At 39.8% G+C, this 126,287-nt stretch overlaps 2 protein-coding genes across 3 annotated transcripts; both read left to right on the top strand.

Moving 5' to 3' along the window:
• Positions 1 to 42,796: 42,796 nt before the first annotated feature.
• Positions 42,797 to 125,644, top strand: Smap1 (small ArfGAP 1). Of its 2 annotated transcripts, XM_038343218.1 has the most exons (11): positions 42,797 to 43,053; positions 74,025 to 74,158; positions 83,775 to 83,860; positions 91,461 to 91,536; positions 95,980 to 96,060; positions 102,171 to 102,251; positions 107,999 to 108,089; positions 118,537 to 118,664; positions 122,313 to 122,478; positions 123,281 to 123,588; positions 125,338 to 125,644. In XM_038343218.1, the coding sequence occupies exons 1-11, from the start codon at positions 42,936 to 42,938 to the stop codon at positions 125,470 to 125,472; spliced, it is 1,404 nt and encodes a 467-aa protein (XP_038199146.1). In that variant the 5' UTR covers positions 42,797 to 42,935; the 3' UTR covers positions 125,473 to 125,644. The 2 variants fall into 2 exon arrangements, with proteins under 2 accessions (XP_038199146.1, XP_038199148.1); XM_038343220.1 differs by lacking the exon at positions 95,980 to 96,060 and having other exon boundaries at positions 42,798 to 43,053.
• LOC119823294 (40S ribosomal protein S25) lies at positions 114,613 to 115,096 on the top strand. Its single transcript, XM_038343222.2, has one exon. It carries the CDS (start codon positions 114,666 to 114,668, stop codon positions 115,041 to 115,043), a length of 378 nt encoding a protein of 125 aa, XP_038199150.1. The 5' UTR covers positions 114,613 to 114,665; the 3' UTR covers positions 115,044 to 115,096.
• Positions 125,645 to 126,287: the final 643 nt, after the last annotated feature.

The raw sequence follows: 126,287 nt of genomic DNA, 5'->3' as shown, positions 1-126,287 counted from the left end.
CACACTCTACATTGTTCTAAGTGCATAAATTGTCACAAAAGGTTTACCAACATTTTTTTTCAGGGAGCCAAGAATTTTACACTACCTGAAGCTGAGTCCACTTAAAGATTATTTAATGTATGAGTGTTTGCCACAGGTATGTATATAGTCCATACTTGTACCTAGTCCTTAGGGAGTCAGAAGAGGGCATTAGATCTCCTAAGACTAGATTCACAGACAGTTGTGAGCTGCGTAAGTTGGAGTGCTGGGAACCAAACCCAGGTCCTCTGAAAAAACAGCAAGTACTCTTACCTGCTGAGCCATCCTTTTTATCTCTGAACTTACCTTTGAGAACCAATCAGTTTACTTAGAATACCCCAAATTATTTCTGTTTCATTTTTTTACTGAGAAATCTGAAAAGCATTTACCAGAAATAGGAACTGATCTGTAAGTACATTAAGTGCCAAAGTAACAGAATAAAGGAAAAAGATTCTGAACTTTTTCCCATGTTCAGATATTTTCCAAAATTTAGAATAACAAAGATGTAAAAGGCAAAAATAGTTTCAGAGAACATAGATTGAATTTCTCCAATGTTCTGGCAAGGCTCAGGTGCCTGAGAGGATGTCACCGTGGCTCGAAGAGCTGCTATGTTTCCTGTCAGGCCTCCCACGCCACTCTACTTGTCCCCACTGCAGAGCTGAGTAAGCCATGCCAGGGACAGGCCCCAGGAGATATGCTGACGTGCAAAATGAATTGACTGTTTCAGTAACCGAGAGCCAAGGCTTCCTCTACTCTCCCTTCAAAATGTGTGAAGAAAAGTGTTCAGGCATGCTGAGAATCAATTCAAGGCTCAAATCGCAACCCAGGCTCTTTTATCAAACTTCCTTGCCTCCTCTAACTGCGTAGCATTCGGCAGACCAGAGTTACTGCCCATTCACCTAATAGATGCACTGTGACATTAAGGTGTTTGTGAATGTGTAGATTGTGATAATTATGTCAATGGAGTCATTACCACCTGGCATTAAGCAAGTTCATGAATACCATCGTTGTGTTGTTAATTAAGCTTTTACTATGGAAATTTTAAAAATACACAAAATAGAAAAGATAGTATCATTATAAAATGTGCCCCCTCCATCTACTCGCCCAAGCAAAAGAGATATGGGTATTATCAAGTTGTTAATTTTGATTCATTCATGTTTTTATACTTTTTCTTTATGTTTTGATACAGAGTTGACACAATGTCTAGAGATGAGTTCCTGGCTGGGCAGGCTATCTGGGGCAGAAGGTGAAAAGAGGCGATTGTTATCATGGAGGAATTATATTTTATGTTGTATTTTATCTATTAGCTTTTTAGGTTAGCACACAAAGTAAGGGGTTTCATCGTGGAAATGTATTACTTTATGAGGAAGCAAACCGGGGTCAGTGAGATCGTTTAGCAGGTAAAGGTTCCTGCAGCCAAGGCTGAGTTCAATCCCCAGGACCCTCATGGTGAAAGAAGAGACCCACCTCTGATCTCCAAACATGTGTGGTAGTATGTGCACACATAAATACATACACAAAAGTAGTAAATTAACATTTAATGTTAAAAAGCTGATTTAGGGGGAAGAGACTCACAGTCCCTGCCCTGAGTATTAATACACAGTCAGTGGTTGATAGTTCCTTCTGTGATATAACCACTGGTAAGGTGTTCGTGCTTCTGTTAATAAAAATCCGAATGAAACTCATTAGATTGTAGCACAGGTTCTAATAGGTCTTAATAATAAAAGCCCGGAGTCAGATATGGGGGAAAATGCTGAGAGATCAGAGAAAAGAAGGAGCCAAACCACATCCACCTTACCTAGTCAACTTGCAGACAAAAAAGAGAGTGAGTTTCTGTCTCCTCCTGCCTTATTATTTCTTCTTTCCACCCAGCCATATCACTTCCTGTCTGTACAGACCTCCAGACCTCTATGGTTAGCTAGTGTTTAGCTCCACCCTCTGATCTTCAGGCAAGCTTTATTTGTACAAATAAACTAAGCTCATATCATTAGATCACACATACATACATACATACATACTACACACCACACGCACACACACAGACACACACGACACAAAAGTAGAAAGGAGTCTGGAGGGGTGGATATCATATAACTACATGTGAAAGCATCATAATGAAACCTGTTAAGTACAACTAATATATGCTACTAGAAAACATTATTAAAGGTGACAGCAAACTTCCTAAATGTCCTCACTGCCTTCCAGTTTTGAGCCATCTCAAGTGAAGAGCATTGTGCCTAAGACCACAGTGAGGGATTTCATGAAGTCTGAGAAAGACTCTCAACCCAGCACTCAGGAGGTGGAGGCAGGCAGATCTCTGTGACTTCAAAGCCAGACTGGTCTACAAGTGAGTCCTAGGACAGCCAGGACTACACAGAGAAACCCTGTCTCAAAAAAAATAAATAAATAAAAAGGAAGAAAGAAAGAAATACACCCAAATTTTTGTCATCTTTTACACTGGAAGAACTATTATTATCAGTTTAGGTCTCTTTGTACCATGTAACTGTATATGTCCAGTTATTGTCTTTTGGGTAGGTGGAAATGAGGTTCTGGGGCCAGCTTTATTCCTTAGAAAAATCTTTCTCTGCTTTCAAACTTTTAGCATATGACTTTCAGATGACTCCCTGGGTTTGTTTGTTTGTTTGTTTGTTTGTTTTATTTGTTTGGTTTTGAGACAGGGATTCCTTGACTGTTCTGGAACCCTGTTTTTAATTGTGACTATAACTCAAGTTTCTGTCACACACAACCTTACTGAGAGGGACCACTTGGTGCCAGCAAGTTTAGGAAAGAATGTTTGTCCCAGGACAATGTATGCGTTACCTTTAACACCCTCCCCATTTCCCTGAATTTACCTAGTCAACTTGCAGACAAGACCTATTTTACTTGGTCTGAGTTGGAATGCTGATGTCAACATACTGGCCAGGGCATCAGGGATGGTGAGAAGACCATACTCTCCTGTACTTCATGCCCTGTGGACTCTCTGCGGCTCACATCGTGAAATTTAGTGTGACTGTACCTATTCTAGGACAGCACAGATTAGGGTACACCTATATGAAAACATAATAGAATAACTTATTGTAGTGGCATTTCAACTGTGTCTTAATAAATAAAGACTAACTGAAGATCTGAGAGTAAAACAGACATACTGGTCAGCCTCACAGACCAGGTTATGGCAACACACAACTTTAATCTCAGTAGCCATAATGACACACACCTTTAATCCCAGTTGCCATAGAAACCAGTCAGTGCATGCTTTAAATCACAGTGGTGCATGCCTTTAATCCCAGCCCTAGAGAGGATTGTAAAACAGGAGGAAACAGATCTAAACACAGTCTCATTCTAAGATTCCTAGAGACAGGGTCGCCATTTCCATCTGAGGTTGAAGTAAGAGCCAGTGGCTGGCTGTGTTGCTTTTCAGATCTTCAGGTTGAACCCCAGTTTCTGACCCTGAGTTTTTATTAATCATGCTTCAGTTTGTTAACTGGGGAGGGGAGTGAATCAATACTACTGGCTTCCTTTGATTACTGTAGCTTCAGCAGGAAGGAATAGCATGTCTGTCTCTCCACTGACCCAGGAAGAAGAGGCCAGTACTCTGCTGGAAGGCTCGGGATCTTTTTATATCCACAGAACTCCTCAAGAGAAGTAAATACCTGCTGCAAGTCAGTCCTTGGATGAGGAATAGGCTGGGCCACCTCTGAAAGGGACAAGGGGGAACAGGGGCTTTGGCTTAAAGGAGAAATGCCTATTTATACCCCACCCTACGTAGCATTTCCGAGCAGACAGCCTCTAACCAGCAAGGGTAAGTGTCAATCGCCACAGCCTGGAGAGCAGCTTCATTTCTCAGGGCTACCATGACAAAGTCTCATACACTGGGTAACTTAAAACTACAGAAACCTACCGTCTCTCAGTTATGGAGGGCAAGTCCCAAATCAAGTCAGCAGCAACAACTTTCGCCCGCTAATGCTGAAGGGGCGTCCTTCCTCGGCTTGCTTCCAGCGAGGTGTCAGGCGCACTTAACATCGCTAATATCTGCCTGTAGCCATGCGGCGCTCTTCCCAGCCCTGTCTACACAGGAACCTCTTCTCAAGAGGACAGCAGACATACTGGATTAGAGCTACGGTGTTTAAAATAGAAAATTTCCCCTGAAGCTTTATGTGTTGGAGACTCGGTCCTCGGTACCGCGGTGTTCAGCGGTAGATCTATCCTGGGAGGTGTGTGGGTCAGAGGGTGTTCACATCATCAGTGGGTCAACCCACTGGTGAATTTATACCTGAGTGGAAACTTAGGAAGGAGGTAGTGACTGGAGATGTGGGGTTGTAAAGTGTATCTTTTTATCTAAATATAAATACATAATTTCCCTCCCCTGTCCTCCCTCCAACCACTCCCATCTGATTCATGGCCTCTTATATTTTAACTGTTGTTAGACACACACAAACACAAACACACACAAACTCACACACATTTGTGCAGCCTAAGTCCATTTAGTGTTGCTTACATGTATTTTTTTTTTTTTAGGACTTATCACTTAGGGCTGGATAACCATTTAGAGTGCTCATTCCTAGAAAAGACTTCTATCAGAAGTTCTTATATCACCTATAACTCTTCATCTAGGGGCAGGGCCCTGCACGATTTTCCCATGCAACTTTGCGTGTTAACTGTGCTGTTATTGTGCAGGTCTTGCTTAAGCAGCCGTACTGCTGAGATTTCATGCGTGGTTCCTCTGTCATATCTGGAAGACTCAAATTTTCAGCAAACTTCCTGTTCCTCTGGCTCTTACAATCCTTATCTTTCCTGACGGTTCAAGAACCAGTAAGAGTTGTGTTTTGATGTATCAACCGGGGCTGGGCAGCCTGTGCTCAGTTGTTATCTAAGTTGTGACTAGCTGTGAACCTTCAGGAATCTTTCCTGCAGGTAATTGTTGTGTTTCAGAGGCACCACAGTTAGGTAGGGATATTGAGTTCTTTCCTCCCTTGGCAGCTTGCATGGAACCTTCCAGTATTATGAAAGCCAGTCCTCCGGAAGGAGGCATTTGAGTAAGATCCAGCTACATACTTATGTGTCCTGGGTGCATGGTGTCTTCAGCAATAGGGACTTACCTTAAACTTCTGGGTGACAACTGAGAGCCTATATTGTTTGGGAATCTCTCATAATTCCCCTTTTCATGCCTGGTACTGCAGATTTTATTAGATAGAGGATCTTAGGGGGAACATGATTACCCCAAGTGGCATAATTCATACTTTCATTTAAACCATTATATATATATATATATATATATGTATGTATGTATAGGTGTACATATACCTTACATATATACATACATATGTACACACATATATGGGATGTGCATATATGCATATGTGTATATACATAAATGTTTATAGGGTATATATGTGTGTATTTATACACTTATATGTATTATATGTTATTTTAGTAAATATAAAATAATATGAAGTTGGGTATAGAGGTGCATATCTTTAATTCCAGCAATCAGGAGGGAGAGGTGGATCTCTGTGCATTCCAGGCCAGCCATGGTCTACATAGTGAGTTCCAGGACAGCCAGGGCTACAAAGAGAGACCCCTTCTCTCTCTATTGCTGTGATAAACACCATGACCGAAAGAAAGCAAAAGGGCAGGGGTTATGTGCCTTATAAAATCTTAGTTGTAGTCCATCATTGAAGGAAGGCAAGGCAGGACCTTGAGCTAGGCAGGGACCTGGAGGCAGAAACTAAATTAGAGCAGGACCCTGGAGGCAGGAACTCAAGCAGACACTATGATAAAATGCTTTTTACTGGCATGCTCCTCCTGGCTTGGTTTTCTACAACCCAGGATCACCTGCCCAGGGATAACACCACCACAGTGGGTTGGGTCCTTCCACATCTATCATTAATCAAGAAAATGCTTCAGGGGGCTGGAGAGATGGCTCAGAGGTTAAGAGCACTGAGTGCTCTTCCAGAGGTTCTGAGTTCAATTCTCAGCAACCACATGGTAGCTCACAACCATCTGTAATGAGAACTGGTGCCCTCTTCTGGTGTATAGGCACACATGCAGGCAGAACACTATATACATAATAAATAAATATATATTAAAAAAAAGAAAAATGTTTCCACAAATCTGCCTACAGGTCAATGTGATGGAAGCTTTTCCTCCACTGTGGTTCTCTTCCCAAATGACCCTAACTAGTGTCAAACTGACAAAACCTGACCAGCATAGGATAGCAGCAAAAGCAAGAAGCTGCTGGTCACATCAGACCCACAGCCAGAAAGCAGGGATCTATGCAATTCTTGCATTCAGTTCATTGTTTCCTTTAGATTCATTCCAGATCTACAGGTCATTGAATAGTACCGAGGGTCGTTCCCCCTCCGTTAATCCAGTCCAGGCCATGCCTTACAGACAAGCCTGGACAAAGGTTTGTTTCCATAGTAATTCTCAATTCCATCAAGAGGACCATCAAGATTAGACTTTAGAGTTACATTCCGAGTTTCCAGAATTGGAGGTAATCATTTCAACCATGATAAAGCACAAGATCATTGTAGTAACCCTGGTAGTAATAGGGCTTTTATCAGGTCAGGCAGGCATGGTTATTTCCTATTCTTAGTAGCAATCAACTAAAGAGAGGATATCCTTCCCAAAAATTCTGTAGGATCCTACATAACTCAAAGAGGGGGAACAGGCCTCCCCCTTCTACTGCCACTACCCCAGTAACATGAACAGGAGATTGATGGATACCTGAGTGCACGAGGCATTTTTAGTAATTAGATTTGGCGTCTTCATCTATATACTCTTGGCCATTCCTATCTCCAGTCACTACTTACAGGCTACTTTTTCTCTGCAGCACCTCACTCTTCCTTACTTTTCCAAGTTACTACTGTTTTTACAATCACATTCCTTTTATTTTCTGTACTTAAACACTTCTGAAATATATGTGCACAGTTCCCCACTCCTGCAGAAAGAGTAAGGTCAAAGCAATAGTCAAAAGTGCCACTAGTATTCGGCCGTACTAATTTAAAAAATCGCAGTTGTAAGTTTTCACTAATGCACCCCATATATTTTTTTTCCTACTTTTATATGTGTGGTGTGTATATGTATGCATGTTTGCAAGTACCTAGGTGCATATGGAAGCCCAAAGTTGCTGTCCAGAATCTTCTTCAAACGACTCCATTGTTTTTTCACTGAGGCAGGGTATGTCAATCAAACCCAGAACTCACGGATATGACTAGTCTTTCTAGCCCAGCTTGCTTTGGGAATCCTCAGTCTCTGTCTTTAGGGGCTGGAATTACAGATAAGATACCACCCTTACCTGCCATATGTGTGTGTGTGTGTGTGTGTATGTATGTATGTGGGATTCTTGGAATCTGAACTCCAGTCTTCCCGATTTCACCACTAGTGCTCTCTTTAACCACTGATCCATCTTCCCAGCCCCCATTTATAATTTTTGGGAAGAAATTATTTCCTTACTGGTCTCCATAGGCAGAACAGGAGGGCTAGAAAAGCATTCTGTGTGTAACTCACCAAGGGGCTAAGGCTAGGCAAAGCTGGATATTTTTTCTTCCTAGTTATGCAAAAAATCTTTTTTAAATGCTCCATTTCTGCTCAAATTCATTTGCTATCACCACTATGATTTTGCTTAGTGTTAAAGCTAAAAATCTGTCTACAATTTTTAAGTTCCATAAATAGCAGCCTCCCACTGAGATCCCAAATGGAAACCCGCGTATACTCTTCTGTCATCAAGACATCTTGACACAGTTGCACAGACAAAAAGCCCTAGAAATACGGTAAAATAGGCAAACTATATCTATACACATTATACATTTAACAATGTAAATTATCAATAAATTTTTGTCAAGCCACAACAAGATAAGGTTGTAGGACATTGACCTTTGTAGCCACATCAAATAGAAATGCTTTGGTCGGTGTTAGCAATTGTGCTGACTAGTTTTATGTCAACTTAACACAAGCTGGAGTCATCTGAGAGAAGGAATCCTCAATTAAAAAAATACCTCCATAATACTGGATTTTAGGTAATCATGTAAGGCATTTTCTTCATTAGTGATTGATGAGGAGGGTCCAGCCCATTGTGGGTGGTGCCACCCCTGGGCTGGTGGTCCTGGGTTCTATAAGAAAGTAGGCTGACAAAGGATGAGGAGCAAGTCAGTAAGCAGCACCCCTCCATGGCCTCTGTATCAGCTCCTACCTCCAGGTTCCTGCCCTGCTTGAATTCCTGGTCTGACTTCTGTGATGATTGATTTGATGAAATGAATGGAACTAAATCCTGTGTTCAAGGAGATAAGCGGATTAAGAAACGGAATAAAGGGAGTGGTGACCTTAGGACATGATCCCACCCAGCTAAATTTCCAACTTGTAAAAAGGAATTAAAGAAAAGCTTAGGCAGTGAAGGAAACCATGGAAAACAGAAAGCTGTAAAAATGCAATTGAACGAGAGGACCGTGCTCCAGTCCCAGCAAATAGCAGAATTTGGCAGCTCTGACTTTAGAACTTGGTTTTGACTTTAGAGCCAAGGACAGAAGAAAGTGGTTATGGAATATTCCTGCTGAGTCCAGCTATGTGTTGGGGTATCCCTCAATAGAGGCTTAGAAAGGCTATTGTATAAACCTGTGAAGAAGCCTGGATTGTCTTAGAGACCCCAAGATGTTAGAGATGCCAGCATCATGGGATACTTGCCGAGGAGAGGTACTAACAGGGAGTAGAAGCAGCCCAAGAGAAAGAGGAGTGTTGCAGTCAGCAAAGCTGAAAGGAGCTGGAGGTCTGTTTGGCATCAGAGATGCAGAGTTTGGAGTTTGCCAAGGTGATTTTCTGTCTTGATTTGGTACAGTATTTCCTCACCAGGCTCCCTTCCATACCTTTTGGGATGGTAATGTATATCCTGTATCATTATATGTTGGAAATATGTGATCTTCTTTTTAATTTTGATTTTTACAAGAGATTACAGTTAAGAGATTGCATGAATCTCCAAAGAGACTTTGAACTGTAGACTTTCAAATAAGTTTAAGACTGTTATAGACTATGGGGACTTTTAATGTTGGACTGAATGTTAGCATCCAGACACACTTCCCCCCTCCCCATCCTTGAGGGCCTGGAAGAGGCAGAATGGCCACCCCTACACTCAGGACAGGCAGTACCCTGACTCTGTATGCAAGTGCAAAGGTTGTTTTAAGAGATAAGCTCTGCCAATTCCCAGTCTCTTTCTGTCATTTCTCTGAGTAGGCAGGTCTTTGTCTCTGTCTCTGTCTCTCTCTTTCTTTCTTTTCTCTCCCCTCACTCCCCTCCATTCCCAATAAACTTCCTTCCCATGTAAGCTCTGTCTGATAGCATGTTTGTTTCCCCACCATGGGATCAGCGGTCCCACCTCACACCACATATCATTACAGTGAATGCATTTTCTTTCTTTTTTTTTTTTTTTGCCAGTGAAACAGCATGATGAGTAAGTGGCCAGTAAAAACCAAACTTTTTAACTTGTAAGGGAATTTGATTTATAGAGAGAGACTGGGAATCTATTTGTAGTGTTGTTTTTCCTATGAGAAGATTGGTTCCCAGTTCCAGATCAGAGTTACATAGACAAGTCTATAGTGGTATTAACCAGCTCAAGTTTGTTTGGGGTTTTGAATTTTTCCCCTAACTCAAAGCAGCAGGAAAAAAAGGATACCTCTGATGTGGGGGGTGTTGTGTGCTGTGAATATGTTTTATTGCTACTGGTTAATAAAGAAGCTGCTTTTGGCCAATGGCTTTTCAGAGTAAAGCCAGGCTGAAAGAGATATATAGAGAGAGAAGGTGGCAGATCCTCCGCTGGAGCCCACCAGAACCTTGCTGATAACAGATTAATAGAAATGGGTTAATTTAAAATATAAGAGTTAGCCAGAAATATGCTTAAGCTATTAGCCAAACAGTATTGCAATTAATACAGATTTCTGTGTGATCATTTCGGGAGTCTGGGCGGCTGGGAAACCAACAAACAGCTTGGAGCAACAAGTGGCCTCCCTCCAACAACACACCTCTAGATAAAAATATAATACACATGATCCCCTAGGTAATGGCTCCCAAAACATCAAAATGCTGTTAGTGTCCTGGAGAATGACTTGACTAAGAAATGGGATAAAAGCCAGTGTCCATTTTCCCCTGAAGCTTTTGTCCACACCTGTGGTGGTTTGACTGAAAATGGCCCTAGAGACTCACGGGAGTGGCACTATTAGGGAGAGGTGGTCTTGCTGGATGGAGTAGGTGTGGCCTTCTAGGGGAAAGTGTGCCACTGGGGGAAAGCTTTGAGGTTTCAAGTTCTCAAGCCAGGACCAATGTCTCTCTTTTCTTGCTGCCTGTGATCTGGATATAGAACTATCAGCTCCATCGTCAGCACCATGTCTGCCTGAGTGCCACCATGACAATAATGAACTAAGCCTCTGAACCTACAAGTCAACCCCAATGAAATGTTGTAGTAAGGAGCTGCGACAGGCCTGCTTTTCATCCCACCCAGCTCCCGGCCTCCTGGCTAGCTTATGCCCTGCCTGAAATAACAACACACAAATTGTATTCTTTTAAACACTGCCTGGCCCATTATTTCTAGCCTCTTATTGTCTAATTCTCACATCTTGCTTTAACCCATTTCTAATAATCTGTGTAGTACCACGAAGTGGTGTCTTACCGAGAAAGATTCAGGACGTCTGACCTGGTGGCTGGCTTCATCGCGTCTCTCTCCCTGAGGAGAGGCATGGCAGTCTATCTCACTTAGGAGAGGCGTGGCATCTGCCTGAGCCATCTACCTCACTTCCTTTTTCCTGTTCTGTCTACTCCACCCACCTAAGGGCCGGCCCATTAAATGGGCCAAGGCAGTTTTCTTTATTAACGAACGAAATCAACACAAACAGAAGACTCTCCCACATCAAAATGTTTTTCCTTTATATGAGTTGTTGTGGTCATGGTGTCTCTTCACAGCAGTAAAACCCTAACTAAGACAGTATCTTATATCTGTGCCATGTGAAAGACCTTTAAGAAGAGTGAAATAATTTGTTGTGCAAACCAGGATTTAAAGAGATTTCTGTTTATGTCAATTTGATGGGACCATAGGTCAAATATTAGAGATGAAGAATATAGCATAGGCTATGGAATTTTATGTTATGAATTAGTATGGTGTGGTTTCCCAATGGTGGGTTCCTTCATATTGTTGTAAAAGTAAAGAAAAAGGCTCCACTAAAGTGACATGTTTGGTCTCCAGAGATTGCCCACAAATAATATTCTGTAAGCATTGACTAGCAAAGATGACCATGACCCAAGGAAATAAGCCCCAATAAATATAATAACCAGAACTGACTCATACTTACTTCAACTGTTTAGCAATCAGATAAAGATTATAAACAACTATGATTAACATGCTAAATAGTTAAAAGTTGACCACATCTACAAAGGATATGAAAAATAAAGATTGTCACAGCATATATGCAAAGCCATGAGAAAGCAGCAACTGAAGTTAATCTGTTCCAGTTTTAGTGACAACTCTGAGGACTTCTGGTTGGAGGAAGTTGGGAGTGAAGATGCTAGCAGAAGGAGTGGCTATATTTGGGGAGCATTTGGAGCTTTGCGTGGTGGGGAGGGAAGTGGTAACCGGAACTTCTGGAGCCACCGAGACCTCAGAGGCCCCAGCTCCTTCTGGCAGATGGTAGCCTCACCACCAGCTCCAGATTCTCACCCAGCAGGCACCAGGCTTCCCTGGGGAAGAAGGAAAAACAACAGCAGAGAAAGGTCCCATCCTCCCTAAAACTGGTTCTGAAGTCAGCACGGGGCTCTGCCGGCGCCTTTTAAATTCCAGGTATATGCAGAGCAGATAATAGTGTCTAAGTCTGTTTGGGAGTTAGTTGCTTTACAGGTTTTTGAGAATCAGTTGTAGCTAAGGAATGTGTTATTCATGACTTCTCTAGTCAGTTCCTACAAATCAGGAGCTCGGGTTTACCAAATCGGTTCATCAGGGAAGCCTTCCGATTGAGGTGCAAGAGCTTGCCTGAGAAAACAAATGATCCTATTGGTCACAGAGCCTTGCATAGAGAGGAAACCTGGGAATGAGCGTTTCTAATCCCCTCTCAGTCTGTCTCACAGACAGGAGAATGGGGCCCAGAGAGGGAAAGTCAGGCAAGCACAAGGCCACTCCATCCTCCCAGCCTTCAGAGAGGGACAGATGTGACACCCAGCCAAAGTCTTGTTCAGCTTTCCACCTCTGGAGTGCCCATCACAGGGGTGAGGGAGCTGGGAGACTGGGGCCGGTCACCTACCTAAATCCCCACATTCTATGCCCCATTTACCTATGCTAACTTTAAAATTAAAACATTTTTCACTTTAAGGGATAATGCTTTTTTTCTGCTGTTCCAAAGCCTTTTGCCCAAAGGAGACATAGCCTAAAGTCTATGTTAAATGAAAAGATCTAGAAACCAATCAATGGAAAGAGCCTGGCATTCTAATAACAAGGTGAGGTAATGCTTATGTCTTTCCAGAAAATGAACAAAATCCCAGATGGCTCCCGCTCTGATGTATCCATCTGACCAGAGCACCATCCCGGGGACCACCAGACAAATGCAACATCCAAAGGTAGATGACAAACCCTTCACGAGAAGACACCCTCAGAGGAAGCGGAAGCTGAGAACGTGGAGAGAGAGGAATCAAGACTTTAACTCATCAAGCTCAGACTTTAGGGAAACAACAAGGGCACTATATGACTGACCCTAAAAGTGATGCTGTTATCTTTACTGACTGTATTACGTGTTAATTCTCGGCTTTTCCATGCAGAATCAAAGTGCTCTTTTGTCAGGGGATGGATAAATGACACACCTGTACTAGCAGACACTAGGAAACAGTATGATGTTTTGCTTTTAGGCTTTTTTGTTGCCCGTCTCAGGAACAGTTACCGGAATACAAAGAGCAGTCTCTAAGATGGATGACCTATATGACTACTAAAACAGCTAATGTCACAGCAAAAACATTAGTAGAAATTAATCAAGAGATGAGTGAATTGAGAAACATAGTCGGACAAAATAAAGCTACTATAGGTTATTTTTTACTCAAATGTAATCTTGGTTGTCAACAATTTCCTGGCGCGTGTTGCTTTCATGTATGAGCTTTTTCCTCATACTATTGATGGTCCAATTAACTTGCATAAAGAGATGGACAAAAATCTCTCAAGTGACCTTTGAATGGTCTTCATGGTTAATATGGCTTTCCTCTTTCCTTGGCCCTCTGTTAGTTATTCTTATAGTTCTCTTCAGCTTGCCTATATTAATTAGACTAGCCATAGAGACAATGCACTCAGCCTTGGCCTCTATTACAGCCACTGTCTTTTCTTTAAAAATTAGAGGAGAGAGGATAATGGGAGCACAAATGTCCTTGTGCTCATAGGTAAGCACTAGGGAAAGCAGGGATGTTAAGCACACAGGGCTGTCTCTTCAGTGGAAGAAATGTATAACCTGTTTCTACCCAGAAGACTGGGAATGGAGGTGGCTAATAGCTTGGGTGACCTCTGTACTATCTGTAAAGCCCTGCCACACCCACCTCTCCCAAGCTCTCCTAAGCGGTTTCAGTGACCAAGACCACATCAGATCCCCACCCTACCCCACGCCCCCTGGGACCTTAAGATAAATATGTTAAGAACCCATCTTCATGGGAGGTGTGACATACTTTTCAGCTTCAATTAATTATGCCTCCTTGTGCATATTGGGATTGTGTTACAACAGGAAATCTTTTTCCAAATTGTGTTGTACTTAAACATGCCTAAAATAAACTGCCCAGTGTCAGGTTCTAGAAGTTTGAACCAACGCTAGCAATTGAGTTATGTTGAACCCAACTACCTTCTTATCACCTGTGGATAGAGATCCCTGTAGGAAAAGGAGAGAGAGAGAAACTAACTGATCGTAAAAGTTAAGATTTGTTGATAGCTTTTAAATTTTTCTCTTCCATTATGTTCAAAGTCTGCTTAAATTAGGCCACTTCTCCTTTGTAGTTTAAATGTTCATTTGTTCTGGAAGAATGAATGGGTTTTCCATATCAATTAATCCAACACAGATAATCCTCGCAGGCATAACTGCCCAGGCATTCCTGGAAGTTTCTCTCCAGGTCTTCTAGCGAATTCTGGATCCTTTCAAATTGATGGCAACCATCACACGGTCTAATTGTTCCACTTCTGTTCAGTTTTGTGTTTCCCCATCATTCTTGCTTTTTTTTTTCCATCTTTAATTTTATTTTTGGACATTTAAAACATTTTTATTTCTAAAGGACTAATGACACGGATCTATTCAAATGTAAGTTTGGTCAACACAGTTTGTGTTATTGATTAGGAAACACCCTTCCCCCCCCCCCATAGGATCCGGGAGGAAACGCAACATCTACCCCTCTTAGAGTAAAGACTGGGGGGAGCTTCCCCTAGGGGAGTGCTGGAGCCTCATTCATGCGCAGGAATACAACGTTCCCCGTGTGTCCCTGTGCAGTTTACAGACAGCACAGCCAGTATAAAACTCCCTAAAGATGAACCAAAATATGTGTCATTAAAGAGGTTCAAATACGGTTAGAAAGTCCTGCTTCATAATTCAGCACAGACACTAATCCCGGAAGGTTAGTCTCTTTAAATGTCATTTATTGAAAAGAGCATTTTATTGTCAGGCTATTTTCAGTTAGTAATTTTATTGCCATTTTATGCCAAAGGTTATCATTTCACTCTTTTATATTTTATATCCAATTTAATATTTGTATGAGATGGGCCTATAATAAATTGCCAAATATTACTTATCACTTCTTTTACCTCTCTGTTGATATATATATATATATATATATATGTATATGTATATACATATATATATATATATACACACTTTTCAGCTGTTCTTTACTAAATTTCTCTGAAGTATAAAACAGAATTTTAACAATATTAAAGGCATTGCTCAGTGGATTAAAAATATGCTTCATTCCTGTGTGTGGTGGCACACACCTATAATCCAGCGCTCCAGAGGCAGAGGCAGAGGCAGGTAGATTTCTGACTTTGAGGCCAGTCTGATCTACACTGTGAGATCCAGGACAGCTAGAGACACATGGTGAGACCCTGTCTTTAAGAAAAAAAATGTCGTTCGACTGAGACAAGCTCAGGGAGGCGCTACTAGGATACAGCTTGGGTTAAGAAAGTGACATACTGGTGGACAGTGAGCTTAATGTGCACAGCATAACCAACACTTAAGACAGGAGAGAAAGCAGACTTCTGTGGAAGGAAACACAGTGCTCGGAGCACAGGAGAGGGGCAGGCAGCCCTGCTTTCTGCTGCTTGGAACAGTTGAGATAAAGGATTCTGCTGAGGGAAACATTCTAGGAGGAGATGGAAAAGGACTGTGGACAAAGGAACCTCCACCAGGAAGTAGCACAAAGGGAGGCAAGACAATGGCCTGAAAATAGCCATTTTCAGTGGAAAAATATGTGATCTTGGGCTCTGTTTATCTGTGGAGTTGGGATTCTTGTGCACACATCACAGGGTGGGGTTGATAGTGTGACTTGGTGGTAGAGCACCTGTCTTGCTGCAGAAGGCCTGTGGTTCAACCCCCCAGCACCAAAAGAGAAAGACGAAATAAATAGAAAAGGAGGAAAGAAAGAAGCAGGGCATGGTGGCTCAGGTCTTTAATTCCAGCTTTCCAGAGACAGAGGTAGGAGGATCTCTGTGAGTTCAAGGTCAGTCTGCTCTACACAGCTAGCTCCAGGTCAGCCAGGGCTGTGCAAGGAGACCCTGTCTCCAAGAACAAAGCAAAACAAAAGAAGTCAGAGCGAGTTGTGCTGTGGGCTAAATGAACTGAAATTATATTCTGGCAAATAGAACTAAATAAGAATAGGCTATGGGCAAAGGAGATGGTTCAGCCAGTGAGGTGCTTGCTCCGTAAGGATGATCACAGTACCCAGGTAAAAAGCCGGGTGTGGTACACTGCTATAACCTCAGCCTGGGGTTGGTGGGTGGAACTCATTCTGTAGACCAGGCTGGCCTCAAACTCACAGAGATCCGCCTGTCTCTTCCTCCTGAGAGCTGAGGTTAAAGGCATCTGCCACCACTGCCCAGCTCTCCATCTTATTTTTGGGGCAAAGGGGGATTTTGGATAGAAACTGGGGCGATCCCTGTAGTTCTCTAGCCAGCTTTCTGTGCTCAAAGGTCAAGCTTACAAGGGGTAGAGTTATGATTGATCTTCGCACAAGCAAAGGTCCCGGGAGGGGAAGACCACTCAGTAGAGCACAGACCAAGATCCCGGGAAGGGAAGAAACTAAAAACATTAATGACTTAAACATACAGGAATTCAGTGGCATACAAAACAAAGGTACAGTGAGCTATCAGATTGGCAAGAACTAAAATGGAATAGTTGTTAAATGCAAGATGTGGTGTGAACAAATGAAAAGTTTCACATGGCTGTTGGGAGGGTATATCAACACGACACTCTGGAAAAAAACATTATGGCATCATATAATAAAACTGATGCATTTATACTATGACCCAGTATTAATTAAAGCTCTTAAAGCTGCAATCGGTCTAAGAAAATATCCTTCTACTTTCCAGAAGTGTGATTCAAAACAGCAAAATAGCCGGGCGGTGGTGGCGCACGCCTTTAATCCCAGCACTCGGGAGGCAGAGGCAGGCGGATCTCTGAGTTCGAGGCCAGCCTGGTCTACAAGAGCTAGTTCCAGGACAGGCTCCAAAACTACAGAGAAACCCTGTCTTGAAAAAAACCAAAAAAAAAAAAAAAAAAAAACCAGCAAAATAATTTGCCTAAGTAAACTCAGCTACAGCAGGTAATTGTTGACTTTGAAATGAGGTCTCTCATTTATTAAGAATTTATGCATCTCTTAAATTCTTTTAATTGTAATTTTCAAACTAAATATATGTTAATATTCCTTTTGTTTCTTTGTTTTGAGACAGGGTCTGATGGGGCCTAAACTGGTCTAGAATTTGCTAGATAGTCAGGGTTATGCCTTGAACTCCTAATGCCCCTTCTTCCATCTCCTCAGTGCTAGAATTACAGGTAAGCACTACCACAGCTGACTTAAATATTCATTAACATTCAGATTCCAATTTAATTCTTGCTTTTTATAGAAACCTTGGAAAATACAGAAGTGCAGGAACATATACAGAAAGGATCATCCTCTTCCACCTGCTTTCTTTACGTTGCTTATGATAAAACCCAGGGACTCAAGCTAATCAAGCACTCTACCAGGAAGCTACACCACAGCCTAGCCTTGTCTCTTCTTAGACAAGATTATAAAGTGTGCTTATTCATTTCATTTTATCCGTATCTCAGGGTAACCTAGTCTGAGGCTCAGGAATTGGGTGTCATGCCAGCTCTGAAGGCCAGGAACTACAGCTACTTTCTTTTGTGCTTCTTCCTCATTCACTTATTCTTCCAATAAACATTTAATAATCAATGCTTTCTTCAATAGCTGCTTTTGCTTTTTCCACTTTCTGTGTGTGGTGCGCATGTGTGTTTTGCATGTGCATGTGTGCACTTGTGTGGACTCCGAGACTGATAGAAAATTCATTCTCTATTGCTCTTCCATCTAATTCCTGCAGGCAAGGTCTTCTAGTTCATCATATCAGTGATATGGCTAGTCTTGTTCTAACTAGTTTACTCTGGGGATCCCCTATCTCTGTCTTCTGAGGCTGGAATTACAGGCTGGCTGACATACCTACCTAGCATTTATGTGGGTTCTGGAGATCCAAAAATCAAACCTTAAGCTTCTGATCCTCCTTCCTCCACCCACTGAACGCTGGGATTACAGGGTGCCACCATACCCAGTTTTTAATAACTGTTATTTAGCAACTATTTATAACTGAGAAATGGGTCAGGATGTAGTAGAGAAAGCACACTCCATGTTTTGCTGGGAATTATATTCTACTGTGGGAATAAATAAGCATGTTGAGAAGAACAAAATGCATGTGTTTCCTCTGTCCTTACAACAATCAACATGGAAGACTTCCGTAACCTCAAAAGCAAAGGGTTTCTTCACCAGGTAGCAAGCAATTCTGCCATGGACCCCACTGCGAATCCCCTAATCCCTCTCAGTTCTCATACTATGTAGTTGGAAATAGTTCCAATCCCAAGACTGCTTCATATATACCTCAAATGCTAGCCACAAGCCCTGTGCGGTTTGGCTTGTGTTTCTAATCTACCAACTCTAAGTCAGAATCCGCACAACCCTCTCTGCTGGTTTGATTAATGTGGTGGTTGATTTTTAACTCCAGCTTGTCACAAATTAGAATCACCTGGGGTGGAGAGCCTCACTTGCAGAATTTGTCTTACTTGATAAAGGCTCACCGCACTGTAGGGAAGTACCATCCCTAAGCCATGCGCCTGAGCTGTATGTGCAAGGCCGATGAAAGCAAGGAAGCCAGCCAGGGTGCATCATTCCTCCATGGTCCATCCTTCAGATCCTGCCTCCAGCCTTGAGTTCTGTTTTGGTTGCCCTTGATGATGAACTGCAACCTTTAAGCCCCACATAAAAAACAACTGCAAAACAAAACAACAACAACTGCAAACAACAACAACAAATGAAACCCTTTCTTCCCCAACTTGCTTTTGGTCATAGTGGGTTTTTTTGTTTTGTTTTGTTTCATTTTGGTTTTGTTTTTGGTTTTTTGAGACAGGGTTTTCTCTGTGTAACAGCTCTGGCTGTCCTGGAACTCACTCTGTAGAGCAGGCTGGCTCAGAATTTACAGAGATTCTCCTGTTTCTGCTTCCCGAGTGCCGGGGTTACAAGCGTGCATGCCACCAGCCAGTCAGCAACAGAAAATCTAACTAGCACAGTTAGGTTCCTTCCTTCCTTCCTTCCTTCCTTCCTTCCTTCCTTCCTTCCTTCCTTCCTTCCTTCCTTCTTTCCTGATTGCTTCCTTTCCCTCCCTGCCTCCTTTCTTTTCTTCTTTCCTTTCTTCCTTCCTTTCTCCGCCCCCCCCCCCTCTCTTGCGAGCGCGCGCGCTCTCTTCCTTGTCCTTCTGCTCTGTGAAACCCCACGATTGAACCAGAAATGGTTTAATTTCAACCCAATAACTGAACTGTTTTGGCAAAGGCTCAGAAAATTATTTTATAATCATCTTCAAGACAGAAAGATAGTAGATTCATGTCTATAACCCATCTTTTTAAATGTAATTTATTTTATTTGTATGGGTGTTCTGCCTGCATGTGTATATGTGTATCATGTGCCTGTGGAGTTCAGAAATAGTCATTAGATCTCTGGAACTGAAGTCTAGATGGTTGTGAGCCTCCATGTAGGTGCTGGGAACTGAAACCAGGTCTTCTTCAAGAGCAGCAAGTGCTCTTCTTAACCACTGGGCCATCTCTGGAGCCCCTCTATGACCCATCTTGGGTAACAACAACAACAACAAAAAAAAGGTCTATAGTCTCTTGTGTGGTGGGGAATCAAGGTGACTCAGGAACTATGGAAGAAAACAACAGCAGCAGATATATATATGTCAACATATCCTAAGATCACAGCAAATGGATAAGTATGTATAGCAAACAAGGTTAAATGCGGTAATGCCAAATGCTGTGATGGAGAGGGTGGAGAGGGAATTGGCAGGGGTGTGGGCTTTGCTTTTGGGAAAGGTCACTTCTGAAGTGACTGAAAGAGAATGCAGTGAGAAAGCGAAGCATAGAAGGTCTGAGGAAAAGGAGTGGGACAATGGAAAGTTCCTGGGATGAGGGGAGTGGTGAGCGGGCTGGTGTGAGGTATTGTTGTGTTGAGGGGTCTTCATGAGGAGGTAAGATTCAGGGGAGGGTTTGGGGAATCAAAGTCGGATCAGGTAAGCCTTGTAAATGATGATGAAATGTGCAGATACTACTCTAGATGTGATCCGAGTCCCTGGAAGTTTTAGAGCAGGAAGTGAGAATGATCTCGTGAATGTGACATATAGTTTTATTGTAGTGTTTTGAATAATCACTCTTGCTGATAAGGAGGGCATAGCTGTGGGAAAGCAGTAAGGAAGAGGGATGACAGCAGCTAAAGGCGAGTTAAAGTGTAACCGGGGAAGAGGGTGGGGCTTGGCGACAGAATCAGTGCAGTATGCACCAGGTCCCAGGCGCCATCTCAGTGCACAGGAACTATTACCCTCGTTCACCCAGGTGAGAGAATGCAGTTGCTGCGGCTTCCTCCAGCTCTTGTCAGGGGACCGGGCAAGCCCACGACAGGAGAAGGGATCATGGAGGAGAGAAGTGACCCAAAGACGCAAGCCCAGGAGCACTAGGCAGGCCAAAGGTCTGTCTTCCAAACAGAAGGGAAGGCAAGAACGCGGGATGGAGGCCAGCAAGCGGGGAGTTAGAGCTGACGAGCGCATTTGGGGCCCTCCTTAGGTTGATTTCATTTTCTTAGGGGAATTTTTTTTTTCATAAAGAAGCAAGACATCTGCAGAGAGCAAAGGGAGAGACTGTGCTGACAGTGTGAGGAAAGGAGGGAATGTGAGGAACTGTCACCGTGAAAAGTGGGATCTGGATCCGCATCCTTCCACAATTTGTCCTTTGCCTGAAACGCTGTGGTTCCAACGTGCATGCCAAATTCCAGGCTGCTAACCGTGGGTCCTCCTCTCTCAACAGCCCCCAATGAGACCTTAAGGCTTCTCTCTCTCTCTCTCTCTCTCTCTCTCTCTCTCTCTCTCTCTCTCTCTCTCTCTCACACACACACACACACACACACACACACACACCCTGCCTCATAGTTTCATCTGCAAGGCCTGGACTCACAGACCGTCAGCTTCCATCTTTCTAGCTCACTCCCCATACCCAGCACCAGCAGTCCTTAACTCTATCCCTACAACCTGTCCACATCTTTCGCTTTACCTCGGTGTTGATCCTTACCTTGTCTTGCTCGCACAGCTAATCCATCACAAGCACCTCGACTGAATACCTCTCCGGCCTCTTATCTCATTTCCGTACTAACCAGGTAGAGCTCAACATGATGGAGGTAAAATTCTCTACACACTTTCCCTTCTCAAACAAAGATAGAGGGGAAAAAAAACATAACAAGTTTTGTTTTAAATTTAAGCTCACTGGGTTCGAGGACACCCTTGTTCCCCTTACTAGTCACAATTTCCCCTTTGTCTGGTCATCCTCTCATCTGTCCTTGTGACTATATTTTCATATCCCTAAACTCTTCAGCTTCTTGGGTTTTCTTCCTGGCTAATTACCATTATGTGTGTTTGGCTGTGGAGTGGAAGCAGCAGAAGAGAGCTCCCACAAGTCTTCAGTGGTCCCGTCAGCACCCAGTTCCTCAGTATTCAGACTGACTATGGCTCTCATTGTGTCCATGTTCACCACACGTGACAGTACTGCCATGTTCACCTCTTCTATCTCCTAGTCCCCTGGTGTTTCTTTTGACTCTTGATTTTTCTATGGCTACACATACTGTAATCTGTTCTTTGATCTATCAGGTTTTCACCCCACTATTTAACTCTGAAGTCTTAATTGGTAATAGAACAACTTAGATAAACACAACGGTCATTGGCACGGGGACTGCTCTGGGTTTGTGGGCTAGGTAAGCAAATCATTTAGGTATACTATTCAGTATGTGAGCAGAAAAGGAGTCCATGAGCTGACAGAATGTTTTGCGTGCTGGCCAGCTTTATTTCCACCTAAGACAGGTTAGAGTCACCTGGGAAGAGGGAACTGCAACTGAGAAAATGTCCCCACCAGATGGGCCTGTGGGGCATTTTCTTGGTTGGTGATTGATGTGAGAGGATCCAGCTTACGTTGGATGGAGCTGGACCTCAGACTATTGATGCGAAACAAAACCAACAACCAAACAACCAGAAGTTTACTTTCCATACTTGGAAAAAGGTTTTTAAAATTATATTTGTGTAGTGATGGAGCTGCAGGCAGGCCTGCTTTTTGTCCCGCCTGGCTCCCGGCCACCGGCTAGCTTATGCCCCGAAATAGCATCACACAAATTGTATTCTTTTAAATACTGCCTGGCCCATTATTTTCAGCCTCTTACTCACATCTTGACTAACCCATATCTAATTATCTGTGTAACACCATGAGCGGTGTCTTACCGGGAAATATTCAGCATGTCTGACCTGGCAGCTGGCTTCATCGCATCTCTCTCCCTGAGGAGAGGCATGGCAGTCTGCCCCAGAGAGGAGAGGCATGGTGATTTATTAACTTCCCTTCCCAGCATTCTGTTCTGTCTACTCCGCCCACCTAAGGGCTGGCCAATCAAATGAGCCAGGCAGTTTCTGTATTAACCAATGAAATCAACTCAAACAGAAGACCCTCCCACATCACATTTGTGTGTCTGCGTGTGCACCCTTGTGGGGTTTGTTTTCTCCTTCTACCATGTGTGACCCGGGGATCAAATTCAGGTTGTCAGGTTTGGTGGGAGCTGTCTCAAGAATCCATTTTCTCCTCTCACCATGTGGCTCAGAGGATCAAGCATGGTAGCAAGGGCCTTCACCTGTTGAACCATCTCACCAGTAATTTATTTCAGTGTTGTTATAGCCAAGAAAAAAATACTCTTACTAACAGTCGACAGTTTCAATAAAAGTTAAATAAGCGGATTCATTTCAGAACAGAGTTGTTTAAAAAAATAGCTTGCATATTTGCATTTAAAGGATGCAAGTGACAATATTCCAGTCATTTTAATTAAAAATGAAGCTTCTGAAAGTAAAAGCATTTCAGTAACTTAATAAGTGAATGTGTGGGAAAGGAGTCAGAAGTTTTTGTTTGAGAAACAGTCTCATTCTGTAGCTCAGGCAGGCTGAGTGCTGGGATTATAGATGTGAGCCACCCCTTCTGGCTCAAGAAGGCCATATAATTAAAACGGTATAGTAATAAAAAGTTATTTAATTTTCAACTAAGAAACCCCTTTGTTTTATTTATTTATTCTTCTCTTGTACAATGCACCCCCACCATAGCCTCCCTTCCCTACCCTTCTCCCTGGCCCCACCCACCTTCACTCTTTCCCACGTCCACTGCTCCTCCATTTCTCTTCAGAAAAGACCAGGCCTTACTGGACTAGGCATAACAACATGCTGTAAGACTAGGCACAAACCCTTGTACCAAGACTGAAGAAGGCAACCCAGCAAGAGGAAATAGGTCATAAGAGCAGGCAAAAGAGTCAGAGACAACCCCCACTCCCACTGTTAGGAGTCCCATAACAACACCAAACTATACAACCACAACATATATGCAGAGGACCTAGTTCAGACCCGTACAGGCTCCGTGATTGTTGCTTCAATCTCTGTGAGCCCCTATGAGCCTGCTTAGTTGATTTTGTGGGCTACTTTCTTGGGTGTCCTTGACCCCTCTGACTCCTACAATCTTCCTCCCCCTTTTTTGTGGGGTTCCCCTGTCTCTGCCTAATGTTTGACTGTGGGTCTCTATCTGCTCTCATCAGCCGCCTCTCTTTCTCTCTCTCTCTCTCTCTCTCTCTCTCTCTCTCTCTCTCTCTCTCTCTCTCTCTCTCTCTGTTTCTCAGTTGTGTTTGGCTCTACCCTAGATCTATGAGCCATCCAGATCCCAGTGATCTAGGCAGTGTGGTGCATGGGCTCCCTCTCATGGTGTGGGCCTCGAGTTAGACCAGTCAATATTGGGCAGTCCCCAAAGTTCTGAGCCACCATTGTCCCAGCACATCTTGCAGGCAGGGAAGGTTATGGGTCACAGATTTTGTGATTAGGTTGGTGTCCCAGTCCCACCCCTGGGAACCTAGCCTGGTTATTTAAGATGGCTGGTTCAGACTCCATATTCTCCATTACTAGGAGTCCTCATTGATTTTACTAAGTAAAACCATGCTTAATTCAATTAATAAGTAGATTAAAATATTGTTATTAAATAGAATCAAAATCACTTCAGGAAGTTCCTGAAACTGACTGGACTCACCAGGTCTTTCCATTTCCAACAGTAAACAGTAAAGACTTCTGGGAGTCTCTCTCAGATGAGCCCAGCCACCTGGAAGAAGCAGAGAGCAGCCAAACTGCCCAGAACAATGAAGACCAACCAAGTTGCTGGGAAGAGCCTCAGGCCCGCTGAGTCACCTAGGAAGCACACGAATAACCTGCTGAGGCACCTGCAGGCTGTGCAGTGTGATTCAGGAGATTTCCGGGTTTGGGGAGCTGTTCCTCATGCTGGCGTGGGCTCTGGTAATTCAGCCCTCTCTGAGTCATTTCTGCTCTTGTAATAACCTTTCACACATGTTATTGTAAGGAGCCCCCATAAAACAGGTTCTAGGCTGGTGGTATCCAGACTTTGACCTGCCATAACCCTCCTATATGAGGTGAATGGGTGAGTGTGTTGTGTCTCCCCAGGAAGAGTCTAGCAACATTATTTTGTTTCCTGTATCACTATTATTCCTACTATAAGTAGTGAGGTATGTAAAAAGGAAAATTTATGTATTTTATGCTTTATCATATTTAACTGCACCCTTTTGGCTTGCTTTTAGAAACAATAGTCATTCACTGTCCATTTGCACTGAACTGTACAAATTATGTAGTCGAGTGAGAGCTGAAGGAGACAAGCCTGGTGTACTGAAGAAATTATTTTATTTTATTACTTAAAATAATTACCAGTCAAAATTCCCACTTCCTCCTGTCCTCCCACTTCCCTCCCACTCCCTCTACACACCCTTCCCCCTTCCAATCTTAAGAGAGGGCAAGGCACCCTGCCCTGTGGAAAGTCCAAGGCCCTCCGCACTACATCCAGGCTGAGCAAGCTATACATCCAAGGAGATAGGATCCCAAAAAGCCAGTACATGCAGTAGAGACAAATCCCAATGCCTTTGTCATTGGCCCCTCAGTCTGCCCAACTGTCAAACACATTCAGAGGGACCAATTTGAATCCCATGCTCATTCATTCCCAGTCCAGTTGGAGTTGGCGAGCTCCTATTAGCTCAGGCACATTGTCTCAGTGGGTAAACCCCTCACAGGCTTGACAGTGAAGAAATTCTTAGTGTTGGCTCGAGGAAACATTTTAAAGAGTTAAATGTTATGTGGAGAATCAGAGAAATAGTGCAGGATTTGAGAGGTACTTTCGATACGATAACTCTCATACGCCTTCTTATTAGTATTTGTTGTAACATGCATTTTACGAAGGTCTTACTCAATGGTCTATTGCTATGAAGAGACACGATGACCCTGGCACCTCTTGTGAAGGAAAGCATTTATTTGGGGCTTGCTTACAGATTCAGAAGTTTAGTCCATGACTGTCATGATAAAAAGTATGGTAGTGTGCAGACAGACATGTTTCTGGAAAGGTGGCTGAGAGTTCTACATTGTGATCAGCAAGCAGCAGAAAGAGAGAGACGTTGGGCCTGACTTGAGCCTTTGGAACCCCAAAGCTCATCCCCAGTGACACACCTTTTCCAACAAGGCCACACATCTCCAAACAAGGCCATACTTCCTAATCCCTGTCATTTAGTGCCCCTCTGGAATGACCAAGCATTCAAATATATGAGCTGATGGCACGGATCCTCTTCACACCACACAGTGAGTAAACTATGGGCCACACTGGAGAAGCAGTAAGATCTGGTGCTCATCCTTGCTCCATTGTGAGTTTGAGGCCAGCCTGGGCTACATGAGATATGGTCTGAGAGAAACAAAGAACATTGAATCTGGGGCCTGTTCTAGTTCCATCAAAGCATTTTCTGGGTCTAGCATTGTATTGTGAAAAGTGAAATACAATTAGTTTGAAATGTTAATATGTGAAAGTCTCAGTCCCTATAGAAAGAGAACAAATCTGAAAGTGGCATATAAGACTGGAAAAATGGCTCAGCAATTAAGAGCTCCGGCTGTTCTTCCAGAGTACCCAGGCTCAGTTTCCAGCACTCACATGACAGCTCATAACCCTCTGCAACCTCTGTTCTAGGGGATCTAACACCCACTTCTGGCCTCTGTAGGAGCTTACATATTATTATACAGTCACATATACACATTCGTAAAAAAACAAAAATAAGCAAGTAAACACTTGTTTAAAAACTTAGACACAGGTCTTTCTCTCAAAAATAAATTCTTCTATCATTGTGCTTTGATCTAGATTTTTTTCCCCTGTAAATGAATCAGAATATAATTATAATCACATAGTTCCATGTTATAAAAATTCTTCATAAATTTTGCACCAGTACTGAGATAATGGGCCATTACATGGCCCTGCCAGAGGTGACTCATCAGTTGACTCATTCTTGGACATTTAGGTTGCTTCTAACTCTCTCGCAGTTCTATATAAATTGCAAAGGAATCTTACTTGAGTTCTTTTCCAATGGAAATATTTCCGAAATTAAACTAAATGTATCGTTCTTATTTTTTCTGCCCATATTCCTTTTTTTTTTTTTAACAACTACTCAAAGGTCAAAGGTGTGTGTTACTCTGATCTATTTCCATCTCAGTTCCTAGGATCCGTGTTCATAAATACTGTTATTCATGGTCAGAGAGGTGAAAAGAACCCAGTGAAGCTGACTTGACTCACAGAAAAATAGCCTTTATGGACTTCATTTCATTATCCAGCCGTATAATGGAAAATGCCTGAACATTTTCTTAGCGAGGAATGCCAAAAGCTTTTGTTTTAGACAAAGGCTCAGATATTGAACTATCAAAGAAGGAACTCCAGGTGGAACCAGGTTGAGGACTTCCTATTGACATAATGAGCTGTTTCTAGTCACCTGGAAACTCTCTAAATGTAAACAGGCCACTTGGGAGCCCATTTAGACATTCCCAAGCGACCGCTGCTACCCGCTAGGTCTCTCTCGCCTTCTACTCGAATCAATACAAGCATCAGCGGCTGTTCCGGGATATTTATTTTGCGGTCCGCTGACTTGAAGGAGTTAATGCACTTTGTGAAATGCCAACCTTATATTTGGAACTAATTTGCTCCCACAGCAGGATCTGGATGATCAGAGCTACAGCTACATCGGAAGAAAATGCTACGTTAGCCGCATCACTGGGAGGCAGGCTGTCCCGCCGGGAGCCCGGGAGGAAACAGCTTGGGAGACTAAACTTACTCTCTGCCTTTTGCTTCCAGGAGCGTTCCACAAAACACCTGGCCTTTTCTCAGATGAAGTTGACTAACCATTTATGAGACTTAAGAGAGGACTAATTAGTGTTGTGGGCAGATTGGAGAGTGTCGCTATTTTTATTTTTGAAAATCACATACAACGAAGCATTTGTTTAGTGACTTGCTTGCAAAATTACTTTTCACTAACTATAGTTTTAGAACATGGCTATTGAAGAGCAAAAGAGTGCAGCTTGTCTTCAATTATTTATTTAGTTAGTTGTAGAATGAGCCCATATTAATCCTGTCACGAAATTACAGGTTTTGGTGATTCCTTTTTCAAGTAGAAGAGCAAGAGAGAGCGGCAACCCTAGCCTGTTTTCTAAGTGGTTGTTTGAGGCTAATGTCCCTTCATAGGTCTTTCCCTTAGATGACAAGATATCAGTGGGATGGATCACAAAGGACATCTCCCAACCTCTCTGGCCCCATCCTGACACTGGGCCTAATCTTCATGCCCAACAAAAGAAAATGAAATTGTCATACGGACTACTATAATGAAAACACTTTCGACCGGGTGATTTATAGTCAGGAGAACTGCTTATAGCCTGCAGCTTAGAACACTCAAAATGAAAGTGACAGCAGATTTGGTGTCTAGATAGGGTCTGGTCCTCACATATGACAGCTTCTATGTGTCTTCAGCAGGTAGAAAGACTCTCTGTTCCCTTAGTTTCTTGTATAAGTGTACAGCTTTCATGTCTTAACCACTTATTCAAAAGCTCCAATTCTTGTGTGTGTGTGTCTGTATATATGTGTAGGTATATGTGTGTGTTCAGGTGTGATATGCAGGTGTATTGTGTGTTCAGTTGTGTGTGTGTGTGTGTGTGTGTGCGCGCACATGCGTGTGTGGATATAGGTCAGGGCAAAATCTTGGGTGTCATTCTCAGGAATCATCTAAACTTGTTTTTTTGAGACAGGGTCTCTCATTGACTTAAAGCCAGCCAGAAACCCTGAGAAATCTGCTTATCTTTACCTCCCCAGCTCTGGGATTACGAAATGCCCTTGCATTTTCACATGGGTTCTGGAGATCAAAGCCAGGTCCTTAGGTTTGCAAGGCAAGCATTTCATCAGCTATGCTATCTTCTCAGCCTGAGACAGCGAGGATGGTAGTTCTCAACCTATGGGTCACGAACTCTTTGAGGGCCACATATCAGATAACCTGCATATCAAATATTGGTGTTAAAATTCATAACAGTAGCAAAATTACAGTAATGAAGCAGCAGCGAAATAATTTTATGGTTGGGGTCCCTACCACATGAGGAACTATATTACAGTTCGCAGCCTAAGGAAGGTTGACAACTGCTGGTGACAGAATGATTTGTTGAATTAATCACGAAACTTTCAGGGACAGCACAGACCATAGAAAACACTGTCAGGATTGATAATCCTAGCCTCTAGTCTCATGACTGCTCTTCTATGACTGTCTCTAGCCAGTGAGTCCATGATTTAGCTTGATACTTGCCCATCCCAATGAGTCAGGATATCTCTTTCCTCTTCTGGTGCGGGAGAATTGTCTGTATTCTGTCAATCATGTATTTTAATAAAACGCTGATTGGCCAGGCAGGAAGTATAGGCGGGCCAACCAGACAGGAAGTAGAGGTGGGGAGATGAGAACAGGAGAATGCTGGAAAGGAGGAAGCCCATTCCTCATATTCCTGCCCAGACCACCGAGAAGCAACTTGTGAGCTGCCCTGCTGAGAAAGGTACCAAGCCATGTGGCTAACGTAGATAAGAACAATGGGTTAATATAAGCTACAAGAGCTAATAAGTAGCCTGACCTAATGGGCCAATCAGCTTTATAATTTATAGAGATCTATGTGTGATTTTCTTTGGGGCTTGCCGGCTGTGGGGTATCGGGTGGGACAGAAACCCCAACAAGCAGGCCCCTTATGTTACACTCTTCCTCTACATTCTTTACGAAATATTGGCTCAGACTCCTTCTTTATGCTCTCCTCTCCTTTGGCTAAGTTTACCCACCATGGGACTTTTAATCTGGAGGTCAGAATCCTAGCCAACCCCTGTCTCACTGAAAAACAAAAGCAGACAAACAACCCTCAAAGATAAAAACAATGAATTGGCAGCCTGCTCACTATTGTTTCCCAGGACCCTGAAGGTGGAAACAATGCCTACATTCAATTCAATCACCTGTTAATTCCAGGGGAGGGAGGGGTTCTCTTCTGGAGAGGGTAATATTCTTGAAAGCACTGTTCAACTTTATATTCCATAAGGCAACAATCATAAGAAACATAAGACAGAATGCCTTTCTTCTAGGAATTTCCCATCTAGTTGTGGGAAACAAGGTTTGTGGAAAGCCAAAGTTAAAAAAAAAAAAATCTACCATACAATACAGCTAGAAACCATGTGATCAATAAGGATTTAGAGGGAAGGGTGACTGATGAAGGCAGAAATAGTCTAGGGATCTTCATGGGGAAGGTGAGATTTGATTGTCCTGATATTGATGTTGTCATCGGCTGGGAAAAGGGACAGAGGGCAATATTCGAGGAAGGGAGAATAAAATAAAGAAAAATAAAGAAATGGGAATGACGGAGCTGGAGAGATGGCTCAGCACTTAATTGCTACTCTTCCATTGGATCCAAGTTTGGGTCCCAGTAGCCATGTAAGGTGGCTTACAACTGCCTATAACTCCAGCTCTGAGAGATCCAATGCTCTCTCTGGCTTCCTCAGGTACTTGCGCGCGCGCGCACACACACACACACACACACACACACACAAATAAGTAAAAATCTTTAAGAAAAAGTATGAAATCTGCAATGAGCCTTAAAATGTATAAAAATGGCCAGACATAGGCATGGGGCACGGAGAGGAGTCTCAGCCAGAGATCATCACAAGAACAAAGCTCAGGGCGAGAATGTTATGTGTCTACTGTGTATGGTTAGACGTTATCGTGGTCCCGAAAGAAATGAGGAACCATTATAGAGTTCTAAGCAGATAATTATGGTATGGGGTTTTTGTTTTTGTTGTCTTTTATTTGAGACAGAATGTTGCTATGTTCTGGATAGACTGTTCCAGTTCTGGATGGACTAGAACTCACTAAGTAAACAAGGTTGGCCTGGAGCGTGGGTGACTGTCTTGTTTTTTGCTTTCCATGTGCTGAGATTATAGGAATGGGCTACCATACACTTTAATTGTTTTATTATTTATTTAGTACTATTGGGAATTAAAGCCATAACTCCATTCTACAACTGAGCTATATTCCTAGGCTTTGTGTGAACTGTTGTTCTCTCTGACTTCAGGGCATCACTTCTCCCAGGCACCGCTTTTACAAAATTGACCACTGTATTGATGTAGAGCTGGGCCCTACCACTTTAAAGCACTGGGGTTTGTCCCTTGGGGCTGCTGCCTTTCTTATGTGAGCAAACGTGGCCTGGTCTCCTTGGTGCTGAGCTTCTCTTTTCCTCCGACTGTAGTCTACTGTGCCTTGTTGGCTTCACTTCTCGGCTGCCTCTTAGGATCAACCACTTACTACCATCTCCATCGCCCGGATCTGATGATCATCATCCTATCCAGACTCTGCCAGACAGAGTTAGCCAGTCCCCTGCAGCCATGCTTGCCTACATTCAATCTGTTCCCTGCATCGGTGCCAGTTAGTTGTTTTCTTTTCCTTTAAACCATAAATCTGAAGATGTCAATCCAGAGTTTTAAATACACACTCTGGTTGCTCTTAAAGGCAAAAAGGGGAGAGGGGAAGTGTGGAGGGAGGGAAAACTATGGCGGGGGGTGGGGGAGTGTAATGTCTGAGAGAAGAATAAAACAAAACAGAAGGCAGAATTCCAATCATGGGAAACAAACTGTTAGCTTGAGTTCCTCAAGAAACAGATGCTAAGGTGGAATTAGCTGTGAAAGGTATTTCTCGGGAGGCACACCCATTGAGACGGAGCTGGGGAATGTAGACCGTCAATCTGCCCTGCAGCTCTCGAGAAGAGGAAGTAGGCTAGACAGGAAAAGAGGCTCAGATTGCCACAAAAGTTCTGAGAACAGATTGGCCAGGTCACCATGGCTCTGAGCCAGTGTTGCTATTAAAGGACCCTTTTGGCTGATAGTTACCCAGACCCACACCAAACATCTAGGTACATTCAGTTTTGGGCTGTGAATTACTGACCCAGGGGAAGTGTGCCCCAGTGAGAGCACCGTTGTAGATCCAGAAGGGCAGCAGCTCAGATTGCTTGTCACGTGTGCTTGCCTCATAGGACAACTGACTGGTTAGCTTTCAGGACAGCAAAGCCACTGTGGCTTGGCCCCTGCCCACTTCCCCAGCCTCATTGTGTACCATGAAGCCTTTGATATTCTCAGCTATATAAGTTACTTCTTTGAATGTGAGCATTACATGTTTTCAGCCCACGCCTGAACACAAACGCCAGATCGTTTTTGGCTAGCACACTCGAATCTTTTCTTGTAGAAGAGTTCCATGGTGAAGGCCATGATTCTCCTCAGAAGTGTATTAACACCCTTCCTTCAGAGCCTCGCTTCCATGGTCATGTGATCGTTATCTATCTTCTTTAGACTGTGGTTTGAGGAGGAACGGTCCCCATAGACCCATGTGTTTGACTGATTGGCCCATAGTGCGTAGCACTCTTAGAGGGTGGGGCCTTCTTGAAGGAAGTTTGTTACTATGGAAGTGAGTTTTGAGGTCTTATATGCTCAAGCTATACCCAGTGTGGCACACACTCCTGCTGTCTGTGAATCAAGATGTAGAACTCTCAGCTCCTTCTCCAGCACCATGTCTGCATGCTTGCCTCCATGCTTCTTCCCATAATGATAATGGACTAAACAAATGTTTTCCTTTATAAGAGTTGCTGTGGTCACGATAATAAAACCCTACCTAAGACAGACTGTGATGGGCTTCAGGACAGAAAGTGTAGGTCTTTCCCACTTGTGACCATTGTACAGTGTGGTCCTCTGGGCATGACACAAACATTTTTATCTTGTAGTCAGAGCAGATTTGATTGATTCACCAATGCAAGACCAACCACACTGGGTGAATTTGTGTGTCAGTTAGACACAAGCTAGAGTTATCAGAGAAAGGAGCCTTGGCTGAGGAAATGGCTTCTCGAGATCCAGTTGTAAGTTATTTTCTCATTTAGTGATCAATGGGGGAGGTGCCAGACCATGGTGGGTGGTGCCCTCCCTAGGCAGCTGGTCCTGGGTTCTAAAAGAAGGGGGTTGAAAAAGTCATGGAAAGCAAGCATGTAAGCAGTTTCTCTCCGTGACCTCTTCTTCAGCTCCTGCCTCCGGGTTCCTGCTCTGTTTGAGTTCCTGTCCTGACTTCCTTCAGTGAGGAACAGCAATGCTAAGTGTAAGCCCAATAAACCCTTTCTTCCCTAGCTTGCTTTTTCAGTCATGGTGTTTCATCCCAGCAACAGAAACCCTTAGATACCAGCACAATAATATCCCTTCAGTGCAGGAGTAAAGGGGAAGATCTTCAAACTCTGAGATTACAAACATTTGAGATGACAGCCCCAGCTCTCTTCCGCCCAGTCCTCTCTTAGCTGCAGTGGTCCCAGGGACTGCTAAACTAGAACATATAAAATATAGAACTCCATCTCAGTAGCTTTTAACGCTATCATCTGTACTGATGTGGTGGCATTTTTTTTTCAATGCAGCTGTTTTGGGGTCACTAATGCTCATTTTTTTTCAAGAGAATAATTTTGTAATTATGAAATTGACAGTTTATGGTAACAAGGAAACAAATCATTATAATAATAACAGAAGCCATTTGCACAGACCTAAAGAGTTTGCCGTAACAAAATCAAGTAAAAATATTTTAGGCTTTGCAAAAATCTTTCAGCTTTGCTGCAGCTGCTGTTTTGTTCTCTCTCTTTTTTAGGATTTATTTTTTATGTATTGTTTTTATTGAGCTATATATTTTTCTCTGCTCCCTTCCCTTCCTCCCCCTTTCCTGTTTACCCTCTCCCATGTCCCCAGGCTCCCAGTTTATTCAGGAGATCTTGTCTTTTTCTGCTTCCCATGTAGATTAGAACTAATGCTCATTCCTGATTCTGTAAGTATTCCTTCATCCATTCTCCTTGAAGTAGCTCAGAGTCATTGGGTCACCAAGTTGGAATGGCATAGAATTGTTTATCTGGTTAGTTATTGGTGCCCTATCTGGATTCATTACTCCCAAGAAAAAACAATACAACAAACACATCCCCACTGACTAGTCAATATTCTATGATCACAATATGTTTCTTGAATGGATGAATGAATAAATAAATATAAGAAAGCAGACTCAAGCCCTTTAACTGCTAGGAACTTTTGGCTTTTTAAGGTGCTTTTTCTTCCTGGCTGATAGTTGATGACCCTGCCCTTTGAAGTGACTTCTGTGGAGCCTGAGAAAATGTCATCAGCTAGTTAGGGTCAAGGGTTGATGAAAATAACACTCCATCCAGGCAGACAGAACAGATGAGCTGAAACTGTTTTAAACGGTAGCTTCTCCGATATCTATTATATGAGATAGTTTAAACAAAGATGTGAAGTGGTTGGACCACTTATTGGGCATTTCTTTTATTTGGAACGAACCGAAGAAGATTCTAGAGCAGATGTTTGAGGGGTTGAGATGTTGAACTTGCTGATGTTAGAGGAAAGGAAGTTAGAAAGTGGATCCTGAACTAGGAGGAAATTGAATTTGGGTTTGCTTCTCTGCTTGCCTCCTGCCCCCATTTGTTAAGATAGGGTCTCACTATGTAGTCCTGGCTGGCCTGGAACTGACTATGTAGATCAGACTGACCTCCAAATTGCAGCCATCCTCCTGCCCCAGCTTCTTCAATGCTGTGATCATAAACATGCGCCTAGCCAAGACTGATCATTACATGTTGTCATGTTCTGGAAATTAAAAGAATGTGGTTTGTATGACAGGCCGGAAGTTCGCTGAACGTCGCCTGTGGTGGTAACAATGTCTAAGGAACCGTTAGGTGAGGAGACAGTACGGCTCACCCTCTCTGCTCTGCAGGGACCAAAGCAAGATAGGCGTGTAGGCAAGAAAATGCTGATTTGGCACCTACTAAGCAGAGCAGATGGTCAGAGTTGCCAGGGTAAAGTACCAAGGTAAAAATGTGGAATTGGAGTGGGAGATGACAGATGGAAAAATATGGCACCAGAAGTGATGGGAAACTTTTGAGAGGTGGTGGGGGAGACAAAAATCTGGCAAGGATTCTTGGAGCCTGGGGAGAGTGTCTATCAAATTTGCCAGGACCTGTGGCTTTGGGCACATGCAAAGATTACTGTGCTAGTCCTCCGAGAGAAATGAAAAGACGAAGCTGGGACAGTAGAGCTTGGATAGGTACATGCACTGAGGAAGACACAAAGCCCTGGGATGAGGGCTCAGCCCCAGTGAAAGAAGTAACCAGACAGAAAGAGAAGTTTTGCTGTCTTTTGTATGATGATTATGTTTATTGTTATATCTCTTTTTTCATAGACATATAATAGTCATACACATTTTTGGAATGCAGTGTGGTACTTTAAGATATGCATGCCATCTGTAATGATCAAATGAGGGAAATTAGTATAGCCACCTCCTTAAATTTCTGCCATTTCATTGACCAAGGAAGGTTTAAATGTCTTTCTTCTAGTTCTTTATAGAATGTGCTACAAATTATTGTAAACTGTTGTCACCGCTATGCAGAAAACTGGGACTCTCTCTCTTAGCTTACTTGGTTAACTTTATCTGACCTTTCTCTGCCTGTCCCTCCATACACACTTCCTAGCCTCTCCCGACTACAGCTCTACTCTTTACTTCTATAAGATCTACTTCTGGGGCTGGAGAGATGGCTCAGAGGTTAAGAGCACTGGCTGCTCTTCCAGAGGTCCTGAGTTCAATTCCCAGCAACCACATGGTGGCTCACAACCACCTGTAATGAAATCTGGTGCCCTCTTCTGGTGTGCAGGCATACATACAGGCAGAACACTATATGCATAATAAATAAATAAAAATCTTTAAAAAAAATAAAAAAAGAGATCTACTTCTGTATAACTCACACAAATGAGAATATGTGGCATTTGTCTTACGGTGCCTTACTCATTTCTTTTGACATATCCCATTTTAATTCATACTCCCACCACTCATCTTTATAACTAGATAGTATTCCACCACAGATATGTATCTCATTTAGAAGAGACGTTTCTTGCAGGCTCAAAGATAGGTAGGTAGGTAGGTAGATAGATAGATAGATAGATAGATAGATAGATAGATAGATAGGGCTGAGATGCTTTGGGAGTTACCCTAAAATGCAGAGCAGACTTCTAAGAGCCAAGACGAATGTTCTTCACAGATTCAAGAAGAATGAATAAGGCCTGAGGGGGATGGGGTACAGCTTCATTCCCAGGAGGCAGACAGAGGCAAAGTGATCCCTGAAGTTTGAGAATAGCTTGGTCTACACAGTGCGTTTCAGCCAGCCATGGCTACATAATGAGAATTCATCTAGAAGCAAGGTAAAACAAAAGAATAATGTATAAGAATGAAGGCAAGTTATGCTCAGTTTCCTGGTGCTTCCATATAAAGTAACCTTCCTCAATTCTTTTCACAATATTCTTTCTGTGGAAGTATAATTTATCACAACAAAAATGTACTTATCCTGTGGATACAGATAAAGAAGTTATACAATAGTGTAAACCCAGGTAAACCATCATTTTCAAATAAGATACAAATAAGCCAATAGCCAAGGGCTAAGTATGTAGCTCAGTGGTAGAGTGCTCATCTATCTCTCCCAGAGCCTTGGGTCTGGTCCCTAACAACACACACACACACACACACACACACACACACACAGCATCTCTGTAACTTCAGAAAGCTTCACAAATACAGTATCTAGTCACTTTTTGGTCAACACAGCCAGTTATAGGTCTGATTTCTATAGACATGTATTAGTTCTGATAACTGGAATTATACAATACATATTATTTTGCTTAGGTTTTAACTGCATGTTTGTTTTCAGCTTGACATCTAAGGCAGGCTGCCATCAACATCCCAGTCCCACATGGCTACTGAGTTCCACTTCTTGAGGAGAACATCTTGTCGCCCCCACACATGGTTCCTTGCCGTCCTCCATGTAGGCCATGCCCGCCACCAATGGATGGATTTTAAACAAAGCTATACCGGTTTTCTTTTTTCTTCCTGTTAAGATGTTGTTATTTTTAGTTTAGAGTTCTGGAGATGGTAATTTTGGTAAGAAGAAGGTAACCAGGAGAAAATTTTGTGTAAAATATCTCATAACGGCAAGTTTGCTAAATGACAAAGACCTCCTTTAAAAGAAGGGATTCTATTAAAGACTAGGAAAAAGAGGCCATGTTCTTTCATGGCCCTAGTCTGTTCAGGCCACTATCACAAAAAAGCCTTAGGCTAAACTGCCTATAAACAAAATGATTTTGTTGCTCACTGTTTGGGGGGAGGGAAGTCCAAGAAAAGATCATCTAGCCGGAATGTGGCTCACAGACAATCCTCCTCTCCCTGCATTCTCATTTGATAGGAGCTCGGGCCCCTGGTGTAAGACAATAATCCCATCCGTGATGATTCTGCCCTGATGATCTAATCTCCCCAGCCTCGCCACTTAACATAATCAAACTGGAGTTAGCTTTCCATGTAGTAATGCCGAAAGGTCACACAGATTCATATCAGTGCTTGTTGTCAGCAATGGCGGTCCACTCCCTAAATCTGTCTCACTTTGATTTACTTTTTTTTATAACAAAAAAAGAGAAAAGCATCAAAAGACAGACAGGTAGCCATCAGAGAATCTGAGGAGAAGCTGACTAGCCAGTTTTTAGAAAGGATCAAAGTTGGAGTGACCATGGGGATCAGAGAGCAGAATGGGAGGACAAGGTTTCTGTGAGGAGGAGTGACCCCCGCTGCATCTGCTTGATGATGGTCCTCCTCTGAAGTTTGGCTTTCAAAAGAAAAGAATCTGAGCAGTCACATGTGTAGTAGAAGGGCTGTGGATGGCAGTCATTTCTCAAAAACACGCTCAATAGCTGAGAGGAATCATTGTTCCAAGTAGAATAGAGGCATTGCTACTATAATAACCAGGGCCAGACACAAGGCAGATCTTCCAGTAAGTCTATTGCCTGTGTATCTTTTAGCTTGGATGTATGTCTCCTGTTTACATAAAATTAAATAACTTATCCTCTTACCTTTGTGTCTTTCCTTCAGTCACTGAGGGTGTTGAAGTTAGATCCCTGCCTAGGTCAGATCTGGGAGGGCAGAGTGCACCCAATCAGACCTCTTTAGGTTTTGTTGTTAGTGCCGTTTTCAATTTTGACATTGACAGTATGATTAGTTAGAATTTATCTTTCTAAACTAAAATGCTGATTCTGTGAAATTTATTATTAAGTGAGAGGGAAAAAAACTAGGTGTACCAAATAAAATATGGGATTTGCTCAAGATTGGAAGTAAATTAGAAGTGATAGAAATAGGGCCAGCGAGAAGGCTCAGCTGGTAAGGTTGCATTCTGCCAAGCTTGATAACCTGAGCTCAATCCCCACAAGCCATAGGGTGGAAGGAGAGGATGAACGCTCTCGAGCTGTCCTTTGACTTTCATACCTACACTGCAGCGCACAAGTGTCTGCACACACGCGTTAATAAATACATAAACAAAACAAAGAATTTAAAAAGAAGGGCTATGAACAGGCTTTATAAAAGGGAATTGTGTATGTTAGATTATATGTGTTGAAAAGTTACCTTAAAAGTTATGTTTCAGCCGGGCATGATGGTGCGTGCCTTTAATTTCCAAGAGGCGGGGGCAGGAGGATCTCTGCGTTTGAGGCTATCCTGGTCTATATAGGGAGTTCTAGGCAAGTAAATGCTACATAGAAAGGGCCTGTCTCAAGTACGTGTGTGTGTGTGTGTATGTGTGTGTGTCTCAAATATAAATATGAAGTAGAATTAGGTAGAAAAGACTAATTATTAGAAACCGATTTACTTACTGATTTACTTCAAGCACAGGTCGCACGGCCTATTTGCCAGACATGACTTCACTTGCTACCTGGAACAGAATGACCTGGAGGAAAAGCTGAAACAATAGGTCATTGCCCTTAATAACTTGCTGGTTGCCAAGTACGCTTCTGTCAAATCCCGCTTGCTTGCCTGCCCCACCTTGTGATTTTAAAGTAAAAATGAGAATATAAAACTGGACTTTTCAGGAGCTATTCTGGCTTTGGTCCACCAGTGACATAGCCTCTCTTCCATTCTCCTTAGTGCCAAAGGTTATTCCAGAGAACTTCCTGGAACACACACACACACACACACACACACACACACACACACACACGCACGCACGCACACACACACACACACACACACACACACGGGCTATGTTTCTTCATTCTTCATTCACTTCTAGAAGCTAAATCTTTTTGTATATAAGTACCAACGTTCAGTCTCATTTACTTATTCGTTCATTCTTTCAGTAGATATTTATTGAAGGTTTTCATATATATTAAGACTGTGTTGAAGGTTCTGGGTAAGCTGGACTTTGTGTAAAATAGACTGTCAGCTGTTATAGAAGTGAGGGATGAGGTTATGACTATTTTGTTTCCAGTTCTTGTGGGTTATTTGTGTGAGTGTGTGTATGTGTGTGTGTGTCGGAGAGGGGGGGGGTCTCACTGTATCTAGTCTAGACTGGCTTCAAACTCCTCCCTCTTCTGCCACCCCTCCTTGAGTGTTGTAACTGCAGCTGTGCACTACCGGCCCTGTTATCCCACTCTTTTTCACCAATGCTTACCCCCTCTACATGGCACAGTACTTGGAACACAGAAGGAACTCAAAAATATATCGCTGGCTGGATGGCCAAATGAGTTATGAAGAACTGTCAATCGTCCTGTAAAAAGACAGTGGGCTGGGGAAGGTACAGGATGAGAAGAGGCAATTTCAAAAGAGCTGCCCACGGTTATTTAATTATGCTTTGATAAAGTGCTTAGGAGAGTAACGTCCAGAAAGAAGTCAACAGTTTCCATGGTAAGACACTAGGAGAAGTCACCCCTTCCATGGTTGGATCAGGCCTTTGCCTTTAGCGACATATGAAGATTGCTTTTCTGGTCTCCAAAGCTGCATCCCGGTGACCGAAGGATTGCCTGTGTCCTGCTGGCCTCTTGTAGCAAGTATGACCACTAAACACATTTCAGCAGCTCTGTTGCTGTGTTAAAAGGATGAGGATGGAGGAATTTGCAAAGTTCTTTTTCCTGTGTTGAGCAGTGGAATGCTGTGAATCTTTGTATAAAATAGGCTCCTGCTTCATACGGAGTATTGGGAAAGAACTCACTTCTGAAGGAAGGTGGGGAAGGGCTGGGTGAGTCATCTTCAACAGAAACTTTACTCTTGGACCAGTGAGTGGGTAAAGGTAGACACCACCAAGCCTGATGGCCTGAACTTGATTCTTGGAACCCATACGGTAGGAGAGAACCAACTCTCAAAGGTTGTCCTCCATATGTATACCATGGCAAGTGCATTTGCCGATGTACACACACACACACACACAAATAAATAAATGCAATTATTTATATGTATTTTGTATATATAACATATGCATATATATTTCATTATTTCACTCTTTATATGAAGAAGAGAATACTGGTACTTGATCACAGATCATAAAAGTTTTCTATGCAGTTTTTAGGAACCACAATTAGTAGCCTTCTCTGGTTTAACTTTTTTTTCTTTTCAAATAATTCTATTACCCAAACAGCCAACTGACTCAAACCAGAACAGTTGAAAACAAGTCAGATTCCCAACTAAACATGACCAATTCCCCAGGGCAAAGACTTCCGGCTTCATCTGGTAAGACTGACGGATGACCACGACTCAGCATACACAGTCAGTTGTGCTGTTGTGCCATTGATGTGTGACACCTTCCAGACCGAGCAGGATTCTCCTTCAGTGCCTTGAAGTTGTACCTGATTTGGTTAAGATGTCAGTCTGGAGGGGGCAGGGGAATGGGTTGATTTTGATTTTATTTCTTGACTAGGAATCATTTGATTTTGAAAGTCTTTTGTGAGATGACATGGTGAGAGACTGAGTCAGGAGTAAGAGGCACAGAGGCGGAGGAAAGGAGAGGAAGCCTCTTTGGTGTAGCTTTAAAACTATTATTTATTTGTGTGTGTGTGTGTGTAGGAGCACACGCTACCACACGGATGGTGTTATACCATGCATGCAGAGGTCAGAGGACAGCTTGTGGGAATTGATTCTCTCTTTCCTTCATATGGGTTCTGGGGATCAAACTTAAGTTGTCAGTTTTGGTGGCAAATGCTTTTTCAAGATAAGTCCTCTCACTTCTCAACAGCCTGGTGACAAATATTTTTAAATCAAGAAACAAAACAAAACAGCAGCATCTGGATTTATCCTGGAAGACAAACCTGAAGGCTGTGTAGAGAACTGGTGCCATTTCGGCCAGGTAGCCCCTCCAGGAAACAGGACACCTGAGCCTGGGTTGGCAAACAATGCTGTCCTTAGGACACTCTATGGCTCTAGGCTATGACCTGTTTTCTGGTGTATTGTATTTGCTAGGCTGTGACTGGTGTCAGGCCTTGAGATAATGGTGAAGATGCTGCTGACTAGGAAGTCCTTAGTGACAGGCAGTAGGGACTGTGGAATGGGTAGAATGCTGGAAAGGTTAGCGCCACCAGCTCAGCTCTGCTGTTGCCAGACCAAAGGGCCTGCCCCTTCTCATCTCGATCTGGGTTAATGGCATCTCCATTTTACCTGTCTCCCAACTTAGAAATCTTAGTGTTTTTCTCACCTCCTTTCTCTCACCCCCCCCACATACAGTCAGCTGCCAAATCTTGCTGCTTCTAATTTTAAAATGTCACTTGATTCTCTCTCTCTCTCTCTCTCTCTCTCTCTCTCTCTCTCTCTCTTCTCTCTCTCTCTCTCTCAAATCCTATGCTATTTCCTTAAAATAGGCCTCATCAGATCTTCTTTGGACTGTTACTGTACCAGCCCTATCATCTGTTCCTCTGATAACAGATTCCACGATCCAGATTCTCCACATCGTTCTCTGTTTCACTGAGAACAAAGCCTTTGAAGTCATTTTTTCTCAGTAAAAGAGCCTGTTGTCTCTCTTGCCTCTTGCATTCAAACTCTATAGCTAGTCTCCCAATGTTGAAATTATTGCTCCCCAGTTAGTGAGACTGTGTAAATTTAGGTGTGGCCTTGCTCAAGGAAGTATGCCCCTTGGGCTGGGTTTTGATTTTGAAAAGCATCTACAAGTTCCCAGCATGCTTTTCTGCTTCCCGGTTATTGTCCTAAGAAGTGAGTCTTTAGCTTCTGTTCCACATGCCATGCCTGCTGCCACAGCTGACTCCTATCCCTCTGGAATCTTAAGCCCAAGAAAGTTAGGAAGCGTGTAACACAGAGAATTTTGCCTATTGCCAGGTTTAGCATCTTTCCTACCACAGGCCAAGGCTATGTTTGTTCGGCTTACATAATCCCCATATAGTATTGCTAATATTAATTCACAGAGAGCCAAATCATTCCAACTGTTTCACTGAGTTCAAACCCAGTGACCCTGATGGGCTGTAATCAGAATTTCTTCCCTTTCACACGTCTCTTCTTGCACTGAAGAATGTTGTTCACATTGTGCTGAGCAGGAATAGCCCCTGAAGTAAACTGCCTTAGTCTTCATGAATTCCGCTTGGCCTGATTGCAAAAGATCATCACAGCTGGGCCTGTTGACTCTTTATCATTGTAGGAGGGTCGGACAGGGAGGCTCTATGGGACCCTTACTGGAATATCCAGTTACCCCTCAATCATTTGTATGTGATTCTGCTTTGCTAGAGCTGGTCTGGTGGAGGGGCTAGAGGAAGTATGTGGGGGGAAATCAAGTAGGGAGTTCCATCCTTGGCAGCCATGGGGAATCCATCGTCCCTGCTGGATGAAGAACTTCCAGTGTGGCTATTTAAGGCCACTTGTGCTCCTGCTTGTACCCTTTACCCATTACTCTGTTTCAGCCTGACAAGCTCATTGATTTCCCTAGGTGAATTTTGGTGGAATTGTGCCGAAGTTTGTTTTGGGGCCTTAGGAGAAGAAACAGACTTTACTGAGGTTTCTCCCAGGTAAGGAACCCTAGCAGCGCAAGGTTTCTTGCTGAAGTGACGCCCTTTAACATTTTGCTCCTTGATCACTTTTCTTCTTCCTGGGTGGGACTTATTGCCTGGTTTAACTCTTCAACTTGTAGCCAAGTGACTAGACTCTTGGTCTCATTTATTTATATATGAAGCTATTAATACCACTAAATGTGTTCCAGTTAAATGAGCTTAGCTAATGCCAGAGTAACCACCCAACCTCCAACGCATGTCACTACCTTTCCCTAAAATGTAAGACACTTTTAGTCCCATTTCATTTCATGCGTATCTGTAGATTCTAGAATATTGCTTCCAAATTGCCGATGCCCAAACATGGGGTCCATCTATGCATATACTCGATATTACTATAAGTTGAGCATTTCCCGTGTTGTGTACGCAAAAGCAATGGCCGGGGAACAACTGAAAGTCGCCTGCTGGCAAAAACGCTTCCATTTCCAGGTCCCCAGACACCTCAAGCGACAATCACGCCTCAAGAGTGGGAAACTCGCCCTGGAATCACCTTGGGACACTCCCGGCGCACGGGCAGCTACGCGCGTGCGCAGCGTCCACCGCTCCGTCTTCCCGGAAGTCGCGGCTCTTTCCGCCCCGCCCCTTGCCGGCTGGGGCGGAGCGTGCGGCGGGCCGGGCGAGGAGGCGGGACACGTCGGCGCTGCCTCGGCCGCCGCCGCCCCTCCTCTGGTTCCAGCCGCTGCCGCCGCCGCCGCTTCCTGGGCCGAGTCCGCCCGCGGCCCCAGCGGCGCCAGGTGCCCTCGCTCGCCCGGCTCCGCCAGCGCCGTCCGCCCGCCCTCCCGCGTCTCGGCCCACCGCCCCGCCGCCGACATGGCGACACGCTCCTGTCGGGAGAAGGCTCAGAAGCTGAACGAGCAGCACCAGCTCATCCTGTCCAAACTGCTGAGGGAGGAGGACAACAAGTACTGCGCCGACTGCGAGGCCAAAGGTAGCGCGGGCTCGGTGGCCGCTCGGCCCTGGCCTCCTGCGGGCCGTGACCTTCCCACCCTCCTGCGACCCTTGACGGGAGTGCGGGCGGCCTCAGCCTGGGGCTCGGACGGAGGTCGCGGCCTCAGCCGCCGGCTCCTGAGCCGGGCGTCGCGATGCTGCCTCCGCCTCAGGGCGCCGGCTGGGTGGTGCTGAGGAGGGTTGTGGGAGCCCTCCTGCCTCAAGCCCGAGCTGCTCCTTGGGTGGAGTCGCCCTTAGGTCCCTGTCCCCTTCTCGACCCTCCCGCGTGATCACGGCCTCCCGTTCCCCGCTGCCGCCGCGTCCCAGGTGGAGCCCTACCTGGCCGCCCACCTGACAGCCTTTGCACTGGGCGTTTACTTCTGGTTCTGAAAAAGGACGGTGTTTTTGAAATTTCACTGCATAAACATAATCGAGAAAGGCTCTCCCTTATTTGTATATGTTATGTATCACATATGCACACATATGTTGACTCTGGATTGCTATAGTGAAGAGGAGTTTGATTGCGTGTGTCGTGTGTGTAAAGCGGGCTATGTTTAGTATGTTCATGAAGAGTTTAGTCGTTAGAGTCTCCCCACGACCCATTGGAGAATATATGGACACTACTTTGTGTGCTTCATCAACACGGAAGGTGCATTTTGACGAACAGAGACTAAAAAAACCCAAAACACTAATTTTAGTTCAGTAGAAGGGCTTCTGCTTGAGCCTTGAGATAGATACACTATTTTTAGCTGATATGTTTTGTTTGGAGATGTGATTTATTTTTAATGTCTTGTAAGTAATATGGGAGGCATGTTGCAGATTTAAAAAAAAAAACCAAAGCTCGTATGGAGTTAGGAAAATAGTTATTGTAAGTACATTTCTTTGATTATTAATAGGTAGTTGATCGGAGCGGAGGTCTTTGGGAATGCTGTCCTACTTTTAACCTACTTTTCTTGAGGTCTTACTGTTTTCTCTCAACACTCTGCAAAAGAGTCCATTGCAGTAGACTGGTGGCATTAGAATAAATTGAGTCTCATAACGTCAGCCTTATCTCTCTGTCATAACAGCTGCTGGCTTTCTGGACGAATCACATATTCATGCTTTAATTAGAAATTTTATGAAGCACGTTTCAATATTCTAGTAACTTGACTGAGTCAGCTGTATGTCCTATGTAATCGTTAGGCAAGACCTTTAAAAGAAGAGGTGTGCCTGACTGTCGTGGGAACGTTTGCTTGCTTGATGCTTGGTTCTGCATGTGGTTATTTGGTAATACTGTTCTGTGTTGAAGCTCAGCTACTTGCTTACCTTGTTACTCATAAACACTCAAAAATAGTTTTCAGAAACCAAGAAAAAGAAAGGGCTAGAATAAGTTTGCATTTCATTGTCTTGAGTCATAACATATTTAAGATGCTGGTAAATGTGAAAGCTGTTTGTCATTAAAAAGTAAGTGATTCAGGGCTGGAGAGATGGCTCTTCCAGAGGACCTGGGTTTGATTCCCATCACCCACGTGGCAGCTCACTCTGTAACTCCCAGTTATCCTATGCCCTCTTCTGGTCCCTGTAGCCAGCAGGGATGCAGATGGTGCACAGACACATGAAGACCCACACATATTTAAAAAAAATTCACTGAGTCGGTAATTCTTTTTGTTTATAGAAGTAATTTTAAAATTTTTAATTTTTCTCCAAAACAGTATTGCAGAAAATCAGTTTTCACTCAGTGTGTTAATGGTGTTTCATGTGCTGGTTTTGGGAGTGGAAGGAGAGCAGTCACAGTCTTCTTTAATTAAGTGGTTTTACATCTGAAGGGTAGGCGACATTTGTTTTTATCATTACTGTGTAACCACAGAAGTCAATCCATGTATGGTGAATGAACAGCTTTAGTGTGTGTGTGTGTGTGTGTGTGTGTGTGTGTGTGTATATTTCCTTTTCTCTTGAGATGTGGAAAAGTAGGATAAACTAGTATCAAGAGTTCAAAGGGTGGAACTTGAAGGTCATGAAATCTGTTGTCATAATTTAGAAATATTTTTCTACTAAATCTAGAATAATATTAAAGCATTTTTTGTAAATTATTTCATTGTTTTATCTTGATACTTCAGGAAATATTCACAGGTAGAGCCGTTTCTTAATTAGACTTGATTTTGTAGTTTTGTGTGTGTGTGCTGGAGAAATCAAACACCAGTGATCTATATATGGTAGGCAAGTAATTTTACCACTATTTTATCCCTGGCTTTTTTTTTTCCTCCCACTTTGTTTTGTGAAGGGTTCATATGTAGTCCTGGTTGACCTGAGTCTCATGATTTTCCCATCTCTGTCTCCTGAGTATGCATTGCTACACACTGTTTAACTTTAAATATATTTCTGTAAAGTTTTTGTTAAGGGTGAGCTGATAATGGTATATTCTTATAGTAGAATTCTTGACTTTTTGTATGAGTTTTCAATCTGTTGTTATATGCACCAATAACTGTAGTAAATGTAGGATGTGAAGTTCTGATTAAATGTACCCATGAAAGACACAAGGATCTTAGATAAGTTATTGAGACGTTCCATTCTGTATATGTATCAGTGTTTCCCTTGCTGAATAGTAATTGCATTGAACTTTTACTCTGTCTTAAAACTATTTCCTGGTTAATTTTGTTTTCTTACTTTCAAAGACTATTTTCCCCATCCTTTGAGAACATGTACCTAAACTAAAGCATAGGGTTAATAGTTGCCCTGTTCTGTTACCTCCCGATAATTAGTAGAGGAATGCCAGTTGGGTTTTGACATTTTCTTAGTCATTAGCTTGTATTTCCTGTGCTGACAGTTTTAGTAGGGAAGGAAAGCATGACGGCACAGGTGCTAGCTAGTTCCTGCTCCTGACCCTGTTCGTCAGTACATTGTACAACTGGACAGTGAGAACTGCCAGGTGCAGCTGCACATCTCTGGCTGGCTGTGACCGTGGGAGTTAAAAAGCAGTTCTCTGGGTTATTAATTGATGGCATTGAGGATAGGAAATTCCTTTGCCATCTTAAATTTGGTTTCAGAATTTAAAGCTTTATCCATAAGTAATACTGGTTTTGATCTTTTTAAATACATAAAAATTAGAATGAAAATTATTCTCTTGTTCAGTAGTTAATTTTAGGGCAGGTTTTTGAACCCAGTAGTTCATTTTGTTCAAACTTTCTAGTATCTGGAAGATAAGCTGCTTACTTAGATCAAACACTTCTTTATTCCACATGTCTTTAGGACAGTTAAGCACTGGATTAGGTTTTGGGGCAGAAACATTTGTAAGACTGAAAAGAGCTTGTTTAATGGAGACTGATTATTGGAATAATTCTGAAAGTGTGCTGAGTGCAAGAGTAGCAGCTATAAGACACAACCCTCTCTTTCTAGCTCTTTCCCTGGGTCTTGACCTTTGCCCATTGGCTTTTCATGATTCCCAGAGTGTCACCCCATGCCTTTGCATATCCTGGTCCTACTCCTACCTCTGAGCCTTCCGCCTTTTTTTTTTTCCCTCCCCTTGCTCAGCTTCTACGCATCTTTACATTTTGCTTAAATATCTTTTCCAGGGAATCAGTTCCCCTTCGTCCTCCCAGACTGAGTTATGCTTTCATTTGTACATTTGAGACATTGCCCTTAATCTTACTTACACAATTATAATTAGAACATTACTGAAGTAATGATTGGGCATTCCATATTCCTGTTAAGTGAATTATAGCTTTGAAGGAGAAGAGATCTTGTTTATCTTGCTCAGAGTTGTTTCTTCAGCCCTAAGCACAGTGAATGACATTTCGTAGGTAAATGGAACTCAGCAAATACCTTTTGGTTGTATGAATGAATGGAAGAATGAACATGGAGTCAGTGGCAGGAAGCTAGGTGTGTGAATGAGAGTGCATCTGTAAAAGGGAGTGGCATTTGTTAATCACCGGGGTCTTGGGAGTTAAGGTAGTGTGCTTTCGCTAGGTAGAGCAAGAATTAGAGGACACAGCTGTATGTCACACAGGGTACGGTATATAAGAGGTAGAAGTGGTTTCTGTATGGTCATTTTCTTTTGGTAATCTGTCACTAAGTATGATCAGATTTGATAGTGGCAAATCAGAGGAAGAGTCAGGATGGTAGAAATGATTAGAGAGTCATTTAGTGGTGTGATGTTTCCCAGTAGACAACGGATGAGGATAGGGGATTGTCAGTGCCTGGACCAGGGTGTAGAGCAGGAAACAGCCACTGTATCTATTTTTTTGTCAGGGACTCTAGTTTTCATTGGGAAAACTGCAGGAAGTAAAACTTAGGAGTCATTTCTGGACTTTCACTTGATAGGCCACACACCCTGCCACTGTTGTCTCTGCCTGATTGCCAGGGCTGCTTTTCACTCTCACAGTTGGTGATAGGTGGGAGGATTGAGACACTGTCTATTAGACATTTTTGTCAGTTGTCCCTACTGTAGGGGTACGGCTCATGCTACATTAGTGCTTTTCATGTGCATGTAGTTGGCAGAATCTAATCAGTTCAGACACCTTGCCTTCTGAGGAGTTTTGTCTCTTTCTAATCTCCTCAGAAAGTAGAAACAGCTGAGCTTGTTTGCTTGCAAGAGCCAGTCCCAAGAGTTAACGGGGGCGGGAGGGGGGGTGTTGAGAACAGGTTTTAGTGTGTGTGTGTGTGTGTGTGTGTGTGTGTGTGTGTGATTTTACACTTGTTGGAGAAACCTCTTCTAGAGGAACTTTTACTGAAAAGTAAAGTTTACTCTGGGGAGCTGATGTTAATGTTTACAGAATTAGTTTATATACGCAGAGGTGTGTGATTATAATTCTTTTAAAAAGTTGTCAATTTGAGAGTTTTCTCAAATGCTGAGCCTTAATCTTTGTGGCTCTTTTGTCCTTCGGGTTCTGCTAATGCTCTCTCTGATGATCCTGTGCTGATCCCTCATCCCAGAGCTGGAGTGGAATCCACTGGTCTCTCACTGACATAGTATTATTCTAAAACCTGAACTGTAGTCTTTTTCTCCTTTCTGTCCCTTAAAGATTTATTTGTGATATTCTTTTATTATTGGCTTCATCACTGGAGAATTACATTCTGGTAGATCACATATACTCCCATAAATATTCACTCTCATGTGCTCTCTCACAAAGACAATCTGACACCCTTACATGCACACTTTCTCACACACGCACACATTCTCTCAGACACTCTTAAACAGTCCTCTCTCACATACACACACACATTCTCTCATACACAATCATACATAAAACATTTGGTGTTCTCATCATGTAAGGCATAAACTCAAGCTTGCTTTTCTTACTGCTAATGGTACCTCTGCTAGTGATCTTCTGCTGGATAGAATCCAGCCATATTTTTTTCTTAGTTTCCAGTTTTCCCAGTGTGACGAAAGCACTTTAGAGGGTGTTTTGTTTAAGTTGTAATTATCAGAAAGCTGGCTACAGCGTAGTAAAGTAGTCACTGTAACAGCTTATCTCACAGGTACAGTCTTGATGGTAGGTCAGGCCTATGTAACTTTTTTCTGGGCTATACTACTTTTCTGCTGCAGTTTGGTACTTTAAAGAAAAGACTACATAGCTTGAGAGGCTGTGGGGAGGGCCCCCTTATCTGTGTCAAATATGTATCAGATCATGTAGGGGACATCACCCAGACAGGAAGCCAGAGAGTGGGAGGATTTACGTTTGCTCTTATAACAACTCACAGGAACTAATAAGATCTGGTGAGAAGTACCGTTGAAGTGGAGTACTGCTAGTGACCTAGTCACCTACTATAAGGGTTTATTTCTTTTGTGTGTGAATATGTGAATGTGTATATATATATGAGTATGTGGCAGCCAGAGTCAGCCTTGGGTGTCATTCTTTAGGAGAATGTTTTTGAGACTGAACTCTGGGACTTGCAGATTTGGCTAGGTAGGTAAAGTGAGCTGTAGGGATTCACCTGTTTGCGCCTCCATGGTTCTAAGTAAGCACAAACCACCGTGCTAGCTTTTACATGTGTGCTAGAGATTAAATTCAGGTTATTGTGTTTGTGTGGGTGAGCTACTTCTACAGCTCAGAGGATTCATGTCTTAGAGGTTCCACCTCTCACGTCATCACACTGAGGACTGCACTTTCAAAATGAATGCTTGACAGACTACGTCCAAACCGTAGCCCACTATTATGAAGATTAAATACCGTTGTTCCTGCAGCTGCTTTTTAAGTGTGGTCCATAAGCTAGTTAAAGATGTTAATAGACACAAAACCCTTATCACATATTTTCAAACCTATGCTAGACTGGCACATTCATGTGATGCTTAGAGGTGAGTTAGCTTCAGTGTAACTTGGGTAAAGTTTTAAAAACTGCACATATATTATACTAATTTTATATAGTGTTTCTTCTAGGAGATACTGTACATACTTCAGTTATACTACTTAATTCTCAAACCAGCCTTTTGAGGTGCTCCTTTCTTTCATCCTATTTACTGATGAGGAAATAGTCTAGATCCTAACAGCTCTACCAGTACTGTAGGGCCAAGAAGGGTAGAGTCAGGGATTTTGTTGTTGTTGTTCTTAAAAAAATGTTTATGTGACTACTGTATTTTAGATCCTTTTTTAGGAACTGGGAATCAAAATAGGGAACAGGTGCATGGACCTCTAAAAGATCTACTAATCCGCTGATATGCAGAGAAGTTGTCTGATTTGCAAAACCTGGATTTGGGGATGGTCTCACTATGTGAAGCAATGAGTCTCAAATTGCTCCTAAAATGTTTGTATAAAAACATGTTTGTTTGTTTGTTTTTTTTTTGCTGACCCCCCCCCCCCCCCCGCCCCCCGTAGTTTTTCAGTTGCATAAGTGCAAGGCAGCAGTGTCTGCTTGGCTAGTACCAGTGATGTCTTAGGCACTGAGTCTCTTGTGAGCATCTCTGATAGGCAATAGTTCATGTGTTGTTAGAACCCACTGCTACAATAATTGTGTCCAGAGTAATCCCACCGGAAGAAAATTCGTTGCTCCTGATTGCCTGTGTAGTTTGTTCCCTAGACCTTTGCCCTTTGCTGATTGTGCTTGCCATCTTTTTTCTATAATAAATCATAGCAGCATTCACTATAACTCGTTGTTGAGCTCTAGCAAATTGTTGAATCTGAGGGTACTCTTGGAGACCTCTCGACATAATTGGTAATATATATGTTTCAGTATGTATCACACAGGACATATTGAAGGCTTGGCACTTCACTGCAGTGCTTCCTTGGAGTGATTAGGGCTCAACAAATCTCTACTTTCAGTTGACTAATAAATCCAACCCTCCTCCCTTTAAAATTTTTTAGTTTAAACAATTTTTTTTTTTTTGTCTTTTGAAACAGGATTTCTCTCTGAAACAGCCCTGGCTGTCCTAGAACTCACTTTTTAGTCCAGGCTGACCTTGAAATCACAGAGATCTGCCTGCCTCTGCCTCCCAAGTGCTAGAACTAAAGGCATGCGCCACCATGCCTGGCTAAACAAAAATATTTTAAAAGATTATTTTTACTTTTTGCATATGAGTTCTTTGCCTACATGTAAGTATACCACATGCACACAGTGTTTATGGAGGCCAGAAGAGGGGGGCAGTTCTGCTGGAATTGGAGTTGTGAGTTATGCAGGTGCTAGGAATTCAACCCCAATCCTCTCTCTATAGTTCCTTAATTATTTTTTTATGGCACAAACTTAGTCTGAAGGTATACATTTAGACGATAAAGTAGCTTTATTTTTGTTTCTTTATGTAGGTGTGTGTGGTATGTGTATGTAAGTGTGCAGGTGGACACATCTGTGTGGACACAGAAACCAAAAGGTGATATTAGTGTTTTCTTTTAGTTCTCTCTACTTTAGATATTTGAGACAGGGTTTCTTATTAAACTGGAGGCTTGCTATTTAGGCTGGGCTGGTTGGCCAGCAAGGTCCTAGGATCCTGCCTGTTTGTTCTAAAGTTCTAGAGATACAAACACACAGCCCTACCTAGCATTTTATGTGGGTGCTGGGATTTTGAGCTCAGGTCCCTTTGTTTGCCAAGCAAGAATCCTTACTGATCCAATTCCCTAGGCTCCATAAAAACACGCTTTTATAAATTGTGTTGTGCATGTGCGCATGCGCGCGCGCATATGTATATGTGTGTGTGTGTGTGTGTGTGTCTGTGTATGTGTGTGTATGTGTGTACATACCTGTGTACACATGCTTTGGCAGGTGTGTTGCGTGGAGGTCAGAGGATGTTTTACTTGTTTTTCTCTTTCCACCTTTACATAAGTTTGTGGTGTTTGTGGTAATAAACTCAGGTTACAGGTATCCATGGTAAGCACTTTTATCTGCTGAACCATCTTACCATGGCCATCTCCCTTAAAATGTAATTTTATTGTGTATATGGGAGGACATGTGCTATGATGTGAATGTGGAGGTCAGAGGACAACTTGCACAAGTTGGTTCCCTCCTTTAACTGTGTGAGTCTTGGAATTGAACTCAGGTCATTGGGTTTGGTGGCAAGTGCCTTTACACTCTGAGTCATCTTGCTGGCCCTGCAAGAGCCTTTTACCCTTAATTTTAAAGAAAGCACCCATAGATAATGTCCAGTCTATTTGTATTTATCAGTATAATTTTCTACTTGAAGTATTAGAGCTCTGTTTAACTATCATAACATTTAGCTGCAATATTGGAGAATTTACTTAAAATTTAATTTTGATTACACTTTGAAATTTTATTTCATTTAAACTTTATATAAAGCTATTTGGATCATGTGCTAGCATTATGTTCACATATGTTGAATGGTAAATGTAAGGATTTTGAGAGCTGCAAGAACTTTCTCACAGACTTCCATAGCCTGTTCTCTCTCCCCACTCATCTAGTTTTTAATCTGTATCTCACAAGAGATCCAGGTAGTTGCTTTAGGGGTGATTGATGATAGAATTTCAGGTGTCTATCTTGATCTTTTGTAAAGTGAATATTTCAAAGAGCAGTGACGACTCCAGACCCCAGATTAAAAAGAAATAAGGAGGATTCTGTTGGAAATCATAGTCAGGATAATTTTATCTTCTGATACAAGAAAATCCATAATAATTAGAGTTTAGTTTTGATGTGTTTAGTTTATGTATTTATGCTCTTGAAAATATTTAACTTGTGATTGTATCAGAAAACAAGCAGAGTACATTTACTGATATAAAGTGATCATTGGTACACCACTTCTTAATAGTTTTAGAAAAATATTTCTGGAAATTATGGGGCTTAAAACAATATAGTGCATCCTATTATAGTTCTGAGGTCAAGTCCAAATGAGACCTTCTGCACTAAAAACCAGTGTTGGTGGGCCTTTGTTCCATCTGGAAGATTTAGGAGAAATTCTGAAAATTGATTTCTTTTTCTTGCTTTCTGGCACATGGTGCTTTTACCCTCAAAGACATCAGCAAGCCACCTTATGTTCCTTTATTCAATTTTTTACACCACTACATCTTCTAGGATTCTTATGATTATATTGGTCTTATGGAGATAATCCAGGATAATACTGTCACTAGTGTTCTTAATTCATTAACAGATAGAGATAAGTACATGGGCATCTCTGAAGGTTATCATTTTGGTGAAAACAAATGGATTTATGATAAAATGCAAACTGAACTTAATTTTTTAAATTTAGCTTTTGATCTGGGGATTCTGTTATATTGCTTAGGTTGGGTTTGAACTTTTGGTCATTCTACCTTTGAGTCTTCCAAGTATTATATTATAGGCATATACCATGGCACCTGGCTTTTGGACTTAGATTTATAAAGGGTTCTGCTTTAGATGTATTTAAAATGGCACAGGACAGTGAAGAATAAAGTTAAAACCAGTCATTCTTAAAACAGTCACTTAAAAAGTATATGCATTTGGAAAAGTTATTTCATACTATCTTTGCAGGATGCATGTAGACACCCCCAAGAACTTATTAAAAAAGACCATTAGAACCAATAGTGTGGAAAGTCCTTCTGTCTGTGTTTTGCTTTATTGGTTATGAATAAAACTGTTTTGGCCAGTGGCTTAGCAGAATGGTGCAAGGCGGGGGTTCCAGGTAGATAGAGGAGGAAAGAGTAGGTGAAGTCAGAGATGCCGTGTAGCCTTCACTGGAGCCCACCGGAACCTTGCTGGTAAGACAGCCATGTGGTGATACACAGATTAATAGAAATAGGTTAATTTAAGATGTACGAGTTAGCTAGAAATACACTTAAGCCATTGGCCAAACAGTATTGCAAATAATATAGTTTCTGTGTGATTATTTTGTGTCTGGGCAGCCAGGAATGAACGAACAGCCTCCCCCAACAATTGAATTTATTCAAGTTACAAGAATCAAAGTGAATAGAGAAAAATTAACCATGTATATTTGCAATACATACTTTGAAGTTGAAAAATTCCTATAGATGGTGATATAAAGTATAAAAATCTCAGAATGAATATTGTAAAATATGTGCAAGGTGTTTACTCTGAAATTGTAAGAGATTGTTGAGGACAAATAAACAGATATACCTTACTCATGGATTAGACAACTTTGTGTTTTAAGGATGACAATTCTAATCTCTAGAGCCAACATGATCATTCTACTCAAAAATCAGTTTTTTTCCTTTGTTGTAGGATTTAACAAGTTTATTCTAAAATTTAATGAAATACAAATAACCCTACACAAATACCAAAAGATATTTTGAAAATAAAAAAAACTCTTGAAAGTCTAACCTCCTAGGTGTTATCAAGACTCCCATTTAGTTGAAGGGTAACTTTTTGTGGCCCTTGAGTGTTCATATTCAGGATAGTTTTCTAATTTAATTTAAATATTTTTTTTGATACAGGATCTCATGCTGCAGCCTTGGCTGGCCTTGAACTCATAGAAGTCACCTGCTCCCGCATCTCAGGCTCTAGGATCAAAGGTGTGTGCCACCACACCTGTAGGCTGCTTTCAGAGTGAATACTTTAGTGGATTAGTGACATAAATGTCCATGCCCTCTGAAAATATTTAAGTTTTAATTACTCTTTATTTTAAGCCTAGGGTTAGGATTGCTTTGTCAAGTCAGATGATATGAAAAAAGTTGGGAGGTTGTACCCTTCTACATTCAGAAAGATGTAGAGGCACGCCAAGTACATGAGATATACTTTTGGAAAGATGGAAAGAGGCTGGAAAGAGTTGTGGGTTTTTTTTTTTTTTTTTTTTTTTTTTTTTTTTTTTTTTTTTTTTTTTTTTTTTTTTTTTTTTTTTATCAAAACACAGTTACGGGAAATAGAATATGTGCTGAGTGTTAGATTACCCTGGGAAGTTTTGTTAGATGTGGCTTCTTGGTTTGCCTTAACTTGTTGACTTGACTGTGGTGGTTGGTTTTTGTCAATTTGGCACAAATCTAGACACATCTAGAAGAGGGTACCTTAACTAGGAAAACGCCTTCATCAGATTGCCTGCTGGCAAGTCTGTAGGGGATTTCTCCATTAATGATTGTTGTGGGAGTGTCCAGCTCACTGAGGGTGTTGTCACCCTTGGGCAGATGGTCCTAGATTGTATAGGAAAGCCGACTGAGCAAGTTGGGGAGCAAGTCAGTGAGCAGCATTCTTCCAAGGCTTCTGCTTAATTCTTGCTTTGAGTGCCTGCTCTGGCTTCTTTCAGTGGTAGACTTGATGTTGCAAGTGTGTGATGAAATAGATGCTATCTTCTCCAGTTGCTTTGATGATGGCGTTTTATCATAGCAGTAGAAACCCTAACTAAGACATTGATACATCTTACAGTTAACTGAAAAAAATCTTCAGTTGAGAAATTATCTTTATCAGATTGGTCTATGGACGTGTCTGTGAGGGATTATCTTGATTGCTTTAGTTAATATAAAAGGATTCAGCCCACCATGGGTGGTGCTATTTCCTGGGTGGTACCAGGTGGTTCTGGACTCTAAGAAATCTAGCTAAGTATGAGGCTGTAATGGAGCCAGCATGCAGCATTTCTCAGTGGTTTCCTGACTTGATTTCCTGCAGTTATGTGCCATGATCTGGAAATGTTAGGCTAAATAAATCTTCCCCTTCCCTAAGATGTTTTTACTTAGGGTGTTTTATCATGGCACCAGAAAGTAAACTACAACAGGAAGTAGTGATGTTTTGGTCTCTTTTTAGAGATTTATAAAATGCAAGGGATTCTTCATATCTGAAATTAAGATATTTCATACAAGATGAAGAAATTGTAAGAAAATAATTATTGTTGAGTAAAGGCAGTAGATATATGGGTATTAACTATACTGTATAAGTAACATATGAACTTTTATCTAATATTGTACTGAATGATTTTTAAGTATAGATCAGCCATTCAGAACATATTGAGAGTATAAATATGAAGCCCAAAATTTAAGGTACCATTAAATGATTGATAACACAGCATGCCTAAGGAATAATTAATGTTTGCTTTTTTTCTCTTTATGTTAAGTCTTAATCATTTTAGGATGCTGTGTCAGGAAAAGAATTATTAGGAAGTGCTCTGGTGTTTGCCAAAACACTTTAAATTTTAGTAATTGATGTTCTTCTAATTTTATTTTGCCATCATCCTCTTTTTAAAGAAGATAACAAAGAGTGTATCATGAAAGTGTACCTAAGCCTCTGTGCCTTACCACTACTGAAGATTCTGTCCCGGGTTACTTAAAGAAGAACAGATCCCCTTCCTTACCCGTAGATTTTTGCATCCATGGATCTAACCAACTGCACATAAGAGATTTTTTTGAGACAGGATTTTTTCTGTAGCTTTGGAACCTGTCCTGGAACTGGCTCTTGTAGACCAGGCTGGCCTCGAACTCACAGAGATCTGCCCGCCTCTACCTCCTTAGTGCTGGGATTAAAGGCATGCACCACCACAGCCCGGCTAAAAGATATCTTTTTAAGAAAATATGTAAAACATGTGCCAAACATGTGTAGGCTTAATTTTCATTATTAATCTGTAAGCAATTCAGAATAATAACTTTGTGGGTGACTTTATATGGTATGGAGTGTACATCATTTAGAAATAATTTGAAGAATACAGGAGACCGTATGAAAACTGTATGCAAATACTATGTCATTGCCATTCATGAATTGTAATATCTACTTTGGGGAAGAAGGGAAGTTTAGAGTCAAACCCCTGGTGGATACATTTCACAGATACTTTCTGAACATCTACTGTTACGTAGGGTACGAATTCTGTTGGCTGTGCAAGCTGAAGTTGTGTAAGTTAGGTGAATTCTGACCTCAAGACCATTATTAAAGAGCTTTCCAATAGGCATCTGCTTTGAGCTCCTTAACACCCTCCCTTCTTCTCTCCCGCCCATTTGCTTCTCTTCCTCATTTTTGGACAGTCTCTTTACTTAGACTAGGGTGGGTCTTGAAACATACAACAGTACCCTGCCTTTTTCTCTCAAGTAATAGTATTACATGAGTGTGCCACCACACCTTTTTTCCTTTCTTTTCTTTTCATCAGAAGATGTGAGTGTTGGCCCGCTTGACTCAGTACTTGAACATCTTTCTTCTGTCTGCATTCACTCCCATCTAGTGTCTTGGTTTTGGCTGTTATGTTTGCCTTTATCTTATGATTCCCAAGGTATGCCTCTGTAGGCAACAAGACCCCTTCCAGAAACTGAGTTGCTGCCTACTGGCTTCTTCCCTATGACTTTCTCAGCCTGCTTTCTTGTAGTGTCCAGGATCATCACCAGGGGGTGACAACACCCACCAGGGGCTGGGCCCTCCTGCATCAGTCACTAATTCAGGAAATGTCTTACAGGCTTGTCTGCAGCCTGATCTTTGGAGGCATTTTCTCAGCTGAGGTTTCTTCTCAGATGACTCTAACTTTTGTCAAAATGACATAAAAACTAACCAGCACAGAGTTCTTAACTATAAAAGAACCAAATGTAGTTTTTAATTTTCTTTCCATCTTCCAGATACAGAAAGGCACACCAGAAGTAGACCACACTAGAGACTGCAGGAAACCAGCAGTGTTGGTCATGGCCTTGGCCTTCGTAGTTGCGTCACAATGAACGCAGCACTCACAGTTGGCTTGGAAAGAACGCGATTCCTTAGACAACTGTTTAAAACTGAAACCCCCCTCCATCATCAGATGAAAAAGATGAATCAGATTGTGAGGAATCTGAGTGTTCTGGAATATGAGGGAACAATTAGGAGATGATGTCATTTGCTGGGGAGAAGGCATACTGTAGGAAATTTAAGGTTATTGCCTGCACTGAATATTTGCTGTTGTAAGTATTTTTAAATACTCTAAAGGTTTTTAAGGTAATCTGTCCTGACTGCTAGATGTTTGCTTTTTAATTTTATGTTTATAAACATCCATGGTATCAAGCTTTATTTTTTTAAATACATAAGTATTTCTAGAAAATTAAATCTAAGGTGTATGTTAGTGTGTATCAGATTTAAAACTGTTTATCTGTCTTGGCTGAATGGTGAGATCAGCTAATATTCCTATCACTAGTATTTTCAGCTGACTGACCTGTACACAATCTCTTACAAAGTTTTCATATTTTTAATAGGATTCTTTGATTTGATTGTGGAAATGATTATTTTGCTAATATTTTCATCACTAGTTTTATGATTAAGAATTTATGTTTACTGGTTATTTCTGTTCTGTTGTGATCTATCCTTCAGTTTGGCTTTGTAACTCTGTTCATAATTTTGTCTTGGTTATTCAATCAGACCAAGAGAATATAAAATTCTGGACAACATTTATTCCTATGGGCATGGTAGGCTCTAACCATCTAGCCTTGTATTCTACCTGTTTTACACTATGAGTAGGAAGCAGTGGTGTATTTGGAAAAGTGTTCAGTGACTGATATATATTATAGTTATGAAGTTATATGACATTTAGCGTTGGGGAAGCTGTGATAGTGTCTAGTCTGCTGTCTTCATCTTAGACAGATGAAGCAATCTACTTTTGCTGGCTTGCTCAAAACTGGAGTAGTGAGGCAACATGGGAGCGAACCCCAATATCATGTCAGCCTTTGTTAGGTCACAGATTAACATGTTCCCTGTAGCCTTTATAGAAAAAGTTTACTCAGCGTTGAGATTTTTTTTTTTTCATTTTCTTTAGATCTATTTAGGTTCTTCAGTATTCATTGTATACAGTGAGAAAAGTGGTAAATTTAGAGTTGATATCTCAATCAAGCTACATTTAAATAATGGAAGCATTTGAAAAAAGTTATTAAAATGGGTCCTGATTTTATATAACTATTTGGACATTTTGTTAAAATATAAATCTGGCAATAATGGAAAATCTTTCAAAATTTTATTTCTGTTTGCTTATGGCTGCAGTGTCAACAAAGCATATAGTTAGCTCTTAAACTTGTGAACAGTGTAGAAAATAAAAGTATTTAGGGATGGGCATTTAGCTCAGGGATAGAACACTATTTGCATAGTGTGTACAAAGACCTGGCTCAATCCTCAGAAACAAACATACCAAAACCCCACAACAACAAAAAAGGAAAGGGATTTGTACACTCTGTATGGTCAAGAGAGAAATTTTACAAAAAGGGATAGAATAATATGGAGGGGTAAAGAAAGAAAGGTTGTAGTGTACTTGCTTGCACGCTTGAAGGTTTTCAAATTGTTTTTGTTTGTTTTTTTGAGACAGGATTTCTCTCTGTAACAGTCCTAGCTGTCCTGGAACTAGCTCTTGAAGATCAGACTAACCTCGAACTCACAGAGATCCATCTGCCTCTGTGTGCTGCCTCCTGAGTGCTGGGATTAAAGGTGTGCACCATCACTCCCAACTCTCAAATATTTTTTAAGTTAACATGAAATAATAGATTTTTTTTAAATGGCGTTTCCACACACATCATTACACTTTTTTTCTTGTTAATTCCTTTCCCATGCCTTCATCACATCTGCCCTCTTCTTATTGGGTCCCTTTCTCTTCCTAAGCCACATGAATTCCATTAGTCCCAGACCTCCAAATCTTTCCTTTTACTCATTTAGGGTCTCCTTTTGACTTTCAAGACCTACAGGTAGACAAACATGCACATACATACCCACATGTAGACATACACTCATATACTCAACATATGATAGAAAACGTAATATTTGTGTTTCTGAGGCAGGATTACTTGGCTTAAGATGATCTCTGGTTCTGTCCACTTTCCTACAAGTCATGGTTTCATTTTCTTTATGACTAAAAAATTTATGTTGTGTTTCTGTCAAACATTTTCTTTATCTATTCATTACATCTAGACTTTTTGCAATTCTTATCTATGTAAACAGTGCAGCAGTAAATGTGGATGTACACACATTTCTGTGGTGTACTGACCTAGAGCCTTTGTTGATACACAGGACTATCAGTAGTGGCTATTCCAGTTTATATTTTCTCTATGTTCTAGAACACTTGGAGGAATATTGGTATTAGCTCTTCCTTCATGGCTTGGTAGAATTAGGCAAGGAATCCGTCTAGTTTGGGGCCTTTGTAGGGAGATATTTAAAGTTATTCCTTCAAACTCATTGTATGATAAGGATGTGTTCCTCTTTAATAAAAAGTTTTATTAATATGTATGTATGTATTTTATCACAATATGTATTATAATCACTTTATATTATATCATATGTGCTTAAGTCAGAGGATAACTGCAGGGATCAAGTCTCTCCTTCAACGTATAGATTCTAGGAACTGGACTCAGGTAGACATGAACACCTTTGCCTGCCAAGCCATCCTGCCAGTCCTTGATTTAATTTGAAAAGTCTTATGTCTAGAAATGTATAGTCTGTACTTTTGGTTTTGGGAATGTAGGCTTCCTTCCTTTTTCTCTCTTTTCCTTTTTTGAGACAGAGTTTCATAGTGTAGTCTTTTTTTTTTTTTTTTTTTTTTTTTTTTTTTTTTTTTTTTTTTTGGTTTTTCGAGACATGGTTTCTCTGTAGTTTCTAGAGCCTGTCCTGGAACTAACTCTTGTAGACCAGGCTGGCCTCGAACTCACAGAGATCCGCCTGCCTCTGCCTCCCGAGTGCTGGGATTAAAGGCATGGGCCACCTCCGCCCGGCCATAGTGTAGTCTTGGAACTCTATATAGACAAGGAGTTCTTCCTCTGCTTCCTAAGTACTGAGACTAACCAGAATGTAAGTTTCAAGTATCCCATAACAGTATTATGGATTTAATTAGAATCTGTTTGATATCTCCATTTTTTGACTGTAATTTTACTGATTTGTATCTTTTGGTTAATTTGGCAAGAGGCTTATTAACTTTATTAATTCTTTTCAAAGAAGTAGTTCTGATAGATATGTATTGTTCTTTTAGCTCCCCATTTAATTATTTTCTGCCTTGATCATTATTGTATCTTGTTATCTAAAGCTTTTCACTGTGGCATTTTCTTGGTTTTCTAAGCCCTTGAGGTGCAAGGTTAGTTATTTGAGATTTTTTAATGTAAGGTCTCAGAGCTATCAGCTTTCCTCTTACAAAGTATGTTAGCTGTAGCTATAGATTCTAGTAAGTTGTGACTTCATTTTCATTCCACACTTTCTTGGTTTTGGGGGTTGCCGATGAAAAAAATCTGATGAATTAGTTTTGTAGGTGATTTGGTGTTTGCTTATTTTAAAAGACAAGGTGTCATGTAGTTAGTTGTCTTGGAACTCACTGTGTAGACTAGGCTAGTCTCTGCCTCTGCCTGTGCCTCCCTGAATGTTGGGATTAAAGGTGTGCACCATCACACCTGGCTCTCACAGTTTTGCAGTATTGGTTTTTTAAAAAATATTTATTTGTTATGTATACAAGATTCTATCTGTGTGTATGCCTGCAGGCCAGAAGAGGGCACCAGATCTTATTACAGATGGTTGTGAGCAACCATGTGGTTGCTGGGAATTGAACTCAGGACCTTTGGAAGAGCAGGCAATGCTCTTAACCACTGAGCCATTTCTCCAGCCCATTTTTGACATGTTGACTATCGTATGCTTTTTGGAAAATCTTGAGTGGTGCCTAACACTGAACAAAACCAGACGTTATAGATCTGACAAGGTTTACATTTTAGGATAGTAAGGTGAAACAGTTCCTTTTTTTAAAACAAGGTCTGTTCTTGAGAATTAAGCTTAATTTTTCTCTTATACCATCACAATGATGGTACAAATCTTTATTCATTGTACCTTAACTATTTTGCTAAAGTAAACTAACAGATGTAGGAGAATTTGGTATTTGTAGATTCTATTAGTTCACAACCTTTTACTTAATTTACTTAATTTGTTCAGTTTTTAAAATATTTGAACTTTTATGTATTCCTTCACAAATTTAAGGAATAACTATAAAAATAATAGTTCTGAAGTAACTTTTTAAATTACAGTATTCTTTTTTCAATTGATTGTGGATTGATATTCTGGGCTCTGTTATCATTGATAGGCAGACTAGTTTAATTGTGAACTCTTAAGTTCAAAGTCTCAGCTCTTCTGCTGTTGGCTCTGATTATTTTTTCTGTCCTCATCATTCTTTCTTTTCATTTTCTTCTCTCTCTCTTCTGATTTTTCTTTATTTTCCTTTCCTCTTTTCTTTGCCATGTGTTTATTATACTCGGAGCATTTGTGATTAATCCTGTATTGCAGGGTTGAGGAGCTTCTGAAGTAATGTTTGGCAAAGAGACTTATAGAAGAGTAAGTGTTTAACCATATGTGTGTGTGTGTGTGTGTGTGTGTGTGTATGGTCATTTTATTACTTTATAGGAAGCATTTATGAATTATATTTGATTTGGTAAACAATATAGTGGGACAGATTCTGGGGCTAGGTCAGTGACAGAATACTTTATAGAGGAGTTAATCATTTTACAAAATTATCTTCTGTTTTCGAGAGTAGATACTATTGGTAAGAGATTATACAGCAGAAGTGTTGCTGTGGTGTTTTGGATGAGAACTCCCCCACCCCTATAGGCTCATATGTTTGAATGCTTGGTCCACAGTTGGTGAAAATGTTTGGGAAGGATTAGGAGGTATGTCTGGGGTGAGCTTTGAGGTTTTGAAAGCCCACACTATTCCCAGTTAGTACTCTGTCTCTCTGCCTGGTGGATGTTCCTCTCAGCTACTGCTGCAGTTGAATTTTTAAGTTGAAGAAACAGACAGGCAGGGCATAACCAGTGTAGTCTGGCTGCATATATGGAAGGTGCTGTACAAGCATGGGATGTTGCAGAAGTACAGAGAAAGTAAAAATCACCAAGATTAGATGTTGGGGGAGGGCTTTAATTGAATAGGTTTTTTTTTTTTTTTCTTTTGAAGAGGTGTAGTATCAAACTTGAATCAGAATGGGGCACAATTATTCCAGGAAGGGAGAGCTCTGCGTTTTCTCCTGGAGGCAGGTCTGGGTCCCCAGTAGAAATTCACAAGAGAAGATAGACAAAAGCTAGTTGCTTTTGGAGAGTTGTTAGCATAGATGAATTTGCTAAAGCCATAATAACTGGACTAGCGAGATGCTTGTCTAATCTAGAGGCTGGATGACCAAGATTTAGTCAGGAGGAAATAAAATCATGGAAGGAACTTAAGGAGGCATTAGGAGGAGAGGAATCTAAAACAGAAGTCTCAAGAAAAAAGAAATTTAATTGGCGATAATATCAGGAAGATTAAATATAATATGAAGTAAACGGGACTAGAAGACTCATTTTTGTAGCTTTTAGTTGATATAAAATTATTTTCTAATCTGGGCATGGTGTTGTATTCCAAGCCAGAGGCTGATTACCATCACTGATTACTAGCACTGTTTCACAAATTGTTAAATACTCCTTTCCATTTTATATCATCTTTTCAGAATTTCATTTATTTTTCTGTGTTTAATTTACTTTTGAAACAAATGTTTATATTGTATTGGAATTCAGAGAATGTATGCTCTACATGTAAAATGATTTGTAATTTATTTTTAAGCTAAGGAAATTCTCTCTCTCTCTCTCTCTCTCTCTCTCTCTATATATATATATATATATGTAAGTAGCTCCTGAAATATGAATTGACATTCGTTAGTCAATTTTGTTTTGTTTGAGGAATGATAGTTAACTAGAATAAATGGATAAAGTGAGCAAAACCAGGTTTCTGGGGAAATATGAAAATTGTCAATATATTTTAAAGAAAATATACATTCCTTTTCAGCATTAAAGTACAATCTCCAACCTCTTTTGTCTAAGTGAATATATTGATGTCTTTGATCTCCTACAGTAGAACTTTTAAAACATTTAAATGTATATTGTGGTGTTATATCTGCCCTCTGCTGGAGAAAATATATTTTTGCTAATAAAAAATCAAAGAACAGTTTCTTGCCCAAATGGCTATCAAACTCCATAAGGAGCCTCTTTGATACCCATCTTCCTCTTGAAGTAGATTGGTGCTGCCAGGAGCAGACGTGTCTCATTGTCATGAAAAGCCCTAAATTATTAAAACATTAAATGTCATATTCTGTAGTCTTTGAAAGATAGGAAGAATGACTTTCTAAAATATATCTATGCACATCTAGAAAATCTTAACTAACATGACTAAAAGCTTGACTATTATCGATGATTATCCATTAATCTATATTTCCTAATTATCCATTACATTTTAAATGAACTACACAATCACAATACCTTAATCAAGATCAGAAATACATATAACAAGATTGACCTTAAATTAGTATCAGTAAACCAAGATTCATATCAGTCCAAATTATTTATATCTATATTATCTCCCCCTTTAAATGTAAAAGAACATTTATAAACAATATTTGGGAATATGGGCACAGTTTTTTCTCTCCAAACTGCTTTGTGCTTAATGGGGGCGCTGTTATTTAGGTCTTTCATGGTATAACCTGTCTGCTAGGTTCATCTAAGTCAGCAGTTGAGTGAAGTAATTTTTTGAGGGTGTTCACAGCAACCTTTCAGGAGGGCGTGGTCTATTATACCATATTGGGATAGAAGCAATCCACAGGGTCTCATCCTCTGTGAAAACAAAAGAAGAACTTTCCAAAGTATCATAACATTAGATCCAAATTTTGAAGTTAAGGTATTTTCAAAATATATATCTTGAATTGGTTCAGCAGCATTTATAAACAAATATCTTTTAGCAGCTGTTGCTTCTTCCTCAGCATTCAAACAATTCAAAGAGAGCACAATAACATATAGTATCAAGATTCTCTGTGTATTTTCCATCTTTATGCGGCTTTACTTAACCTCTATTTCTTATATTTTTACTTTTACTTTTTGAGACAAGTTCTCTGTATATCTTTGTCCTGGAATAACTTGGTAGACCAGGCTGTCCTTGAACTCAGAGATCCCTCTGTCTCTGCTTCCCGGGCATTGGGATTAAAGGTAAGTACCACCACACCCAACTTTTCTCTTTTTTTTCTTTGCTTTTTTTTTTTTTTTTACTTTTAAGAACTTTAACCTTTAGCCTGCATATATTTTTAACACACTGTAAACCATTTAGATGTTTTCTTCGACTTTGAATCTTTCTTTTACTGTATATCTCTCTTTTTGTGACCACGAGTCTTTAATTTACCAAACAATATCAGTAGAACTAAAGCCGTGACTTTGGCGGCTGGATCCAGCCCATTCCTTAGCTTTCCAGCCTCATGGCAGAGGTACCGGCTATAGCCAATTTTATTGCCACAACTCTATGGCATTTCAAGGTACTTGCCAGCAAGCAAGCTGCAGCATTCTGCTCACAGACCACAGTCAGTTGGACCGCCTGCCTGAAAGAGTCAGAGTTTGCCCTGGCAGGACGGCCCAGAAAGCCAGCATTTTAAAATAGCACAACTTTTTTCCTGCTACAGCTGAAAACCGAAAAGCATGCGGTCGGCTTTTCATCAACACTATGTAAGTGTTCATGGCAGGACCTCTTAAAAGAGCTGCAGGGTTTTGCAGCTAAAGCTGAGTCAGGAAGTCTCTCTTAGATGAGTGTTTGCTTGCCTATAACAAGCAGAGCAGACCCGAGAAATTGCTGCTACCAAGAAAACATGCTTTATTCTTTCCCAAGCTTTCTCAAGCTTTCTGTGGATTCAGTTATCCACATGGGCGCCATTCTGTATTGAGTAGCTGGAAGCCAGAGAGCGAGCGGAGGGAAGTGGCCGCTTTTTTAGAGAGAGAGAGAGAGAGAGAGAGAGAGACAGAGAGAGAGAGAGAGAGAGAGAGAGAGAGAGAGACCACGCCCCAATGGGCTGGTATCTCAGCGGCTATTGGCTGAAGGAGTGGAAGGAGCTCCCGCAACATCACTTTAGTAATTTTTTTGAATGAAATAATACTTTGTAACTTGAGTGCTATAAAATAGAGTTTGGGAAAAATACCCTTCTTATTTAAAAGAGATGTATTTTTTTTTGCTATAGTCCTATATAGTAAATTGTTCTGTTTAAAATGTCAGTAGTGCCCTTGTTGAGAAATACTTATTATACTAGTGATTAATACTGCATTGTGGCCGTGTGTGTGTGTGTGTGTAGTTGTATTGTTGAAATTTTTCTGCAAATTCTAGATCTGCTCTATTCACTGTGGAAGCTACTAGCTGTATGTGCCTATTTAACTGAATTTAAATATTCATTTAGTTTCATTAGCTACTTTTCAAGGTTTAATAGTAATGTTTAGCCAAGAGCTGTGGGTGTTGGACAATGCAGGCTGTATAGCCTGTTTTTAATATCACAGAAATCTCAATAAGGATGTTAACATTAAAAAGTTATATTTTATTAAGACATGGAACTCTGGCTGGCCATAATGACCTAATCATGTAGCTGGGTCTGGTGAATTTCTGATCCACTTTTCTTCTTTTTTTTTTTTTTTGGTTTTTCGAGACAGGGTTTCTCTGCAGCTTTTTTTAGAGCCTGTCCTGAACTAGCTCTTGTAGACCAGGCTGGCCTCGAACTCACAGAGATCCGCCTGCCTCTGCCTCCCGAGTGCTGGGATTAAAGGCGTGCGCCACCACCGCCGGGCTCTCTGATCCACTTTTCTACTTCCTTGCTGTTGCTTTTACTATGCCTCCAGCTCCAGTCTTCACAGTTGAAATAAGGGTTATAATTTTCATGAAGTAACCACTGTTCTTAAATTTGTAATGCATATGTTTCTTTGCCATATATCCTTTTCACATAGAACACTTTCTACATAAATAACTGAAGGATTTTTTTTTGGTAGGGTAGAAGATGGTTATTTTATTGTACTATGTAATTTACTTCAGCTTGTATATATTTACTGCCAAATGACTAGTTTTCTCAGTATAGAGTATCGAGTATGTCTAGCATTTTGATTCTTTACTATGAATATTTGAGTTAGAAAGTAATTAATGACCATAACTGAGGTAAAAGCTACTTTTCCTTTTTGGTGGGTTTGGAGTGGAAGGCAGCATGAGTCAGTACATAGAGAATCTAATTTTATGACAGTGTGTGTGATGGTGTAGTCTGTATTCCACTGGTTGGAAAATTTAGACAGTTAAACCAGTTTCTCAAGATTATACAACTGTAGGCTTTCTGGCTAGGATATGGACATGGATATAATTCACCAGTGACTGATTTTACTAACTATTACTTTTACTTAAGTGTGTGTGTGTGTGTAAATAAGTATGTATATCTGTTTTGCTGTATACATATTTCCACATATATAGATTAAAAATCGTGCATCTCAAATCAAGATATGGAAGGTTACATCACCATAAAGACCTCTTAGTTGCCCTCTCATAAATATATACACTTTTCTATCATTTTTTGTTTTCACATCCCTAACTTTGGCAGACTTGAGTTTTTGTTTCACTTCACATTTTTTTCCCATTTAAATATGTTGTATAGGATCTAGAGAGATTGCTCACGTGGTAAGAGCATGCCCTGCACTTAGACAGGACCTGAGCTCAGTTCGCAGCACCGAGGTTAGGTAACTCCAGCTTCAGGGGATCCATGCCTCTGGCCTCTGAGTGCCCTTGCACTCCTGTGTCCATATCCACACACAAGCACAGACACTTTATGCTGCTTAGTTTTTCTCTACTTGACACAAGCCTAGCCACACGTGGGAAGAAGGAATCCTAGTTGAGGAACTGCTTCTGTCAGATGGGACTGTGGGTGTCTGTGGGGCATTTTCTTGATTGTTAGGTCTACCCAGTCCACTGTGAGAGGTGTGGGCCTGGGCTAATAAAGTTAGCTGAGCAGGCCCTGAAGAACAAGGCAGGAAGCAGTGCTCCTCCATGGTTTCTGCTTCAGGCTTCTGCCTTAGGCTCTTGCCCTGGCTTTTCTTGGCTTTAATCCTTATAAACTGCAATCCTTCCTTCTCCAGGTTGCTTTTGGCCATGGTGTTTTAGCACAGCAAAAGAAAGCAAACTGAAGTTTCATTTCTGAAGTAAATGGCCAACAGTGCAGTTTGCTGACTTGTATGGTAACTGGAATGTTTAGATTCATAAAAACCAAATGAAGCAAACCCAAGCTGATCTAACTTTTCAGTCATTTTTCCTTTCTTCCTTTCCTTTTTTTCTCCCTCCCTCCCTCCCCCCTCCTACTACTGTACACACACACACACACACACACACACACACACACACACATTTTACTTTTGTGACAAGGTCTTGTTATGTATCCTGGCTTGAGTTTATCTTTGTGACGTAACCTAGATAGTTTCCTAGAAGGAAATTAAGTTTATTGTAGGTTACTTACCTAGTTTTACTTGCCATTTCTTGATAACTTATCTCTTTAGGAATGCTGCTTTATGTATTTTATTTTCCTTTTAAGTTGTTTTAGTCATTGTGTTTCACATTTGGCTAGAAATGGAATTCAGTGTGTTGTTTTAGTAGTAACAGACATGGAAATGTTCTATTTTTACTGAAAATTTGCATGTCCCCCAAGTTCCCTGAAGATAATAGTTATATTCAGGTTTATCTGTAACATCTGTCCTCATGCATTTCTTAGATAACTTAGAAAAAATGACAGGAGTGATATTGATGTTGCTACTAGTACTATGTTCCAGTGAAAGATTGACATTGCTGACCAAATAATACACATTATTTGCATTAATCTTCTGCTCTCTGAAGACTAAACCAGGGTGTAGAGGAAATTTCTTAAGACATGTTCTTCATTTATGTTTTATTTTACTTTGCTAAACACTGATAGCACATATTATTCAAGCCATATGCAAACATTTGATTATATACTGTACTATGTTATTAAAACTGCTTTGTGTATCATCTCATTCACTTTTATACTTTTGAAAACATCTGTTAACATAATTATAGCTTGCTATTCTTATTATGGTACAAAATTCGTCTTCATCTTTGTATTTCTTCTGCTAAAAGTAAAAAGAAAGCCAATTTATTTTATAGTTGTTTTGTTAATTTTTTGATTTATCAGTGTTATATGTTATATCAGAGCCATTAAAGGGCATTAGTCAACCCTTATGAACTTGGTAAAAGTGTAGTTAGACTCTACAGTTAGTTCAGAATGTTCTTTTATCCAATAGTTTCTGCTTTGCTTTATATGAACCTTTTTTAAAGTATCAGCTCTTATACAGAGAAACATTAATTATCAAAATTATTTTCTTCACTACAGGGCTTATATGAGCAATAGGTCCTCTGTGTATATATTATAGCTTTCATTTTAGTGTTTTTATGAACTCCTGAGTGTGTGAATGAGTGGATCTCTAGTTCTTGTGACTTCTGGGGCTCTTTTCCTTCTGTTGGTTTGCCTTGTTCAATTGTTTTATTATATTTTAGTTTGCTATGATTGATACCTCCTAGCAACCGTTCTTTTCTAGTGAAAGACTGAAAAGGAGTGGATCCAGTCGGAGGGGAGGTGGTGAGGCACTGGAAAGAGTAGAGGGAAACTGTAATTAGGATAGAGTGTATGAGAAAAGAATCTACCTTTAGCAAACGGGATGGGAAGACCATAGACTAATGGGAAGGAGGGTAGATTTGGCTGAGAATTTATCATGTTGTGAGAAGATGAGCATTGGTGGGTAGTAACAAAACGAAGATATTTATCCCTAAGAGCTGCACTCAAGAAATGAGGATATCGTGGCACACACCTTTAATCCCAGCACTCGGGAGGCAGAGGCAGGCGGATCTCTGTGAGTTCGAGGCCAGCCTGGTCTACAAGAGCTAGTTCCAGGACAGGCTCTAAAAAAGCTGCAGAGAAACCCTGTCTCGAAAAACCAAAAAAAAAAAAAAAAAAAAAAAAAAAAAGGAGAAATGAGGATATCAAGTTCACCAAAGTTTGGATTTGGACAAACAAGCACCTATTGACCGTCTCAGAAGCACACATCCCCTTTTTCTTGTTACAAGAAAATGGTTAACATTCTGGCCTTCCCCTGTGTCCATGCTCTCCTCTCTTTTAAAAGTTTTAGTCACCATTGCTAGTGTTGAAGTTAAATGGAAATTGAGCACGGGTATTTTTAATTTTATAACAAGCAAAAACTAATAACTTGAAATTATAGTAAAGCTTTTCAGAAATCCATTTTCCTTGGCTGAACTGTTCTTTGTCAGTCACTTCTTCCTTCCACCCCAAATCCCACCCCAGTCTGTGACAAGCCTAATCCTTACAAGTGACTAGAATTCTTCTGTATTCCTGTGAGAAAATAGATGTTCAAAGAAGGAAAAAGGAAACAGTGATACTTACGTACAATGGGATGCTACAGAGTGCAATATAGGCCACTTCTTTTGGCTCTAGGACCCCATCTGGTATAGCACGAATAATAAAAACACAGAGACAGATATGGGGGCTCAACCTGTGTTGTACCTGCATCACATGGAACCCCAAAACAAAACCACCACAGAGCCAGGATCCGATGCACTGTAATCCAACACACCAGCACAACAGGTGGGGGAAAACAGCCCTGAGCCCTCAGAGTAAAGGGTTTTTAAAAGGAAAATCTGCAAGCACAGGGTAGCACAAGCCTTGGCATTTCAGGATTGGGTAAAGGCATACAACCTTTGAATTCGTTGGTTGTGGTATGGGATATTTCAAAACAGTGGCTATCAGCAGACAAGAAATTTAAAACATTGATTAATCGGATAGCTACAAGGATATTTGAAGCAAGCAGATGTTGTTTGGATACCCTATTGGGGTCACTTTGACCAGGGCAGGCACAGTTTCTTGGAAATGTTTGACTTTGCTGGGGCTGCATTCATTCCTCAGTTAGGCCCTGTCTAAAATGGAATTCTTTCTCAAAATGGAGTTTGTTCTGCTCCTTCACCTGAAGATAAGAAAAGCAAAGCAGCCAACCACTAGAGAGCCTCTACCAAGTCTTCAGACCAAAGGGATAGGATCTTGTCTCCATGAATTCTCAAATTCCACACCACACCAAGTTCCTGTCTCTTCCCCTTTATATTCCTCTCTCCGCCCAGCAATATTACTCCTGTCTCCATATCCCTAGTGCTGGGATTAAAGGCGTGGGATCCCAAATGCTGGGTTTACTTTTATGTGAGCTCTGTTTCTCTTTTAGAGAGATTCAATCTTTCGTAGCCCAGGGTGGCCTTGAGCTCACAGAGATCCGACTGCTTCTGTTTCTTGAACCCTGGGACTAAAAGTGTGTGCCACCATTCCCTGGCCTGTATGGCTGACTGGTATGGCTGCTTTTCTCTCTTATATTCAGGCAAGCTTTATTTATTAAAACACTAATATACCACTATAATAAGATGTAGACCCATGCAGGCAGGCCCTGTGCATACTGCCTCAGTCTCTGTGAGTTTATATTGTATTGGTCCTACTCTGTTTAGAATCTTTTATCTCCTCTGGCTCTTACACTTCTCTCCACAGGGTTCACCTGAGCTCTGAGGGGGAGGAATTTTATGGAGACACCCCTTTTAAGTATTCTGACGGCTCTCACTCTCTGCATATTGTCTGGCTGTAGGTCTCTGTATTTATTCCCCTTTTTTGCATGAGGAAATTTCTCTGATGATGGATGAACAAGGTACTGATCTAAGAGTATAGTAGAATGCCAGAAGTGATTATTTTGGTTTTAATTTTTCCTTAGGTCCCTGGTCTCAGGTTTTTCATAACCCAAGCAGTATTGGGTATGGGTTCCATCTCATGGAGTGGGCCTTAAATCAAATTTCTATTTCTTACCCACAGATGGACCGATATCTAAGTTGATTCCATGACTTGACTGGTATGTGGAGTGGCTGTGACGAAAACAGTTTCTTGTGGCTTGAATGGCATCCATCACAGTTGTGTTGTCAGTATTTGGAAGGAAATCTCTTGGAGTGTTCTGCTGTGTGAAGCCTCCTTCTTGTATTGGTAGTTGTATTGAGGAAATGGTCCCTGAACAGCCATAACATTTCTCTGTACAGCTCCAGAAATCTCCAAGGAAGTGGCTGCTTGATTGAAAGCTTCCACATATTTTGCAGAATGGCATGGCTGAAGATGTGGGTGCTGCCAATGGTGTATACCTTTAAGCATGGTAGAAGTATCATGCAGAGTCCCACTGTACTTAGGAACCACAGAGACAGCAGAGTTGGCTCATTTCTGGTTCACATCTTTGCCCTACCTGGTATAGTTATTGGTTTTGTTCTCCACAGCTTCCAAAGGGACAGGGAAAGGATTGACAGATTTGAGTCAACCAGCCCAAAAATTCATGCCTAAGTAACTTCAGTCATTTAAGTAGGAAAAACATCAAAGACTGCTTACCATACAGAATTAACACGAAATCAACATTCTTTAGTGGACTTTAGCTAATAATGCTTAACCCTTTGCAAAATAACATTTTGGAAGGTTGGGTATTCCTGATCTGCCTAAATAAACAAATGAGTGTAAGAAATATGTATGTAGTAGTCAGTATAAGCCTTTGTGTCTGTGTCTTAAAACACATTTCTTGTGGCTTGGTGAGTTTGGTCTGTGGTTATTGTGTGCTGAATGTTTGAGTTGAAGACTTAAGAATAATCTAGAATTTTGCTTTTCAAAAATGTGGTCATGGAATGACATCATGGGCATCTTGGGAACTCACCAGGAAGACAGAATTTAACTTCAGAGTTAAAGCCAGTGTTGACACAGAATCCTAGGTAAAACATACAGTAAACTGAGATACCAGACGTTTCTTTCACCTAACTGGTAAATTAAGCTACTTACTTGTCTGCATTTACCTATTTCTGATTTCTGTGCTATAATGTTATGTAATAAATTTTTGTGAGCAATAGTTAGGGATAGCCAAAGGAGGCAACTGTATCTGGATTAGTGGAAGTCCAAAGTGTGTGTCGGTTTATAGATGCCAGTTCCTAAACCTGAGGTGGGATGTTCAGAGGTAGAGGTGTGTGTGTGTGTTTTCTGTGGGGAGGAGGAATCTGTGGGTGGGTGTTTAATCTTTACTATTTTGTAATGACTGACTGCAGCATGATTCTGTAGAACAAGCTTCACCTATAGGTGAGAGTACACAGCTGCACAGCTTGCAGCTTTTTCAAAGCTTCATACCTAGTTATGGCTCTTATGTAGCTATGTTGTCGTTATCAGACAATTTTTAGAAATCCAGAAATGTTTTCCAGAAGCTTTCTAAAAACTTAATTTTTTTCACTGAAAAATTCTACAAGTAATATGTGAAAATAATCCCTAGAAAACTCAAAATTATGAATGGAAAGACGACATTAAAAGTATAAAGAGTCAGGGCTTGTGTTTTTATATTCATGTTAGTGTCTCTGCAGTATTCTCCAGGATCTCCTGACCATTTCTAGAATGTCAGTTTTTATATGTGCATTAAGTGTTGTGAGACAAACACTTGTCTTCTTACCACCTTCAGCAGCTCTGAAGAGCAAGCGCCCTCAGGCCTGCGTATCATTCCCAGATATTTCCTCTGAGCACACCCTGTCTTCTCAGTACAGATCCTACCTCAGAGGTAGAAGCTTTTGGTTACTCCGAGTTATATTTGCATATTTTCAACTTCACAAGTGGTTTAATACTCTGTATTCCTTTTAAAACATTCTAAAATGTGATACTTTTGAGATCCATCATTGGGTACAAGGCTTTTTGAGGCAGTCTTTTCCTTATTGCAAGCACTGTTTCCCACCGTGTTAGAGCACAGTTGAGGCCCTTGTAGTTTAAAGAACATTTTGAGTGTATACTTATTTTCATGTTTCTTGGATAAACATTTTTTTCTTTCAAGTACCCACTCGTTTTTATCCGCTCATTGTTTTTTCCTGTTTGTCCTTTCTTACTGATATTTACATTTTATTTAGATATACTCATGCTATTTACCATAGACTGACCCTGACTCGTGACCCTCCTGCCTGAGCCTCCAAAGTTTTGGGATTATAGGCCTGCATTCCATTCACAGAAACATTTACATTTTTTGAAAAATGAGTGTTCTGCCGTTGGAATCTCAGCTATTCAAGATGCTACAAGACAGTCACAAGTTTGAGGCCAGCCATGAACTCAAATGAGACCCTGTCTAACAAAAAACAAAACAAACAAATAAAACCTTTATTTGATTTATTGTAACATTTTAATTATTAGTTAAATAAGAATTTTTCATTGAGGTATATATATTACTGCTGTTCAAATATGCGTAGTGAAAACTGTTTGAATTAATTAGTTTTAAATTCTTGGAATTAGGGAAACATTGCCAGGAAAGCAAGGCCAGTAGAATCACTAGAGTTCTTTTCTCTGTGAGTGTGATGTATACAATAAATATGGGTGTGCATGCTCTTGTGTGCTTCTGTGGAGGCCAGAGCAGAATATTGTCTGGTATTTTCCCTATTGGTCCCTGTCTACCATGTTGTCTTGACAGGGTTTCTCACTGAATCTGAAGCGCACAGTTTTGGCTAGGGTGCTGGCTGTCTATGGATCTTCTGGTTCTGTCCTCCAATGCTGAGGTTATAGGCATACATTGCCATGCTTGGAATTTTACGTGGATGCTGGGGATTTGAACTCAGGTCCTCATGCATGGATAACAAGTGCTTCTACCCACTGGTCCATCTCCCCAGTCTTGACCAAGGTTCCTAAAGATTGGTGTGTAACCTTTTAGTGCAGGTCTGGCATGGTATTCTGTGAAACTGTTGCCAGTATCATTTGAAGAAACTTGAGCATGTGATTTCTATAGGCTATTAACAACTGTTTATGAACTAGAATGCAACTAGTGTACAGTCAGGATGTTTTAGTTTCTAATACTTGCCTTTCCTTGTTTCTTTCTTAATTAGGTCCCCGATGGGCTTCCTGGAATATTGGTGTGTTTATTTGCATCAGATGTGCTGGAATTCATAGAAATCTTGGGGTTCATATATCCAGGGTCAAGTCAGTCAATTTAGATCAATGGACGCCAGAACAGATACAGGTAAACATTACTTTAAAAGAAATTATCAAAAATATATTTTAAATAACTTTAAAATACTTAATCTTTCTCTTGTCTAAGGATTAACATTAAAATACATGCTGAAATGGCACATGTCATATTAAAATTTGAATTATTTCACTTATTAATTCACTGATGTGAATTTCCTGTTGAGTCTGTGGTAGTCAGTTTCAAATCTGTTTTTCTTTTCTTGTTCTAAAATGTTGATTTCACAGTATTTAAAATTGTTTTAATTGAGTTGGTGAAATTTGCCTCTAATATCCTGCCAGTAGAGGGAGTCTGGGTAAAGATAAAGGGAAAACCCTCCTCTTGCCTGAAAATCAACCTGAAGACTGTCTCCTGTCTAGAAGTGCCCCTGGGGTGCAGAGGGAGGCTAGTAGTAGACAACGATCCAGTGAGAAAGCGCTGTTGTGTCCAGTTGTGGTTTGTGGAGAGTAGTTAGCTTTGTCACAGCTAAATTTACAATTGTATGAGTTTGCTGTTTTTCCATGGTGACAGTTCTAAATCTTTGAAGTCTTTTTAATCCTTCAGGTTAGCTGCACATGTAAAAACAGTTACTTTTGTTGGTCTTACTGATTTTTATTATGCCCTTTAAAATTGCCATTAAAACATTCTGAATATATCAATACACTGATGCTCGGGTGCTTTTAATAGGTGGGATGACATTTGCACATAACTATTTATACACATTCTTGCACATGCTTGAAATCATTCCTAGTTACTTACAGTATTGGGTACCACTTAGATACCCTGCACCCTGCAAGTAGCTATTAGATAATTTTGTTTAAGGAATAATGACAAGAAAAGGATGAGTTTGTGTGTGTGTGTGTGTGTGTGTGTGTGTGTGTGCGCGCGGCACACACACACACACACACACACACACGAATGAATGCTCATGCATGCATGTACACAATAATATTATGTTTTGTACAGATGTGGTTTTCCCTCTTATTTTCAGTCTAGTTGATAAAAGGCTTCAGATGCAAAGCTCAAAGATACAGAGGACAATGGTATTTGGGGGACTTCAGCGATACACGGACATACCTCAGAATTAGAAAAGATACACCTACTTGGTTATGGGCTATGGTAACAGAATTTGTAAAGACCTTTAGGCTATTAATTCAAGAATAGTTGATTTAGTTCTGTCTTAAAATTAGCTTCTGAGGTTATTGTTGATAAAGGCCATACAAGAAAATATTATCCTTTTGAGTATTTTCAAAATCTCGGGGGAGAAACAGTACAAATTAGATCAGAGAAGGAGAACTTTTGAATACTTTATATGAGACAGTGTTTTTACTACCATCTCTGTAGCAGATGTGGTAACTAAATGACATGCTTTCTTAAGAAAGAATGATGAGTAGATTAAAATATTTAAATTGCATTTGTCAACACTGATAGAGGATAAAAATTGAAGACAGAGGATGTGTACTTTTTAATGGCTCATTTTAAACCAAGGAGAAGACTCATTAGACACTCTGGTTCTTTGGAAATACTTTAATAAAGACCACTGAGAGAATTTGAGTAACAGATTATCTGAGACAGGTAGCTGTACATTTTAGAGCATAATTTTTCCATCGGAACTATAGTTAACTGGTTTTGTGAAATAGATAATAGGTACTTGGCAGCATACTGATGTTTTAAGAAATTAGGAATTTTAAAAACAAATTATATACAATATTTGAAACATATTTGAACGTATTTATTAACAGGAGTTACCTGTCAACTTCCTGAAGAACCATTATGGGATGTAAGACTTTCTAATTATTTGTCACCAGTGAATACTCTGTCTGGCCCATAGTCTGCAGAGCTCTTCTTCCCACTGTGCCTGGATGAGAAGTAAGGCTAGGATGTTCTCGGGAATCCAGCAATAAGCAGTTGTTTTACTCTAGCACATAATCACATAAACAGGTGGCCATCTAGCACTTTGTGGTGGGCTCTGCAGGTACTTGTAAGCCATGTGAAGTAGTTACTGTTGTTTTTAAAAGTATGTTCTGAGATGGCCAAATTAAAACAAGTTAAGTCGTCATTGATAATGCTGAGTTTTCCAGGCTGGGTTTTGTTCAGTCTATGTTTTGGCTTAGAATATTTCAAGGCAAGTTGATTCCAGCAAGGCAGTAGAACAAAACTAAGACAGACTGCCAAAGTTAGACTTGTGTGATTTCCCAGGCTATTTGATTTCAGGAGGCATCAATGTTTTATTTGTATAATAAGAGTAATATTGTCTGCTTTGTAGGGAGAATCAAAGAGTGAGAATGGATGAAACATGAGCTAGTATAGTATCTGACACATTTTAAACAAGCCATAAATGCTAATAAATTATTATTATTATTAGAATCCGATTCATTATACATTATATAAAACCCTCAGCATTGTTACCATGAAATATCTTAAGCAATTTAGCATCTTTCTGATAGGTTGTGATGAGTTGGTTTTTAAATTTACTGCTGAGAGTCAATTCTGTATTATTGAATATTAATGAATTACTCTTTGAGAGTACTAGCCAAAAATAGTAATTTCATTTATAATGGTTAATCTTGATTGTCAGCTTTACTAGGATTTAGAATTGCCATGGTAGGCCGGGCAGTGGTGGCACATGCCTTTAATCCCAGCACTTGGGAGGCAGAGGTAGGCGGATCTCTGAGTTCGAGGCTAGCCTGGTCTACAAGAGCTAGTTCCAGGACAGGCTCTAGAAACTACAGGGATACCCTGTCTCGAAAAAACAAAAAAAACAAAAACAAAAAAAAAAAAAAGAATTGCCATGGCAACAAAACTGGGCATCTTTTTGAGGGGTTATCTAGATTAGGTTAATTGAAGTCGAAAGACCCATCCTAAATGGATTGCATCATTCCATGGACTGGGGTCTCTTTCTGAGTAGAAAGGAGAAAGTGAACTGAGCACACCTTTGAGACCTCCTATAAACTTATACCATCAGTAAAAGTTTGTATTTTTTATTTTTTAAAACATTAATTAAAAGACAGCAACCTCTCTCCCCCAGTTTTATGAAACTGAAGGAATGGCTCTGTTTTAAACATATCAAAGAGTTCTCAAGACAAGAAATGGTGAACCTTCTTTTCCAGTGGCTGGATTCCAGAGGCTCTTGAGCCAGCCCTGAAAGGAATCCTGTGCCTTTTGACAGCTGTTATAGTGGTAGAGATGAGTCTGTTAATGGGAAGACTTTCTCTAGGAATTGCCAGCGTTCATTTCACTTTGATAATAATTAATTCTTAAAAGAAATCACATTTATTAGTTTAGGTCATTGAAAATCTTTCTGTTGTTAAAGGTTTTTGCCGATAGAGAATAATAGAGCAAGTTGCTTCTCTCTCTTATAAAATACATTAATCTTTTAAGATCCCCATAGCCATAGTATTATATCTAAGAAGATGATCCTATTGAGAAAAGATGTAGTAAATAAATGCCATAAATATGCTTTGGACTCAGTTTTGAGTGGAAGATCTACTTGGATGACAGTTTTTTGAAATGTATACTGTTATTTGGCTCATAACCTTTTGATCCATCAGAAGACTTTGTTCTTAGTTGAAGGACCAAGTCCTCCACTATAGTTCAGGTTCTAAGTTCACTCTTAAGCTTTTTTGTAAAGTTTTTTTTAAAAGATTTTATTTTTATGTGTGTTTCTATATACACTCACACACGAGTGCAGATTCTTAGTGGTTAGAAGAGGGCATCAGATCCTTTGTAACTGGAATTACAGGTGGTTGTAAGCATTTGGATGTGTGTACTAGGAACTGACTTGGGTCTTCTGCAAGGATAACAAGTGCTCTTTTCTGCTGAGTCTTTTCTCCACCCCTTTCTAAAAAGCCTTTTTCCACTTGTGACCTATTTGAATGTGAAATAGTTAAATAGATTGGGTTTATGGGTATGTAAAATGGCATACAAACCAAAATTTTATTGATGATAAATATATAAGATTATTTATTTTAAAGGATTTCTTTAGCATATATTTGAGTTTACTGTTTATGATGTTAAAGAGAAAGGGAAATTTACATACTAATGAGTACTTGTTGATTGTTATATAAAGTTTTTAATCTTAGCTGAATATTTGATATTATAAGCTAATGAGCATCTTCAACGTAGTTATTGATTTTATAAACAACAATGCTAGGAATGCCACTTTGTATGAGTAAATAGCACAAAATGGCAGAAGTATGTTTAGGGCCATTGGAAAAATCTGTCCTAATCCTAAACCAGAATTCATTTTATGCTTTATATGGAATTCAGACCAGCAACTTAAACAATTTTTCAAACTGAACACTAGAACACAATAAAGGAATGATGGTAGGCACATATTAGAAGTGTTTGTATTTTGTGATTATGTTTACACAAGGGAAGGGCAGTGTGCTGTAGAAACACTGATTTATAGCATCTATAGTCATCTTGAGCCCTGACCTGGTGTTTGAGGCAGTGTTCATTGGCACTAAATGGTGTGACAGCTCGTGCAGTTCAAAATGTACACGTTGTGTGTTCAAAACCTCGGTGCAGTGAAGTCATGAGAATCTCAGAAGCAGTTTGGACATTTGACTTTGAATTAAATTTCACTTGTTACATGTTGACAAACCTTTTATTCTTGTCACATTTTTTTATGCCTCTTCCGAATCAGTTCCATGCTGTTATTAGTAGTATTTTAGGGAAAATTCAGAATTAATGTCCCTTCTCTCATTTTTATTCAGTTTGGGGAAATGGAAATAATATGGGCATTGCGCAAATGCCTAAGATTACAACATCGCGAAAGGAATACTTGTCTCTTAATTCTACTATCAGCCATCTGATTTTCATAGACATAGCCATGTTAATCAGTTTCTTGTGTGTCATTCCTGAAATATTTTATGCATAAATATACAAACATTTAGATGGCATTTGTTTTTACAATATTATATAAGAATGTTTTGACCTGGCCATCAGATTCTTCTTTCCTGCGATCTATTCCTCAGAAAATTAGGTAGACATTTTAAATGGTTATGTATGTTCATGTGCTTCTTTAGAGCTAGAGGTTGATGTTGGGTGTCTTCCTTAGTTAGTCACTCTCCCCCCCCCCAACCCCCGTGACTCTTATTTTTGAGAGACACGGTCTCACTGTGTAGATCTGAGTGATCTGGAACTCTTGCTATGTGCTACCCATCTGCCTCTGCCTCCCAAATGTTGTGACTAAATGAATGTGCCACCTGTTCTTATTATTTTGAGACATGCTTTTTCTCTGAACCTGATGTTCACTGCCTGATTTGACTCATTGGTCAGCGAGTTTCAGGAATACAGTACATATTGTGCTGTATTGTGCCTAGCTCTTTATGTGAGACCTGGGGGGGGGGGGGTCCCAGCTCAAGTCCTCGTGCTCTTAAATAAGTGTTTACAGACTGAAACATTTGTCCAGCCCTAGTTGAAATAGTTCTACTTTTCTTCTGCATTTATCAGAGCTATGCGGCATCTTTCTATAAACATTCTTCTAAAAACACTAATGTCTAAGATTTTGATTATTTTAGTACCTCACATTTTGCCTTTGGGAACTTAGAGGGCATTACTATACTCTAATCATTCACAATATCTGCTTTCTGTTATTTTTCAACTCATTTTATCTCATTTTTCAAAAGCAGGCAGAGGAGTGTCAATGACTCAGCAAGTGCTTTCAGCATATGTGTGAGCTGAGTTCAGATGCCCCAGCATTGCAGGGTGGCGATAGGCAGATTCTGAGCAGTGCTCACCAACCAGGCAGTATAACCAAAGCAACAAACTCCAGGTTCAGTGAGTCTCAAAGGATGTACAACAACTGAGGAAAGATACCCAGCATTGAGTTCTGTGACCTTCCTACATGCATGTACAAGTGATTGTACCTGTGCTTACATACGTATAACTCCCCATACACTCCTGAATAAAAGCAACCAGTAAACCTTAAAAGACAAGTATAAAAACTAGTGAAGACTATACAAGTAACTTTCTGATTAGTTCAAAACTTAGTTTACTCTTAATGTCTGCTGAGCAGGTTCATCTTAGCATCTCAGTGATGAAATTCCAGGAGCATTCCAAGGATAGACAGCAGGAGCATGCTCAGGAGAAGGGGAGATGGGACAAGGAATCCCAGAACCACACTACACAGAGCTGTTGAGCCTGGAAGAACTGTATTTCCAGTTTATTTTTTAGAGTAGGACAAATAGAAACTTATCTCTTAACTCTGCTGTTCAGGGTTTTGGAATGTTAACACAAAGAAAAAAGTCAATAGGCTTCATTCTCAGGAAAAAGATTTGTTTACTTGGATTTCAGTTGGGATTGTGATTAGTCTTGCCTTTTTTATTATGTTTGTTTCCTGAGACTGACAGTAACTTATGCTTGGACACCTGTGTTTCTGTCTGATTTTAGTTATGTGTGTGTGTGTGTTATACAGGTATGTTTGTTTGTGGAGACCACAGATCAATCTTGGATAGTGCTTCTCAGGTTCTGTTTTAAAAGATAGTCTCTTACTGGCTTACTGGCCTGGAATTAGCTAGCCTGGTTGGCCAGTGAGCCCCAGGCATTGCATTGTAACAACAGCATGTGAGTGTAGATACTTTTTCTTGTTCAGCATGTTCAGTTACAGTTGTAGTTTTTTGAAATTGAATCAGAAATATTGTCTGGCTTTTTGCTTGTGTATTTTCTAAGTTATGGATTACATTGAAAAAACTAAATTATAGATTAAAAAGGGCAAAATCCTTTTTGTAGCAGGTTATAGGATTTTTTTCAAAGTAGCAGCTTTTTTTTAATTGATTTTATTGAGCTCTACATTTTTCACTGCTCTGGTTATAGGATTCTTAAGTGTTGTTTATTATACTATAAATGGGCACAGTGTGAATTTAAGATGGTATTGGGATTTGAACTTAGAGCCCAGCGAGCTTGGCTAGTGTTTCCCACTGAGTTCATATTCCCAAGAACAGACTGAATCTAATGGCTAAAGTAAATAGTGTTAACTTTACAGTATGTTCTGTCTAGCTGGCATATCATAACTATGAAATACATAGTTCCTTTATGAGCCTCAATACACTATATGTTTTTATAAGTATCAACGGACATTGGCTTTGTATTCTATGTGATCTTGTAGTATTTTGATAACATTCTCTAGAGTCAGAGTATATTTTGTTTGCCAGATGCTTGTTTTTTATGTTTTTAAAGTCTTAATTTTGAAATGAACTCATTTTAAAGTATTTTTTTTAAGTCTTAATAAAAATATTAGCTTATAATCCATACATCTCCCTTCTTCACATTTGAATACTGGGTGAAATAGAAAAAGATATTGATGGGTAATGTTATAACCTCACTATTACAAGATAATATTTACAATTCTTATTATATTTGAATTTTTGATGGCTTGGGTACAAGTATTTCTCCTCCTAGAGAAGTAAAAACAGGTTTTAAAAGTGTGTTTTTCAGGAATGTGGGGAAAATGTGTTTTTAAGAACGATGTCTAGTACATGGTCTGGCTTGATTCCCAGAAACTATATGGTAAAAGTGAAGAAATCTCATTTATAACCCCAGCTTACATTTCTTCCTGGTTACAAGCAATTAAAGTATAATGCTTATTTTTTTCTTAAAAGAATTTTTAATCTTTGTTAGGGATAGAATGGGTACAAGGTGCTACAATGTTTCTGTGGATGTCAGAGGACAGCCTGCAGGGCTTGGTTTTCTCCTTCCACCATGTGGGTTGGGGATGTATCTCAAGTTACTTAGACTTCGTTTCCTTTATGTTGAAAGGACTAGATGATAAAAATATTTAATTCTTTATCTCTTTTATCATTTTTTTAACACCGTTCCCACCTGCATCCCTTCTCAAGAAGAATAACAATCTTGTTTCCTGAGAGCCAGGTGGGATAGTTACCCAGATTTGAGTGTATCCTGGGATCTTAGACACCAACAAACCTTCAGTTTTGAGAATTTATGCTTATTTTTACTTAAAGGAAAATACCTCTTTGTCCTCTTTAGAGCTTCAACTCAAGACCAGCATCAAGATAGTTCTTAAACTTAGATTGTTTTCTCAGAAGTTTAGAGTCTATGTCTGGGAAGTCAGGACAAAGAAACTACATTATAAAAACTTAATCTCTCTAATTAAAATAGTTAAATGCAACTTGTCTGTAAATTATATAATATTAAACTACTTTGTCTGTGAATCTTATATTTAGTTTGTAATGTGGTAAAATATCAAGGAAATGCTATTTGGCTAGTTACCACTTGTAAGTATAAAAATCTAAACTAAAAAACCAAAAATATCTAAAAAAAGATTATATAATTTTTATATTTTCTGAATTCTTAGATTTTAGGGAAGAGGTTTGTAATGGGTTTGTTATTTGTTTTGTGTATACTGTACCCAAAGCAATGAACTTGTAAGTAGAAAAGCATAATTTAGCTGACAGTTCTGAAGGCTCCAGTCCAAGAATGCACCTTACTGCTTTTGGCGATATTGAAGCCAGAGGATGGTAATGGTGTGCATGTGGGATGCATGGTTGTAGTGAGAGCTGCGGGCAGTCTTGCTTTTCCTTCCGCCCGGCTCCCTGCCACCTGGCTAGCTTATGCCCCGAAATAACAACACACAAATTGTATTCTTTTAAACACTGCCTGGCCCATTAGCTCTAGCCTCTTACTGGCTAACTCTCTCTTGCTTTAACCCATATTTAGTAATCTGTGTAGCACCACAAGGTGGTGGCTTACCAGGAAAATTCTAGCCTGCATCCATCTCGGAGAGGAGAGTCATGGCGTTTGCCCAGAGAGGAAAGGCATGGCGATTGATTAACTTCCCTCTTCCTCTCAGCATTCTGTTCTGTCTACTCCACCCACCTAAGGGGTGGCCTATGAAATGGGCCAAGGCAGTTTCTTTATTAACCAATGAAATCAACTGAAACAGAAGACCCTCCCACATCACATGGTGACGTCAGCTGTTATACCATGACCTCACTGGGCTCCACTTACAGGCCCCACTGCCTCCCAGTGGTACTACTTTGGGGAGTGGGCCCTTAACAATAGACCTTTGGGGAACACACTTAAACTACAGCAGTATTCTGTGCACTTCTGACCTTGTATATAAAATGGAGCCATTAAGGCCTAAAGGTGGTTTTGCTTTGTTTCAGGAAAGCTTTCATTGCACAGCAGCTAATCTACTGTGGCATTTTGGGTCAGCCCTCTCTCTTTACCAGGCTTGTATCAGACTCTTCTTGGCTGTAATTATGAAAATCCTAGAGTAAACTCTGTAGTAAATTTGATCTTAAGTTGTTAGTCCTGGAAATGGCAGCACTGTTCAAATGTTCTATTTTTGTAAACATTAGAACTACTCACAAAATGCCAGGAATTTCAGTTTTAAGAAGCATTGAATACAAAGGTAGGGTTGCTTTCACAGAAAAAGACATTTGAGAAATCATGGAGTCACATGCATATAGGATTAAAGGATTGAATATAATGACTCTGTTTGGGACTTGAATAATTAACCTTGTAGTTAGGATTTAAAGTATTATCTTAAGGAGGAGAATATATGTTGGAAATTGTAACTGTAATGCAGGGTTCATTTATGTGTGTGTGCCAAAATTACTTTTGTTCATGTGAAGAATGAAAAGACCTGACATCTTTTTTATTACAGTGCATGCAAGATATGGGAAATACTAAAGCAAGACTACTTTATGAAGCCAATCTTCCAGAGAACTTTCGAAGACCACAGACAGATCAGTATCCTTTAAATTTTGTATATTGTATGTTTAGAGTTAGCACATTTTTACCATTAGTATTTTATGTTCATATTGAGGAAGATGTGAAGTGTATTATGGTACATTAATTAAAGATGGAAATTACATGCATGATAGTACATACTTATAATCTCACCAATGCTAGGAGGTAGAGCTGTAAGGTCCTAAGTTATGTGCCAACTTGTAGGTTTAATACATAGTAAGAACCTATTTCATGAAAACTAGGAATGGGTAATGTAGCCTATGTAGAATGGCTTGCTTAGTATGTAGAAGGTCCTAGGTTTGATCTCTATGTCCTAAAAAGAAAAAAGAAAGAGAATTGATTTGCCCTAACTTATGCTTTGAATTTTAAGTAGTGAATGTGTGTGTGTGTGTGTGTCTGTGTGTGTGTGTGTGTGTGTGTGTGTGGAGGAGGAGGAGGAGGAGGAGGAAGAGGCTTGTTCGTTTCCCAGCCACCCAGATTACCAAAATAACCACACAGAAACTGTATTAATTAAGTCACTGCTTGGCCAATTACTCGAGCGTATTGCTAGCTAGCTCTTACTTCTTAATTAACCTATCTCCATTATTTTATATTTTATCACGAGGCTAATGGCCTATCTGCAAAGTTTCAGCATATCTGTCTCTGGCGGTGGCTCCATGGCTTCTCTTTTGACTCTGCCTCCTTTCTCCCAGCATTCAATTTAGTTTTCCCTGCCTAGTGCTATTCTACCCTATCACAGGCTCAAGACAGTTTATTAATCAATGGTATCCACAGCATACAGAGGGGAATCCCACATCGCCTTCCCTTTTCTGTTTAAATAAAAAGAAGGTTTTAACTTTAACATAATAAAATTATGCATAACAAAGCAGGTTTCAAGTAAGAATTACAGTTACAATATTTATATCTACTTTATCTTGTATCATGACTAAGGAAAGCTGTATCTATTCTTCAACTCCATCAAAGACTCCAGAAGGATATAATATTACCGAAGTAAGCAGGAAGTGCAATTTAAGCCACTTCCAAAACTCTAGAATTGACAGAGACATCTTGCTGCCTGGACAGTCACCCAAAGTTCTTCTGTATTGTTTGGGCATCCATCTCCAGCCTACAGGCCCATAGTATCCAGCAGACTTTTCCACGAAGCAAGAAATTTCAAAGATAGTTCCACCTATATTGGCAGTTTGTCAGTAACTTTCTTCTGTGTCCTGCTGAATGTCTTGCAGACTCTTTCATGAAGCAGGAACCACAAAGGATGGTCTCACCTTTAGGCAAGTTCAGCAGTCATTTCTTTGTGGGTCCTGCATGTCAAGTTCATACATTATAACATCAAGCAGTCCAGGCAAGAACAGTTTCTTACCCAAATGGCTAACCAACACCATAAGGAGTCTCTTTGGTACCCATATTTCTCTTGAAGTAGCTTGGTGCTGCCAGGAGCAGATGTGTCTCAATGTCATGAAAAGTCCTAAGTTCTTAGACATCTTAAATGCCATATTCTATAGCCTTTGAAAGGTCTGAAGATAATCTATCTACCTGAAATATCTCTCTATATATTTAAAAAACCTAACATGTCTACAAGCTTGACTATTATAGATGATTTTCTATTAACATATATTTCTTAATTATACATTACATTTTAAAATGAGCTATGTAAACACAATACCTTAATCAAGAACACACACACACACACATATATATAAACAAAATGTATACAGTATAACAGAATTGACTTTAAATTTGTATCAATAAACTCAGATTCATACCAATGCAAATCTCTATAGCATATCCTCCTTTAAGTGTAAACAACATTTATAAACAATCATTTAGGGAATTTGGGTGTAGTTCTTTTCAAACTGCTTTCTGCTTTTTGTTGGGTGAAGTAATTTGTGGGCGTGTTTATGGCAACCTTTTGGGGGGTGTTGGTCCATCAAACCACATTAGTCTGGAAGGATTCCACAGGTTCTCATCTTCTGTGGAAACAAAAGAAGAACCTTTTTTCCAAAGCAACATATCCTTAGATCCATATTTTGAAATTAAAATACCTTTAAAGTATATATGTTGGTTTTGTTTAGCAGTCCCTAGAATCAAATGTCTCTCTGCAGTCAAAAAATTCAAAGAAAAGCACAATAATATACATAATCTAGACTCTGTATTTTTCATATTTATGTGGCTTATTTGTTTTTAACTCTATTACTTTTTAAATATTTATTTTATTATCTTTATTTAATCTATGACTGTACTCTTTAAAGACTTTTTTTGGTTTTTCTTTTTTTTATAAACTATTTACTTCCTCTTATAACTCGCTATACTCTTTTTTTTCTCCCAAGCCTACATATATTTTTTCAACACACTGTGACTTGTTTAGAGTCATTTTATGTCTGAATCTGTCCTGTTGTTTATCTGTAATTCTTTTCTGTCCAGGAGCACTTCTTAAAATGCTAAGCACTTCTAAGGCTGCTTTGCCTTTTGGCTCTGCCCAGTCCAACATGGCGGGGCGGAGGTCTGTTTAATGTGAGCCATGCTCACAGCCCCATTTTCAGGCACACAACAGGTCTATGTTGCCATTAAGCAAGTTGTAGCACTCTGGTCATAAACTCCATTTAAATGCTTGGCTTCCAAAAAGAGCCAGAGTTTGTGCTGGCAGCATGGCCCAGGAAACCACTGTTTCAAAAACTGTGGCTTTTTTTTCTGCTACTGATGAATGAGGAAAACCTCTCTTAAAGGAGCAGAGTCTAGAAGAAAAAGGAAATACAGATTGGAGAGGCAGTGATAGACGCCCTTTGTTGTTTTTTTTTTAATTTTTAATTTTTATTAATTTATTTACTTTTGTGTGTGTGTGTGTGTGTGTGTGTGTGTGTGTGTGTGTGTGATACTCTCTGGAGTGGCCTTTCCTTCTCTGAAAGTGAAGGTGTACACAGACCCTGAAGAATAGCACATATTTGTAAAAGAAATGTAGCCAGGTATACACATGAGAATCTGACATAGCTGTAGCCAGACATACTAAGTGATTTGTCAGAGTAAATGCTTTTCCCAAAGCATTTACTAAATTGGATCATATTAATATGAGGTATTGATCTTTTACACTTTACAAAAGAGATGGTCTTATAGTTGTTGGAAAGTGCTTAGGGAGGGACATTGTCTAAGCATATGTGAAGTTTAGAGTAGAAGATGACAAGTCTTGGACCGTGAGTTTAGCCACCGTGTGTCTATATAGCCTAAAAGTCAAGTTCAGATACTGTAGTTCTAGCTACTCAGGAGGCTACAGCATGACAGACTACTTGAGTCTGAACTACATAATGAGAACCTTTCTCAAAAATAATATTTGTCATCATTTTTTCTTTTACTCTGAAGCACTGCTATTTAGAGCAGTGGTTCTCAACGTCCCTAATTCTGTGATCCTTTAATACAGTTCCTCATGTTATTTCATTGCTATTTCATAACTGTAATTTTGCTAATTTTTATGAATTGTAATATAAATAATCTGTGTTTTATGATGGTGTTTCTTAGGCAACCCCTGTGAAAGGGTTTTTCAGTTCCCAAAAGGGGTCTCTACCTTCAGGTTGAGAATCACTGATTTAGAAAGATTAATAAGAAAATCAGTTTTGCCTCCTCTCATTCTAAAGCTTAAATCTCTTAGAAAAACTTAACATCAGGATGGGAATTACAGCTCAGAAACAGAGTGCTTATCTGGTAGTATGCCTAAGGCAGTGGACTGGATTCCCAGGAAAGAAAGAAAAGAAGAGAAAGAAAGAAAAAAAGCCAGGCCAGAGAGATGACTCAGCAGTTAAGAGCACTGGCTGCTCTCCCAGAGGATCTGGTTCAGTTCTCTGCATCCACATGGCAATTTACAAGGCTGACCTTGGTTGTTAAAAAGCTCACATTTCTTTACCTTTATAGTTGTAAATACAGTTTCATAAGGGAATTAAGTAAGAAAAAAATCAGTCTTCCTCTCTTTTTTCCTTTCTTTTTCTTTCCTTTCTTCCTTCTAGCCATCCTTGTAAAGCTTATGGGTCTTTGCGCAAAGTCTAATATCTCTGCACTTTTGTAGATGTAAATATATAACCCTAGGCCAATGTAGCTAAACTGATTTAAATTCATATAACAGGGACCTTGTTACATTCTTAACAAGATTTCTTGCTCTTTCAAAGTTTTACAGTTTAGAAAGGTTGTGCAAATGCTACTGAAACTATCATTTCTCATGTGAGATGTGGTTACTTATAGCTTCATGTACTAGGGTATGGCAAAAGATAAAGCTTTACTTTATTACAATAAAGCTTTCCATTATTACGATATTTTGTCTTTACTAAATGTTTCGATTACTTCAGTTCCATGAGTTCTGTTGTACATCAAAACTCATTACCAGTTCTGTTTTGAGCTTTTCAAAGTTTTATAGCTGTTAGCAGTGTGAAACTGGAAGGTCTTGTTCTTGGGAACAGAAGGGAATTTAATAGGTCCTTCGAGTGGTATCTTTAAAGTGGAGGGGAGGGATCTGAGAATACATGTTCATCTTCGTGTTTTTATTTACTAAATCTCAAACAGCTATGTAAACTTGACCTGTAAGTAATATATTCTTTACTTTGGTCATCTGAAAATAGTGTTATTGTATTTCCATTGCTGTTCATTTACATCATTGTACCTAAGTCCTTATGTCTCAGTATCAAGAGACAGAAAAAGGATGAATATGATATGGGTTATCCTTCTGAATATGTGTTGCTTTTACTGGTTGATGAATAAAGCTGTTTCGGCTAATGGCTTAGCAGAGAACAGCCAAGTGAGAAATCCTAACAGATATATAGAGTAGGTGGAGTCAAGGAGATGCCATGTAACTGCTGAAGGAGAAAGACTCCACCTCCAGTCTTGTGGTGATAAACAGATTAATAAAAATGGGTTAATTTAAGATGTAAGAATTAGTTAATAAGAAGTCTGAGCTAATAGGCTCAATGTTGTAATTAATATAGTTTCTAGGTGATTTTTTTGGTTCTGAACAGCTGGGGAACGAATGAGCAGTCTCCTACTACATTAATGCTTCCTGTTCTCCCAATATATTGGCTTTGTTGCCATTTCTCATTTGTTTAAATTGGTTATCAGCCAACAGTTTTACAGTAGTTGGTATTTCATCCTCTACTACAGATCTTATCTTTTAAAATCATTTCCTATCACAATATTTTTCTATTAGTTATGAGCTAATATTTAAAATAGCAGTATGTACCATGCATTTTTTACTTTGTACTTTATAGGGACTTTGTACTTTATAGGACATTTAATTCTTATAATAATTCAATTATATTGTTTACAAGTAAATTACAATAAATATTATTTTAAAGCTGATGAACTCAGGCACAAAAGTATATAAAAAGCTAGCTTCATTTGTTGGTTGCTTTTTATATGTATTCTCAAAATTCTGAACAACCTGTGATGACAAACTTTCAAGTTGATAATTAGCTAACTTGAAAGTTAAGGAAATTACCAGTTAATAGTAGGTACCTTGTGTATATTAACTTGTGTATAGATACACAAGTGTCGCCTTTTTATTGGAAACTGCTTTTGGGAGTTAGGCATTAGCATCAGTAGACATAAAGTGAAAATTTCTTTTGGGAATGCCTAGAATGACAGTTTATAGACAGTTTCTTCTTTAAATATGTTATAGTTCTTTATTTATCTACTGAGTATCTGTGTCCACTTGTGCAATGGGGTGCATGTGAAGGTCAGAGGACAACCTGCTGTGATTGTTCTTTCTTGCTACAACATGGCTTCCTGGCTTTGAACTCACATTCTCAGGGTTGTTGACAAGCATTCTTACCTGCTGAGTCATGTTGGCAGCCCTTTAAATCCATTTTGGTTTTACTTTGTCCAGAATATTAGAATAGAATTCATGTATGACTATAAAACTTTGAACCAATGATCTGTTCTACAAATGAACTTTAGTTAGAATCCTGCCATATCCACCAGTAACAATATTCTGTGACTACATGGACTCTTGTAGATAGGAGTTGAGTAGTTAGTTAAAACAGATCTACTCTTGTAAATATCCGAAAATATTTACCTGCTCCTCAAAATGTGCAGATTCCTAGAGTTTAGTTGTTATTTGCGTTAGGTAAAATTAATGATGAAGAATTGGTTGCATTTAGTATTATGCACAAATACATACATGCATGCATGTACACACACACATGCAGAAGGGCATGTGCGTGTGTGCTTCCTGAGTGGTTTTGCTTTAAGGGCTTCTTAGGAACTGAGAGTAGTCAAAACCAGCATAGCCATTCTTTAAGTCATTTCCTTGGAATTGAAAAATAGTTTTTTTTCTCCATAGTTCTCTGTTCATAATTAAGAAAGTCTTAATGATTTCACCAGTCTTAATCTTTTATTTATTTTTTTTAATTTTTTATTATTTATCTTATTTATTTTATTTTTTTTATTTTTTTAATCTTTTATTTTTATTAAACAGTAGTAGACAGATCAACTTTGACCGTGTGTAATTTTTATATTCCTTACTACATAGACAATTTCTGAGAAGCTTTCTTGTTATAAGTGGAAACCTTAGTTTCAGTTCCTGAACTTCTTCATTCCTCACCTTTGCAAGAAAAAAAATGGCCACTATATTAATAAATAGGAAATTCTGACGAAAGACCTGGATAAATCCAGACCTTCCCTCCCCCCCCTCCCCCCCAAGCAGGAAGAAAATAGCCAAAAATCTAAGCAGGAAGAGAAGAATCAGAAATCTAGGATTAGCCGGTTCAGTGACTGTGTTTCAGGAACTAGCTGAAGATAAAGTTAGATTGTACTCTTGAGAATAATCTTGAGAGGCAGGGAGTTGCCCCCTTGTGATCATCACTGGTATTTTCGGAATTTTCTACACCCTCCTTGCCCCTTTCGGATCACTGGGCTGTGGTTTCTTCCCTTAAAAGCTCCTTCTCCCGGTCACTCGGGGTCGAACTCTTCCCCTGCGTGGGTTATCTCATCTCATCATTAAACCTCGTGTGATTGCAGCAAGGACGGTCTCTCGTGAGTTACTGGGGAGGGGGGGTGTTATCCAGAGACTTGAGTGAGAGTCTCCCTACACTGGGAGTCTTTCACTGAGTGTCACCAATTCATGAGATAGCTGGTAAGGTAGGAAAAAAAATCATGTTAGAATCAGGTACTTAATCTTTCTGAGTTGCTAATTGTTCATTTGTGGTGTGAAAGTAGGCATAAGTACATTAACTTGGTTTTGAAAGAAATTAAAAGAATCGGTGTCCAGCACACAGCATGCACTGTTTGGTATATTCTGAGTATTGCTTGGATGCTAGTTTATGTAAAATGAATCTGAGCTAAACTGAGAGTTGGGTGATAGAAGTTTTGGTGGAGTTGGAATTAAGAATTATACTCTTGTTTTTTTCTTTTCAAGTTGGGATTATTTGTTTATTGTTTTAGAATGAGTTTTCCTGAAATAAATGCACTTTCTGTGGGGGGAGGAGGGAGAAGAAAAGTATGACCATGCACAGAATAGGGTGAGAAAGTGGAGATCGGGGATTAGAAAAGTAGTGGGGGCTGTTTGGAGAGCAATAAATAAGGGAAATGTACACGTGACTGAACTCACTTTTTTCCTTAAGTTATCTGTTTTCAGAGCAGTAGAATTTTTCATCAGAGATAAATATGAAAAGAAGAAATACTATGATAAAAATGCTATAGCTATTACAAATGTAAGTAAAGCTATCTTTTACCAATTGTTTGTTAAGTAGATTTCAGACGTTTAACATACAGCTCATTTTGTTTATTATAAAACATATTAATTGCATGTGCTTAACTGTTTAAATATTAGTGTTTTTTGGTTATATAACTTTGAAACTTAAAGTAGGGTGGGTCCAGCTTACTTGATCTTTCATTAAAACAATTCTGTAATTAAAAAGACTAAGCCACCAGTTGGGAAAAAAAGAGGGGAATATAAAATTACTTTGTAAATTCTAGAAATGAATGCTAAAGAAGACTTGTAGTCTTTTTTTCCTGCTAGAATATTGTTTGGTCTATTGAAACATGAAGAGCATCTCAAGAGCATATTAATGCTGGGATTATTAGCAAGTATATGATAATAGTTGTTACCTTGCTGTAGCAATCAAAATATATTAATCAACTGCTTTTATCTAGTTTTATTTCAGATTAAAATTTCCCTTCCTAGTTAATTATATAAGACTAATTCCCTTTATCAATGAAATCAATTTTTGGCCTTTGATTCCTTATTTAAGAAGCAAGTCTTACAGTAATTAATCTTGTGAAGTCATTTATCAGGCAGTTCTGAGAGTTTTCATCTCATTTGGCATTAAATTAGCCTTTTCTTTTAGTTCCTGTTCAGGTATTTTTCTGTTGCTGTGGTGAAACACCCTGACCAAGGTAGCCTATAGAGAGAAGGGTTTATTTGGGGGTTAATTTACTCTTCAGTTCCATTGGCATTAGAGTTCATCACCAAACTAGGGAAGGGTGGCAGCAGGCAGGCAGTATACCTGGAGCCGGAAGCTGAGAGCTGAGTGCTACATCTTAGTCCAAACTGAAACAAAGAGAGCAAACTGGAAATGACACAGATCTTTAAGACCTCATGGCTACACCTCCTAAGCCTCTCCAAGGAGCCACTAACAGGGAACCAAGTATATCTGGAGAGTCTAGTACCGAGGTAGCCCTTGTAGTACTTTGAGCTGCTTCTTCAACTTCGGTGGGTGGAACAGACAAAAGCTGTTGAAGGATAAATAAAAATTAACAGTGTTGAGAATGATGTTTATAATGTGCTTGAATTTAAGACTCCATTCATCCTTAAGTGAACTAATTCAATATCTAACAAATTTTCATATGAAATATTATTTAAAATATTTTATAAAATAAACTACTTTATATTAAACCCTGAATGTGACATTCTAAACCTTTTTACTTGAATTTGTTTTTTTTTTCCTCAGCAAATTGGAAGTTAGGATTATATATTAATTCATAAGAGCTTTATCTTTCGATGAAAACTGGTTTTCTCTTTTTCATGTATAGGTATTGTTTGTTAAGACATTCTTTTCAGTCATAGGAAATGAAGTAAAATTACAGTGTTAGGATTAAATGTCATGTTGTTTGTAACTCATTTTCAAATAGTTCAGTGAAATCTGGCAGTTGGCATGCATATGTGTATGAGTGCATAGAGAACACACATGGTGTATTAACATGTGAAAAGTATTAGTGTTTATATAGACACTGATACTATGTTTTTCTTATTCTTTATTTGTAGGCTTGGAAGTATAAAAAAAAGAAAGTAAAAGTTTATATACTCCTGAGTTTGTATTACTAATGAAATGAAAATCCATAAATATTTATGAAAGTTATTTACATGTAAACCATGTTCAGAGTCAGCTAGAATACTAAGTAGAGGTTATACCAGATTTTAAAAATGAGACAGAATATGAGTGCCTTATATCTAAGTTATTTCCTGAAAGAAGTGGGACCATTTGGACACTAGTTACATTAGTTGTACTCTGACCAAGAGCTATCTTGGTGACTATTGAGTTTTATGTGGCTATAACTCCTGTATTAAATAGCTCTAATTTGTTTTAATGTCTTATTTTTATAATTGATCTGTTTCCTGTTTCAGATGTTATTTAAGTATTGTCAGAATGTGCTACTGCTTTTGATTTTTTTTAATTTTAAGAATGATCCTTTTTCTTTATGTTAGGCAATTTCAAAACAAAGTACTGATTTACTTCTTGGCTTTCTATACCATATTTCAAAATGTGACAAAATTCAAAGCAGTAAACTGCAATGAAACAATAGCAGGGAGCTTTCTTGTTTTCTGTTGTTCCACAGCCTTAGTGTAGCCATGAACCAAGGCTGCTGGAATCCTTGTGAGAATGAGAGAAGATAGAATGGAATCTTATTCATTGCCAGGCATGATTTATTTTCAGCTATAAGGAATGCCTTCAATAGGTTGCCCTGGTGGTGCTAGCTGATCTGTAATCTTAGTCTAAAGCAGTGGCTCTCAACCTTCTTAAATCTGTGACCCTTTAATACAGTTCCTCAAGTTGTGATTCCCAACTATAAAATTATTTCACTGCTGCTTCATAACTGTAATTTTGCTACTGTTTTGAATCTTAATGTGAATAACTGATACACAAGATATCATGAAAGGGGGTTGCAACCCACAGGTGGAGAACCACGGGGTCTAGAGGCGGAGGCAGAAGGATCCCAAAGTCAAGGCCTGCCTGGGCTAGAGAGTAAGTTCAAGCCCAACATGGGCTATATAACCCAGTCAGTAGGAATCAGTGAATACTTGGAGTCCTAGAAAAAGCCATGCCAAGTAAAGAGGAAAGAACTAATAAAAGTATGGGCACTTTACCTAGTCAGGATAAGAAGAGCAAAGGTTCCTAAAAGTCAGTAGAGGCAGACTAGAGAACAGACTAGGAGGAGTTATAGGTGACTGAATGCAGAGAGTAGCCAGAGCAGGAAGAAAAGGGGGATACAGAGGTGTGATGTAGTGTGTAAATAATCTAAGATCAGATTTGCATGTGAGAGTAACAAGTGTAGAGCAAGGATTTGGGGAAGTCAGGAGCACTATTCCAGGAGACAGTCGTAACCTCTTACTAGTGAGGAGGTATGAGAAAGACATGGTTTTGAGAGATAGAGAACTTTCAAGAGTATCTAGTTTGTTTTTTTCCTTTCTTTCTTACACCTTCTAAAGAGGAAAACAATCACTTTCATAATAAAGTGGGGGTTTTTGTTTCTTGATATTTTATAGTTTACCTTCTCACCTTTTATATTTTTGTGTTTATTTTTACAAGTTTGTACAAATAAGTTTTATGATACAGGTTACCTTATTAAGTAATCTTATGTTTTTAATCCCATCTTACATGAAAATTTCAATAAATATCTCTAGGAACAACCAACTTTAAGATGGGCTCTAAGGTACACTTTGACCAGATTTTCTTTTTTTAGATGAGGACTCCTTATTTAGCTCTGTCTGGACTGGAATGTCTTGCATCCTGAGTGCTGGCTGGGTAAAGCCATTACTCCTGGCTAGTTTGACTTTTTCTTAATGGAAATTCTATATTTCCATGTGCTGTGCATTTTCTTTTATGTGAGGCTTGCTTTAATATTAATTAAATGGCTAGTTTACGCAAATCACACCAGAAACACTGTGCAAGGGAGAAACAAGTGTCCAAGGTGATTCAAGAACTACAGTCTTAATTAACTAGCAGATTGAAGGAGGAGTTGGCATCGTGCAGTACTGTTTTGACATTACATGATAGCCCATCTATAATAGCAACTCGAAGTCCCCATAGACACTCCCAGTATGACAGGGAAATACAGAGATGCCAGCTTTATGGCTCCAGAGATCTGGCATGCATTTTATAAACAGTCAGTTTTATTTCTGTGATGAAGAGAGCAGTAAGAAATGCTTCTGTTGAAGTGTTCACCTGTTCATGAAGAGATTGGGTAGGAAGATGTATGCAAAGCTTTCAGGTGAATTCCATTTTTGTGTGTAAATGGCTGCTTATGTGTTACTGCCATAGTCCCTTAAGTAACCCAGCAAGTATGGCTTTGGGACTTCTGTATGCACGCCCATCTTCATGAAGGACATGAATAAATTATTTTGTAATAAGTCTGTTGCTACTCAGCTGTTACATTAACCCAGTCTTTTCTTAGTCTTTGCTTTTGCTTTTTCAAATATCAAGTTAAAAATGTAATTATCTTTTACTATTTCCCCTGTTTTACTTTCCATTCTTAAAGTAATTATCAGCAAAAACAAAAAGAAAATTTTACTCTCCTACTTTGGATAGAACTTTTTCTTGCTTCAGTATTTTAGGGTTTCAGTAGTAACCTTGACTGAGAATGAATTACCAGAGAGAGTTTTATTAGTTTTGTTACGATCTTATCTAAACAGTTTAAATTTTTAGCCTAGTAAAATCTATTTTAAGTATATATTCTTTACTATGTCTTTTTAAATATTTCACATAGACATTGTTTTTAAAACATACTTATTCTTGATGGCAATATTTTACTTTGTTAAAATTCTTTAAACTGCTTTTATCAGAAACATGTGAGTGTTGGTTTCTTTCTGGTTTTTGTCAGTTTGATCACCACCTTCTCTTCTTTTTTCCCTCCTAACTTTGTGTCTGCACATCTAGATTTCCTCCTCTGATGCCCCTCTTCAGCCTTTGGTATCCTCTCCTTCTCTGCAAGCTGCTGTTGATAAAAACAAACTAGAGGTATAGTAAGTTTTCCACATGTGCATTTGTGGTGTTTGCTGATATGTGGGCTTCCTCTCACAAGACTGCGGTTTAGGAACACCAGTAGAAGTCATGTTTTGAGTAATATCCAGAATAAAAAATGTCAAATATTTAGTTTGCTGGATCTTGTTCTATGCCATTGGCATGAGTAAAGAGTTTTGTTTTATATTTAACTTCAGAGTGACTGATTTTGAGGCTATTATCATATTTAAACATTAAGCAATTTTTGTTGTCATATCCATTATTACCTTATAGGAACTTTAAAGGTTGATGAACTTGAAAGAACTTCGTTGTTGAATTCTCTGATTTCTATGTCTTTGGTCAAAAAAAAAAATCTTTTCTGACTATGGTGCTGTTTCTCTAAGCACTTGAAAGTTGATGTCAAATTTCTTTTTCTTTTCCTTTGAAGCAGTATCAACTGTCATATAGGAAAATATGTGTTTTAGGGGACTGTGATTTAGGACTGTCAGTGATGAATTTTAGAGTATATTATGAGTGTGGTAATAAGATAGGTATTCTTATGTCTTGTATTATGCATTCTTCAAGTCTCGTGTGCACATGTTTGAGAATTTTAATTTCCTTTGATATTACATTTTTTAAAAATTTTTTTGAAAAGGACTTGCTTGGTTTTTTTTTTTTCCTCATTTTTTTTATTAAAGATTTCCATCTCCTCCCCTTCTCCCCTTTCCCTCCCCTCCCCTCCACCCATACCCTCACTCCCTCCCTCTCCAGGCCAAGGAGCCATCAGGGTTCCCTACTCTATGTTAAGTCCAAGGTCCTCCCAACTCCCCCCAGGTCCAGAAAGGTGAGCAACCAAGCTGACAAGGCCCACACAGAGCCCGTCCACAACGTAGAATCCAATCCCATCGCCATTGTCCTTGGCTTCTCAGTCAGCCTCCACCGTCGGCCACATTCAGAGAGTCCGGTTTGGTCACATGTTCCAGCAGTCCCATTCCAACTGGAGTTGGTGATCTCCCGTTAGTTCTGTCCCACCGTCTCCATGGGTGAACGCACCCCTCAACGGGTCCTGACTTTCTTTCTCATGTTCTCCCTCCTTCTGCTCCTCATCAGGAGCTCAGTTCGGTGCTCCAATGTGGGGCTCTGTCATTTTCTCTATCCGTCACCAGGTGGAGGTTCTATGGTGATATGCAAGAAATTCATCAGTTTGGCTATAGGATCTGGCCTTTTCCGGCTCCCTCTCCTCAGCTGCCCAAGGAACTGCTGTGGGCATCTCTCTGGAAACCCGGGAACCCCTCTGGAGTCAAGTCTCTTGACAACCCACAGATGGCTCTCTTAATTAAGATATATGCTTCCCTGCTCCCATAGATATTACATTTTTTGTGTCTACATCTTGATAAATGGCATGTAGACTTGTGGGACACAAAGACAAGTAAGATATGCCTGTGCCCTTGTGGACTTTGTAGTCTAATGGGGAAATAAAGCAGTTTATAATGCAGTGTATTTATGCTGTGACTGAGATAGCTTTGCTACTACTCTTAGAAAATATACTTCTGATGGATTTTATACTCTTGAAAAGGCATTAACTATAAGGATCAGGAGATATTCCAGGTAGAGGAAGCAGCTTGTGAAAAGGTATAGGTGGAGTACTGTGTTTAAGGACTGGCAGGTTGAACGGTGCAGCGGAAATAGGAAAGAGGTAGGAGAAGTGGGAGGGAGTCCTTAAGAACCCACCGAAGGAGACTGTTCTTCGCTCTGAAGGCTGGGGGGACTTTAATATGAGTTTAAGGGGAAGGGGCGAAGGATAAGGTTTTCATGTTTTCAGAAACTCTGTTCTACTTGCTCCTGGGGATGTGAATTTTGTGGTAACAAATGAAGAAAAAGGCATAAGAACCAGACAATCCAGAAATAAAATGACAGAGACACCCGCTAAAGTGGAACAAGGAAAAGAAGGGTGTAGTTTAGAGCTATCAGAAGGTAGACTATGTGGTGTTTATAACTGGTGAGCCATGGGGTGCCTTGGCTGCCATTTCTGACTTCAGCATCTCCATGTGAGATAGGGATCTGATTTGAAGAGAAAAAAGGAAAATGAGATGAATTCAAAGTTAGGCACATTCAGTATGAGGTTACAGGTGATAGCAGGTATTTGGACATAGAGATTTATACAACTCGGAGAGAGATCCAGAGGTGTGAGAGGTGGAGTCTCAGCTCTGAATACTATGAATACTCTGAATACTCCACCAGAGGAGAGCCATTTCCATGAGACTAGCTGAGCGTTATTGCACAAGGGGAGTTGATGAGACTGACTGGATTTTAGAGCACACAGCGCAGGGTTAAAAGTGAGTAGGCTCTGGTGATTTAGTGTTCAGTAGAAGTCCTGGAGGGCCTCTGTTCTCTTTTCTGTTTTCTCTCCTTTTCTCCACCTTCCTGTTCCCTTTTAACACAGGGTTTGATGTAGTTCAGGGCAACCTTGAACTCTTGATCCTCCTCTGGAGTTTTGGGATTGCAGCTGTGTGACACCATGCTTGGCTTTTGTCTTTAAAAAAACAAAACAAAACAAAACAAAAAACCCACCAGCTTTTGATTCTGTGGGTAAGAGTCAATGTCTGGGTCAAACGCTATGATCTTAGTTTAGAGCCCATACTGTTAATGTTTCTTCCAACCCTGGGTCATTATGTCATAACTGGAATCAGAAGTATTTCATTGGCTGACATTCTAGTATAAAAGGGAATCAAGTCATACTGCTTTCCCCCTATTAGATGTAACTAAGAACATTTATTTTGGGTAATTTCAAATGTGCCCACCAATCATAGTGTTTAAGATATGAGCCCTTTTCATTAGTGATGTTTTCCTTGAAAAATGACTTGGTTTCTATAGGCTGCTGTATCAAAATGCCATGTGTTGTGTGGCTTATGAACAACAGTAATCTATTTCTCACAGTTCTGGAGGCTGTAAAGTTCAAGACCAAGGCCCTGTGTCTTGTGTGGGCCCACTTGCTTATTCATAGAATGGCACCTTGCTGTGATCTCACTTGGTGGAAATGGGTAAGACTCACTCACTCTGGGGCCTGTTTTACCAGAACACTAATCCCAGTCATAGGGGTTCTGCTCTTGTGACTTCATCACCTCCCAAAGGCCCTCAGCTCTTAATACTGTCTCGCAGTGTTGGGGTTTTAGTCTCAACACATGTATTTTGAAGTGGTCACAAACATTTCAACCGTAGCAACAAGTAACAGCTCTAAGAGGTTAAGGAGCAGCTTACTTAGCTTATTAACATGGGTCAGCTTTTATCACTAAACCTTACTAATTATGTCTGGAAGACATTTTATAATTTATTAGAACTTTTTGCTCATTTTATTTTTCTTACAAAGTCGGGATGATTGCTCACTTCATAAAGCTGTGTGAGGATGAAATGCGTTGGGAACAGTGCCTGTGCTATTAGCTGTAATCTAAGAAAAAACAGCAGGTAATCATAAAGTTCCACTGTACTTTAGTGAGCAGTGAGACCTGAGTGCTGGGGTCTGTGCTCCACCAGCACAAAGGGGTACTGACTAGCGGTTGTATTTTGAGTATTGCTTTCCTAGTTTTTGTTTTTCTCATTTACAAGAAGACAGTAATGATAATAGTTGCTTTGAATAGTTTTTGCAAAGATTAAATTAGACATTAAGGAAATGTGCATAGATGTATTTTGGAAGTGAAGTTTGGTTTGGGTTATAGTTGAGTCAGATATAGATGATGCTTCTGATTGATCCCAGGAGCTTAAATTTTACTTTTAGTCTGGAGTTCCAAGTAGTTGGGCAGATAGAAATAACCTAATTCCTAGATGGTCTTCTGTTTGTTCTAGACTGTTTTTATATATGCTCATTTGGTAATTAAAATCAATTGCTCTTTATGTTTTAGCACTTTAGGTATTCAGAAAATACAATATTATGTTACATTTACTTTGTTCTTGAAAAGCAAGATTGAAACAGATGGTTTGAGAGAATTGTCCTAAGGGACCTTAAATATATTTTTTTTATCTGGGTTGTTCTAATGTGCTTTTCTGTTGCTATTATTAATACTATGTCCAAGAGCAGCTTAGGGGAGGAAAAGGTTTATTTTAGTTCGTACTTCTAGGTCACAGTGCATCACTGAGGGAAGGTGGAGCAGGAACCTAAGTAGGGACTCAAGCAGCCCATGGAGGAATGTTGCTTTCTAGGTTGCTCACTGCCATTGTGTTCTCATGGAACCCAGGCTTACCAGTGGGATGGTACCTCACAGTGGGCTGAGCCTCCACATCAGCTAAGACAGTCTATCATAGATGCAGCCACAGACCAGCCGACCAAGGCAGTTCTCCAACTAACTAGAGGTTGTTTGTAGTTGACACTAAATATTAGCACACAGGTTCTGGAAGTTTAGCCATGTATTCTCATTTTGCTAAACATACACTGTTGGTGTTTGTATACAAATGTTCTCACCAACTTACTGTTACTCACGGTAAGTTGCTTGCCAGTAAAAGGAAATGGTAACAGAAGTGCTTTAGAATTTTGCACTGTTCTTAAGCTTATAGTTGAAGACATTGCTGTTTATGCCATAAAGATATTTGCTATACTTTTTTTTTTCAATTTGGGACCAATGCTGAGAGTTTTATTTTCTTTCTTATATTTTGCTGCAAGTGCTGAAATTGAAATTAAATTTCTCATATTGGTGTCCTGCTTTATAGTTTATAGTATTCTGAGGTTTTAAATACCTTTTTAAAATAAATGTACATTAAAATTAAGTCGACTTTCAATACTTAAAAGCAATCTTCTATAACTCTCATCTATCACTATGTAAACTGAATGTTATTGTCACTTCCAAAGCTCCCATCTTACAACCTTTAATCACTTCATTCTTTCTGTTTAGAAGGAATTAGCATACTGACTTTTTCACTCAGCATCAGTATCAATTTTGTGTTTTTATTTATGCATGATGTGCTTTAAATTATTTTATTATTTTGCAGTTTTATACTCTTATACCTACAAATTTTTTTGTCTTTTTCATTTTTATGAGTGGCTAAATCCTTTGAAGTTCTGTTAGTTCACATTATAGCCTAGGATACCACTGTCCACTGTTCTCTTTGCTCATTTATACACGGCAGGCACAGATTTGCGCTCTCGCTCTCTCTCTCGCTCTCTCTCTCTCTCTCTCTCTCTCTCTCTCTCTCTCTCTCTCTCTCTCTCTCTCTCTCTCTCGCTCTCGCTCTCTCTCTCTCGATTTGTTGTTACTGTTCTTAATTTTCCATGGAGTACAAATGGTGAACACGGTAATACCATTATTATATTTTACCCCAGCTACTTGCACCAGTATTTGAATCTGGCTCCATGTACTGTCCTTAGTATTTTTAATGAGAAAATCTTTATACTAGTTTTTAAAAACATAAAATTATGACTTAAAATTTGTGTTACTTTTGAAATTAAGATGATTTGGTATTTTAACTCCTGTGTTTTTCTGATATGGTATTACTTTATCTATATCACAAAGAAAGTCTGTCCTGCTGGTGTGTGCTGCACACCTTTAATCCCAGCACTTGGGAGGCAGTATGGATCTCTTACCCCCACCCCCACCCCCCTGATACAGGGAACTCACTATGTAGACCAGGCTGGCCTCAAACTCACAGAGATCTGCCTGCCTCCTTGTCCCGAATGCTAGGATAGAAGACAGATGGATCTCTTGAGTAACAAGCCAGTCTGATCTACAGGTTGAGTTCTAGAACATTTAGGGCTACAGAGTAAGACACTCTCTTGAGAAAGAAAAGGAAAAAAAAATCTATCCTATCAATTGGTTTACTTCTTTTGTATGTACGAAGTAAAGTATTAGCCTGATGTAAATATGTACTGAGAATTTGCTGAATTGAGTTCTTACCCTTTAAAACAAATCCTAAAGTTTAAATTGTCTGACTCGTGAAATTTTGAGTAATCCTGTATATTGTGTTTAGTATCTAACCTCAGTGAAAAAATGAAATTGCTTTTGACATTCAGATTTCAGTAGCATGTGGATTATGTAAGCACTTGATATTTCTGTTTTTTTTCAAATGATGATTTCAGTGAATAAAATGAACTAAAAGTTCCTGTTTTAAAAAGTAAACTTATGAAAACTTTGTCTATGTTTTAGAAAGAAAAGGAAAAAAAAAAGGAAGAGAAAAAGAGAGAAAAGGAGCCAGAAAAGCCTGCCAAACCACTAACAACTGAAAAGGTAAAATTTCTTTTTTAAAAAAAGTCTAAGATTATCATCTTATTATATGCCTATATTAAAGACTTTCTGAATATTTATGAAATGCCAATTACTAGCTTTTCAGAAACTAATCACACAGTTAATCCTTCGTACTGAGAATAGCCTCGTGAGCCTCTCTTATGGATTTCTAGTCAGTTATAAGTGTGGGTTCACATCATCTCAGATCCTTATGAAGCAAGTATTCTCCTCTGAGTGACCCTGAGATGGTGATTTCAGCTGCCATGTACAATGAGGCTGGAGTAAGTTTACAAAATGAAGAGTCACAGGTGAAAAAGCTCGGACAGGATTCTCTGCTTCATAACATGAGTTAGATCTTGAAGCGTGAGTAGTTTAGTGTGGAAGAAAGAAGATGCTAGACTGAAAAGGCAGCCTCGAGATGGTCTTGGAAACCGGAAATAAAGTGTGAGTTTGGACAGATCTGTGTCTGTGAATGAGGAATAGTGAAAAGTAAGGCCAGAACAGGAGTGTGAACTCATATCATAGGTATTCATTCTTCTGATGAGGAGTGGCCCTGGAATACACTTTGTTCTTGTTTTCTCTCTTTCCTCATCCCTCCCTTCTGTAGCTCAGGCCAACTCAAGCTCTTTTCTTAAGTGTTTAAGTTACACTTGAATTGCTGTGTTGTGTGAGTCTTCTGTGCCTAGTGTATGCATTTCCACCAGGGTGGTTGGAGGTCACAGGACAACTTGCTGCAGTTGGTTCTCTCCTTCCACCGTGTGGGTTCTGGGGATTGAACTCAGGTCAGCCGGGCTTGGAAACAGACATCTTCAGTAGACACCTCCTGAGCCATCTCAGTAACCCCCAGGTTAAATGCCTACCTCCTCTTCCTGAGCCTCTTAAGTGCTAGACTGACAGATGTGTGGCACCACACCTGGCTAATACTTGAGTTTCTAAAGGAGGTGGTGCACCTAACTTAGAGACATTGTTTTGCAAGGGTATTTTGGTAGTAGTGTGTAAGAAAAGTATGATAGATAAGCAGAGTTAAGGAAAACATCTTTGCAAAGGAATTGGGCGTATAATTTTGGTGCTTTGATTTTGAATGTGTTTCATCATTCATGTGTGGAAACATGGAAAGAGAATGATTAATTCCCTTTGATTTTACATCTTCTTGATAAATGGCACGTAGACTTGTGGGACTCAAAAACAAGTAAGATATGCCTGGGCAAATAATTAGATTGAGATAAGAAATTCTTTTACAGCTTAAATGGTCTGCTGTGTTCTTACTATTTTACATAGTTTAAACCAGAAGCATTGAGTAGCTAAAATAAATTATTGTCTTATAGAAAGCTATACAAGATGACAGTAATAAATAATTATATACTAAAATACCCTGAAGTCTAGCATGAGGAACCCACTGAAGTCGTTATAGCTTTTTAATACTTAGTTACTATTAAAATAACTGAAATGATAAAGTGTGTGTGTGTGTGTGTGTGTGTGTGTGTATAGTCATATTTTAGATATAGGCTTTGTAGTAAATTGAAAACATTTTTTCCATGGAATTTCTAAAATGATTTTTAAAGTCTTTTTTTTTTTTCCTCATGGTTTATTTTTTTTTATATTTAAAAATTTCCCTCTCCTTCCCTCCTCCTCCCCCCTCCCTCCCCTTCTCCTCCCCCTTCCCTCCCCCCCTTCTCCCCCCTCCCTCCCCTCCCCTCCACCCATACCTCCCCTCCCTCAAACCCGTCTCTCTGAATGCGGCCAACTGCGGGGGCTGACTGAGAAGCAAAGGACAATGGCTCTGGGCTCTGATTGTTCTGCATGGACGGGCTCTGTGGGAGCCTTCTCAGCTTGGTCGATCACCTTCCTGGACCTGGGGGGAGTTGGGAGGACCTTGGTCTTAGCATAGATTTTTAAAGTCTTAACATTTTATCGCAAGTGAAGCAATAAAATAAGGAAGAAATCTAATTACTTTATGTGTAAAGCTTTCATTACCTACTTAATAAAAGAAAGGCTTTTGCTCAGTAAGCATTCAAGCTCACAATCCTTTTTTGTAAATTAGAAATTTTCTTAAATAGAAAAAAGGAGATATTTTCTCAGAAAATGCTTTGATAGAAAGTAGTTTCACTAAGCTAAAGCCTCCAGTTAAGTGCATCAAGGTTTAAGGCTCAACAATTAAATTAGATGTGTTGTCGAAAAGGATGAAACCATCTAGAACTTTACTGAGTGCCCAGTGTAGTGTAAATATCATTTTGAAGCCTTTAAGTGTATTATTTCATAGTCCTCATGGTACTTTGAGGTTGGTATGACTGTTTTTTTTTTTTTTTTTTTTTTTTTAATTTTTTCATTCTTTGCTTGAACCAGAATGATATAGGATCAGCAGTTTATTCCTGGTCACACAGCTGTTAGTAGTGACTAAGCTGAGATTCACTAAGCATCTGCCTTCCTAGCATGCACTATGAACAGTAATGTACTGTGTGTACTATTAGTTTATTCTCTACCATCCAAAAAGGGATTAAGAAAAGAAGGGACATTATGTATTTGTCATATGGCAGCATGGGTAGGGGCGAGACTGTCCCCTGTCTCCCCCACCCTCCCATCAATGCCTGAGGCAGATGGGAGAGCTGTCCCCATCTGTCTTGTGGCCACATGGGCAGGGGAGAGATCCCGTCAGGCGGGAGAGCTGGACTTGAGGTCATAAGAACAGGAGAGCTGTCCTTGCCCCTCATCAGCTGCAGTACTCAGGAGAGTGGCCCCTGCGCCTCACCTGGGCAACACAGTAGAGCTTGCCCTGAAAGTGTAGGTGTGGGACAGCCTACCTGGAGGATGTGAAAACAGGAGAACTGACCCCGCTAGGGGTGAACTAGCCACTGAAATGCTAGAGAACTCACCCTGGTGCTAAAGACAGGGGAAAGCTGTCGGGCTGACCAATCCAGACCCAGAATCAGGGTTAAGTGTTGACCCATCCCAATATCCATGCCATCTGTGATCTGCTGGATCCAGGGTCACAGGATCTCCACAACACAGGGCAGCAATAGATGTCCAGGAAGAGTCCCAGTATTGATAGTGTAGTAGAGACCAGAGGCCTCAAACCAAACCATTGATTCTTTGCAATGAATGTCTGCATGTAAAGATGTATGGCTAAAGGGGTTTACTATGTAACTCACTGCAGCTTCCATGATGAGGGATTCACTCTCCCCCCTCCCTTTTTTAATTTTTTGACTTTTTTATCTTAAATTTTATTTTGTTTTATTTTGCGGGGTATTGCAGGGTCAGAGGGCAGATACAAAGAGATGGGAGATGGATGTGATTGGGATGTATGCTGTGAAAGACAAAAATAAATGTTTAAAAATGGGAACAGGAGGGCAGAGAATCAGCTCTTCTTTCTACTAAGTACTGTTCATTGTGCTAAGCATTTCTTGTGTGCCACTTAGGGATGACAGTAATCCTGGGAAGTTTCAGTACAGTGATTATGCAAATTTAATATTAATTAATGCAAAGAAGAAATAGAAAATTCATAAAGAAAACCTGGCTCAAGGTCACGTGTAATAATTGGTGGAGTCATCTTTCTAAAGGGTGGCTGGGAAGGAGCTTATTACTGCCTTACTGTATTAGCTACTGTTCTTGTTGCTGTCAATCAAAAAGCACGTTAAGAAGGGTTTATTTGGGCAACATGGTATATTAAAAAGAATATGGACTTTGAAGTCAGGAAAAATTCAGTGATTATGATTAAAGTTTAATTTTAACTGAGTGTGATAATGCATATCTGTAATGCCAGCACCCAGAATGGGAAAGTAGGAATTTGAGGCCAGCCTGGGCTGCATAGTGAGATGCTATCAAAAATAATTTATAACAAAACAAAGTAAACCTGTAACGTAATATTCCAAGAAATGATCTTAGTTTACAAGTATTCTTAAAGTAGTCTGCTATGCCTAAAACTGAAGACAGCTAATATGTAACATATACACACAGTGTAGATAGACTGTAACAGGTTATTAGAACACAGCAGTGAATAGTCCCTGCCTCGACACACTCATTCTGAAGTCCTCAGTTTTTAGTCTCACAGACATGTCCACATTGGCTTCCAGCAACATGCCAGTTACAGTTCAGAATTTCCTCCCTGCCAGTGGGTTTCTGTTTGCATACATTGTGTTTCTTGATGTCTGCCTGGCTTCTGGTTTGGGAGTTTTTTACACACACACACACACACACACACACACACACACACACACACACACCCCTTGTCTTATGACCTCATTTCTCTGATGTATCTAAAAGAGATGTTTAATTTTCATCCTCCCACCCTTTCTACTTGTTAAATTCAGCAGCTTACAGATTCCTTCTGTGCTGTTGTCTGCATTAACTAGCCAGCTAAGGAGCAGCGGTATCTCTTTCTTGAGGATCACCTTTTACACCTGTTACTTAAAGGAACAAGAAATGTCAAAAATAGGGTGACTGAAAAGTAAGCTTTCATTCTGTTCAGTCTGTGAAGTAGCTTTGTAAATTACTGAAAGACTGGGCAGCAAAGCTTCTGCTAATAACACTGTAGTAATTTGAATGGGACTCCTACTTGTTGGGAATCTCCATAGAGTTTATATAAAGTTGCTTTATTTGAATAGACTTATGTAAGTGCTTGCTGAAAAATTTTGCTCAGTAAATTGTAGAGCACCTAACTTTACCCTCACATAGTTGACTCAGGTATTCTAGTAAGTGGTTTTCCACCTTCCTAGTGCTTATGACCCTTTAATACAGTTCCTTATGTTGTGGTGGCCCCCAACCATAGCATTATTTTTGTTGCTGTTTCATATATGTAATTTTGTTACTGTTAAGAATTGTGATGTAAATATCTGTGTTTTCTGATGGTCCTAGTTGACCCTTGTGCAGTGGTTGTTTGACCCACAGATTGAGATCGCTGCCTTATTAAAAGGCAAAGTCTGTGATGCTATTGGAAGCTGGATAAGTTACAGTGCAGTGATTCTACATGTGCTGTTTTCCACTTCTGAGCTGAGTATGATCTGTCAGAAGGATGATAGTGAAATAAAGAGCAATGTGGTTGTCAGAATACTTTGATATTTACCTGTGCTCAATTTCCTTTCCTCTCCAACCTCAACTAACAAGAGTTAGTAGCAGCTAGAAAATAATATGTGATCCAGTTCCTCAAAAGTGTAACTTGCTGGCGGGATGACTCAGCAGGTAAAGACACTTGCTGCCAAGCCTGAATGGAATTTTACCCCTGGACCCTGGATGGTAAAAGGAGAGAACTGACTCCTCAAAGTTTCTCTCTGAACGCAACACATGTCATGGTATGCACATACACATACATACCACACAAAATAAATGAAGAGATAAAAGTATAAAAATCTGTGCCTGCTGATGCAGCCCTGTGGCCTCTGCTTGTTGGAAGGTTGCAGACTACAAGTTGAAGGCTTACCTGGGCAACTTAATGAGACTTGACTCAAAATATAAAGAAGGAGGAGTTAGGAATATAGCTCAGAGATAGCATTTGCCTATCATGTATAAGGTGACAGGTTCAATTCCCAGTACTACGGGGAAAGGTATAATTTCATTTAAATTTCTGTATTCACTATTCAGTGGTCTCATTGTATAAGAATTACCACTGTAAGTTCAAAGACCATGTTTACCTGCTTAAAAAAAATAATAAATGCTTTAGGATTCCTTATGCTAACTTCATTAAAATTATGTATAAGTGAAACTTAAAAGATTGGTTTGATTAATAAAATTATCAATTAATCTAATGATTTACTTCAAAGGTACAGAAGAAAGAAGATCAGCAACTTGAGCCTAAGAAAAGCACCAGCCCAAAAAATGCTGCAGAGCCCACTGTTGATCTTCTAGGACTTGGTAAGTAATGGACTGTAAACAATTGAAAGCCTACTGGAAGTGAACATGTTGTCCAGTTCTCCAGTATTATATCAAAGATGTGGTTTGAAATGGGCTAATAAGTATGCTGAACTTGCACAGAAAAGACACATTTTAATAAGAAAAGCCAGTGACTGTCAACTCTGTTCTTTACTGAAATAAAAGTAATTAATTCCTTGGGGGGAAAAGATAATCAAAGTAACCTTCAAAAGCTTGGTAGATGTGACACCTTATTAGCAAATATATAAATTCAAATTTTAATTTAATTTTAACTTAAGCAATGCATTTAAGAATTGTTTTGCATATATTATGCATAATAATGGTTTCATTATGGCATTTTCATGTACACAATGTATTTTGACCATGTTCGCCTCTCCTTTACCCTCCCTTATCCCCCCCCCACTGCTTCTGTGTCTCCCTTCTACTTCCATGTCTTATCAGAGAGTTTAATTAGGGTTACTAACAGGAGTATGGGTAAGGGATTATTTATAAGATGCAGTCAGCTCACCAGTGCCCTCATCACTGAAAAAAAATGTCTCTCCCTCCCACAGCAATTATTAAGTGCCCATAGCCATTCAGAGAGGGGCAAGGCCTCATGTACCCCTCATGTTCCATGATGAAATGTTGAGAGGCCCAATCTTGTGTAGTTAATTACAGATTCTGAGTGTTCAGTAGCCTGTTGGATGTGTCTTTCCTAGGAGACAGCATTCTGCAACATCCCATCCCTTTCCTTTGCCTCTTGCATTCTTCCATCCCCTCTTCTGTGATATTCCTTGAGCCTTGGAGTGGTGATATAGATACCTCATTTGTAACTGAGCATTCAGTAGCCACTTATCCTCAGACTTTAACCCATCAAAGTTTCTGCATTAATCACCATTTACTGCAAACTGAAGCTCCCTTGGCTAGCAGCAGAAATGTGTGGGTATAAACAGATATTTAGAAGACATTTTCTTAGGCATATCACATTGATTTTGTAAACTTCCCAACAGTTCCTTCCTTACTAGGGCCTCTGACTTTCCTAGCCATGAGCTTTTGAACAAGTTTACAGTACCACAAATGTAATCTCTTGATGGAGGACTCTCATTGGTTAATAAAGAAACTGCCTTGGCTTTTTGATAGGGCAGGATTTAGGTGGGTGGAGTAGACAGAACAGGATGCTGGGAGTGAGGCAGATGCCTCGGGCAGTCGCCATGACTCTCCTCTCCGAGATGGATGCATGCTAGAATCTTCCTGGTAAGCCACCCCTTGTGGTGCTACACACATTACTAAATATGGGTTATAGATGTGAGAATTAGCTAATAAGAGGCTGAAACTAATGAGCCAGGCAGTATTTAAATGAATACAGTTTGTGTGTTGTTATTTCGGGTGTAAAGCTAGCCATGCAGGAGCCAGGTGGGACGAAAAGCAGGCCTGCTCGCCTCAACACTGCAATCTCTTCTGTGAACTGTAAGCGTTGGAGCTCAGATGGAAAGGTATCCTGGCAGTTGGGAGCCAAGGTACACCACAAAGTCAGTGTAAGCATAGCAGCTTACAGCTCTGCTCCAGGAAAGGTTTCCCCAATGCCAGTGTGGCAACTCTGCTACTGCATGGGAGGGTTTCCCCAGAAAAGTGTTACAGGTCTGCTCAGGTCTCCTCCAGTAAAGTGTTAGAGCTCCACTCAGGTCTCCTCCACCAAAGTGTTACAGCTCTGCCCATGCAGGGTACCTCTGTTCAAAGTCTGTCTTACTCTGTTCGTTGTTTAGTTTAATTATCAAGTGTGAGGTTTTCTTATGGCTTTTTCCATACACACTTAGTTTTGGATGGCTTCTTGCCCTATACTACTTAAACTGTTTTTATCTCCACTATTCCCTCTTCCACTTTCATGGAAACCTTTTGTTTTCTGAGGTTTGGTGGCATTTGTTGGCTAATTCAATATGAGAAAAGGTAGAGTTAAAGGTGGCATTAAATATGTTTTGGACTGGACACTCAGTAGAGTTTGCAATAGAGGTGGGAAAGTCTGCAGGAACTCTGGATGGAGGATTAGGAGTTTTGTTTGACCATAGTTAATTGGAAATATTTATTATACTAAAAAGCTAATTCAAATAGAAGAAAATCTTAATTAGGTATTTAGATGACTTAGGAGTTTAAAAAGAGGCCTAGATGAGGAATACAAAATTGGATATTTCCAGCTTGTAGGTGTTATTCAGTTATGAAATTAGACCAGATCATTAACAAAGTGAAAACAGAGAGGTTTAAGAAGAAAAGAGGTTTAAGTTCTGTGCCCTATGGTACTTAGTTATTTAGAGGCCAGGAGATAAAACAAAAGGCCTAGAAAGGTGACTAGGAAGGAATGAATATACTATGTTCTGTTAAAACTTTATCTGTAGAAAGGCAGAGGGCCAAATGTAGTCTGCAAGCCGCAGGTCTCCGTTGCTGTGAATTATGGCAGGGATCTGGAGGCTGTGAGCCTGTCCCACCAGCGTTTGAGCTTATTTTTACTCCTTCAAAGTTGACCACAGCTATGGCTGCAAGCAAGAAATCCTGACCTAGCGTGTGGCTACTTGGTGTTTTGGACATTAGGATGACTCATAGAGGTGTTTCTGCTTCACACTGACCAAAGGTTAGAGAATTCAAGCCTATTCCTGTTCCTTCATTTTAAAATAGGAGGTTTGACCTAGGGAGTGGCTGCCCACAGGATACTAGGTCTAGGGTGTGTTCACTGCATATTCTGCCCAAAACATCAAATGCTTTACTCAGGAAATAATGGCTTGATGTCTCAAGTATTGAAGCAAGTAACTGTTCTGGTTGTCCTTTGTATCATGTTAAAGCACTCTTTTGCCTTCTCTCCCTCCCCCATTTGTATTGGGGTATAAAAGCATATGGAAAATAAACACAGGTGAATTCAGTATTCAGTATTTACTCGTTTCCCTCCTGGTACTATCCTATGTCTTTGTGTTTCTTTCATATCTTTGTTCCTCCTACCTAATGATTTAATCCCCAAGCCCCTACTCTAGAATGTATGAACCAGTCGTGGCTGGACTGCAGCAGAAGTCACCCCAACATATGGATTACGACAGGGATAGGAGCACATAGCAGGTCACATGCAGTCTCCTGAAGGTTGTTACTTGAATTTCAGTGGTGACAAGGCCACTAAAGTGCCATCAAATATGTAGACAAAGTAAGGAAGAGGGGAAGGAAGAAACAGTTGTCTTGTGTTTTTGGTTGATGAAGCATAGTGAAGGCTGAGAAATCAGTGCATTCAACACAGATAACAAGAATAATTTCAAGGTGTTTGGAATGTAAGAATGATCAGTGGAATTTGAGAGAGACTGGAAGGCAAAAAAAGGCAAAAAATAAATACATATATATGGTCCTTTAGATGTATTGTCCTATTATAGGGGTAGGGGCAGGGGAATGGAGCAGTAACTACAGGAGGATCCAGGTAGGAGAGAAACTTTTCTTTAATGGTAACATTATAAGATGTTACTGTTAAAAGTAAACATGTAGAGTAGCCAGGTCTGATTCTAGGGCAGGAAACCTGCTGTAACAGTTTCTTTTAATAACCTGGGGAGATGGGATCTAGTAGAAAAGTGAAATGACTAGCCTTTGAGACTCTCAGGAAACTACAAAGCTGAAAACATATCAAATGAGGTTGTAGCTGAGCTAGCTACCACAGGTGATCCTCAGGCCTAAACATGGAAGAAATAAATGACTATTAACTGGTGCTGTGCTGGGATTAGTTACCATGCAGCATTATCGCAGGAGTTGAGGTAAGAATTTGGTTGATAGCTCTGCTGGTAGCAGTTTGTACAGTGTTAACTGGTGCCATCCATACAAACAACTATAGACTATCAAGTAGCTTCTGCCAGCTAACACCTACTTGAAAAACTCTATGTTGGCTACAACAGCACTCTTAGACAGTGGAAGCTTTAGGAAACTTTTCAGGGGAGAAGCAAGCTTTGTTTGCTTTTTGGGAGGCAGGTAATAAGAGTAAGGAAATGTTTGAAGAGGTGAAGGAATACTAGTGACTTATGGTGATGAAGTGGGTAGCAGGTGTGGATCAACTCTAGAAGAATTTCAGAGGATGGAAAGGATAAGAGGACAGAGAAAGGGCTTCTTGCTGATAGATCTCTAAAGTGGGGGAGAGGGGAGATTCTTACTCAAAGCACATACACCTTCAGGTTATTGGTAGTCCTAGATTCATTTAAAAATACTTTTTAAAAAACCTGCTAAGGATAGGATTTAATGAGTTCATGAACACTTGTGAAAATGCAGAGAATCCAAGAAGCCCTTTATCGACTGGAAAGACAGGGCTCCACACTCAGTGTGCGACTACATAGAACCTATGTTTGGTTCCCAGCAATCATGCCAGCAGGCTCACAAGCACCCATAACATCATACATATTACCCCTGCCCGAACACACAAACATACACACAATTAAAAGTAAATCTTTATTTAATTGAAAAAAGAACCCATTCAGCTCAGAGAAAACAATGATCTTAATTCTGAATCATATTGGTGTTTGCCTAGGGCAACAGACTATTTTTCTGCATAGGAAGGAGCATACCCTCCTCTCCAATAAGATTGCTCCCCACTTTTTAACAGGAGGGGAGTTAGAAGGTATCTTTTAAAGCCTTCAAGATGAGCATGTGAGAAGAAGCAAAGCTTATTGATGTGGAACATGACCTTCCTAATTTCAGTTCAGCCTTTTATAAACAGTTCCTACTGTTGTTTTGTTTTATAGCTATATGTGTACTGCATGCACTCTTCAGAGCAGTCTGGCCCTTTCACTGGAACACTGACTAGCAGACCTGTTTGCTTGTGCTCTTGTTCCCCCCTCCCGTGCACTCACATGTGCATGTCTCTCTGTGTGTGTGCAGTTTATGCCCGCAAAGTTTTGATTTGCTGAGGGTGTCTTAGAGCATCACATGTTCTTTGTACCCAGAAAGTATTTCATGAGAAATCAAATATTATTTATCTCAGGAGAGTAGACATTTTCTTCTTTAATAAAATTATTTTTTGCCTTAATTCTACCATAATCTTGTAAATTTCTACCAAACCATTTCACTTATGTAATACTTTAGTACTGAACTATTTATTTATCTTTGGCCTGTGGAGAATGTCCACATTTTTAAACATTTAGAAATAAATTTGTTTTATACAATTTGATTTCATATTGAAGGGATATCTTGTCTTTTGAGACTATATATAAAATGGTACAGGTATACATAGACTAGCATTGACTTCTACTAAGACATCTGGGGAGCCACATAAGTAGTCTCATGTGACAGCTGTCAGTGTATGTGTGCCTCCTTAAAGACTGGCAGCATGTTGGCAGGACTTCCTTCTGCTCAGCATTGTAGTGCCTGTTCATAGGAACACACCCAGGTGAAAGCTGGCCAGGTTGTAGGACAGTGCAGTGCATTAGCAGACTGGAGATGGGCACAAGGCCTTTATAAATGGAGCAGGACAGACAGTGCAAGAGGGCAAAGATTACCTTTGAAAGGCATCTCAGTTGTTTTGGCAAGTTAGCAGTAATATTTAGCAGTAATAAAGAGTAATAAAGAGTAAAAAGTAAACTAACTAGCTAGTACTTGTTAGCTCTCAGACACTTTTTAAATAAAGTTAGGAAACAATTGAAAGCTTGCAGTTTTTAAGTGCTTCAGGTGACTTGAATTTATAAATTAATTCACATGTGGTTTATTTTACCCCATAAAGCAAGAAATGTATTTTGATACAGAGAGATTACAAACAACTTTCTATTAAGGTAAAAGCTTTAAATGATTTCTTGATTTTAAAAAAAGTTCTTTGAACAACACGAACATTTAGAAAGCTTCACGAACTGCACGGCCATGAAGAGTGTGGCTGTGTCTCATGGAGGCAGCCTTCTTGACTATCAGCAATGGCTCCACATCTAGCCCATCCATTCTCATTGGCCCTTGCTGGCTCAGGGGCAGCTGAAGAATTGGACTTGGCAGTTTTCTTTGTGAGAGGGTGTACTAAAGGCTGAGTGTTCATGCTCTGTCAAAAATGGTAATGAAAAATATAACATCCGTTTGCTCATCACCTTCTTATCTGCCTTAAACTAGATCATTGATGCATAAAACCTCATGTTGCTCTTTGGCATTATTTCATTATCTTTGCAAATAGATTATGACCACCTAATGACTCTGACATTCATGTAAAAGATTAATGCAGTTCGTATTTATTGAGCATCAATGGAGCTTGTTGAACACTAGTAAATACCATAAAAGGAGTCTAGGGGTATTTATAGTATATATAGGAAATAGTTGCAGTTTTAAAGGAAGAAAAATGTGGCTGGGGGAATTGCTTTTGGGGATTCAGTTTGAAATCTGGATTAATGCTTAAGTTTAAATTTAAGTTCCATTTTTCTTTAATTTCAAGAAAACAGCTTGTACTATGTAGTCTTAATTTAAGATAAAATCTAATGACTCGTGGTGGTCACCTTAAGTGACAGCCCAGTTAGAAGGCAGTTGTCCAGATAAAGACAGCTATTAGCTTTTTTCCCGACATCTTAGGGAGGCTGCAGTGGTTGTCGCCACTCTCCGAGCTTCATCATGCCGCCCAAGGATGATAAGAAGAAGAAAGATGCCGGAAAGTCGGCCAAAAAAGACAAAGACCCAGTAAATAAGTCCGGTGGCAAGGCCAAAAAGAAGAAGTGGTCCAAAGGCAAAGTTCGGGACAAGCTCAACAATCTAGTCCTGTTTGACAAGGCTACATACGACAAACTCTGTAAGGAAGTTCCCAACTATAAACTTATTACTCCAGCCGTGGTCTCTGAGAGACTGAAGATTCGTGGTTCCTTGGCCAGGGCAGCCCTTCAGGAGCTCCTTAGTAAAGGGCTTATCAAGCTGGTTTCAAAGCACAGAGCCCAAGTAATTTACACCAGAAACACAAAGGGTGGAGATGCCCCAGCTGCTGGTGAAGATGCATGAACAGGTTCAATCAGCTGTACATTTGGAAAAATAAAACTTTATTAAATCAAAAAAAAAAAGACAGCTATTAGTCTCCCTCCCTCCCTCCCTCCCTCTTCTCCCCTCCCTCTTGCTCCTGTCCATCCATCCATCCATCCATCCTATCTATCTATCTATCTATCTATCTATCTATCTATCTATCTATCTATCTATCTCATCTATCTTAAGGTATTTTATGAACTATAGTCCATTTGCATTTTCATTGAGCAGACAGCTTTGGAGAACCCATCAGATGGTGTGATGACTTGGAACTGGTCTGTAGGAGAAAGTTGCAGATCCAGCTAGCAGAGCAGTTGGTGAAGGAGGCTTCTCTGTTCATGAGTTGTCTTATGTGGTACTCTGAAAACAGTGATGGGCTGGACTATGGACAGTGACTTGGAAATGTATTCCTGATTAGGAGAACTTCAGCCTCTTTCAAAGTGAATTGGAGACGAGAAGCCCTGGTGTTATGAAGTAGTTGTAACACAAACAGATAGGGTTTGTGAGCAAGGAGGAGTTAGCTGGCAGCTGAGTTTTTCAGGTACACCTGTTTGTTAATCTTGAAATCCTTGATTTATTGTTAGAAACCTTTGAGGTGATAAAAGGACTAAATGGAGATTAGAGAAATATTAGGATTCAAATATGTATCATTAAATACAAAGTATTATTAGTTCTTATTAGATTATAAATTCTCATTTACGTGGGTGCTCGGATCACAAATGGGGCACTAAGTAGTGTTTGTTTATCATGTCTTCATTTGGATTATTGGAATCAGATCAGTCCTAGTGTAGCGAGGCTAATTAGAATAGCTCACTCATATTAACCATGAATGTTTCTTCGTGATATCGGGGTGGTGATAAAGTCTGTCATATTTGAAATGTTACCTTCTTTCTAAGCATCTCTCAATGTTATAATGTGAGGTAGGTCAGTAAATGCATGCTGGGCATGATTGTAGTTCGTGTGAACAGAAGCGTTTAACGTTTCGACATTGTGACAGTGATATCAGCAAACATGTTGGGCAGCATGCGGGCCACAGATTGAACATCCCTGACAGAAGTCACACCAGTTTAACACTTTTTTTCTGTAGTTGAAAATATTTCAACCTTAGTTTTTTATTTTGGTCAATTTCTGCTATATGTGTAGTTTGAAAATTTCATTTATCAATCAACTTAGTTCAGAAAATGTTAGCTTGAATAGTTAAGATAATGTAGAAAGAGAATAGTTACCTATAAGCATTAACTGTAGGTCTGGTTTTGTCTTTAAAGATTGAAAGCCTTTCTTCATTTTACTGCATTGATCTAATTTCTGTTTGTCCATTGCCTTTTCAAAGGTTCTCTGTGCCTCATTGTTATCTTTTATGGTGTCCCCAGCTAAATTCATTGCATTTTCTAGAGGCTTTTCTTGTATTCTGAATCTCCCACTATTTTTATTGTTCACCAGTTACCGTTTCCACTTAATGACCAAAGGGGCTGTGTTGAAGGGAGCGGGGCCACATCCTGCCCGGCTAGTTTAGTCGGTAGAGCATGAGACTCTTAATCTCAGGTTTTATGTGGAGTTAGTTGAGGCGCCAATCTGTAACAGGAGGAGTGGCCTGCTTTTCGTTCCAGCCGTCCCGCTAGCTTACACCCAAAATAACACACAGAAACTGTATTCATTTAAACGCTGCCTGGCCCCATTAGTTCTAGCCTCTTTTTGGCTAACTCTCACATCTTGATTCAACCCATTTCTAATAATCTGTACGTCACCACGAGGTTGTGGCTTACCGGGAAAGATTCAGCATGTCTGACCTGGCAGCTCCGTGGCAGCTCTCTCTGCCCTTCCTCCCAGCATTCACTTCTATCTACTGCCCCATCAAAAGACCAAGGCAGTTTCTTTATTCAGCCAATGACAGCAACACATAGACAGAAGGACCTCTTAACCAGGGTTGCTCCTACCCCCTGTTCTGTAGTTGAGTGAGGAGTGCACAGCACAGTGCATGTCCACAATGACTTCTGATTACCTGTGTATACAGACCCTTATCTTGTAGTGGGGGGCTGGGCTGTGTGTTTGGAAGAGGAAACTTCTAATTGTCTGGATGCCTACCTGTGTGTATATAAATGCACAAATGAGACACAATTTATGCTTCACTATGTTTTGTTTGAATAACTAAATTTTTTTAAAAAATTGGTTTTCAGCCTCTTTGTGTTCTACTGGCTTTCATTCCATCAGTAAAGAATGTGCTAGTGGTCCTTTGATCAGGAGGGTGTATTTAAGTCCTAGTACTTTGCAATATTTTTCACTAGTTGAGGGCTGATCATATCATCTATATTCCTCCCTTTAAACTACACATGTAACTGGATTTTGTACAAGGACATTGTAGTGGAAAGGTATTTGAGCCGAAATGTTTTCTTCCTTTGTTTTAAGCTTAGTTCAAATAATTAACTATTTGAAGCTCAGTTCTTAATTTTCAGAATTTTAAGTGATCCTTTGTAGTTAGGTGTATTTGTAATTATGTGGCTTCAATTATATAAAATAGTGGATTTCATGATGACACTTTTGGTCATATGTTTTGATCATATTCCTGTTGTTACTGTCCTTTCTTTCCCATGACCCCATGGCTTTTGTAGAAGTGTGGGTCTGTCTAAAGACAGATCCCGAGCCTAGGGCTCAGAAGAGTCTGCCCTAGTATGAATGCTGACACTTAACTAGATGGCTGACACAAAGGAAGCCCTCAGTCTCTTTGCCCTAGTACCTGGAGAAAGTATCATTTTCCATGGGACAAAAATCATCCAGGCCAATGTGATATTAATAATGGTGATATGAATACTTATCTGCCCGATTTAAATACTGAAAATTAGAAATAGTGACCTTCAAAATGAATTGAAGCAATAATTTCAGTGAACCATGCCGAAGATAGTAAGTAAAAACAGCATATGTTTAAACACATTGGGAACTTGTATTTGCTGATTTTCTAGGTTGAAATATTTTAATTAAGGTTATTAAGAGTTGTTTTTTCAATAATTCTGTATATGTGTAGCTTTTGTGGCAAAAAGGAATATTTATGGAAATGACATCCAAAGCTAATTATTAAAATACCATATAATGAGAAGTGGGATAGAGAGGAGGTGGATCTTTTATGTTGTTCATGTGCGTGTTGGGGGTAGGTAAAGAATGATTAGTGATTTCAAAAAAGAAGTCTTCAGAATAGTGTGAAACCATTTGTTGAGAAGAGGATGGAGTTATGCTGGATGCTGTTTCTGGGTGAACAAACAAAACTGAAGTGTTCTCTTTGGGATAGAGGGTAAATCCTAAGATGAGAGGGAACATACATGATGGATGGAGGGTAGATCCAAGGGTAGAAAGAAACACAGAGTTTTCTTTTAGATTGTTTTCATTAAAAAAAATTATTCTAAAAAAATAATTCTAAAAAAATAGCACCCCGTTTCATGTAATTTAAGAGACTCTATATTGACAAAAAAATCTATATTCCTTTCAGATGGTCCTGCTGATGCACCAGTGACCAATGGGAACACAGCCACAGTGCCACCCCTGAATGATGATCTGGACATTTTTGGACCAATGATCTCTAATCCTTTACCTGCCACTGTCATGCCCCCAGCTCAGGTATGCAGTGAAGTGTGGTCTGTGTGACAACTTCAGAAACTGAACTTTGAAATCGCTGTCCCTGAGCAGTCACTGGCTGAAAGCCTGTTCTTTAGGCAGGGCTGGCAAACTAATCTTGGAGTTTTGTTTTGTTTAAACAGTTGTTTTACTCAAACACCGTCCCTCCTGTTGATGTATATAGTTCTCAGCTACTTTGGTGCTAAATAGCAGAGGCACTTACAGTAGAGACTGTCATGACCCATACAGTCAGACTTCACCATCCTTAAAGTTTCAACCTTTGTTTTTGGGAAACAACAGTATTTAAAATGCATATGTGAGGTTGGGAGTGAGACAACCCCAACCTGATCTTAAATCACAAGCCACTGTTATTTTTTTTTATTTTTCATTGATTTTATTGAGCTATACATTTTTCTCTGTTCCCCTCCCTGCCTTTCTCCTCCCCTTTAACCCTCTCCCAAGGTCCCCATGCTCCTAATTTACTCAGGATATCTTGTCTTTTTCTACTTTCCATGTAGATTAGATCTATGTAAATCTCTCTTAGAGTCCTCATTGTTATCTAGGTTCTCTGGGATTGTGTTGTAGGCTAGTTTTCTTTGCTTTATGTTAAAAACCAGTTATGAGTGAGTATGTGTGATAATTGTCTCTCTGGGTCTGGGTTACCTTACTTAATATGATGTTTTCTAGCTCCATACATTTGCCTGCAAATTTCAAGATATCATTATTTTTCTCTGCTGTGTAGTACTCCATTATGTAAATCTACCACATTTTCCTTTATTCATTCTTCAGTTGAGGAGCATTTAAGTTGTTTTCAGGTTCTGACAAGCCAGTGCTATTAACATTGTCATTTTTATTACATTTTGAATTAAGTTTTAGCAAATTAAATATTCATTTTCTCTGAAGGTAAATTAGGTTTTAAGTTAGTCTTAAAATGAATCTTGCTATTTTTGAATGACTAAATAAAAACTTAAAAGAGGCAATAAGATCTTTAAAATACTAATAGGGAATAAATTCTGATTTGTGTGTGTGTGTGTGGCATTACATAGAGTTTCTTTCAGGTGAAACATTAACTTTCAAGGTGCAATTTAAAGTCACTATCAAGTCTGCAATATTACCATTCTCTCCTACATTGGAACACTACAAATAAGCAGCCAGTATGTTTTCTAAAAAGTATTTGAGATGCAATACTCCTTTTCTGTGGGAATATGTAAAGGTTTTAATAACAAGTCTATGTCTCATTGAGACTAATAATGATTTATTATACATATTTTATGAAAATTATTGTGTCCGTGCCTTGAATTTGACAAGTAAATCTTTTGGGAATTAATTAGACTAAAATGAGTCATCAAACTTGAGTGTAGCAAAAGTATTATTTCAGGAAAGGTAGGTAGCTTATTGTGGTTTGGCCCTTTCAGTCCTTATTGCAGCTCATGTCAAAGCAGGGACATAGGGGTCTGGGAAGATGGCTCGTTCAGTAAAATGTGTGCTGTGCAAGCATGAGGTCATGAGTTCAGATCCCCAGCACCCACATACAAAGTTGAGCACAGCAGCATGTGTCTGTAACCCCAGTGCTAGGGGTGGTAAGGAGATGGGTAGATTCCTAAAGCTTCATTGACTGCCCAGCCAGTTGGTAATCAAGTTCTAATTTTTATGCTTATCAAGTTGTAACCCGTTGATAAACTCCAAAGACTAATCTTTATGCTTTGTGCGTTCTGATTAGTACATTTTCAAAATATTGCCTTTGCCAGTAAAGTGTATCTTAGAAGTGTGTGTTCATATGAATGCTGAAACTATGAAGGTTGTTAATTCTTGTGGGCATTTAGTATATGAAATTGAGCTATAATTGGGTTCAAGTACCAAGATCATGAATTGCTCTGAACCTTATTTGACTTTTGGTGTTTTCTAAGCATGTGTAAATTCTAATCAAAGATTTGCCCGCATATAAATATTAAATAGCCTGGGTTTAGCATCTGCCTGGAAATAGCTGAGTGACAAGAATGTACATGTATGGGGGTAGGAGGAGATGGACACAGCAACTCTTTCCTGTCTACAGACACACAGAAGGGAGGGGGAGAGACAGATTATGAATATATGAGAATGCATATGTAGACATGCCAATAGCTGCCTTTGGTTTAGTCCCTGGGATTTCCAAAAGGCCAGAAAGACAACAGGCAAACATGGTTTCCTTTCTCCCTGGTGGTAAAATGATGGCAAATGCAACCCCTGTAGATAAGCAGACTTCAGGTGCTTGCTATCTGTGCTACTTAGACTGGCCAATCTTAGCCAGTGTCTGTGTTGCGGTCAGTAGTCATACTTCCTCACATGAAGTAGTTAGATCGTGAGAATGTTCGTCAGACTGCTCTACAGTAAGACCAAAATTTGTGTTTCCCCAACCATTTGGAAATCTTTTCATGATGAAATCTCATTCATCAAGAATGGATCCCAAGGGGTTGAGTAGATTCCTGTGTTGCACAGAGGTGAAACATGATGAAAGGATCATTTAGTGGTGTCATTTTATTATCAGTGTTAATAACAAATAATAAGAACTTAACCTTGTGCAAGGCCCTGGGGTTACAAAGCCAGTCTTCATTTTCATTGGACAGAAGTCAGTTGACATACAGATGTAAGGGCACCTATCCAACAATTAGGGGTAGGGTAGGGATCCAGTCCAGCTTGGAACCAATTGTTGGCCTCTGTGGTCCTAAGATATAGTTCATTGCTAGCTAAGATATAGTCAGATTAAAAGAAACTATTTTGGTATTTTCTCATGTCTAATTTCTTACACATTTTAGAGCTTTTGCAAAATAAGATATCTTTTCTATGTCCCTTATAAGTCTTGCTAAATTAGTCATAATAGACTCAAAATATGGCTCTGCTTCACTAAGTTTCAATAAAATGCTTTGACAATAATTTACTGCATAGTGCTCTATCCAGGACAGTAAATATGTAACTTTAACTTCCATTTGCTACTCACCTCAGTCCGTAGTTTCAGAAGAATGTGAGCCAGCACTTACGAGTCTTCAGAGAATTTTTAGTTTTTTTCATATTTAAAACAAATCATTAAGCAAGACTGTCATTGTGATTACACAATCATATCCTTGTATTAAGTAGATTAAAGGGAAGCTTGTTTTGAATTAAGTATCTAGATTACTTGTGTTGATTTGCTTATGGTTGAATATAGGTAGCTAAGTATTTTTTTGTATTTTACTTCTGGATTTGAAGCATTCTAGTATTGTTAAAATAGACCTAGAACAAGTGTGTAAACATTCTTTGGTGTAGCTTTTGAAAAAGTAAAAGTGTTTAATCTGCCATTATAGAACCTTTTGGTTCTGCAAATGGTAACATTCTTTATTAGAAGTGACACTAGTTCTTGAGAGAAGTGGTGTTCGTCTTCACACTGTACCTGTATTATTCCAGACCCAGTGTGCTAAAGATGTGATGGGCAAAATTGCTTTGTTCAGCTGTTGCATCTGGCTAGATAAGGACTTCCAGTCTCCTTGGTTTACGCCAACACTGCGCCTTCATTCGAGATGCTCGTGTGTGGACTCAAAACTGATTTCATTAGATGTCACCATTTTACCTCTAAAGATTTAAGTAATAAATAAGCTGTGCTGTGTAGAAAGTGACAATTTATTTTGGTGTTTTTCCCAGGGGACAACCTCTGTACCAGCAGCTGCTACCCTGTCTACTGTAACATCTGGGGATCTGGATCTGTTCACTGAGCAGACTACAAAGTCAGAAGAAGTAGCAAAGAAACAACTCTCCAAAGACTCCATCTTATCTCTCTATGGAACAGGAACACAGCAAAGCACTCCTGGTAATTGATGTTGAACTCTGCTTCCAGTGAATGACAGTGGTACTATAGAGTGCATCCTTTGAAACTGTAATGGCAGTTGCATTTTCCTGTGGTAGTAGGGGATACTTCTCTTGCAGTCTACTTAACTGAAATGAATGAAGGATTAGAATTAAACAATATAGAATTCACAAACTTTATTCATTTGAAACTTGACAAGTTGGTCACATATCACTTAATATTGTTCTACAAGTTTATAGGACATGAATTATCTTTGAAGAATTACTGGTATTTGATTTACATGAAGTTTGGCTTTGTGTACACTATTTTCTGTGCAGGCAAACAAGCAGTCAGAGTTACACATAAATATATATAATTATGCAAAATTTGGAAATGCCTTGTCATTATAGTGAAATATTAGCATACAGTTTATTCAGTTTTAATTAATCAGACCCTTTCCTTCAAAATAAGCTCATCTCATATATAGACCGAAACTGTATGGCCACCCACATACTTCCTCATAAAAGCAAATAATCACTGCACTACTCGCCTGGTTGGTTTATGAGAGAGCAGTGGTGTGCGTCATCAGGAATAGCATGTACTCTCAGGCTGTGCATTGCTTTCACATAGTCAGAACATCTGTCTGCATTATGGAAATAACAGACTCTCAAGGTGGAGGTGTGGGTTGTTTAGAGATCTGTTCTGAGGGTCAGGAAGTTACCTCTTTTCTGTATCTGGAGATGAGTGCAGCCATATAAAAAAGCCTCTTCTTGACTTGTTTTGTTTGTTGGTTTCTTTTTTAAAATTTGTGGTTTTTACAATACAGGTGTGTTTATGGGACCCACAAATATACCATTTACCTCACAAGCAGCAACTGCATTTCAAGGTTTTCCTTCCATGGGCGTGCCAGTGCCTGCAGCTCCCGGTCTTATAGGAAACATGATGGGACAGAATACAAGCATGATGGTGGGCATGCCCATGCCCAATGGGTTTATGGGAAACGCACAGACTGGAGTGATGCCACTTCCTCAGAATGTTGTTGGCCCTCAAGGAGGAATGGTGGGACAGATGGGTGCACCACAGAGTAAGTTTGGCCTGCCACAAGCTCAGCAGCCTCAGTGGAACCTTTCACAGGTAGGACTCAAACTGTCTACCACCTCAAAGTCCAAGAAACCATGTGTATATTCTGAGTAGTTTGTTTGAAATCTAATGATGTAGCAGAAGAACTAAATAAAGATAAGTCTGTTCAGATCCAAGTGTCTATAGATGTCATGAGGTTTTATCAGATAGATAAATGACTCACTAGCATCCTTATTTTAAGAATATTCTGTAAATAAATATTAGGATTTTCCTTTTCCCATTTAGGCCTGTAACAGAGTTGTAATAGTGAACATGCCTAATCTACCATTACTAGCTAGGAGTTATCTTTGGCAGCATACGAGAGACACCTCACTCTCATATCTGCCACCTGTCAGGCTTGTACCAGCTTTACTCAGCTCCTGGGTGGGGTCTTGTAGTTGCCCACTTAGACCAGTCTGTCTTCACTAGTAAGCGTGGATCAATTTCGGTTAGCTCTTACCAATGAGAAAGAAATCCAGCTTCATATTCTCAAAGTACAGTTTTATGAAGGATCAAAGCTGTCTCTGTCATGGTTACTGCCTATGGATTTATGAGGAGCATCCATTGGCTCAAGAGTCCCTATGATAATAAAAACTATGCTTGCCTCAGGTATCACTGACAAATTCCATGTCTATCTGGGATAGTTTAAGTCAAGGAGTACCATTTCTGAATTAATGCTCTTCTGAGTTCTCTGCAGCTCTTCAGAGTTCGCATTCCCTTTCCTGCATCTTAGTGTCTTGGTTCCTGTATGACCAGCAGCTTTACCTTCAGAACATTGATCTCTACCAAACATTAGAAAAATCACCAGATATCTTACAGTTGTGGTTTATAGGAGTACATAAAGCACATGTGTATGCACTGCAAGCCCTGAAACTTGTAAGTGCCGGCTGGGCGTTAGTAATAGCTTTTTTGTTGCCAAGATGCTGAAGTTCACTCAGCTCAGGTTAAATTACAGATGAGCCAGAGAAGAATCGCAACCCTTGTCAGCAAGGCCGTGATAGTATCTATGAGCAGAAGTAAAGATGTGATCTGCCTGCCTTTAGACACATTGGAGCACTGGTGTGGTTATTGTGTCTTACAAAAACCCTGCAAAAAGAACAAAAGATAACTCTGATCATAGGTTTGGAACTGTATTGTGGAAAATCCTTCCTTGCCTGCTCTGTCATCAACCTTCGTAGTGAGAGAACCAGTGGGCTAGTTAAGGGGCAGATAAATATACTGGACTCTAGCCTAGAAAAAAATTACATGTAATCTTCTATTTTATAGGATATAAAATTTAATTTTAGCTGTTAAAACACATGCTATATGACATTTTAATGTGAAAGTGTATTAAAGCCATTTAGCATGCTAATAGAGAATACAGGCATTTTGTAAATGTTAGGATAATTTTAGGATGTTTTAATTTCTCAAATTTCTCAGTTCAAGAAATACTCTCGTGTAGTTGAAAGAGTCCATCGACTTATATACTCAGAAACAAATTAGAGGATTACTTTGGTATTCTTTTCAATTGCTGTTAATCTTTGGGATAAAAATTTAAATACAGAAAGTGAACTAAGTATAGATTACTTTATAAGCAGTGCTAAATAAACATAGGAGAAAATAAGGAACAAGGTTATTCTTGAATCAGTAGAGAGATATTTGGGCATGGTCTATTTTAACTCTGTGCTTTGACTAAATTTTACATTAATGATGAAAAGTTTGGTTGTAGCTAAAGAATGAAAAGTGAGTAATCCTTGTCAACTACGCCTTTTATGTGTTTCACAGATGAATCAGCAAATGGCTGGCATGAGTCTCAGTAGTGCAAACCCTACCGCAGGTTTTGGCCAGCCCCCCAGCACCACAGCAGGGTGGTCGGGCAGCTCATCGGGGCAGACTCTGAGCACACAACTGTGGAAGTGAAAAGCTGCAACAGAGTTTCATCCAAATCCAACACCCGACATTCCTCGCTACAAAGGCATCTAGTTCCCGTTTATTCATGTACATATGTATTTTCCTTTCCCCCATTTGTCCACATTAAGAATTACCTGATTGACCGTGTTGGTCTGTGCTGATTAAATCTGATGTGAAAGCAGGTTGAGAAACCATCTTCTGTGGAGGGCAGCCTTGCTCATATTTCCCATGATGTCATAGCCACATTGAGAAGCTGCTCAGTTAACTCGCATAATCGGTTTTATTCTCAAAATTCTCAAAATTATAGCTCTAATGTTTGCATATAAGGGAAGTAGTTATCATGTTAGTAATACTTCTAACAGTATAAACCCCACCCCCAAATTAGCCAGTAATCCTGTAGGAAGGTACTGTATGATCAAATGTTTAATCATATAAATAGAATGTAAATGTATCACTGAGCACTGTTTTCTAGTGTATCAAATTCTTTCACTCATCACTCACTCCACTGTGCTGTTGTTTCGATGTGCTTAACAGGGAACGTGATTAGTGAAAGGAAGATAAACCTGGATGTTACTGTAAAACTTAATGTTTCAAGAATTCAAATTTTCGCTGCCTCTTGTAATTTGGACCTCTTCTCATGTACATAGTGCTAATATGAAGACCCTTTTTTCTGCACTATATGCACACAGGGTAACTAAAACAAAGCCACTTTTAATCCTTGAAGGTATATCCAGGTTTATGACAGTAATTGTGTTTACATTTTATGGTGCCTAGTATTGACAAATGTTATTTCCCTATATTAAACAGATGAATCCACACACTTT

Source organism: Arvicola amphibius, chromosome 9 (assembly GCF_903992535.2).
Source record: "Arvicola amphibius chromosome 9, mArvAmp1.2, whole genome shotgun sequence".
Lineage (NCBI taxonomy): Eukaryota > Metazoa > Chordata > Mammalia > Rodentia > Cricetidae > Arvicola > Arvicola amphibius.
This window is presented reverse-complemented; position numbering and strand designations above follow the sequence as displayed.

Excerpts from the sequence above, each read along its gene's own strand:
- Smap1 (XM_038343218.1), top strand. The coding sequence starts at position 42,936 with ATGGCGACACGCTCCTGTCGGGAGAAGGCTCAGAAGCTGAACGAGCAG. Across the intron at positions 118,665-122,312 it reads CTGTCATGCCCCCAGCTCAG|GGGACAACCTCTGTACCAGC; the intron begins GTATGCAGTGAA and ends TGTTTTTCCCAG. Across the intron at positions 123,589-125,337 it reads CTCAGTGGAACCTTTCACAG|ATGAATCAGCAAATGGCTGG; the intron begins GTAGGACTCAAA and ends TGTGTTTCACAG.
- LOC119823294 (XM_038343222.2), top strand. The coding sequence starts at position 114,666 with ATGCCGCCCAAGGATGATAAGAAGAAGAAAGATGCCGGAAAGTCGGCC.